The 119,315-nt window shown below is 35.3% G+C and overlaps 13 protein-coding genes, 1 long non-coding RNA gene, 1 other non-coding gene and 3 pseudogenes across 21 annotated transcripts; 13 read left to right on the top strand and 5 right to left on the bottom strand.

Moving 5' to 3' along the window:
* Positions 1–387: 387 nt before the first annotated feature.
* Positions 388–2,820, bottom strand: LOC132163189 (taxane 9-alpha-hydroxylase 1-like; annotated as a pseudogene).
* A 2,711-nt stretch (positions 2,821–5,531) lies between these two features.
* On the top strand, positions 5,532–9,038 carry LOC132163610 (transcription factor RF2b). Its single transcript, XM_059573962.2, has 4 exons — positions 5,532–6,198; positions 7,544–7,676; positions 8,285–8,369; positions 8,522–9,038. Exons 1-4 carry the CDS (start codon positions 5,615–5,617, stop codon positions 8,887–8,889), a joined length of 1,170 nt encoding a protein of 389 aa, XP_059429945.2. The 5' UTR covers positions 5,532–5,614; the 3' UTR covers positions 8,890–9,038.
* Positions 9,039–9,218: 180 nt separating this feature from the next.
* Positions 9,219–10,413, bottom strand: LOC132163611 (non-specific lipid-transfer protein 1). The gene is made up of 2 exons (XM_059573963.2): positions 10,037–10,413; positions 9,219–9,927 (listed from the first exon to the last, which is right to left on the bottom strand). The coding sequence occupies exons 1-2, from the start codon at positions 10,393–10,395 to the stop codon at positions 9,918–9,920; spliced, it is 369 nt and encodes a 122-aa protein (XP_059429946.1). The 5' UTR covers positions 10,396–10,413; the 3' UTR covers positions 9,219–9,917.
* A 3,799-nt stretch (positions 10,414–14,212) lies between these two features.
* On the top strand, positions 14,213–14,588 carry LOC132163276 (non-specific lipid-transfer protein 1 pseudogene; annotated as a pseudogene).
* Positions 14,589–18,508: 3,920 nt separating this feature from the next.
* LOC148584292 (non-specific lipid-transfer protein 1 pseudogene) lies at positions 18,509–18,853 on the top strand (annotated as a pseudogene).
* A 2,639-nt stretch (positions 18,854–21,492) lies between these two features.
* Positions 21,493–22,305, top strand: LOC132164576 (non-specific lipid-transfer protein 1). The gene has a single exon (XM_059575106.2). It carries the CDS (start codon positions 21,943–21,945, stop codon positions 22,303–22,305), a length of 363 nt encoding a protein of 120 aa, XP_059431089.2. The 5' UTR covers positions 21,493–21,942.
* Positions 22,306–23,783: 1,478 nt separating this feature from the next.
* Positions 23,784–28,950, bottom strand: TRFL7 (TRF-like 7). The gene is made up of 5 exons (XM_059574299.2): positions 27,765–28,950; positions 26,690–27,138; positions 24,563–24,750; positions 24,362–24,428; positions 23,784–24,275 (listed from the first exon to the last, which is right to left on the bottom strand). Exons 1-5 carry the CDS (start codon positions 28,804–28,806, stop codon positions 24,234–24,236), a joined length of 1,788 nt encoding a protein of 595 aa, XP_059430282.2. The 5' UTR covers positions 28,807–28,950; the 3' UTR covers positions 23,784–24,233.
* A 3,295-nt stretch (positions 28,951–32,245) lies between these two features.
* Positions 32,246–45,267, top strand: LOC132164704 (Insulinase (Peptidase family M16) family protein). Its single transcript, XM_059575255.2, has 19 exons — positions 32,246–32,800; positions 33,316–33,391; positions 34,018–34,064; positions 34,549–34,661; positions 35,357–35,430; positions 35,578–35,673; positions 35,783–35,902; positions 36,752–36,985; positions 37,567–37,715; positions 37,966–38,122; positions 38,322–38,471; positions 38,832–39,211; positions 40,924–41,073; positions 41,187–41,369; positions 41,563–41,766; positions 41,913–42,019; positions 42,267–42,420; positions 43,121–43,242; positions 44,718–45,267. The coding sequence occupies exons 1-19, from the start codon at positions 32,246–32,248 to the stop codon at positions 44,959–44,961; spliced, it is 3,315 nt and encodes a 1,104-aa protein (XP_059431238.2). The 3' UTR covers positions 44,962–45,267.
* Positions 45,268–49,747: 4,480 nt separating this feature from the next.
* On the top strand, positions 49,748–50,902 carry LOC132164705 (expansin-A4). The gene is made up of 3 exons (XM_059575256.2): positions 49,748–49,944; positions 50,038–50,350; positions 50,579–50,902. Exons 1-3 carry the CDS (start codon positions 49,752–49,754, stop codon positions 50,880–50,882), a joined length of 810 nt encoding a protein of 269 aa, XP_059431239.1. The 5' UTR covers positions 49,748–49,751; the 3' UTR covers positions 50,883–50,902.
* Positions 50,903–52,212: 1,310 nt separating this feature from the next.
* LOC132164258 (NAD(P)H-quinone oxidoreductase subunit N, chloroplastic) lies at positions 52,213–53,654 on the top strand. The gene is made up of 4 exons (XM_059574733.2): positions 52,213–52,830; positions 52,918–53,034; positions 53,108–53,193; positions 53,324–53,654. The coding sequence occupies exons 1-4, from the start codon at positions 52,402–52,404 to the stop codon at positions 53,388–53,390; spliced, it is 699 nt and encodes a 232-aa protein (XP_059430716.2). The 5' UTR covers positions 52,213–52,401; the 3' UTR covers positions 53,391–53,654.
* Positions 53,655–55,248: 1,594 nt separating this feature from the next.
* On the top strand, positions 55,249–60,053 carry LOC132164294 (UDP-xylose transporter 3). Of its 5 annotated transcripts, none has more exons than XM_088519184.1 (9): positions 55,249–55,336; positions 55,471–55,507; positions 55,664–55,811; positions 56,067–56,251; positions 56,750–56,817; positions 58,432–58,564; positions 58,843–59,004; positions 59,165–59,437; positions 59,669–60,053. In XM_088519184.1, the coding sequence occupies exons 3-9, from the start codon at positions 55,691–55,693 to the stop codon at positions 59,783–59,785; spliced, it is 1,059 nt and encodes a 352-aa protein (XP_088375310.1). In that variant the 5' UTR covers positions 55,249–55,336; positions 55,471–55,507; positions 55,664–55,690; the 3' UTR covers positions 59,786–60,053. The 5 variants fall into 5 exon arrangements, with proteins under 5 accessions (XP_088375310.1, XP_059430761.1, XP_088375311.1 ...); XM_059574778.2 differs by having other exon boundaries at positions 55,658–55,811; XM_088519185.1 differs by having other exon boundaries at positions 55,321–55,386.
* A 1,792-nt stretch (positions 60,054–61,845) lies between these two features.
* Positions 61,846–64,758, top strand: LOC132163615 (superoxide dismutase [Mn], mitochondrial-like). The gene is made up of 6 exons (XM_088519112.1): positions 61,846–62,208; positions 62,633–62,679; positions 62,799–62,924; positions 63,040–63,096; positions 63,918–63,995; positions 64,518–64,758. Exons 1-6 carry the CDS (start codon positions 61,926–61,928, stop codon positions 64,608–64,610), a joined length of 684 nt encoding a protein of 227 aa, XP_088375238.1. The 5' UTR covers positions 61,846–61,925; the 3' UTR covers positions 64,611–64,758.
* LOC132164831 (small nucleolar RNA snoR1) lies at positions 64,344–64,424 on the top strand. Its single transcript, XR_009438434.1, has one exon. It is a non-coding gene; the product is annotated as a small nucleolar RNA snoR1 (small nucleolar RNA).
* A 1,729-nt stretch (positions 64,759–66,487) lies between the features above and the next one.
* Positions 66,488–68,766, top strand: LOC132163810 (small ribosomal subunit protein eS26y). The gene is made up of 5 exons (XM_059574181.2): positions 66,488–66,654; positions 66,751–66,843; positions 66,947–67,031; positions 67,134–67,264; positions 68,402–68,766. The coding sequence occupies exons 1-5, from the start codon at positions 66,652–66,654 to the stop codon at positions 68,474–68,476; spliced, it is 387 nt and encodes a 128-aa protein (XP_059430164.1). The 5' UTR covers positions 66,488–66,651; the 3' UTR covers positions 68,477–68,766.
* A 3,036-nt stretch (positions 68,767–71,802) lies between these two features.
* LOC132163720 (uncharacterized) lies at positions 71,803–78,127 on the top strand. Of its 2 annotated transcripts, none has more exons than XM_059574092.2 (9): positions 71,803–72,465; positions 73,549–73,734; positions 73,970–74,062; positions 74,474–74,656; positions 74,763–74,865; positions 74,947–75,132; positions 76,037–77,103; positions 77,237–77,607; positions 77,710–78,127. In XM_059574092.2, exons 1-9 carry the CDS (start codon positions 72,208–72,210, stop codon positions 77,768–77,770), a joined length of 2,508 nt encoding a protein of 835 aa, XP_059430075.1. In that variant the 5' UTR covers positions 71,803–72,207; the 3' UTR covers positions 77,771–78,127. The 2 variants fall into 2 exon arrangements, with proteins under 2 accessions (XP_059430075.1, XP_059430076.1); XM_059574093.2 differs by having other exon boundaries at positions 72,423–72,460.
* Positions 78,128–93,763: 15,636 nt separating this feature from the next.
* On the bottom strand, positions 93,764–95,345 carry LOC132164563 (uncharacterized). Its single transcript, XR_009438394.2, has 3 exons — positions 95,029–95,345; positions 94,829–94,915; positions 93,764–94,152 (listed from the first exon to the last, which is right to left on the bottom strand). It is a non-coding gene; the product is annotated as an uncharacterized LOC132164563 (long non-coding RNA).
* A 6,928-nt stretch (positions 95,346–102,273) lies between these two features.
* Positions 102,274–108,531, top strand: WNK4 (WNK family serine/threonine-protein kinase 4). Of its 2 annotated transcripts, none has more exons than XM_059573619.2 (7): positions 102,274–103,288; positions 105,118–105,383; positions 105,898–106,121; positions 106,210–106,367; positions 106,446–106,752; positions 106,978–107,313; positions 107,754–108,531. In XM_059573619.2, exons 1-7 carry the CDS (start codon positions 103,160–103,162, stop codon positions 108,266–108,268), a joined length of 1,935 nt encoding a protein of 644 aa, XP_059429602.2. In that variant the 5' UTR covers positions 102,274–103,159; the 3' UTR covers positions 108,269–108,531. The 2 variants fall into 2 exon arrangements, with proteins under 2 accessions (XP_059429602.2, XP_059429601.2); XM_059573618.2 differs by having other exon boundaries at positions 102,275–103,288; positions 107,736–108,531.
* A 6,749-nt stretch (positions 108,532–115,280) lies between these two features.
* Positions 115,281–116,394, bottom strand: LOC132164491 (transcription repressor OFP1-like). Its single transcript, XM_059575011.2, has one exon. It carries the CDS (start codon positions 116,330–116,332, stop codon positions 115,313–115,315), a length of 1,020 nt encoding a protein of 339 aa, XP_059430994.2. The 5' UTR covers positions 116,333–116,394; the 3' UTR covers positions 115,281–115,312.
* Positions 116,395–119,315: the final 2,921 nt, after the last annotated feature.

The following is a 119,315-nucleotide window of genomic DNA, read 5'->3' as shown; positions in this document are numbered from 1 at the left end:
TTTAAGGAAGATTAATTCGTGTTTGAGTTTGAGTTCTATTAAGGTATGAATATAAAATTATATAGGACAACCATAATATAACTTGTTTAATTAAATAAATAAATCAAATCTCTTAATCCTAATCCATTAATCTTTGTGTTTATTCCTATCGAATAATTTAGAGCAAAGATTCTGAGTTTGAACTTGTTTTCGTCATTCACCTAGTAGTTTAGTTAAAATATTTCACATATTAGGCTCCACTTATTAAATAAGAGTTTGAACAAGTGAGAATAAAGTTTTAAATATTAGTTAAATAATTACATCAATCATTTCTTATCAACTTTAAACATTCATCATATAAAATAAAGCAAGTTTCATCCTCAATCACCTGTGTAACAAGTCATCAATTTAATGCATTGGTTTGATCTTAATTGGAAGGCCCATAGATGGATATGGCATTGGTTGACGGGTAATCACTTCCTCGGGGCTCACTTGTGACCATTCATACATCCTTACCAGATTGTGGATGGTCGTCAGAGTCTCAACCCTTGCAAACTCGTTCCCTATGCATGTGTGGAGGCCTCCTCCAAAGGGAACATAAGCATAGGGAGGGATTGGCTTTGCTGGGTTCTCAAACCGTGATGGATCAAACTCTGTTGGATTCTCAAATCTCATTGTTCATCTGAGTTCCATAGGCCACCCAGAACACCTGCAGAATCATATATACTTGTGAGCTTTACTAGTTTCTTTTTTCTTTAAATAACATGGAACCCTGTCAAGGTGTAGTCAATATATACTAAGAATGCACTGATAAAGTAATGATTAAGTGATTAAATTTATATCTTCCTATCAGTTTAAACTTTTAGAACAACTAGTAATTTAACATGCACCACCCTGTCCGCAAAGACCATATATCGGTTAAGTGAAAATTCTAACGGCCGATTTCGTAATATTATCTAAACGAGTCAATCATTTAAGCTGATGCTAGCAAGCCTCGCTAGTTTATTACAAAGTAATAGTTGACAAGCAAAGATATTGTGGCTAGGCAGTGGCGGATACGTACAAAGGGGTGCTTGCCCCTCCAAAAATTTTTGATTTTTTTTTTCCAAGGGTATTTTTTTAGTTTTATTGACTCTAACCCCTACTCCTCATTCTCCCGCCCCTACTCTTCTTCTTCTACCCCTCCTAATACGAATTCCTAGATCCGCCACTATGGCCGGGGTGAAATTGGGATTTCTGGGATGAAAAACCTTACCTGCCATCCTTTGGGAATGTCATAGCCACCATAGCTGGTATCTTTCAGTGCTTTTCTAAAGCTACCAAACACAGGAGGGATCATCCTCATCAGTTCCTGTGCAACTCGCCATGTGTACTTCATCTTTTGTATCTCCCCCCATGTTAGGTTGTCTTCTTTTCCTTCCCTCTTCTTTACAATGTCCATTTGTTCTAAAGATAATTCAGTAGAAAAAAAAATTGTTATGGCAATCAACCAGAGGAAATATGCCAGATATTGCACTGAAAAATTGGAATAGTTACCTTCTAAAACTTTCCTGTAGATCTCAGGGTCTCTAGCCATCTTCCATATCATCAAGCTTATAAGAATTGCAGATGTATCATGACTAGCAATCATTAAGGTAACATAATTGTCTATAATCATATCATCAGCAATCGGCTGTTGATTTTCATCTCTCAATTCTAGCAAGCAAGACAGAACATCGCTTGAAGGGCTCAAAATCCCCTTTGAAAGCTCCTCCTTTTTCTTTCTCATAATTGGCAAAATCCGGTTCACAATTCTTGACCGGGCTCTTAGGCCTCTCCAGTAAAGAGTGCCAGGAAAGTTCACAGGAAGAGACCAAACTGCTTTGAATGCTAAAGAGAAATCGTCAAACAGTGCTTCCCTTGTGTACTCATCCTTGATACCAAAAAGGATGTTGCTTGCCATACAAAAAGTAAGCTTCTTTATGAAAAGCACAGCCTTAATTGTGTCCCTGTCTTTGGTTTCTCTCAATAATTGGGTCTTGTCCAACTCATCCATCTCTTTGATGCAGTTTTGAAGGCTTTCAGTCTTTAGAAAGGTCATCATTGCTCCTTTTACCAGCCTGTACCTGTGTGGCAAACGAGAATTTAACCGATAACGTACACTACAAGAAAATTGGTCATTAGCAACGACTTAGTGCTAATTGCTGATAGTTGTCGCTAATTTTTTTTTTACCAACGACGACAATATATCATTTTGGGTTTTGAAGTTATTAGTGACGATCCTAAACATTATCAGCGAGCAACGACAATATGACCGACAAAGACCGAATATTTGTGACAATTGATCAAATTATTAGCCACATCTTTTGGACTTTTAAGACCTATTTTATTGTAGTGTAATTGTGTAAATGTTACATATTTTCTAAGATTGTATAAAAACTGATCACTTTTATCTATAAATCGAAATGTCAAACATGTTTGGTGCACTGTTTTGGTACCTGGAACCTGTGAGTTCAAATATGTTTTGCTTTCCAGCAATGGCTGAGAGGGTGCGGGTTGCTTGGCAGCAAGAACATCATTTTCAGCACCAAGTACAAACTTGTTACCAGCTTGACCTATTATAACCAGAGTTGGGGAACCCATTAAGGAGGTTTTGAACACTAACCCATGTTTGGATATCCTTTCTTCTAACCAATCCGAGCCTCGATCTCCTCTTTGAGCTCGAAGAAAGCTCAATGTCTCTCCAATTAAAGGATACCCCAGAGACCCTCCAGGAAGATTTCTGGTTTGACGCTTAGAGAGATATTTTGAAAGGAGGAAAGCTGCAACCAAAGTGAATGCAATTATGAAGAGGAAAGACATCTCTGGTTTTGAGTTTTGCACAATGATTAGGAGACTCCTTGTATAGTATAGCAGACCTCTGACCAAAGAGAAACAAAAAGAATGAGATTCAGACCGGACTAGATCAACTATTCCAACCACAGGCAGAAAAAATATGTCAATGATTGGGACGGACTTATTTAATAAGGAAGCAAAGGTGACGAGATTGAAAGGCATTGAAAAGGATAGAAAATGTAATCTACTGCCAACTAGGAGAAGATGCCAAAGCCTGTGAAAATGCTTAAGGTCTTACAAACCTCTTATAAATCGACGTGATAAGTGCCCTGTGGACTTACAAACAGACGTGTTGGTCCACGCGACATTGTCACTTCAACAACAATCAAATTTAATTGCTTAGTTGCTGACATGACAAGTGATATGTTAATTCACGTAATACTGTCACGTTAGCGACAAAATAAGCGTCACGTGAAGTAGTATATCAATTTGTAAGAAACTTGTAATGAAAGTACTTGTACTACTCTAATAACACTAAAAATGAAAAAGACCGCCCCCTTATCAATCAAAGAATAACTGATTGGAAAAACAGAAATTTTAATAGATTGTCTAATTATTATTCTTACTTTAGAGATTGAGCCTTGACGTGAAGGACACGAAAATATGGCCCTCTGAGTGCGATAAGCAAGGTTTTCAATATAGAATGTATGCTTACCACGGAGGAGCCGTTCAAAGAAAAACTAGAGTAATTTGTTGTATTCATGCAATTGTCCCTTCGATCAGGATTAAGGAAAAGGCCGTGAGTGTGAGTTAAATCCAAAGTGATCGATGTAGTGGGTTCTTGATATTACCCACATGTCTGTCCACAATAAGATCAGTAAGTTGGATTTATCGTAAATTTTAATGATAATAAGGTGTTTCACCACAAGTACTGCAACTAGTTGGGATCCAAAACTACATGTTCTAATAGGTGAGCGGATTGCTCGAGAATTATTCGAACATGTGAGCTTCATAAAATCTTTATTACATTTATTGTTCGCATTACTAATAATTCAAATAACAAAATTGGTAAAATCTCTATCCGACTAGTTGATAGTGTCCACCTCTCTCTGTCTGGACTAGGTGATAATAAATCTTCTTATACATTTATAATTGCACCTCTAAATTGACAGATCCTTTGCCAGTTTGCTATCTTTCTTCCTTTTTTTTTTTTTTTTTTTTTTTTTTGTTCTTCTCATTTTTCTGATAAACCTCAAGAGTTGAATCCAACAATTATCTACCTTTTATCTACGTTTATATATAGCAAAGAGATGGGAAATTGTACGTCCAAACGCGTTGACCTATTTAACACGTCAAAACAAACAGAAATGTCACGTTAGTGACTTCCATGCCATACTGATACTACTATGTAAAATAAGTAATGGAAATTCTCAAATATATCCTTAAAAATAGAAATACATTGAAAAGATGATTGAATCACACCTAAATCAGGTTTTTAAAATGGTTTTAGTACCTTTAAACAATTGATTGGATGACTCCTCATCAGTTTTTTTTTTGATAAAAAAATTTAAGAAAATAAATGAGATTATTCACCTAGCTTAATTGAGGTGGAAGTGTGACATGATAGTCACTATAGGCAAGGTCTTTTTATTGGGTTTGATGTGTAAAATAGAGGACATGAGGGATATTGCGCAACATACATATAATATATATGCCAACAAATACATGGCCAAACAATATTGAGTAGGAGGTTAATTAATAATAGGTATGATAGTTTAACAATACAATAGTATTGTGATGTACGACGTCACTTTAGACTTCTAAATTCAAAGATCCACATGGATCCTGATTGCCTTAGATGGTGGAGAAAACCGAAAAAAGCTGGATAAATCAAGAATTGAAAATGGTAGGAATAAGACATAGCACGTTGAATGTCCTTCTCTAACCAGGTCCAGCCTCCAGCAATTGTTTCAAATTCTGTGGTCCTAGTGTAGTGAGTGCCACTATTGGCCAGTGTGTTCATCTTGAAGTAGTTGATCGAGCTAGGGTAATTGGGTTCCCATTGCTACCACACAATTCATCATATATATTTCTACATTATTTTTCATTTCTGCCATTGTCTAATGGTTTCGTGGAGATAATAGCTAGAGACCATGAAGGGAAAGTGTTAGCATCAATTCATGCCACAAAGTCATATATTCATGATTCTTCTGTAGCAAAGGCGGTGACAGCCCGGAAGGTGATGTAAATGCGTGGGAGATCGATCATGCATTACGGAGAGATGGGAGTTGTTGGAGCATATATGGATATTTGATGAATAATACAAATATTCTTCTAAATAGTTTTCAATTATGGTATGTAGGACATGTAAAAAGAAATGCAAATGAAGCGGCACACAAGTTAGTTAAGACGGGTATTTCTTATTCTTTAAATCAAATTTGAATGAACGGTTTTTTTGTTTTTATTTGTGATATTGTACTTTTTGAGCAAGACGATTGTTCTTGATTTGTGAAAATCTCCAAGTTTCTATATAAAAATTTTAAAAAAATTGCAATATGCATTGAATCAATATAATAATTAAAATTTTAAATTTACAATAAACAACCTAAAAAAGCTATAATCTAAATAAGGGAAGGGCAGTAAAAAGTTAATTTTTTTTTTTGGGGGAAAAATTAATGATGGCATAGAAGAGTAAGATAAGGACCTTCCATTTGTTTATTTTTGTGTTTCTTGCAACGAGGGGGAAAAGAAAACGAAAGAAACGGCATTTGTCTTTGCCGCACACATACTATGGTTTAGACAGAGACACACCCGAGAATAGATGTCAATGTCCGCACAAATGCAAGATCCACCCTCAAACCCTAACCCCAATCCCAATCCCAATTCCAATTCCAATCCTCGCAACAATGCCAATGCCCCTCCGCCTCCTCCTCCTCCTCCTGCAACGACGTCGTCGTCGATGTTCGGGAACATGATGGCCGGCGGGACCCACCACAGGAGGGCCCACTCGGAGGTCAGCTATCGTCTGCCGGACGACATGGCGGATGTCTCTCCGTCCGATCCGTTCGCCGGTGGCGGAGGCGGAGGCGGAGGCGGCGGAGGAGGAGGCGGGTCGTCCACGGCGAGCATGGAGGAGATGGGATCGGAGGACGACCTCTTCTCGACCTACATTGACGTGGAAAAGATTGCGAATCAGAGTGGCGGCGAGGGAAATGGAGGCGGAGGGGGAGGAGAGAAGAGTGGGAGTGGGAATAGGGCGAGGCATAGGCATAGCAGCTCTGTCGATGGCTCCTCCACTACCACGTCGTCCACCGGTGTCTTTGGCGAGATCATGGAGGCCAAGAAGGCCATGCCTCCTGACAAGCTCGCCGAGCTCTGGAGCCTCGATCCCAAGCGTGCCAAAAGGTCCCTCTCTCCATTTTTTATTAAAAAGTTCACAACTTTTTTTTTTTCTTTTTTTTCTAAAGTTTGGAATTCTAGGAAATTGAAAGTTTTTACTCAATATGCTTATTGGGTTGATGTGACTGTGTTGTTTGGTGGCCATTTTGAGATTACATTCTACTTCTGCTGTGAATGATGCCTTTTGGGTTATGATTGTTGCCCAAAGTGATCATCTTTGTTTACAGTTTTTGGAATTTGGAATTTGGTTAGCAACATGGGTCATCGAGTAAAAGAGATTTAGTTCATGTTGATGCTTTAGTAAGATCTCCAAGTTTATACGGAATTAATTGGCCTTGTTAAGTCAGATCTCTCTCTCTAAGCTACAGTTGGATGTCTTTAATTTGGCTGAAAGAAGTATCTTCTTATAAACTTTTGGTGAACACTTGGTGTACATACTTATACACGCATACATATGTATTATTACAACGTTCAGAAGAAATCATTTTACTGATTTGCAATGTCGATCTGTTGGTTTGCAACCTTGAGCATTTTCCTTCACCTTATGCAGGCTGTCTGTCATTTCGTGCTATTTTGTACACAAAAACTGTTTCAAATTTGGGCAATTATTTGCAACGGTTTAACTTGACTTTCTGAGAGCTCGCATTGATAACCATTTCCTTTTGTAGGTCCTCATATATATGTTTATCCTGACAATTTTAAACTATACATTATTAAATCTCTTGTTGCATGGTCAGAGCTTTCTTCTGTGTTTAAAAATCTATTTCTTTCACAAAATCTCTCTGCTATGTGATATGCTAGTTCATTACTAAATTACATAAATTGTGTTTCTAGAGATTTAACCAATTTCTTAGAATCTACATCAAATGCTACGTCACTATTTATAGGGGATGGTGGAGGTTCTAGCACAGCCCACTTTTTCTATAATGGAGAACATTCAGCTGAAAATCCAATAAAAAAGGAGGAAAAAGACACTGTAAGGAGTGTTGTGCTTATTAGAACTAGTGCATTAATTTTGTGTTTGTATTATGAATCTTGAATCCCATGAAGAAATGCCAACTTGTGGAAATTAACAATTTGGAAACACATTGAAATTGACTTGTATTGTCTGGATTCTAGTTGTATTATATAATTTGTAAGTTATGTGCATATATGTGCACATGTCAATCACCATACAGTAAATTTGTAAGTTACACATGCAAAAAGCTCACAAACCCGTCTTGGAAGAAAGAAAAAGCACCCAAACACACACTTGGATACATGTTTCTCTGCAACTGTCAAATGCATTTTCAATTATCCGTAGTCTAGGCATTTTGGGCGCTTGAGCTGACGTTTTGGTTGTTATATATAGGATATTGGCAAATCGCCAGTCTGCTGCCCGCTCAAAGGAGAGGAAGGCCCGCTATATACAAGAACTTGAGCGCAAGGTTCAGACCCTTCAGACAGAAGCCACCACTCTTTCTGCCCAACTCACACTATTCCAGGTCAGTCTTGGCAGTTTCTAGATCTTCTTTCTTTCTTTTTCTTCTCTAGTCATAGTAACATGGTCTAAGCTATTTTGTCCATCACGTGTGGTACAATGGAGCGTGATAAGTCAAGTTATGGTTTCTTTGGATGACATGCATATTTTTGCATGTTAAAAGAAAAGAAAAAAAGAAGATGCATCATAATTATTACCCAAGTTAAAGACCTTGTTTTGCTGCTGCATAATAATTAGGATTTTTCTTGAATGCTGGCAATCTATTTCTGCACTTGAAACATAATTTAAAATAAGATATGCAGCATGCTTCCTGAAGGTGACATTTGTCGTAAGTGACAAAATGAATTTTTGTGATCTATTCTTTTGGTATTTAGTTTCTTCCTGAAAATGGTTCTTCAATTACACAAGATTGTGTCAGTTTATAGCTAAAAAAGAAGACGGTGACCATTTTTTTAACATTATTTTGTTTATTCATTTCTGCTGCAAGCTTTATTCAACGTTAAACCTTCACTTGTTGGATTCAGAGTTCGTTTGCAAATTCACAGACACACTCATACATAGTGTTGCTTAATCAAAGATGATGACCTCTTCACTTCTTTTCTTCATATGTAGAGGGACACAACTGGTTTGAGTAGTGAAAATACAGAGCTTAAGCTTCGGTTACAAGCTATGGAGCAACAGGCTCAGTTGCGTGACGGTATGTTTGATGCTTACATTTATTATTCATGTTGATATATGAAAATAGTTTTGTACTTTCTCTTATGATCTCTCCTAATCAAAATATGTTTATTTGAATGACTTTTCCTGGGCTAAAAGTTTCGTATGAAATTTGTCCGTGATATCATACAGCTCTGAATGAAGCACTGAAGAAGGAAGTTGAGAGACTCAAGATTGCCACTGGCGAAATAATGAGCCCTTCTGAGTCATTTAACTTGGGAATGCACCATATGCCATACACCCAATCAACATTTTTCCCAGTTCCACAACAGCCTGGACCTGCTTGCCACCAGAACATGCAGTTGCCTTTCAGTCATTCCCAATCTAGCATGTCAACTCACCACCAACTGCATCAATCAAATTCTCATCCACTCTCAGAAATGATGCAGAATGATCCACTTGGCCGATTGCAAGGGCTCGACATTAATGGCAAAGGATCATCCATTGTGAAATCTGAAGGCCCCTCACTTTCTGCAAGTGAAAGTAGCACCACATTTTGACACAATCTGGCTGCTAAGCTGCTGACCTGCTGACTTGTTTATGGCACGCCCTCCTAGTAGATTGTTTATAAGCTTGACATCTAGTCATCCAGAGAAGGTACTCTATAATTCTATTATTTATTCCATTGGTGTTAAGGATTGATTCTTAATTGTTTATTCTTAGGGTTGTTCCCCAAAAAGGGGTAGCTCCCTCAGGTTCGGTTGCAATGTTCATCAGTCATTTATTCAATATGGGATTTTGTGTTGCTGGGATGCTAGAACATATGGGAATGAAAGGTCATTCCTATTGGATGTTGGGATGCTACCATGATGTCATCCTTTTTCCTTTGTATCTGGTTTAAATTTGATACCCTGTAAACTTTGTCACTAATTTCTCTTTCTCCCTTTCATGCACCGACTGAAAACAAGATGGCCTCTTTCTCAGTTTGTACCCATTTTTTTTTTTTGGGGTGCTTTTTCCTTCTCCTTTCCCCTGGTATTGCTTTCAATTTAATATTTTCTGAAAACCATGGTCCATGGTCCTCCTTTCAGTTGGCATTTCTAAACCAAGATGTTGAAGAGTTATGATAGTTAGGCTCAAGCTCATTTGCCAATGACTTTTAGAGTTGAAAATGACTCCTCTCTCATGCATGCACACTTTTTATTGAGGATGTCCAGAGACAACGAGTCAATCATGTTGGCATAAGCATCGATTGTTCCAAAGATTATCTTATCAGAAAGCATATAAAAAGTTAAATAGATTGGACACAAAACTCTGCAATTCGTAGACAATATGACATTATATTTCTTGTAAGTTGTAACAGACATAACAGCATAGTATGTCTGAATTCTGATATCCATTTTCATTCTGATGGACCCCATGTATATTCCTTTTTTCATGTAATGAATATTATCTTGCCTAGAAAAAAGAAAAAAAAGACAACAGCATTGTGCTTTAATACACGGACGGACGCTAGCTTCCCTGGAGCTTTATTTTCATCCATATTTTATTAGAAAATGCACTAAGCTAAGTGCATACAATGTTGCACCTAGTCCACCCTGCAAAAGAGATCAAGATCAAATTCATAAAGTTAGTATGTTTAATCATGTCAAAATTTAGAGAGAAGATTAATTTACAGATAATCCCGGCCAAAGAAAGAAAATTTACTTGGAACAATCAGTAGTGGGTGTAATTTTGTAGGGACAAGTAGTCCCACATGCCTCGGGTAGGGTGCCAACTAGGTCGTAGTTGATTCCAGGGATGGGTTTAAGACCATTCATGATGCAGCTGCATGCAGCTCTGTCATCTGCTGTGCCATTGGAAGCAGCATTGAGTGTTTTTATGCCCTCACAACAAATCGTTGGCACCGTCCCTCCGATGATCGCATAGGGGATGCATGGGGTGAGTAAGGTTGTGATCTCAGCACATGTTAGAGATGCATCAACGTGTTGATGAGCAGCAGCCACCAACATGCATACAAGCACTGTTGTGTATGCCACCTTAAAAGCTGCGAAGCTAATTGCCATCTTAGCAATTTTGTTCTCTCTCACGTACTAATTAAGCCTTTGCTTTTCCTTTGCTTTATTTCTGGGTATGGGGGTTTATATAGAGTGCCAACAATGGTGGAGGCCTCGACTGTTGCCGTCTAGGTCTCTAATGGCTGCGTGAAAACTGAAGCTGGGCCAGAAGATTTTTGTTCAATCATGATGGTTGTTGGCAAGAACATCCAAAAATGCTTCTGGACCTTCATGTGGAAAAAGGAGTTTCGTGAGTTGATCATGTAACTACATGTTGAAGATGGAAGATTATGCTAGGGGAGGAACTTGTCATTAACGGGCCTTGATTTGCGGGGACTTGGTTTCCGAAAAATGAATCACCTGAATAAAAGTATGCCTAAAACAAAGTTTTTTTTTTTTTTTTCAAACCTAAAATGGTAGGCAGGGGCGGCTAAATAGGGTTACTCTATTTGGTAGTGACTATAGTAGTACTTTACTAAAAACTGCTCAGGAGAGGTCTATATGGTGGGAACTACATGCGCTTCTTCAATACCAATTGAGTCTTAATATGTGTCCAACCACTTCGTACATTTCCAATTTTTTTTACAAATTGATGTTACAGTTCATAATTAGTGAAATAATTAAGAGTGTATGGTTGATAAATCAATCACTAACTAATCATTTTATCAATTAGAATTGTCACGTCAATTTGTTTTAGACTTGATAGTAAAAGTTATAGTACTCCTACACACCGCACTCATTCATAAATTGTCAAATCATACTAAATGTATTTGGGATGTTCAAGTTCCAACAGATCAATATCAATCTTTCCTGGCGGCACCCAATGCTCCAATTTTTCCGTCTCATTTTCTTGGCAATCAAAAAGAACACACAATACTTGACCAAAACACAATATTCATTTCTCTGTACGACTACTTTTAGATTTGACTGCTCTTGTAATCAATGCAACATCTGATGTTATCGAAAATGATATCCCAAGTATGATGATGAAGCACATGAAATCTTCAGCTTGTGGTTTGAATGGTTCAAAGTAATTTTGTCCGAAGATTGAAAAAAGAGTTCCATGAGAGGATTCAAGAATGTGGAAAAATGAGTTTCGTGAGTGAGTTGATCATGTAAACTTCGTATGCTGACATGGTTAATGGTTATCAACATGTTGAAGATGGAAAGATTATGCTAGAGGATGAACTTGTTAATTACTAAGCGGCCTTGATTTGCGGGAGACTTGGATTTCTGATAAATGAACCCTTCAATAAAAATATGCTTAAAGAAAAATTAATTGGACTTGTTGAGCATTCTTTTCATACCATTTGGTATTACTCCTCGTCATGAAACAAAATGTTTGGGGTACTACAATTTTTATAAAAAATAGACGTAACAGTTTATAATTGGTAAAATGATTAAATGTTGCATGGTGAACAAATCAATCACTAACATTTTACTAATTATGAATTATCTCGTCAATTTGCAAGAAATTTTGTAGTAAATGTTCGTAAATAGTCAAAACAAGTGTCAATCAACATTGGACATGTTGTTTCCGTGTGCAATTATTGATGAACAATATAGAATCGAAAAGAGAGAAAAATTAAGAGAGAGAGAGAGAGAGTCGAAACACAGATTTAATATAGTTTGGCAATTTGCCTACGTTCACAGAGAGGCGGCTATATTTTTCTCTTAATGATCCAGGGTTACAACACAACATATATATAGGAAAAAACCCTAAACCCTACTTATACGAACGTATTAAAGAAATTTTCAAAATACCCCGTCCCGTACCCCGTCTACTTGGCCTTTTACTGATATTAATATAAGCCACTAGTTTCAACAGAATCAAATACGCCGCCTAAGGACAAGTGTTCAAATTCGATGGAATGTTCAAGCTCCACTTGGCACTTTGCGGAGTCTTTATTGCAATGTGTCCACCCACAAATCAACCAAATATCAATCCTTAGATTTAGTTTGGAGGATAACCGCCAATCATTTTCTGAAGACATCCTCTTTACTTCGAACTTCTCTTCCTAGGTTTTAACTTCTACCCTAATTAGAAAAATTAATTAATTAACCACTAGTTTCAACAGGATCAAATACGCCGCCTAAGGACAAGTGTTCAAATCCGACTAGTCGTATATGGAATGTTCAAGCTCCACTTGGCACTTTGTAGAGTCTTTATTGCAATGTGAAATCAACCAAATATCAATCCTTAGATTTAGTTTGGCGGATAACCGTCAATCATGTTTTGAAGGCATCCTCTTTACTTCGAACTTCTCTTCCTAGGTTTTAACTTCTACCCTAATTAGAAAAATAAATAAATTAATTAAAAAAAAAAAATCTTCTTCCCCATAATTTCATTGCAAATCTACTCCAACATCAAGTCCGTTTGAGCACTAGAGAGTCTAGGTCAATACCAATGTTCCAAAAAGAGAACGAAGAAATTAATTGATGTGGAGAATAATTTTGGTGAAATTAAAAATATGATGATAAAATATACAAAATTCAAAAAATTTGGGTTTTTATAAGAAATTGCCGTGGTTATAGATGGTTGTCGAAATGGGGTTTGGCAGTACTGTTGTTGGACTTTGTGCTGGATTGAAACATGATGAGATGAGGACAGAAGAGTTAATAAAGATAAGAATATATACATTGCGTAAAAGGCTATTCAAGAGGTTTCTTAACGAGACACGTTACATGCACATTTGTTGTACGTATGTGATTTATCTGTTTTTGTAAATTAATTATTAAATTTATAAGATTTATAGGTGAATTTTACATATTCATACGGAGTAATGCTATAAGTTTTTTTATAATCTTTTTAAAGTAATCTCAAATGTGATGTAATTTTTAAAATCACCGTTGAATTTAAGATATGATTTCTTAACTTTTGATCTATTGGTAATTTTAAAAGCCACATCAAATTTAAAATGACTTTAAAAAAACTCTAAAAAAACTTATAACATTATACTCTTTAATTCGTTCAATTGGATAAGTAAAAAAATTTGGATCTTGAGTATTTCTTAATAGATATTAGATATGTACAAAAAAGATATCTTAATAGATGTACAAAAGATATGTAAAAAAAAAAAAAAAAAAAATCTTCTGACTGATATGCCTGAAGTTTATCTTGCCAACCAATAGAAAAAATCTTCTGACTGATAAGTCTGACTTTTCATGCAGCCCAATATTAGTCTAATAGTCTTAGACAGCAACGGTTGAAGCTTCCACCAATTGTTGGCATTACCTATAACGGCTCTGAAAAAAACGTTAATCATTATATTACTTTTAAAAATATTAGTTAATTTAAATTTTTTTAAAAATTATTTATAAAGCCAAATTTTACCTAGTAAGTAACAAATCATCCACTCTATATTGGCAAATCATCTTCCAATTAAAGAACCCAAGCCATACAAATTAACTCCCCCTCAAATCCATTCATAATATTCTTGTCAGGATCATATTATGAGTGTCTTTTCATAAACCATACACTTTATATGACAACTTATATTCAGATATTCTCAATACAAAATCAGTGTGTTATACCCTCTCTCCTTCAACCTACATGCATGTTTTTTTATAAATAATATGTTGTACATGCACTTGTTTGGTTTGTATTTTACATTAAAAAAATATAAAAATATTACTTAATATATTTAAGTGACCAAGCACATTAACTTTTAATTAGTTTATTTGATTCGATCTTTTAGTACGTATTTTTCTCCCTAACACCACTCGCCCTCTCTATATAAGGCGTAGATACCCGTGTTGTTGTCCCATAAATAAAGCTAAGAAAGGCTTAATATTTTTAGTGCGTGTGAGTGTGAGAGAGATCGAACAAAATTACTCCCATGGCAAAGTTCGTGGCTTTAACGATGGCATACACAACAGTTGTTATTGCATGCATGTTGATGGCTAATTCTCATCATCATGTTGATGCATCAATAACGTGTGCGGAGATCACAACCTTACTCACACCATGCATCCCCTACGCGATCACTGGAGGGAACGTACCGACCGTTTGCTGTGAGGGCTTAAAAATAACAGATGCTGCTTCCAACACCGTAGAAGAAGAAAGAGTCGAATGTAGTTGCATCCAGAATGGTCTTGCACCCATCTCAGGAATCAACTACGATTTCGTTGCCGCCCTTCCCGACAAATGCAACCATACTGCTCCCTACATAGTTACACCCACTACCGACTGTTCCAAGTAATTAAATCTATCTATCTATCTATCTATATATATATATATGCCCTCTTTTTTGTCTGAATTCTTTAGTATGACATGATTAAACATGCTAATGTTATGAATTTGATCTTTTTGCAGGGTGCCGTAAGTCGCCTTTTTCTAATAAAATATGGATATGAAAATAAAGCTCCAGTGAAGCTAGCTAGCGTCGACCGTCCGTGTGTTAAAGCACAATGCTGTTGTGTCTTTTTTTTTTTTTTTTTCTTGAAAGATAATATTTCATCACATGAGATCCAGCAGAACGAAAATGGAGCTCAGATATATGTAATACTATGTTGTTGTGTCTGTTATAAGGAATATAATGTCATATTGAACTTGTTATATACGAGCAACACCACTTAATTCTACGTCTGCGTTCTTTGTGTTTTACGATGAGATAATCTTCTTTGAACAATCGATGCTCACGCCAACGTACAACATTGACTCGTGGTCTCTGGAAATCTTCAATAAAAAGTGCATGCGAGAGAGAGAGAGAGAGAGAGAGAGGAGTCATTGAGAAATGAGCTTGAGCCTAACTCATTACTAATTATTTTATCAATTATAAATTATAGGACTCCTAATTGCACTCATTCACAAAAACTCAAGGCAGGTGTCAATCAACATTATTGAACTAGGCGTGACCCCGCCTAATCATATTTGGGATGTTCAAGCTCCCAACAGAATATCAATCGATCTTTAATTTTAGGTACCCAATATTTTGGCATTGTTTGGTAAACACCTCATCATGTTCAAATGCTGTTCATCATGTAGTTGATTATGTAACTACATCTACATGTTCACAGTCGCATGGCATGCTTATCAAAATGGAATATTATCTTGTTCTTAAGCGGCAGCTGAGAATAGTAAATTAATATCATATCTCATAAACGTATGGCTAAACTAAGGTAATTCCTTTCAAGCCACCCTGATTGTATACTCCTTCTATGGTAAAAGTAAATTAGATTATTCTAATTTTTATCGTGGATTTTTTTTTTTTTTATGAAATGACATAGCATTTCATAATTAGTGAAATGATTAGATGTATTAATGTATATAGTTGACAAATCAATCCTTAACTAATCATTTTATCAATTATTAACCATCAAAGTCATAACATCCCTAACAATAATCATTCACAAATATTCAAAATAAGTGTCAATCAACATTGGACCAAACGCGTCGCCTACGAACAAGTACTGTTCAAATCCGACTAGTCAAATTTGGGATATTTAAGCTCCACTTGGTACTTTGCTAAGTCTTTTATTGCAATGAGTCCACCCACAAACCAACCAATTAATATCATAATATCAATCTTCATCATTTTCTGAAGACATCATCTTACTTCCTACTTCTCTTGCTAGGTTTTAACTTCTACCCCTTGCAAATCTACTCCATACATCAGTCCCCAGAAGAAAAGGAGGGGGGGGGGGGGGGGGGGGTCGTGGTTATAGATTTTTCAGGCCATCGATCCTATCATTTTGAATTTGCCATGTGTCATGCATAAGATATATCAACATACATACATTTCATTCATGGGAACAAGCTATACAGATAATGTACACAATATATAATTCATATCCTATGCATCCACATCCCTAACTTTGTATAACGTTGTTAAAGTATAGACATTGAGGCAGATCTTCAATAATCCATGGTACAGTAATTTAGACAATAAATATTAAGGGGTTGTTTGTTAACCCCTCTTGTACTGTAGCCTTTTCCACGGCACTGTAGCTTCAACTTAGCGCCGAAGACAATTGAGAAAAGCAGTCAAACTGCACGCTGCACGCTGACTATTTTACCCCTTTCTTATGCTAGTCAATGACTATCTTGTCCCTTCAAAACACCCACACAAAAAGCTTGCTGAAATTTCTCCCCCCCCCAACTCACAACACAGTGTGCAGTTTCCCCAATACTAGCAACACTCACCCCTTCACAAAAAATATACCCAAATTTTTGTGAAGGGGTTCTTACAGCACAGCGAGAAGCTTCATCTTCCCCAGCAACACCCACTCCTTCCTCCTCCTTCCATCTCCTTCCTCTTTCCCCCATTCTCTGTGAATCGTTTATATAGGAAGAAATGACGATTTGCAGAAGAAGGGAAAAATAGATTGGGGACGAGGAACAGTGCCTCCGAGAGGGAGCTCAGAGTTCGTTTGTGTGGAAAAACAAATGAGGGAGGAGGGAGAGGATGAAATGACGAATTGCGGAAGAGGGGAGTTTTGAGGGAGCTTGGGGACGATGAACAGTGCCAGCGAGAGGGAACTCAGACCTTGGGGATGAGGAAGCGTGAAGAGTCGTTGGTTTTCTATTTTTCTAATATATGGGCTTATTTGTCATTTACCCCATTGGTTCTCCAACACAACAAGCGCAGCAGGTGGGGGCCTTCGGTCAATCTACAGTGTCCTGGGTTTTGGGGTTCGTGCTGGCATTTGCCAAACACCCCCTTAGTCTTATAATTATTCAGACGATAAATACAAAAAATTGCAGGCTGTTTTGTGGTGTCATACTGTCATGTCTCTCCGCTTGTCATGGAACTTTTTTTCCACATTTTTGGATCTTCTCACTGAAATCCTTTTTTCCACAGGAAGGTCCACTAGCATTTTTGGATCTTCTCATGGATCGGAATTCCTTTTTCCCCCATGTAGGTCAACAGCATTTTTGGATCATCTTGCCAACAACCATCATTATTAAGGAAAAATCTTCTCACCCAGTCTCAGTATTCATGCGGCTATTAGACTTACCTCCACCATTGTTGGCATTCTCTCTAACAACTCGAAACAAAAACAAACAAACAAAAAAGTCGACTACGTACATCTACATTATCATTTTAAAAAGATTAATCAATTTAAAGTTTTTTTATAATCACTTATAAAATTCAATTTCACCTAGCAAATAAGCAATCATTCACTTTGTTATGAGTGTCTTTTTATAAATTATTCATTCTAAGTAAGCAACTCATCTATCCAATATGGGACGGAAGGGTTACGCTTTATATAAAACCTAGGTAGCCATGTTGTTGTCCCCATAAATACCCATAAATAAAAGCAAAGTTTTTTTTTTTTTCAGCCAGTTAGCCCCTAACACAAACATTTTTTTGGTTCCTAGCCCATAATAATTTCTAGTTCCATCTCTTGGTGTACGTACGTCAAGTACCGTGGCATGTTTCTCCGGCCACTTGTCGTGGAACTTTTTTTCCACGTGCATTTCGGATCTTCTCACGGAAATCCTTTTTCCACACGAAGGTCCACTAGCATTTTGGGATCTTCTCAAGGAACTCCTTTTTGCACATGAAGTTCCAGTAGCATTTTGGATCATCTTGCCAACAACCAAGGAATATTCTTCTGACTCAGTCTGAGTTTTCATGCAGTCCATTAGACTTAGACAGTAACAGTCAAAGTCTCCACCATTGTTGGCATACTCTATAACTACTTAGGAAAAAAAGTTGACTATATTTGCGTTATCACTTCAAAATAATTTATCAATTTAAAATTTCTCTAAAATTATTTATAAAGTCAAATTTTACCTAATAAATAAGCAACCATGCACCCACTCTATGGGCAACTCATCTTCCAATTAAAGAACCGCAGCCATACAAATTAACTCCTCCTTAAATCCATCCCTAATATTCTTGTCATGGCCATATTATGAGTATCTCTTTCTATAAACCACACTCTATATGGACAACTCATATTCGAATATTTTCAATACAAAACGGGAGCGTTACCCTCTCTCCTTAAACCTACATGTATGTTTTTCTATAAACCACCCACTCTCTATATAAGGCTTAGATACCCATGTTGTTGCCCCCGTGTATACCCAAAAATAAAGCAAATAAACTCTTAATTATAGTGCGCGAGTGTGAGAGAGATCAAACAAAATTACTCCCATGGCAAGGTTTTGGTAGCTTTAAAGATGGCATACACAACAGTTGTTGTATGCATGTTGATAGTTGCTTCTGATCATCATGTTGATGCATCAATAACGTGCGCGGAGATCACAACCTTACTCACACCATGCATCCCCTACGCGATCATCGGAGGGACTGTACCGACCGTTTGTTGTGAGGGCTTAAAAACAGTTGATGCTGCTTCCAACACCGTAGAAGAAGACAGAGCCGGATGTAGTTGCATTAAGAATGGTCTTGCACCCATCCCAGGAATCAACTACGACCTCGTCAGCACCCTTCCCGAGAAATGCAACCATACTACTCCCTACACGATTGCAGCCACTACCAACTGTTCCAAGTAAAATCTATCTCCTTTCTTTCTTCTTTTTTTTTTTGTAAGAGTCTCCTTTCTTTCTTTGACTGATGGGATTATCTGCACTTTTTTTGTCTGAATTCTTTAGTATGACATGATTAAACATGCTAATGTTATGAATTTGATATTTTTTGCAGGGTGGAGTAAGTCCAATATGGTATACATGCACTTCTAGCTTAGAGCCTTTTTCTAATAAAATATATATGGATGAAAGTAAAGCTACAGGGAATTGGCTAGCTAGCTAGCGTCGACCGTCCGTGTGTTAAAGCACAATTCTGTTGTGTCTTTTATATATATATATATATATATATATATATATATATATATATATATATATATAGGAAAGATGATATTTCATTACATGAAAAAGAATGTATATGGGATCCAGTAGAACGAAAATGGACCTCAGATATATATAATACTATGTTGTGTCGATCTGTTATAAGGAATATAATGTCATATTGTGTACGAATTGCAGAGTTTGTGTCTAATCTATATATTGAACTTGTTATATATATATATACGAGCAACACAACTTAATTCTACGTACGTCTGCGTTCTTTGTGGTTTATGATAAGATCATCTTCTTTGTAACAATCGATGCTCATGCCAACAAGATTGACTCGTTGTCTCTGGAAATCTTCAATAAAAAGTGCATGCGAGAGAGAGAGAGAGGTCATTTTATAAAAGTCATTGACAAATGAGGTTGAGCCTAACTATCATTACTAATCGTTTTATCAATTATAAAAGTCAGGACAGGTGTCAATTAACATTGAACCAGGTGTGACCCTGTTCAATGCTTTGGCATTGTTTGGTAAATGCTATACCATGCTTAAATACTGTTCATTTTTTGGTGAAAAAAAAAGAATAATAATTGATATAAAAAAGGTAAAAAAATATTATTAAAAAGTGAAAAAATTTTGCTTCTAAGCAATCAAAAAGAGCACCCAATACTTCACCGAACAGAAGATGAGAAAAACAAAAGAACCCAGTAGCTAGGCCACCACCCAAGTGAGACTAGTACACATGTTTGACTCAAATTTTCATTGTCATTGTCATTTTCTATGTGGACTGTGGTCACTAGGTTTTGATTTGACTGCTCTTGTAATCAATGCAACATCTGATATTATTGAAAGGGGGCCCCAAGTATGATGAAGCAAATGAAAATCTTGAGCTTCTTGTTTGAATGGTTCAAAGTGCTCTTGTTCATGGAAAAGGAGTTCCATGAGAAAATCCCAAAAAATTCAACTGGACCATCGCGTGGAAAAAGAATTTCCGTGAGAAGATCCAAAAATGTGGAAAAAGGAGTTCCGTGAGTTGATTATGTAAATACATACATGCTTATCAAAATGGAACATTATCTTGTTATTAAGCGGCCTTGATTTGTGGCGAAATGAGTTCTTAAGCGGCAGCTGAAAATAGTAAATATCATATCTCTAAACGAGTCATGCTATGCGGCTGTCAAAATTTGGCAGCCTAGCCCTAGCATTGGACATATATTAAAAAAAATAATAAAATTTTATTTTTTTGTTAATAAAATTTTTATGAGTTAATATTTAGTTTATAATGCCTCAAAACTTATTTTTGGATTCAAAATTAAAATTTAGGGTGGAAGATTAATCCTTTATGGATGATATCACTCAAAAAAAGATTCGATCATCCTAAATTTGATGCTAATACCTCAAATTTGGTTCTAATACTTCAAATTTAGATTTCCCTTTAATATCTCTCTTCTTCAATTTAAATTTTTTTTTAAAAAAAAAGTCTAAAACTTGGCTGCCTCAATTTGGCAGCCGGAAATCTCTACTCCTCATAAACATATGGCTAAACCAAGTTAATTCTTTTAATTTGCCTTGATTGGTATTTCTTCCGTTATTATAATTTTTATTGTAATATTTTTTATGAAACGACGTAACATTTTATAATTGATGAAATGATTAGATGTATTACTGTATATAGTAGATGACAAGTCAATCAACAACTAATCATTTTATCAATTATAAAACGTCAAAATCATAACTTTCCTAACAATAATTATTCAACTTACAAAATAAAATAAAATAATCATCCATAAATAGTCAAAACAGGTGTCAATCAACATTCAACCAAACGCGCCGCCTATGAACAAGTACTGTTCAAATCCGACTAGTCAAAATTGGGATATTCAAGCTCCACTTGGCACTTTGCTTAGTCTTTTATTGCAATAGTTGAGTCCATCCACAAACCAACCAAATAATATCAATCTTCATAGATTTGGTTTGGTGGATAACCGCCAATCATTTTCTGAAGACATCCTCTTTAATTACTTTGTACTTCTCTTAAAGGTTTTAACTTCTATCCCATAATTCCACTGCAAATTTACTTCATACATCAGTCCGTTTTTCAGGCCATCCCATCATTTTGAATTTGCCATGTGTCATAATATATATGTCAACATACATACATTTCATTCATGGGAACAAGATATGTACACAATATATAATTCATGTTTAATGCATCCAGATCCTTAACTTTGCGTAACGTTGTTAAAGTATGGATATGGACGCAAATCTTCAATAATTGTGAGTATAGTAATTCGGACAGTAAATATAAGAGTTTTATAATTATTCAAATAGTAAATACAAAAAATTGCAAGCTATGTTGAGGTGTTGTACTAAAATCCTTTTTTCCACATGAAGGTCCACTAGCATTTTTGGATCTTCTCATGGAAACTCTTTTTTCCCTATGTAGGTCCAGAAGCATTTTTAGATCATCTTGCCAACAATCATCATGATTGAGGAAAAATCTTCTCACCCAGTCTCTGTTTTCATGCGGCCATTAGACTTACCTCCACCATTGTTGGCATTCTCTCTAACAACTCAGTCACTATATTTGAACAACTCATCCTCCTAATAAAGAAGACATTTTTTTTCCAGAGCCGTGTTCTCTAAACCACTCACTCTAAGTATACAACTCATCTGTTCAATATGGGACCCAAGGGTTACGCTCTATATAAAGCCTAGGTAGCCATGTTGTTGTCCCCATAAATAATATCTACCCAGAAATAAAAGCAAAGAAAGGCAACAAAATTACTCCCGCATGGGCATGGCAAAATTTGCAGCTTTTAAGAAGGCATACACAATAGTTGTTATTGTATGCATGTTGATGGCTAATTCTGATGTTGAAGCATCTCTATCATGCCCTGAGATCACAACCTTGCTGGCTCCATGCATCCCCTACGCGATCATCGGAGGGGCCGTACCGACCGTTTGTTGTAAGGCTGTAACAACATTGGATGATGCTTCCAACACCGTAGAAGAAGACAGAGCCGCATGTAGTTGCATCATGAGTGGTCTTTCACTCATCCCAGGAATCAACTACGATCTCGTTAGCACCCTTCCCGAGAAATGCAACCATACTTGTCCCTACACAATTACAGCCACTACCGACTGTTCCAAGTAAATCTATATATTCCTTTCTTTCTTTGACTGATGGGATTACCTGCACTATTTTTTTTTCTTTTTTTGTCTGAATTCTTTAGTAGGACATGATTAAACATACTAACGTTATGAATTTGATCTTTTTTGCAGGGTGCAGTAAGACCAATATTGTATGCACTTATAGCTTAGAGCATTTTTCTAATAAAATATGGATGGAAATAAAGCTCCAGGGAAGCTAGCTAGCGACCGTTTGTTCAAGCACAATGCTGTTGTGTCTGTTTTTTTTTTTTTTTTTTAGTTAAGAATTAAGATAATATTAAAATGGACATAACTCAGACATATATACTATGTTGTTGTGTCTAATATTATAAGGAATATAATGTCATATTGTGTACGAATTGCAGAGTTTGTGTCCAATCTATATACTGAACTTGTTATATATGAGCAGCACAACTTAATTCTACATCTGCATTCTTTGTGCTTTCTGATGATAAGATCATCTTTGGAATAATTGACACTCATGCCAACATGATTGACTCCTTGTCTCTGGAAATCTTCAATAAAAAGTGTGCATGCACGAGAGAGAGAGAGAGAGAGAGGAGTCGTGGGAGCTGAAAGTCACGAACTTGTCTCTCTTCTTTTAAGTGAGAGAAGCTCTCACTTTCCTGTGTGTGGAAAAAGTCCCTCCTCCTAACTCTCTTTACCTTCGTTGCGAGTGCTCAAAGAGGAGAGATGAGCTTCTTCTTTTCCCTCCTCCCAACCTCCCGTTTCCCTTTCCCATCTATTCCCAGTTTTTTTCTGTTTGGTTTTTCTTGTGTTTTCTTTGGTATACCCGTCTAATCTACAGCTCCACTTCCCCCACCACCACAAGTTCGGCTTGTCTTTTTGGAAAAATATGAGTTGAAAAGGGAAAAATATAATTGGTTTTCTTTCTATTCAGAAATTGCTTGAGATATTATCAATTTTATTACAATTTTTTTACAAATTGACGTATTAAAATGATTAAGAGTGTATGATTAATAAATCATTTACTAATTATAAATTGTCATGTCAATTTGTAAAAAATCTTATAACAAAAGTTGTAACACAACCACTCATTCGTAAATAGTCAACACAAGTGTCAATCTACATTGAATTAGACACACCGCCTATGAACAAGTACTAAAATTTGAGAAATATGCTAAGCTTACATACACATTTTACAAAAAAACTTTTATAACATAATATGACACAATATGATTGGTTTCTCAAAAGTTAAATTTATCTCATTTTTAATCAAATTGTGCCACATCATGTTGTAAAAGTTTTTTTGTAAAACTTATTTGTAAACTTAGCATTCCTCAAAATTTGACCAGCTGTATTCCAGATAAGATGACAAGAGAAAAGTTAATAAAAATAAGACTACATTGTGTCAAAAAGGCTATTAAGAGACAAAAATGCTTTAAAAATACCTGATCGTGCGTTTCAGGCCATCTCATCAATTTGATTTGCCATGTGTCATGTTACATCAACATACGTACATTTCATTCATGGGAACAAGATATACAAATAATGTACACATCCCAAGCACTATATAATTTATGTTCCATCCACATCCCTAACTTTGTATAACCTTGCTAACGTAGACATATAGGATCCGGATCTTCAGTAATAAGCTGTCCAAATTGCTAACAATTTAGACAGAATGCTGCTGAGAATCTCTATCTAGACAGAGAAGTACAAAAAAAAGGTGCAAGAGACTACCTCTCTCAAGCAAAATGCAAAAAGTAACACTGCAAAGTGGGGGTATCCTTGATTTTTTTTTTTTTTTTGATAAGTAAGGTATCCTTGATGTTGTATAACCCATGTTTGGGTATTAACATGGAGGGTTAAGGGATGAACCAAAAAAACTTCTAAGTTATATAAAGCTTTGGCGCAAAATACAAAAAAGATGAAGGCTGTTTTGAGGTGTCAGTACCTTGACATGTTTCTCCACTTGTCCTTTAGATCAACCTGGACAAAGTAACCTCCCACTTATATATTGGGTGCAAAGATTACAAAGCAAAACTAAAGCATTGTAAATGAGTAAAATAATTTACCTCTGTCCTCTCTTCAAAAATATCACGGAAGCAATTCAAGATAAGCTTCCAGTTTCCTTTACCATACCTTCATTAAGAAATAAGACAAATGAGAATGAGAAAGTTTACATACTTGTTAAATCTCAAACCAATTAGATGTCCGACAATCTTTAAAAATAAATTCTAGTAATGAGTTTTCTCAAGATCAGAACAAGCACTTACTTCTGCACAGCAGTCCTCAAAGTGTCTTCCTCCAATAAACTCCATCTCTTTATCTGTCTCCTTCTGGCAAACTTTGTAACCTCCTGCTTCTTCAAGGGAGAAACAAGCTTTCTCCTTCGGCTGGGTAGGTGAAGTCTACTTGCATCCTCGGTCATTCCTTCGGGTGAGTCATCTATTGAATCATCCCACTGCAAAGACATATATAATGCTCTCAATATGCAAAATAACTGTATGCCAACTTAACAATAATTTTTTTACTAAAAGAAAATTTATTGATACAAATAGCAATTAAACACTATCACACACTTAGAACGTGTTTGGATTGAGTAATCTTTTAAGATTCCTTGTTACACTTAAAGTGAAGAGAATCCAAATACACAAGGGAATGTGGATTCTCTCCCAAGTGCCTTGAGAAAGCTTTCTTTCTTTAAAATGACAAAAATGTCCACATTCCCTTGCCCATATGTTCTATTAACAAGGCACTACACCTTTCACTTGAGCCAGCTAAACCACAATCCTTACAAAACTTGTTATGGTTTTTTTTTTTTTTAGAAAAATGCTATGAGTATCAAAACTTTTACCAAGAGTTGTGTACAAAAATAATGTGAACCTTATTCATTGGAGATTATCAAAATAATTAATCAAGGGAAATGCTACGGGTACCAATGAATAAGCTTCACATCATTTTGGTAATCATCTTTTAGTAAACAATTTGGTACCCATAACATTTTTTTTTTTTTTTAATGTATCTTTTAGGGTTTGATTGTGACAATTTGTAAAATTCGTATACAAAATAAGGAACTATTTTATTCCATAAAAAATGAAAAATGAATGTAAAATCTGTATACGAAAGTGAGGGACCATTTTATTCCACGAAAAAAGAAAATGAATAAATTCTTATAGATGAAAATAGAGAAAATAAATCAAACAATATATATAGATTATATATTGGGAAATGAAAGAAAAACCATGGTCTATATATAGTTTCAATTCCCTGTCATTTTTTGTTTAATTTTTACATAATTTTGTCTCGAACAACCTTATGCACATGAATAAAGATATTTTGGGAAAAATAAAAAATTCCTACAGGATGCCTAGGATTAAACCAAACATGGAAATCTCATATTGCCAAAAATCCTATTAAATTCCTGATCATACCCAAAAGTGGGAATAATCATATTCCTCCAAACCTCACATTCCTAGGAATGTGAATACCGGGGGAATGTTAAGATTCCACAAACCATACACCACGTTAATGTAAAACATGCTCTTAGTACGATGATGGAGAGGAAGAATTCATTCTCCCTTTCATACCCTATTGGAAAGTTTTGTATATGAAAACACTTTCTAAGAAGTGAAAGACTACTTCCTAAATCATATCAATGCCCACGGGCAGCCAGGGCTCCAATAGCTAAATATATATTGGCAGGATTACTCTCTTTGGCTATTCAGTAGTGAAACTTTTAAGTGACTGCTTTGCTATGTCCATAAATAAATATGGCTAAATTAGTATCGACCAAAAATTGTTGGAGGATTCAGAAAACTTATATGGCAATTGGATAAAACCCCAATGAGTGAGATTGGGTATAGTTGGTGAACAAAAGCAAATTAACAAGAAAATTATAAAAACTATTAAAGTCTGCCTTTGTTTTGCAATCCAACAAATTAAAAGGTCATATACACCAGAGAATGTATGTAACCATGAGATCAAAACACCTAGCAATACACCAAAACAAACATTCTAACAAGCAAACAAAGAATCGAGCATGCACCAACATGTGCAGACATTGTGCCACCAAAACCCCAGAACTCAATGCTTTCCAAGTGAAAATTGATAAGAGATGATCTTACGTTGATTGTGTGCTATTAAATAACTCTTTTCGATTGTAACCATGAGATAGGAAAACCTGGATGTACACCAATACAAACATTAACAAGCAAACAAACACCCAGACATACAAATATTCTAACAAGTAAACCAATCAATGACATAGACAGCTTTCAAAAATGATGTGTAAATAATTTAGGTACATGATATATCAACTATATGCATGTACCATGATATTATAGTTCCATTTACCACACAATTTGAAAACAAACCAGTAAGCATAACATGAACACGGGTACCTCATAAGCATGGGCAGTGCTATTCCGCTCCATCAAGCTTGGTCGACGAGCATTGCTCTGATGACTGCAGGACTGATTTCCACGATTAGAGTCATTAGTTTGTGCAGGTTCACCGCCAGTGTTAACAGATGGGTTGGGGGCATCAACGTCTTTTCCACCCTGGTTTTCTACGGAAGGTTCATGCTGCTTATTTGACGCCAAGTTAGATATTACAGTGTCAGCCAGGCGTAATGCATCAGGAAGAGGGTCCTTCACCACTGCTCTCAACTCCAAAGAACTGGATCTAAGAGCTTCTTGTACTTTATTAACTTCAGAGGTAGGCAGGGAATCGTATTTGCTACATGATGCGTCAATGTCCATTTCCTCTGTATCAGTAATCTTAACTCCTTTAGAGCGCTTATGCCACACAGCATGCTTGCGTCTGGGCAGCTCAGCCCCCTTTTGTATCTCTAAGTAAAATGAAAGGGGAAAAACCCAAAAAATCAAAAGAGAAAAACGAATCTTTAGCCATATAATTCTGAAGCTTGGGAATGTAATCAAGCCTTAGCAATAACTAAACCAACAAAACACAAGCAAACAGAGGGACGACCATAATTATGTATACATTTAAATAACACTCAATTACGAAAATTTAATAGCTTTGACAAGAGCAGCAGAAATAAATTGATGTGAAACAGAAAATTTGAGAACCAATACTAATAAAGAGCAACATTAGAAGAAAAAAAATGAAGAGCACAAAATTTACATCTTGCCCCATTTAACTACCTAAAATCCAGATGACAAAGAAAACAACAGAAATGATTGAAGGTAACCCTATAATTGCCCAGCAACCAAATGAAACAACAACGAGAAAGCAACGTTTCAAGGAGTATCAATAGCTAAGTTCATATCGCTTGTCCTAGCTAGGTGTTTCCCTTTATAATTCTGAATACTTCGGGGCGCTTTTCCCTTTAATGATATGTATCCATTACTTATTAAAAAAAATAAAATAAAAAAGTCCATATCAATGAAAATCCATTCTCGCAACTGAAACCAAAAGGATCAAAAAATTAAAAATAGTAGGAATTAAATTTACCATCAACTCTCCCTGCAGCAGCTCTATCCCTGACAATCAAGTCCCAGCTTCCACTCTGCAAAGCTACCAATCCCCTTCCCTCTCCTTTGCACAACTCAGGTCTACTACTGTTCACGCCCACGTCCTGACCCACATTCGGTGTATTCGACGCCAACTCATTTGCTGTCTCCCCGGACAATTCACCCACTTCCTGATTCAAATTAGACGTATTCCCCGCCACTTCTTCAACCTGGTGCATTGCACCCACACAAGGCGTATTCCCCGCCACTCCTTCAACCTGGTGCATTGCACCCACACAAGGCGTATTCACAGCCACCTCTTCAACATGGTTCACCTTCTTCACAGCAAATTCACCCACATTCGGCGTATTCTTTGCCGCCACTTCTTCGAACCGGTTCACCGCATTCTTCACAGCCATATCACCTGCACTGGCACCGGCCCTCTGGACACCATCGGTCTCGGCCACCGCCGCAGCGGACTGAAGAAACGTCGGACCCATAAGCACCCAGGCCTCGCCCAAGTAAACCCTTACCGCCTCTAAAGCCTCGTTCCTCGTGTTCACCTTCAGCAACCTCCTCGCCACCTCCGCGTCCCAAACCGCCGCCTCCACGTCATCCCCCCACTGCCTCAACTCGCCCGTCACCAGCTCGCTCCTCCTCGACCTCTCCAAACCGCCAATCCTCCCCCTCCACACCCTCTTCACGGCCTCAAAGTACTTCCCGTGCCGGTCGCCACTCCCTGCCAGATACTTCACCGTGCATTCCACCGCCACCGCACGGTACGCCGCCTTCAACGCCTCCGAAATCTCAGCCCCGTCGTATCGGTCCAGTTCCTCCATTACTTCCAGATTATCCAGCGTTGTCTCGGTCAGCAAGGCGTCCGAGATTTCGGCCTGTATCGTTCGGAGCACCGCCGTCTTCTTGAACCGCGAGTCGGCGCCGGAGACCGGGAGGGCCCGGAGGAGTTTCTTTATCACGTGGTCTTGCGCAGCAGTGTTGCGCATCACGGATTCCGATATCCAGCGGCAAATGTCCGTGTCCATTAACACAAGCAAAATGCAATTGAAACTATATATTTGGGGATTTACTAAGAAAAGGTTTCCGACTGATTTCGGAGAGAAATCAATAGTTGGTGTTAGGGTTAGACATGGAAAGGGAGATTTCAAAAGCTTTGAGATTTTTAAAGCTTTGGGAATTTAAACGTCATCGTGGTGATGGAGTAGGACGATTATTACTGTCTACAGTTGATCTTGGGTTATTACCGTCTGCAGTCGATCTTGTCTGACAACGAATCTGGTTCTAACAGTTACGTGGTCCAGTAGTAATTTGCCACGTTTGATGAATGTCACTTAGTTGTCGCCTGACTTGGGCGTGTTTGGCGTGCTATGAACATTTGCATTTTTTTTTTTTTTTTTGTTCTTTCTTTTCTTTTCCTTTTTTTGTAAAGTTTTTTTTTTTTTTCTTTTTTTCTTTTTTCTCAAGAGTAATGCTAAAACACTTCACGCCTATTTGGTCACGCTCACTTCACACGATTGACGTGGCATGCATCGAATATAAATAAATTATTCATGTTTGGCTCATATTTTCTTACAATCAATCATTGAATTTGTAAACTTATGTAGATTCCACGTAAGCCGAATATAAATAAAAGATGTATGATAAATGAACAACTTTTTTGCCCAACTTTTTTTTTTATAAAAAAAAACAAAATAAAAATAATTTTTTTTAAGCAATATCATCAAATGTGGTCTTTTTTTATTTGAAATTCTTTTTCTTAAAAAATAAAGGTATTTTTTCATAAAAATCATTTTTAAAAAAATTATTATGAAGAAAAATACCATTTTTTTATTAAAAAAAAAAAAAAAGGGGGACAACCTATGATATTATTGCTTAAGAATTTTTTTTTTTTAAATGACCGCATGAAAGAAAAATTGTGTCACAGTTGTGCCTTTATGATTTCTCTAAATAAAAATTTATTTTCTTAAGCTGTCATTCAATTCATACTCCATCATCTTGCATGTAGTGAATGTGATAAAATTGGTGTGAATAATATATTTATTTTTCTCATAAATAAGCTCTTGTGATCTATTGGATAAGAGGTAAGAGAAATGTTAGGTTTTTCAATATTCATTAAAAAAAATGTTACGATATTGTCACTTTATGCCTTTATTTGCTAAAATAATAAACTGACACATTAATTTTGAATCAAATTTATTTAAAAAGTTAATTTTGAAAACCTAACATTTCTCGTGAGGAAATTCCGTTTTACTTGTTAAAAATAAAAAATTGTGTCTTCGCTTAAAAAGTATTGAACCAAATTGAATAAACTCTCATTGTAATATGAGAGTTTTATGCAGTATGCAAAAATAATATTATAACAAATAGGTTAATGCATTTAACTTCCGTCAAATGTTACACCAACACCAATTAAATTATGACATGTGTCGTATCATAATTTGATTGATGTTAATATGGCATTTGGTAAAAGTTTGGTACATAGACTTATTTGTTATTTTTTTTCATACTACACGGAGCTCTCATAACATTTTTATATGACATAAAGTTTGTTGTAAAGGATGAGTTGACAATCCAAGCTGGCAGGCCGAGTTTGAGTTAACCTGCTTAACCCAGCTAAAATGTTAAGGATCAACCCTTGATACCACCCGTTTGGTTAAACATGTTAGATTTCTTAATCCTAACATGACCACCATCAACAGTTTTTTTTCCACCCACTCTCAAGTTTTGTTTTTGATCAAATGAGGGGCAGCCAAATCATTTTTCTAATTTTTTTAATAATTTGTATATATATATTTATAATTATTTTCATAAAACTTCTATTTCGCAAACACAATTTCAAGCAGACTCTGAGTTTTCATCAAATTTTTATATCACAAAAAGTTTATTGCAAATCAGTACAACCCGTTGCATTTATCCTAAGAGTAAAAGAGAATAGAAGAATTTTAAATGAGGGCAAAGCTTGTCCAAAAAAACATAATATTGCTAAATGCTTGCCATAAATGTCAAATTAAAATATTTTTCTTAAAAAATAAAATAAAATAACATAACATACACACTCTAAAATTTGTTGCCAAACAAAGCTTTGAAGGTGCTACACATTGAGGGTGTGTTTGAGAGTGCGTTTTTAAAAAAATAATATGCGATTTTAAACCAAATCGCAATTTTAGAGTGTTTGGGATTGCGGTTTTAAAAACGCAAATTTTAAAATCGCAAAAAAATCTGCGATTTTCATAAGCTGATTAGAGGGTGCTTATTTGAAAAAGTGCGAATTTAAAACAAAATCACGATTTCTATTAAAAATATATTTGGCGCAATAGTTACATTTTATTGAGCGGGAATGAAAAAAATACCAAGAATACCCCCTAAAATATATTAAAACCCTTCTTTTCTCTTTTTTTTCTTCATCCTCTCTGTCTCGTTCATCCTTTCTCCGTCCTGTAACAGTGTGTGTCGTTGTTGTCCATCTCTCTGCCCCTCTACCAGGTAATAATCTCACCTTAATATTTTCTTTCTCTCCATATAACTCTTTTGCTTTTGTAAAACTTTCTACTATTTGGTGTTCGGTGTTATTTTATGTGGTTTGTATGATTATTATGTTTTTTTGCGTTTATATTCTTCAACCATTTCTACAGAATAAAGTTGTGATTTTTTTTTTTGTTTTTTAAAATTTTATTTAGATTACCATACATGCATAATGATATACAATCCAACATAGTATGCAGTGATAGATCACTGTACACGCAAAATAATGTGATAGTGCGTGTACAGTAACCGTGTGAGGCTTTTTCTTTAAAAAAAAAATATTGTATAGTGACAAAGATAATGATTTTTCTCAGGTCACTGTGCACTGCATAGTGATGTGCACAGTGACGATTTTTTATAGCTTCTCTTTTTTTTTTTTTTTTTTTTTTTTTATAAAAGTACTGTACAGTAACAATTTGTAATGAATTTTTATTTTTATTTTTTAATGGATATTGCACTGTAACAGTTGGTGATATTTTATATATATATATTTTTAATGGGTAATAAACAGTGATAATTTTTTTTTTTTATATATTTTTAATGGGTAATAAGCAATTATCAAGTACTGATTTAAATTATTGGTGAATTATGTAACAGTTAAATTTGATAAATATTATTAGTTTAATTTGATGGATTGTTTTTGTATTTTTTATTATATACAATGTTAGTTATTTTACTATTATAAAAAAATGTCTTTATTGGTAATTTGGTCATGAAACCGCAATTATATACTAGTGTTATTCAAACACTCAATTGATAAAAAAAATATTTTTTAGCATGTTTTACCAAACGCCTGTGCGATTTTAAAAAGTAAGAATTTTAAAAACGTAATTTTTAAAAACACAATTTTTAAAATCGCACTTATTAACATTGCACTCCCAAACGGACCCTGAATAGACGATAGAGGTGCCACATGGATATACGGCACTTTGATAGGGGGATATGATCCTGCAATTTCCGCACCAGGGGCATCGCCGTGATGGACAAGCTTTACGGCCTCTAAAAGCCACCTTGAAACTTACTATTATTCCATCAAAACCCTTCTACGCACTGCCTTTTGCTATAAAAGGTGTCTTCCGAGTTCTAAGAAGTTTAGCGATACGTAGCAGACTCTGTACGTTTCGCTCTCTCCCTCTTCTTCTTCCATCAAACAAACGGCAAATGGGTTCTGCTCGCTGCACTTTGTCTTCGGACGATATGGTGATCAAGTCTCCCAACGATAGGCGGCTGTACAGGCTCATCGAGCTCGAGAATGGGCTCCGGGCCTTGCTGGTTCACGACCCCGAGATTTACCCAGATGGGCCTCCTAAGACCCTTGAGAATGGTGAACAAGTAGAAGAGGAATGCAATGTGGATGGTGAAGATAGCGAAGGAGAGGACGAGGACAGTGAAGAAGAAGAGGAGAGTGAAGAAGATGAAGAAGACGAGGAAGGTGAAGGGGAGGACCATGAAGTTGAAGGCAAAGGAAAGAAAGGTGCTTCTTCTCAGACTAAGAAGGTTAGTCTTTGTTTTTCCACATTCGAATCTGCAATACCCAGCTAATATTTGGGATCCTTGTGCACAACCCACTTACAGAAAGTTATAAATTCACCGTATGGTTGCTAAGGAATGATAAGGAAAGGGTAGAAAATGATGGAACTTACAGTCTGCTATACTCACTTTTACATTTCTGCTCTTATTGAAAATCATATTCCCGCTTGGTGGCCACAGAAAATGTTGTAAAGGTTCTGAAAATTTGTCTATCACAAATTTGAGATTGGTGGGACTGTCGTTTGCTTCCAAGTTTATTATTGTCTTGATTTGGGTTAATTCTGAATCAAATAACTTGTACATTTGTGCCAATTTTTATTTGAAGATACAGTTTGATTTACCCTTTGTGAACATGATGTTAACTGGCATTTCTTGTGTGTACTAGAGCGTTGCATTTTCCGTCCTGATTCTTTAATTAGTCCTCTTCAATTACCAGCCTTGAATTTGATATGTTAACTGGAATTGTATGTTTATTGTTGCAGGCAGCGGCAGCAATGTGTGTAGGAATGGGCAGCTTCTCTGATCCTTTTGAGGCACAGGGGCTTGCGCATTTTCTAGGTTTGATTATTTATCATGTTTCAACATACAAACTTGTCCTTCTTTCACGTTTCTTTTTCTTTTGGCACTGGAAAAAAAAAACTATAATCAATTAGCTACAAAATCTCTGTGAATGATTTGGTTAGCTTGATTGCATCTTTGATGTTGAAAGCTGACATCCTCAATAGTTTTTTTAAGTAAGTTATCGAGATATTATAAAAGGCATATGGCACCCCTAGGTACATAGAAATTATACATGAGAAAACACTTAATTAGAAAGAGAAAAGATAACAAGGAATTCATGATAACAAAAAATTTTGCAATGCCATTATGCTATTCAACTGGAAATAGTAGTTTCACTAAACAAGCCCTGAAGCCCAACATCGAACTTGTTTAACTGATATTTAATTTCCACTGTCTTGTAATGTACTGTATATATCTTGATTTGACCAATTATTTGTGGTTTTCCAATTTTCACTTGATGTTTCTTCTTGAAAAGACATCATTTTTATTTATTTGTAACTTTCCTATTTGTAATTTTTCTCGTCCAAGAGACAGAGCAGACAATTTCTTTGTTTTTTTTTTTGCTTCAATTTTCTATCAGCAATTCTGTAGTTGACATTACTTACAAATTCTATATTTTGCAGAACACATGCTTTTCATGGGAAGTAATGAATTTCCAGATGAAAATGAGGTCTGTTTGCGAAATTTATATCATTAGAACACTTGTTTTGATAGAAAAAGAAATCATGGGGTGAAATTTCTTTTGATTCTTATTTGGAAAGTCACCATTTTATGCTTTTGATTGTGTGTGGGACAAATTTTGGGTGCCACAGGGAATGGTAATTTTGGATGATTTGAGTTTTTCATTTTCTGGATGGCAACCTCACATTATGTGCATGGAGGCCCCTGAACCAATATAAAATGCTTTATTTGATTTTTTGTTTGAGAGTTTACACCTTGATCCCAGTGCATTAGTTGTTTCTAGATCATCCTTACATTAGATTTTTTTACTTGGTCATAATTCTTATGCATGTTTTAGCTATTGTTGATTATTTTCAATTTAAAACAGAGATCGCTTAGAAAAAGAAAAAAATACAAACAGAGATTGGTTGTGTGTGATATAGTAATGGTAGTTTGGTCAACCAGTTTGACTCTTTTTTTTTTGTTGTTGCTAGTATGATAGTTACTTGTCCAAGCATGGAGGCTCTTCAAATGCATACACAGAAACCGAGCATACCTGCTACCATTTTGAAGTTAAACGAGAGTTTCTCAAGGGTGCTTTGAAACGGTAGATGCTTATTTTGGTATTCTTAAGTGTAGTCATTTTCTTTTTTTGGTTGATCAAGCAAGGTTGCGGTTTCCTTCATTCTTTTCACTTTGGTAGTAGATCTTGTTCATCTTGATGATTGCCACCAGTGTCTATAACTTTGAAAATATCAATTTGCATATGCTGCAAGTACAGTTATGGCATTAACTGGAGGAAGTGCAGTTCTTTTTGAAAGAAAACTTCTTTGTTTAAGATGCGTATATTTGCAACGGCAAACAGTGTAAGAGAATGTTGTTACTGGAGGCTTATAAGATCAATGAATGCAAAAGTGTGATAATGTCTAACATCGTCATCATCATAATCATGTCCCTGATTTTTAAACTATATAAATGCTCACCAAAAAATTCTCAGTGATGTGTAATGTAATATATATGCTACTTTGTTTTCCTGTATTTTGTTGCTATTGCAATATGGATTGCCAATGACATAGTGTCTTGTCGTATGCTGCCTCAAATTCTAGTTGCATTGGCCAAGTTATTTGTTGCTATTGCAATATGGATTGCCAATGACACAGTGTCTTGTCGTATGCTGCCTGAAATTCTAGTTGTGTTGGCCAAGTTATTTATATAATTGTTTGTTAATATATTTTCCAATATACTGCATTTCAAAATCAGTGAGGTGTATTAATAATTATGTTGGTTTTTTGGTTTTATCAGATTTTCTCAGTTTTTTGTTTCACCTCTAGTGAAAATTGAAGCCATGGAGAGAGAGGTACTTGCTGTAGATTCAGGTGCGTCCCATTCTTGTCTGAGTAAATCCAGTTCATTTTTTTCCTTTTCAAAAGGAGATTGATTTTTGCTTCCTTACAGCTGTGCTGTTAACATATATTTCTTATTGCTGATGGTGTGTACCCTAATATAATATAAAATGGAAATAGAATTCAACCAGGTTCAGCAAAATGACGCATGCCGCCTTCAACAACTTCAATGTCATACATCTGCATCTGGTCACCCTTTTAACAGTTTCTTTTGGGGTAAACTTGAATCTGTTATGTTTTCCTCTGTGCATCTAAGATTTTGTCAGTTTGTGTGAGATAAGACCCTTTTCTTTTTGTAAGTATCTTTTTCTGTGCTTGGTTGCAGGCAATAAGAAGAGCCTGGTTGATGCTATGGAAAAAGGGATCAATTTGCGGGAACAAATATTGAAATTGTACACAGATTACTACTATGGTGGATTAATGAAGCTTGTTGTCATTGGTGGAGGTAGAGTTTTCTTTTCTGATTCTCCAGATACTGTATGTTGTATATTGTACAGTTTAGGTTGTGCTTGGACTGAAATAGGTACAAGGAATAATAATGTAACTGAATTAAACTTCACTGGAAGTAAGGTTTTTCTCCTTTTTAAATGATATTAGATTCCATGGAAGTGGCAGATGTATGGTAGTCTGGCAGTGGAGAGGTGGTGATGGCAGTGTTTTGGTGATAATGTTATGGTGGAGAAATTGATGGTAATGATGGCAGTGGTCAATCGACTTTTCGGTGGTGCTGGTGGTTGTATGATGCCAATGTTGGTTGGTCCTGGATGTTGCATTGCCAAGTTGTAACTTGTTTGTATTGGGAGGGATACATGTCTTTCGTGGAGATAGTCTTGGTCAGGGGTGAAGAGTGGGAGTCATGAGGCCAGTGGTTGTGTGTTATTAACCTCCGCTCAGTAAAGCAATTTCCCCTCCAATTAGCCTGTGTAATTGTTTGGGTCCACTTTCACAATTTCTGATCACTATTCAGACCAATTTTGACCCCAAGCAGCAAACACATTCATTTTGAGATGTTCTCTTGGGGCATAAATTTATATTTCATCTGCAGTTCTAATGCTTGAAACCATGGACCTCTTAGAAAAAGGGGAATTAAGGCACTTCCTGGGGTTTTGTTTGCTGTGATAAATTTATCGATTCCTTGTTTAGTGTGTATGTGGGATGCTAGTGCAAATAGTTTATTTTAATGATACATGTTGAAGATACAAGTAAAATTCATGGAGGGAATTGATTAGAAATGTTTTCAGGTGTAAATCTTTTTCTTTACTAATGTTACTAGTATTACATTGTAATGCTGCAGAGTCTCTGGATGTACTCGAGAGTTGGGTTAAGGAATTGTTTGGTGATGTGAAAAAAGGCCCTCAAGTGAATCTGGAGTTTAAGGCGGAAGGTTCTATCTGGAAAGCTGGTAAACTTTATAGGTTAGAAGCTGTCAAAGATGTTCATATGCTCGACTTAACATGGACACTGCCATGTCTTCGTCGAGACTATTTGAAGAAACCAGAAGACTATTTAGCACATCTCCTCGGACATGGTAAGATATACATTGTGGCTTATCTTAGATGGTCGCATTTAAACAAAGTGATTGTACATACACGGATACACATAACATGTGCACATGCATAAAAGTATATATGAATTGAGTGAAATATGGGAATGCTTATTGTGCTTGATGCTTTGTTTGATTATTGTTAGACCTCTGCAGTTTTTTCATTCATTTGATTATAATGGAACTCCTTTTTCATTAATTTGATTATACCTTTGTCTTCTTCTTAGGTGAAAGAAGCTTGCCTAATTTGTGGTTTCTTTTAGATATATGAAGCTTCTGAATACATGTCATAGAAAACAATTGCAAGCGTGGTGAATTACTGGTTACTATCTGTAAAAGAAAATTTGATTTATTTATAAAATGTTAAGGAAATATTTTAATAGAACTTTGTTGCGGTTAATCACCATTCTCACATCAATTAAAGCTGGACAAAGAAAATATTTTCATACCATTCTCACTTGCACAGCACCATGAATTGATGAAATATTTTAAAAAGAACAATTATTGCCAGCCACATGTTTTTTAGCTTCAGTTTTAATTCTGAGCACATTTCGTGACCTTTTTAGAGGGCAGAGGAAGCTTGCATTCCTTTCTGAAGGCAAGAGGTTGGGCAACATCTCTATCTGCTGGTGTTGGGGATGAAGGAATGCACCGATCATCTGTAGCCTACGTCTTTGCTATGTCCATACACCTCACTGACTCTGGCTTGGAAAAGGTACTGCTTTTATCTTCTTAAGATTGCTTTTTGTAGAAGAATAACATTTATGACCCCTTATGCGAGTTCTTCTATCTAGTGAGACGGTCCTCTTGATCTTGGAAATCAACTTCAGATTTGGCTTTGCTTTCCTAGAGGCATTTTTTAGAAATGTGATGAATCATAAACTTACTAAAATGTGGTGCACTTGTGAGCTTGTTGAAAGCATCATTCAGTGCTAAGGATATCTTCTGATCCAAAATTTGTGCAGACATTCGAAATCATTGGCTTTATATATCAGTACCTTACATTGTTACGTCAAACTGCTCCGCAAGAATGGATATTTAAGGAACTCCAGGATATTGGGAACATGGAATTTAGATTTGCAGAGGAGCAACCTCAGGATGATTACGCTGCAGAGCTTGCAGGTGTTTATTTTGTTTGTTTTACTTGAATCTGGCTCTTTATTGTGTGTTGGATCTTTAAATGAGATGTGGCTAGTTTCTCAAATCATTGTCACTGCTTTATGTTGGTGTACTTGTTCTCTTCAGAAGTGATGGTTTATTTCATTTTCCATTGGCCTGTGGTGGTTTCCTTTTCTCAATATTGCTTTTCTTTTAAATGCAGAGAATTTGCTTTTTTATCCAGCAGAGCATGTTATTTATGGGGATTATGTATACAAGATATGGGATGAGGAAATGATAAAATATGTTCTTGGTTTCTTCACACCAGAAAACATGAGGGTTGATGTAATATCAAAGTCCTTTAATTCACAAGGTAAATCTTTTAGATCCACTTCTCATTCTTAGTATATTTTACTGTATTGTGAACTTCAATTTTCCTTTTATGAGATATATAATTGTGAGGGTGATAAGTCTCATTTAGTGTTTTTTGTTCTTCACTATGTTTTCTCTTTATTTTTTATTTTTTATTTTTTTTATTGGGTGAATGAGAATATTTCACACTTCTCTATCTCTTCCACTGTTTTATATCTTAGTTGTGCACTTCTACAGTTACTGTCAAACTACTGGTTTTGTTATAGTGAATTATACATTTTATCCTAATAGTTAATGCTGGAAGTTATATTTTTATAAAAATGATTGAGCTCCATAACATTTTATTCTCCAACTGTTCCAGATTCCCAATGTGAGCCATGGTTTGGTTCACATTACACCGAGGAAGACATTTCTCCATCTTTAATGGATTTGTGGAGGAATCCTCCAGAAATTGATTCTTTATTGCATCTGCCTGCGAAGAATGAGTTCATTCCACGTGATTTTTCAATTCGTGCTAATAGTGCATGTAATGGTCCTGCAAATGCATCTTCTCCGAGGTGCATACTTGATGAACCACTAATGAAGTTCTGGTACAAGTTTGATAATACTTTCAAACTACCTCGTGCAAATACATACTTCCGCATAAATTTGAAGGGGGGATACGATAATGCAAAGAGTTGTCTCTTGACAGAATTATTTATTCTCCTTCTTAAAGATGAATTGAATGAGATCATCTATCAGGTCAGTTAGTTATCTTTTAAAAGTAATGACACTGTGTGCTGATCAATGACTCATTTGTTTCACAGACGAACTAATGCATTTTATTAAGCTTTAATCTGTCTGTTCTGCAACTTCCCTATTGTAGAGCTGATTACTCTAGTGGCTCACTGCATGGACTGGAAAGCAGTGGACACTTACCCAAAGATGATGGATCTATTTGGTAAAGTTTTTTAAAAGTGTTTTGGTTTTTGAAAATGTGAACATTGAAAAGTGTTTTGGCGGGGGCCACATTTGAAAAGGTATTACTTGTGGGGTCCATAGAAGAGAATTTGTTTGGTGAACTAAGAAGCGTTTCTGAATAGCAAAAAAAACTGAGAAGTGTTTTTAAAATGTCAAAGAAACAAAAAATGTCAAAAAATAAATAAATTAGACCTGCTGGAGCTAGCCTCCAAGGGTGGCTGCCGCTAGACCCGTGCTCACGGCCCGACTGGCCTGCCAGTGGTAGTGAGACTTCTCCTTTTCCCTGGTCAAAGACTTGGTTGTTCACCGGGGCTTTAGACATGGGCTCTCTTGTTATTAGTTCCTCAACTTTCTTGACCTTTCAACACTGGGCAGACGTCATAATTGGTGGCTGCCACACCAACCTTCACTTTTTTTATTTGTTTTATATGTAACAAAGCAACCTCCACACCTGAAAAATGAACATGTTCTTTCAAAATATGGTGTGGGGAGTTAATTAAAAAGTGTTTTGTTTTTTTATTTTTTGAGAAGTATTTTATTAAGAGAAATGCTACACACACTCTTAAGTGCACACTTTTTGACGAGGCACTAAATATCACCATTAGACTTTGGATGTATCATTATTTGATTTTTGATCTAATGATGATTTTTAAGTGCCACATCAGAGAGTATACACTTGAGAGTGTAGGAGTGAGAGTGTAGCATTTCGCTTTTGTGAAAAGTGTTTTGTTGAGAGGCCGCCACTCCAAGCTCCACCTCTTAAAAAAAAAAAAAAAAAAAAATTGTAACAAGGTAGTCTCCACACTTGAAAAAATAAGCATGTGTTTTCAAAACATGGTGTGGGAAGTTATTTAAAAAGTGTTTTGTGTTTTATTTTTTTGAAAGTGTTTGGTGGTTTGTTTTAGAAAGTTAGCGGCGGGGTGGGGGTCACATCTGACAACCCATTTGGATGACTGTTGTTTGAGAGCTGTTTTAGTGTTTGAAAATTGAGAAGAGTTTCTCAAATTTTGCCAAACAAGCCATTATCTTCTGTTGATTGGGATATTGTAGATTTGTGTTCAAGAGTGGGTTATGTTTTCTCCACAGTATTTGTTGTTGTGTTTTTTTTTTTTTTTTTTTATAGGTTCAAAGAAACTTCTTTTTGAACAAATTTTGATCACTGTATGTTTGTTTTATCAATTATTATGTCTTAAATTTTGTTTACCATCCAATAGTAGCACCACATTATTTTTCTGTTTTGGTTCTAAGCACTATTATATAGTACCTTTTTCAGAAGCCATTCTGAAAAAGGTACTATTATATGGATGGTCCTCTTTGAAAGCACTATTATATAGATGGTCCTCTTTGATTTACTGAAATACCTTTTTTTTGTCATCAATGAACGTCATTCTGTTCTTGTTCAGTTAATAACCTCATTTCTCACAGCACAATTGCTTTCAAATGTGTGGCATTTAGGTCTGAATATGACTGGAACCTTCATTCCATTTCTGCAGGCCAGTATTGCCAAGTTAGAAACTTCCGTATCTTTTTTCAGTGATAAGCTAGAACTGAAGGTCTATGGATTCAATGATAAGCTTCCAGTTCTCTTATCTAAGGTTTTGGCAGTAGCCAAATCTTTTTTGCCAACCGATGATCGTTTTAAGGTACATATAGGTGTAGCTTTGTGTTTCTTTTCTGCGGTATGTCTGATTTTATGTTTGGCTTGGATTTTTGCTGGTTTGTCTCATCTGTGAACAACTGAAGTGGGGTTTAACAGGTTATCAAAGAAGATATGAAAAGAACTTTAAGAAACACCAACATGAAGCCTCTAAGTCATTCATCATACTTAAGATTGCAAGTGCTGTGCAAGAGTTTCTATGATGTTGATGAGAAGCTGTGCTTTCTAAATGACTTGTCTCTTGCTGATTTGAAGGCGTTTATCCCTGAGCTGCGTTCCCAGGTTCATAAAATATATTTCTGTTTATATATTGGGTTCTTGATTCTCGATATTGCCCTTCCACTAGTAGAATAGACCTTGACAATAATTGCAATAAGTTTATCTAGTTGATTAATGCGCTGGTTTTCACCTTAGTTTTGCTCTAGGTATGACACATATTCTGGCATTAATTCATTTTCATCTGCATTTTCTACAGCTATACATTGAGGGCCTTTGTCATGGCAATCTATTAGAAGAAGAAGCAATTGGCATATCAAAACTATTTAAAACTAACTTCTCTGTGCCACCACTTCCAGTTGAAATGAGGTATCAAGAACATGTTATTTATCTTCCTTCTGGTGCCAACCTCATTAGAGATGTCAGTGTGAAGAATAAATTGGATAGAAACTCTGTATTTGAGGTAACTGACACTGGATACTGTGGTATTACATCTACGCCTCCTCCAAGTCCTCTATCTTTTAGTGATCTCCTCTGACGTGTTCCTTCTCTTCTTTTTTCTTTTCTTTTTTGGTCTTCTCTCCTTTTGGTTCCATTTTGCCTTTGCAGCTTTATTTTCAAATTGAGCAGGAAGTTGGGACGGAATCAACCAAATTGAAAGCTTTGGTGGACCTTTTTGATGAAATTGTGGAAGAACCACTTTTCAATCAGCTGAGGTGATTTTAATAGGCTGAAAGTAGTAGCATATTTTTGGTTTATGGTTGTGTGGGAAGGACAATTGTTTCCTGCCCACCAACAATTGACCTGAACAACAGGCAGTAGGCAATCTTTTGCCACTTTTTATGCTCTTCTTTTTTTATTTTTCTTTTGGGAGACAAATCTGAAAAATGGAACTGAGTTTCTTCGTGTATTGACATTTTTTATGCTATATTTTTATAATTCTTCAACTATACTTGAATGTAGGACAAAGGAGCAGCTTGGCTATGTTGTTGAATGTAGCCCACGAGTAACATACCGTGTTTTTGGGTTTTGTTTCATTGTTCAATCTTCTGAATACAGCCCAATCTATCTGCAAGGGAGAATTGACAACTTCATAAATGGTCTGGAAGAATTGCTGGTAAGCAATTTAGGTCATTCCCTCGAAATGCTGCTTAGCTTCTTTACCATTGCGTGCTTAAATGTATGCTTCCAGCATGTCCTGCTGTGAAGGTATGTATAATATATATATTAGAGAGGGAGGGACTGTCTGCGGTAAAATTAATTATAGCGGCCTCTAGTGATAGATCTTCTAGACACAGTAATTTCTTATTCTGATAAGACTGATATATTCTTGTTTATCAATGTCATTCTTTACTAGTTAAGGTATGATAACGGCCTCAGGAAAATAAGAGATCTTTGCTTGTTTGGACGATCTTCCAGGGACTGACTTTGACTGGAACCTTTTGGAGCTTGCCTTTCAGACTCTAGTTGATGCACTCAGTTTTGTAGCAACCATGTTTCTTTGATTGACGGGCTTTCTTTTTCAGTTTTTATTTCTCAAAAGTGCCTAATAATTTTCCTTATTGTTAACTGTCTGAAGGGTTGGATTATTATAGTACCTTTTCTAAATAATTTCCTAAATGCTTCATATTTCTTGCCTAATAATTTCTGTACTTAAAAAGCCAATAAACTCTAGCTAAAATGTCACCTTCTCCCAAAAGAACATGTTAGAGGGTGCAGTTGTGGGTTCAAGATCCACTGGTTTCATGTATAAATTAACCATAAAAGAAACAGAAAAGAACTAGACGTCTGTATCTAAAAATATATCTGCATTGCAGGATAAGCTTGATGACGATTCCTTTGAGAATTACAGAAGTGGCCTAATGGCAAAACTAATGGAGAAAGATCCATCTCTTACATATGAAAGCAATCGGTTCTGGAATCAAATTGTTGATAAAAGGTACTAATATAAGCTTTGTGGCCTGTCTAATGGTAATTAGCAATTATTAGCGTGTGAGATTTAACATAGAAATGAGAATGTATGGAAAATTTCACCTTGTCAAGTGCCTACATGAAACTTTTGTAGCTTTCCTTTTAAGTGGTTGGATTATCAAAACCATCCAGTTGTCATAACTTTTTCTTGAATGATTATTATCATTTTGTGGATTGGTTATGGCTGATCAGATTGTGATTCCTATACGATCTGTTTTATCAACTTAAGAGACTTGTTACTTGACATATCAATTAAATTGCTGGTTGACTCTGCATGTGAATAGATATGGTGTAGCATATGCTATCTCTTTTCTAATGGTTTTTAGATCCAAAGATTTGAGTGTCATGAGAAATCAGGTTTCGGGCTGACAATCATAGGGGAAAATAGGCTTAATTCTCATGAACTAACATGTCATTTGCAGATAGCTCTCAAATTACCATTTGTGACTTTTGAACCCTTCAAACTACTATTTCCTTTCAATTGGCACTCTCCGTTAGTGTTTGGCATAAAAATGGACAAAAAATTGCACAGTAACTTACAAGTGCAAATTGCTTACTTTAAATTTCCAAATTATCCTTCAACCAAAGGATTTTTTATTTTATTTTTTTAAAATAAGGGGTTGATGGGGTGATCAAACAACACCCATGTTTGTGGGGATGACCAAACCTCCCCCTAGTTTTGTGGGTGTGGTTCAGCCACCCCAAAGTCATTTTCTAGGGGTGGCCAAGCAATTCTTTTAGCTCAGGAGGTTTAGCCAACCCCTTAGAGATATTAGGGATGGCCAAACCATCCCTAAGGTTGTTGGGGTGGGTCGGCCACCTCTAAACTCATTTTTTGGGGTACTCGACTGGCGGAGTGGTTTTGCCACGGTGCCACCCCTTTAGGGATATTGGTGGTGGTCAAATCACTTGTCAGGGCCAAGGGATTGGTCCATCCACCATCATCTCTCACTTCTTTTCGTTCTTTATTTTTTTAGTTTTTTTTGTCCTTGTATTTTTTTTATTTGAAGGATAATTGCGACATTCAAGCTCCTGAAATCAGGGCATTTTGGGCATTTCAAATTAAAACTGGCATGCGTGGCTCACATGTGGGGCATTTTCTATCCATTTTAACGCTAATAGAGGGTACCAACCACAAGAAATTGGTAAAAGTATTACAAATGGTAGTTTTTGTAGAAATTGCAAATAAAGTGTCAATTAGGTAAGTATATTTTTCCCTAATATATCTTCGTAGTCAAACTAATCCAATGTGCTTGATACTATTGGGATTTGAGGGTGTTGGGAAGCACTATTTAAAATTTGGGAAGTTGGAAATCATGTGGAAAGTATCCTTGTCCAAAGATAGATGCTGTTAGATGATCATGACTTTGTATTATAATTTATCATTTTCCTATTTTTTGCTGGACTATACTTGTTCTAACTATTCATAGCATTGATATTCAGATATATATTTGATTTGTCAAAGAAGGAAGCAGAGGAACTCACAGGCATTCACAAGATTGACGTTATCAACTGGTACAAAATGTATTTGCAACAATCATCTCCGAAGTGTCGGAGACTCGCAGTTCGGCTGTGGGGTTGCAACACTGATACGAAAGCGTCTGAAACGCCAGACAAGTCTGTGCAGGTCATCGAAGACGTTACAGCCTTTAAGATGTCATCTAAGTTCTATCCAAGCATTTGTTGAAATTGGAGATATGATAACAAAGTAGAGCGAAGTGTTAGAACCATTCGAGTGAAAAAATTGGCTACAGGTTATAGCGGAGGTCAGTATCATCCCATCCTCCTGGAAAACAATATGAATTAAAAATCATTAGCAAAAGGATTGGAGTTATAGATTTATTTCCACAGAATACATTTGTTTTGGAGTTATAGATTTATTTCCACAGAATACATTTATTTTGAACCTTCACTTATTATAATTATTTCAATTGATTATTGATTATGCTTGGGCTTGCTAATGCTTTCTAATAAAAAGAGTAATTGTTGTCATCTGTGAGACATTCTTTGCCGAGCAGTTTTGTATCTTTTGGAAACTTGTGAGCCCAACTCATGTGGAGATGCAACAGACGCATCAGCTCCCCTTAGGAAACGAGTCTTTTCTTTATTTCTTCTGTACCCTCCTTTGAACGATTTTTACTCACAAACAGGGTGGTTGTGCTTATCCTTCATTAGGTTTACTTTTTTGATTCCCAGACATGATAGGCATTGCTGTTTGATGGGTATGCATAGCTTGAGATAATATGGGCTCTTTATGGTTAAGTTGAACCATTCTGCAAATCATTAACAAGCAGGCGGATCTCGTTAAGGATGTGGCTGGAATTTATGGACAAATGTCTTGTTAGTCTTATGGTATTAGGGAGCTTTTGGGAGACTTCTGTTGAGGGAGGGTAGGAGATTTATAACTTATAGGTAAGGTTTGCACCCCCAAGCTTACGTCATGGGATTAAGCAGGGCCAGCAATTTTGGATATGATATGAGAACTCAACACGAAATTAGCGGGTTAGAGTTGAAGGTGTAACTTGTTTAATTAAATGAGTCGGATTAAATTTGACTTATATAGTCTTATGCTCATGTTTTGACATGATTCACACCCAACATGCAAATACAAATTGGTACCACTCTAGGGTATAGGCTGCGAAATGAAAGCAAAGGTTCAAGCAAGGAGTCACAATTCCTCAGAATGGGGGGTAGCCCTATTTATGACTTAGCAGCAGCAAGCACCTTCATGGGAGCTCAAGTGGGGGCCTTTGTGGCTTAGATTTGTGACCATCTTCTTACTAGCATTAACTAGAAAACAGGAACCCAACATCTGGCTGGAAGTTTCATTTTCATACGAGTGGGACTAATAGACAATCCCTTGTGAAGGGCACTTTCCCTGACCCCTAATCAACAACAAACACTAAACATATTTCTTGCCTCCTTGTGGATGTGATTCAATTAAAGTTTTCCTAGAAAATTATGTGTCGGGTCTCCATCACTGGTCTAGTTCCTACCCTTCATTTCTGCAAAATTGATATTAAAATACGAGGGAAAAAAAAAAAAAAAAATCTGTTTTTTATAGCTCAAATCATTCCTACATCTTCATTCCCTCTGTTGGTGGGTGTCATGACCAGGCCAAGGCCAATGCAGCTATTTCCTCATTTACTTTTGGCAGCGCAGCGAAGGGTGCTAGGCGAAAGAGAACCACAAAATCTCATCAAATATTCAAAATTGCTTGGATGCCAAATCTACCTCACTAAAAAATAAAAAAATTAGTAGTATGTAACAGAACCAACAGCCAGGCAAATCTGTTTAATTAAGGAGGATTAATGACACTAATGGGACCACAACAACCGGAGGTAAAGAAAAAATGAGAATGCTTCCACTAATTATGGCGGTCCATTTAACAAAGTTATTTGCACTACGGTGAATTTTCTAGATAGACTGCTCTGAGATATTACTCAAAAGTAAGAAAGCTTTAAAAATGAAAGGTTCTAATTGTCATTCGAGGGATTAACCCAGATTTAGAAATGTACCACTGGGGAATCACCCTCTAAAATAGTGATTATTGATAGCTAATAGAGCAGCACTAGCCTCTCTTGTTGTGGAGTCTCCTGGGAAGTTTGAAGCTTAAGAGAAATTAACTTCAGAACTTGAAAAGGCATCTTCTTTGTATCCTAGTAATCCTACCCCTATATTCTTACCCTAATAGAATAACATTGCTCTTTGGCTGCAATGCCATTCTTGTCTGCTCCTGAAGAAAAGGTACTGAGTTGGGTCTAAGGCTTTTCTAGTCGCCCTTCCTATTTTTTAAGAGAATATTGAGGAATCTGCGGTGTAGATTGCATTAATCATTTAATGATTCTCGAACATTACAAGTTTATCATTGCGTGGTCCATTTCTTGCATTATATGTTACAAAACTCTCTCCTTGTCCCTCTCCATCTATTTGTATATTGTTCTTTTAAACCAAAAACATCCATAATCCACAACATTGAAGAGGGGAGATGACGATGAAAAGAAATTGTTAACAATATTAGTTTGTCATCGTGTGTTTATCACCATTGTTGATGTTCTAAAACAAATGTATCTAAACTAGGACAAAAGTTAGGCGTCATAGTACATTAACCTTCAAGACTCTTCGATTAAACTTTTTTATCCTTCGACGAAGAAACTTAAGAAGTTACTTAAAACATATACCGTCAGTCACTGTTGGCATTTGTGTGACAAATGAACGTAAAAAAAGTAGTGTTACTCATCTGTTAACGGTGGGTAGCCTTCTATTTGTCATACTATGGGTAGCCTTCTGTTTGTCATTTTCAGGTTTCATATATATATAGAGATCTTTATGAGATAATTTATAGTTTATGTATGAATGCTTCCAAAATTGATTACAAATGATACATGAATGTCAAGAGCCGCAAAGCTTGAGCTTGCATGTGCTCTTAACATGGTAGGACCGAGATGATGATATCGCCACCGGTAGAGACTTCCCAACCAATGTGAAAATTGGGTAACTTTATTACTGATTTTGCTTATATATATATATATATATATATATATATATATATATGATGGGGTTGCCAAATTTCTCTAGAATTAGGTCATGGTCATGGTTGGAATTAATTGCCATCATGTCATCCGTGAATAAGACGGTGACCAACTTCTCTTTATTCTGAGATTTTTTTTTTTTTTTTAAGAATTATATAGCATAAAGTAGTTAAAAATCACATTTTATTTCATAACTATCTTCTATCTCCACAATATTGATGTGATAGACAATTACAATCAACCGTTTGATCAATCATCATTAAAATAAATAAAGATTTGTTGAGACGGACATATCAATACTGTGAGATGATTGTAGAATGAAAAATATAATTTATAGCATTTATCTTATTTTTAATAAAGACGGTGTTTGAAATCATGATTTTTGGTTTAATATCATATTAAATTACTATTTATCTTAAGATTTTAAAATAATCAATTTAATATTTTAACAAGAGGAAGTAGAATCCACACACAAACAAAAAAAAATGGAGTATTTTTGACAAATTTATGTACCAATTGAATACTTGAAGAAAAGAATGGTGGTATGACATCGTTGCCTTAACAACTAAATTAAATCTACACATTTCCAATATTTCACGTCAGCCTCCAATCATTTAATATAAGTCGGCCATCCATGTGACTCAATGTCCAACAGACACTGGACACATCACGTTTGATGTCTCATGTCTGCCACACCCACGTAAGACTCGAAACTATTAACTATATTTCGGTGGAAAATGATTATAAAAACAATTAAATGTAATATATAAAAAGGCATATTCGTACATATTTCTGCTAGATTACTGTAAAACACATCACACGGTTGGGATGGATAACTAAAAAAAATGATATTTTCTTGTTCTTAATACACTAAGAATTATTTATAAGTGATAGTTTGATATAATTAAATATTTCAATGTGTTGGGTGATGAAATAATTAACAAAGAGAGTATCAAATATACATGAAAATTCATGTCTGCATGTTCGGTTCAAGTTATACTAAAGTATAAAACTTTAGTTTAAACTGTAATCTTCTAATCTCGTGTTATCGGTTATCGGATCATAATATCAAAGGCCTGGGGGGTTGTGATTGACATAAACATGCAGTGGAACTTGAAGGCACTGATGCAGTGATGCCTTTCTCTGGTTGCAGTCACAGTCAACAGGCTTAAAAAGCATGCAGGTCCTATCACCGAAGGTCTTATCCATTTGGTTGAAGTTGAACCCTCAAGCCCTGCTTCCATCGCAATAACTAGAGCACACATATTGAAAAAGCAAAATTAAGATAAGAGAAGAAGAAGAGCATCGTTTAAATGATTTAGGAACCCCATGTTTTCAATAAGCAAGATTTCCACCCATGTGCAAAGATACCATTATCTCTTCAGACCCTACCCACTGGAAATGGTACTGCAAGTTCATTGTCTATGGACCTAGTCGACTTATCCATAACCCATATGGTGTGTTGAAATGTACAACTTTTATTATAAAGTTGCAAATTTATAGAATTACTCAGATTTTTTACTTAATGTTTGTATCATTTGGTATTACAGTCAAGCAGTAAGTCTTAGGTTAGAGTCTTGAAGGAAGCGATGTATAGAATAAAGTGGGCCACTACATGCGTCGGATTCGGAAGCCTATTTTCAAGTGTTGTTATCCTTAAGTTATAGTAAAAACTTTATCCTAAAGCAGCAGCAATAAATAAAATCATATATGATGTAAGAAACTGTGTAAGTCAGAAGAGAACGGTTGAGACATATATGCATGTGCAAAGGCCAGGTCCACGGATTTAGCGGTTGGTAGACCCAAGTATAGAACCAGCGCATGTGCGCTTGATTTTCTCAAATTGTTTGAGGCTTTGGTCGGCTGTCAATCCCCCCACCAAGGGTTTGTGTGTGTGTCTGGCTTACTCAGTTTCCTTTATAAATAGAAACCCCCTCGTGCATTTATGAAGCAACAAAGCCTATTTCATCTAAGCTTCTCTGTTTTATCATATCAAAAAAGCTCTACAATGGCAGCTCTAGTAGCTCTTCTTCTTTTCATCCTTCAGCTACACCTGCATGGAACCACCGCTGATTACGGAGGGTGGGAAAGCGCTCACGCCACTTTCTACGGCGGTGGTGATGCCTCAGGCACAATGGGTAAGTAAAGTCTTCTTTTTATAATCAAACACTCTTAATTTCTTCTTTGAGAAATGAGAATTGTGTTTGATGTGGGGTTTTTGCGTTTTGCAGGAGGAGCATGTGGATATGGGAACTTGTACAGCCAGGGGTACGGAACTAACACTGCAGCTCTAAGCACGGCATTGTTCAACAGTGGCCTGAGCTGTGGTTCTTGCTATGAAATGCGATGCGACAATGACCCCAGATGGTGCCGGTCCGGCACCATCACCGTCACCGCTACAAACTTCTGCCCGCCCAATTTCGCGCAGTCCAATGACAACGGAGGATGGTGCAATCCTCCACTCCAACATTTTGATTTGGCAGAGCCTGCTTTCTTGCAAATTGCAGAATACCGCGCAGGAATAGTGCCTGTGGCCTTCAGAAGGTAGGCGAAGTAAACGCTAATACAATACAAAATTAATGAGTTATATCTATATTTCAACCCGACTCAAATTCGACAAGCGAATATGAATTGAGACACCTAGATAATAAGATGCTTTTTAAGTAATATATATATATATATATACACTTATGGGGAGTGGCTTAAACTCCAAATTCCAAACTCTTGTAGGCTGCTCATTATACTAACGTGCTATTGTATTGGTGATGGCAGAGTGCCCTGTATGAAGAAAGGAGGAATAAGATTCACCATCAATGGCCACTCTTACTTCAACCTGGTCTTGATCACCAACGTTGGCGGTGCAGGGGACGTCCATGCGGTCTCAATCAAAGGGTCTAAAACAGGATGGCAAGCAATGTCAAGGAACTGGGGACAAAACTGGCAGAGCAACTCGTATCTCAATGGCCAAAGCCTGTCCTTCCAAGTCACCGCCAGTGACGGTAGAACTGTGACAACCTTCAACGTGGCGCATGCTGGTTGGCAGTTCGGTCAGACCTTCGAAGGTGGTCAATTTTAGAGTTCCTGGGAGGTAGATTAGTGAACCAAAAAAAAAAAAAAATTATATGGTTTTTACAATGGTAATTGGTAAGGGCCACTGGGCCAGAGTGTGTAGTACTTGTACTTGGAGTGGCTCTGCTGAGGTGGCTAAAATAGCACCCGCTGAGCCTCCATATAGTTATTTTGAGAATTATCTCATTCTGGGTAATATCCCCATTTTCCCGATTGTAGCATTTGTGGTATTCAAATTTAAAGAAAATTTATATCAACACTTCTCATTTAGATTAAAATTAATATGATTTAATTTTTTTTAATCAGTCTTTCCATTCATATGAATATTGAGTAATATTTTGGCATTAAAAAGATTTGCAAAATAACTAATTCATGTGTAAAAACCACCAACAGATAAACAAAGGTTAATGAATATGTCATTATTTTGTAGTTTTTTTTTTTTCTTTATATATATATATATATATATATATATATATATATATATTCATGTGAAGATTGTAATTTTTTTTTTTTTTTTTTTGAGAAAAACATAACATTTCATTCAATAATACCATGAGCATAAAGTTCTTACATCATATAGCAAAGCTCTGAAGCAACCATAGCATAAATCTACAAGGTTACTAGTACAAGATTCGAGACCAATCCGCTAACCCATGACTAAAATCAGATTTAATACTAGATCTGTGATTGACAGACTCAACCAAATGCACGGATAACAATTATTCCTTGACCCTGAGAACGGAAAGACTCTGATGCCGAAACTCTTCATCCTCAACCCGAAGGCCAGGATAATGATTGCATTCACAACCCAAAGGTCTGGACCAAAATTAATTAACCCGAAGGTGACATAGATCGAGTGAGAGAGGAAAGAACCTTATTACAAGCCGAACAAAACAGGAAAATTAAACAATACAGAGAAAAAACACATGCCAAAACACAAATACATCTTTAAAAAACAACAAAACAGAAAAATAAAACAAGAAAAGATACAGCACACTATAATTTTAGACTTTGATTTAAAACCAAGAGAAAAAAATGTTGGGTTTATTAGTTTATTATGCAATTACTCTTTTTTCCATGTGGGCCATGATGCAGAAAACCGCAATGGGTCAAAGCCCATCAAGTCACACTCTATTGGGCTACGGAATTTACTAGGGCACCATCAAACTCTTCGATATGAATAACAAGCCCAAATACGCTTATGGAATGCTCTTTAAATAAAGACTTGAAAAGGCGAAAGTGACCGATCTTTCTTAAAAATATCACCTAAAAGGAAAAGGAAAAGGAAAAGGATTAGGAGATCGAGAAAGAGAGAAAGAGCAAACAATTAATACGTAAAATGGCACATTCTGCACCACTCGAAGCTGGACCCAATATCTCTTCCACCCAATAGCATCTCTCCCTTCCATATCTCTAAACTGCCTTCTACAACCCCTCCCTTTTTTTTTCCCCATTAACCGACTTATCCATAATTGTTTCTCCACCCAATATACTCTCATCAACGTTTGAACGCAAAAGGGAGGGGAATGGCAGCTGCAGCCTGTTTGAATTATGGAGCACCAGGCTCGCTCAATCTCCGGCAGAAGCAGCAAAAGCTAATAAGAAATAAGTGTTTTATAGATATAACGACGATGGGAAAGCGAAACATAATGGTGATTGGAGTGAAAGGAGGATCGGGATATGGTAAGGCAAAGAAAAGGATTGGGATGGTGAGATGTAGTGGGATAGGCATAGGGGACTTCATAGGAGGGGATTTGTTGAAATTTGATCTGGGCCGTTGGCTGTCAGACGTGGAAGAGCACAAAGCCATTGCCATATACACCCCACACGAGGGAGGCTACGAGGGTCGCTACCTTAACCGACTCAAATACCAGGGCTACTATTTTCTTGACCTCAGTGCCCGAGGCCTTGGAGATCCTGAGACCACCCTCACCAAGATTCACCCCGTTTGTCCTGTGAGTTAATTATATTTTTACATACATACAACTTCTAATTTCAATCTCCTTTTTACTATTATTTGTTTTGCTTTGTTATAAGTGTAGGCCCATTTAGGGAAACAACCCATTGTAAGGTGGTATTTCCCACCAGAGGTTGATTACAGGCTCGCTGCACTGCCTCCTGATGCCAAAGGACTTGTGGTCTGGATAATTGAAGCCAAGGTATATAATCATGATTAACAAAAACCTCAGTATATAGCTAGACTGCAACTAAATCTTACTGTTCTTTGCACAGGTTCTTTCCAAGTCGGAGTTGCAGTTTCTCGCCTTGCTTCCCACACTGCGGCCCAAAGTCAGGGTCATTGCTGAATGTGGTAACTGGTAGGTTATCCAAAACTCCTTTGTTTGCACGAACAGATGATGAGTTAATAAACCCTAAGCCTATCCAGACCACCATACTTTTGGCAGAGAATGTTATGTTTATGCCAACAACTCAAATATCTATGCGCAGGAGAAAGTTTGTGTGGAAGCCACTCAAAGAAATTGCGGGACTAACTACAATTGAGGGAGCTGCATGACAACACAAGCCAACATAGAGGAAGTCAGAACACCTTTATATATCCGCATTCCAGCTTCACTCTCATCTGACAAGCCCCCTAAGCTCTATTCTTCTTGAACAAAAATGTTGTAAATCAATCACAAATTTCACCCAAACCGATCTTGTAGAGTACATTTTTGCAACAGCAGAGTCAAAACACATCAAAATTTGCTTGTTTGCTAAGAACGTCACTATCTATTCCAGAGGGAAAGATTAAGAGAGATGGTAAAATTAGCAAACATCATTATATCTAATAACTGTACATCATCCTCCCAAATAGTAGTGTAAAGGATGTTCAAGGTCGAGCCGGTCTGAAAAGCCCTTGTCTGAACTTGGTTCATTGGGTTAATATCTGACTTGGGATCGAGCTTGGGCTAGATATGAACTCAAAAACGAGTCGATCCCAGAACTCAAGCTCGACTGTTGCAGGTAATTTTTTTTGGCACTTTTTTCCCGAGCTCGAGCTCGAGCCAAGGATCGGGTGGGATGTTAACGAGCCTTAATCGGGTAGCTCGGCTAGAGTTTTTTAGCAACCTTTTAAATGTTATTAAAATAATTGAAAAACACACAAAAATTGATTCTAAACATATGAAATCAGTAATTTCGGGCATTTTCAAATTACAAGCAAATTGCCAAATTGAAAAGAAAAACACGTGAATTACATTATCTTGGAAGAACATTTAAAAAAACACAAATGACTAATGAGATACAAATTACAATTATACACATGAAAGAAATACAAATGAAATAATTACAAATTTAAGAAATACAAATCAAAGAAATACAAATGAAATAAATACAATGAAACAAATACAAATCATAGAAATACAAATCAAAGAGATGAAATCTACATAAACTATCAAAATACGACTCAATTAAAAATTATAAGGGTGAAATAGTGGTTGCGGTTAGCGGTTAGTGGTTAAAACCGCCTAGGTGGTTAGTAATTTTTATTAACCGCCTCCGCTAACTGGGTAGCGGTTAACCACTTTGAAATAATTGCTTTTTTCTAACCGCTTTTTTGGACCTTTTTTTTTGACTAATTTTGGGCTGGTTTTAAGCCGGTTTTGCACTTCTATATAATAAAAATATAAAACCTAAACAAAAATCGAGATTTTCGAGAATTGAAACCAGGAATCTTTGGTGAAAGAGGGGCACAATTACCACTATGCTACAACGACTTATTGTTATATATATATATATAAGCGGTTAGCGAATTTTCAAAACCCACTAACCGCTAACCGCAACCGCCTAGGCGGTTTTTACTAATTGCTTTCAAAATAGTTAGTGGTTAACGGCTATAGCGGTTGCGGTTAGGCAGTTTTAAATTTCACCCAAAAAAAATTATAACATTGTCACTCATAACTTAAATATCAATTTTGTTTAGTTCTAATTATATTCTGTAATTAATAATAAATTCCAACTCGATTATAGAAATGATCATAAATTGGTAATGGAATTTCACTTTCAATGGATTCAAAATCAAATATAGCATATAAATTTAATTTAACATGTTCTAACATACTTTTTATGGTAATAAATTTAGTCGAAAATCAATGTGATAATACATTGCCTACTTCACACATTTATTGTTTGTGACATTAAAGATAAAGTAAAGAAGTGAGAATAAGTGTAGCATTTATCCTAACCGAATAATTATACTTTTAATTTTAATTTTTTATTTTTCAATTCACATTTTCTAATTATATATATGTGTGTTTTTGTAAAAGTAATAAGTTTTTTGGTCAAGAAATTCGGGCAGGTACAAAACGACGCCGGATCCAATGTTACTAGTAATGTCCCTTTCGGCTTTCACTATCATTTTCGTTTCATTTTCCTAGCCAGACTTGCTGACCATCGACGCCCGAGCTCTTATATATATCCCAAGAGCTTTCCTTAGATTTCACTTCCCAGATTCTTCTAACGGTGACTTTCTCTCTTTCTCTTTCTTTCTCTGTAGCAGATCTACAGTTCAGGTTTCTAATTTCTGCAAATCTGTTTCCCAATTCCAATTTTTGTTTCTCATTCATTGAAGATTTGTGTGTTTGGCATTGTCACAGCTGAGCCACCTTGTGCGATAAATTATGCCCGACTGAGGTACAATTCGTGAATTTCATGTACACATTTTGTACCTACGTGTGGTTGTGTTGAATACGTACATGTATACGTATACGCAGACAAGTTTGTGTATGGTATAGATGTGTATCAGATATTAACTGCCAAGAGTGGGAATCGATATTTTGATAGATCCAGAGAGGTATCGAGAGGTGAGGGGGAAAGATGAGTGAGAGCCAGAGGTTCCAGCTGGGGACCATTGGGGCGTTGAGCTTGTCGGTGGTGTCGTCCGTCTCAATCGTAATTTGCAACAAGGCGCTCATTAGCACGCTTGGTTTCACATTTGGTGAGTATGGAAATAGGAAAGAAATCTCTCATTCATGAACAAGCTAATATTTTGCCTTTAATGGTTGTAGAGGGTCCAAAACCACCATGTGGGGTGATTGATTTTGTATCATGGAATGTGTTCGGTAGTAGTTAGTCATTTCTCATAAATGTGGTTGTTTTGAATTGTTATTGCGCTGTCGTTGTTATTTGCTCAAAAACTTTTGGGTCTTTGATGTGTAGTGGAAAATACTAACTTGCTATGTGTGGTGCGCAGCCACAACCTTGACAAGCTGGCATCTTCTGGTCACATTTTGTTCTCTTCATGTGGCGCTATGGATGAAATTGTTTGAACACAAGCCTTTTGATCCAAGAGCTGTAATGGGTTTTGGCATACTAAATGGAACCTCCATTGGACTTTTAAATCTTAGCTTGGGTTTCAATTCTGTTGGTTTTTATCAGGTAACCTACTCTAACTTATCGGCCACATTCTGTGATTGTAACATCATATTGTTTTATCAATGAGATCATCATGCTATATCGTTCTCATTATATGCCAATCCCATTCTGAAGTATTAACATTCATTTGTTGCTAGTGCTTGTGCTTCAACAGATTAGTTGCTTGCGCTATGTCAAAATGTAAAAAGGGTTCGTTATACAGAATGTGCGTTTGTGCTATGTGATTCATGCAGTCTGAATAACATGGAGTTCTTCCCTGTGTCCAAACTCTGCCTGATCCCAAAATATGATCCATGCGAATACATAATTTTAAATTTTAACTTGTGTCTTGAGGTATTGTGTATTGGTAATACCATGTTTTATGAAAGTGATCATATATATGACTTGACTCTCTAACCCCTTTTCTTATCTTAAATCTGTCGCACAATTGATTCATCAATTTAAATATTAATTAGGCACGTCAGTTTCTTAACATTTATCTCTTTTGGTTTTGTATGTTAGATGACAAAACTGGCGATCATTCCCTGTACTGTTCTTTTGGAGACTCTTTTCTTTAGGAAAATATTCAGGTAAATTTAAAGTATCTATAATTCATAATGTGATAAATTTGCTGCATTTATCTGTGTGTTTTCAAACATATACGTATGACATCTATCTAATTTAAATAAAGCACTTTGAGCTCTCTGCTTTGGATTGAATTTCTATCTTCCTATGAATGCATATGCAGAGGTGTGATTATTTTTGTATTTTTATATCTTTTTTTTTTTTTTTTTGAAAAAAATTTTCTGACCTGGTGGTAAAAATTTATGTATGGAAGATGCATCTTCCTACTTAATCAGGTAGGCAAATGTGTTTGTTGATGTTCTGTTAATTTGTCTTGTATCTTGAGTTGTACTTGTTTGGTTTATATATGGTATGTGTATAGAGCTTTAAGTTTGTTGTGCAGCCTAATATTAAGGTGTTGTTGGTACATTTGTGCCCAGCCTATAGACATGCTTGCATTTGCTTGATTTTCTGCAATTTTACGTAATGTCTGTGTGAAATATATTAAACATGCTCCTATGCAAAACGATACAGTGTAAAGAGTTGATTAATTATCTCATTACAATTATGCAATGGAAACAAATCTTGGAAAAAGATGCTTTATGGTTTTCTTTAGGCGTAGGGTTCTGGTATTTGCCTTGAAGCCACAACCAAGAAAGAGCTTTGACTTTGCAAAGCACTTTAGGGACGTATATTGTAACGCCCCAATAGCTATTTTATTCACTTAGTTTAAATCCCTATTTTTCTTCTAGCATCTAATTTTGCAGGGTGTTACATATATTGATTATACTGAGAGGAAACAGCATATAGGATTTGGCACCAAGAAGAAAAGTTGACTTTGGTGGTAATGGAATACGAGTGATAGACAACATTTTGACATCTCTATTGTTGATTCTGCCAAAAAAAAAAAAAAAGCCCTTCTTGGCTGATATTTGTTAGCACATCACACATTTGCGATCATAACTAAATTCATAATCTGATGGGTGTTGGCAAAGGCAGTCTGGAACAGAGAAATTGTTATCAATGATAAGAATGCGTAACCACTTGGATTAGCTCAGACCAACCCTCTTGAAGATGGCCTAAGGCGACTGAAACATTTCCATCATCAACGATGCTTAGCACAATGGAGATGACCTTTGGCACTAGTTGCTAAGAGGCATGTAGTAGACCTACTGCCTTGAAGGCATTTGCCACCTAGAGACTGTTGAAGCTTGGGACTAGACTGAAGAGGTCACACTTGGGCATATGAATGGTTATCTTGGAAATGAAATTTAATATGACTTTCACAAGTCTACTAAATGATATCTGTACAACTTTTAGAAGGCAGACGTTCATGTGATATTTAATCTTTAATATGTCTTCAGTAATAATCTAAACTTCTCTCTTTTCTTTATTGTCTTCCTTTTTCTTTTTCTTTTTTTTTCTTTTGTGAAAATCTATAAATTTCTTTGGTGGCTTCTGCTTGTTTTCTGACCTATGCATGCCTGCATTATGATCTTGTTTGTCTATTATAGTTTATCCAAGTGAAGATGGTTTATGCTTTTATAATTTGTGGTGGGCCTGTTCTGCCCTGGATGTAATCTAGATCTGTACTAAACATTTAATTACAGTGTACTGATGCTTCTTTACCTATATTACAGTAGGAGTATTCAGTTTTCACTCCTCATTCTTCTTTGTGGTGTTGGAATTGCAACGGTGACTGATCTTCAGCTCAATGCACTGGGTTCTTTCTTGTCTCTGCTTGCAGTTATCACAACCTGCGTTGCTCAGATTGTATCCTTAGCTAAAGTGACCTTTTACTGTGTTTCATGTTCTTTGTACCTACTTACATAGTTACATGTATCTAGGAAAAAGAAGAATTGAAGAGAGAGAGAGAGGATAAGTTTCATTTGTGGCCAGAGCAACTATCAGATTTTATAGTAATGCTTCTGCATTGTACAAGTAATGGTCATGTATTACTATACGGCTTTTTGGTTTTTGCTTCCCCTTTTTTTTTTTTTTGGTTATTTAAAGTGCTTCTGTTGTTGAACAACTTAACCAGTTATATTCAGATGACGAATACCATCCAGAAGAAGTTCAAAGTTTCTTCAACACAACTTCTATATCAGTCTTGCCCCTATCAGGCGATGACTTTGTTCATCGTTGGCCCATTTCTGGATGGGCTTTTGACTAATCAAAACGTTTTTGCTTTCAGATATACCCCTCAAGTACTGGTAAGAATTGAGCCATCGCTCCTTAGCTAACTCAAATCAAACACCCCCCCCCCCTCTCCCCCGGCGGGGCGCATGCCGGTGGAAGGTTCCTTAACTCTTTTTCTTTTTAAATCATTTGCTTCTTAATTTAACTCTTATATGTATGTTATCTTCATTGCAGTTCTTCATTGTTCTGTCCTGCCTGATTGCTGTCTCTGTAAACTTCAGTACCTTTCTGGTTATTGGAAAAACATCTGCAGTCACCTATCAGGTCCTAGGGCATCTGAAAACATGCCTAGTTTTGGCCTTTGGCTATGTTCTACTTCATGACCCATTTAGGTGGCGCAATATTTTAGGGATTTCGATTGCTGTAGTTGGGATGGTAGTCTATTCATACTGTTGCACTCTTGAGAGCCAGCAGAAGGCTAATGAAGCATCTGCGCCATTGGCCCAGGTAGTTCAACTCTACACTCTAATATATACAAGGGTTTTCGTTATTTTTAGATTATTAGTGATGAAAAGAATTAGACAAAAATTGGATCTCCCACCTCCCCAAGGTCTTTGTCTCTACTCTCTCTCTCTCTTTAAACTCCACCCATCAAATTCTTCTCTCTTTATTCCTATAATCCTGTAGCATTATTTGGTTGTGCAATGAATATGCTGAAACTCTTTATTTTGGCTGTAGGCAAAGGAAAGTGAATCTGATCCGCTTTTAAGTGTGGAAAATGGAGCTGCGATTTTAGGTGATGGTGCTGTTCAAAAAGCCCCTGTATGGAATTCAAACAAGGACCTGCATGCATAAAGCATTTGCAATCACTCGTAATCATTTTTCTCTAGATCAAAATTGGTAGACAAACCAGTCCAGCGATGAAGATGTTGCTGGTAAGGTCATCCATGTAACCATTTAGGTATCTGAGCTTGTCACTACTCAGGAATGATATGGCAGAGTTAAAAGGAATAGTTATCTTCTTATATAGCAGTTTTGGTTATCAGTTTTGTATGAATCAGGCTTCGTAATGGAATGCATACCAGAATTTAATATGTCAATTGTTTACTGTTATTTCCAAACACCGAAAGATTTTCATAACTATTTGGGGTTTTTTTTTTTTTTTTTTTTTTTTTAAAAAAATTAATTTTTTTCATTTTTATCTCTGAAGACGGTGAAAACCCAGCATCTGTCATCACCCTCCTCCCCAAAGAAAATAGCTTGCTGTTTTTAGTTTACTGTATAAGTCTATTCGCTATTGGTAGTACAGTCACTGTGTGCAACTCTCCGGGGGAGGATCTGTGAGAGAGAAAGGAGGTTAGAGGGATTCGCGAGGTGGATCCATCAGAGCCACTCCGACACTTAAGTTAGTATGGTGAGATCGAGAGGTAAATTTGGCAATGTTGATAAGGCAAATAAGGAATACATGAGTGAATGCCCCCTATTTTGTTGATATATTTTCGTCCTTCGAGCTAATAATATTACCGATCTGGGGATTCCTTCTTTAAGTTTGTTAGGAGATTCCTTCCTTAAGTTTGTTAAAATAAAGCATGGTGATTCCTTCCTTAAGTTTGTTAGGAGATTCCTTCCTTAAGTTTGTTAGGAGAATGCATGGTGTGTTAGTTCGTTTAATGTATACCATTTTCTTACTAAGAAAAGTGAACAGGCCATTGACTAAGTTGGCGGAGTAAAGAATTAGTTGTTGAGTGTTAAATCTGGGTGAGAGTGCATTGCGTCCCCATTGCGATGTGCTTCCAACGCCATTTACGCATTGGTTTCCGGCAAGCATGCGATCGGCTTTTCTTCCAACTGCTGTCATCCGCCTAGTGTGCTCCTATTTTTAAATTTTTAGTTGTATTGCTTTGATTTTCCCTGTATTTTTCTTATTTTTCTTGCTGCTTGTAATAAGGCTATGTCTTCTCTCTTGGTCTACTCGCTTGTTATTTTGGTCCAGACCCTTGAGGTTGTGAATGTGAACGATATCCTAGCTTTCGGGTTCAGGAGGATGTGTGTCGGCATGGGGTCATTTTGATCCCAGCGTCGAGGAATAAGAGCTACCTATGCATTAGTATGTGTCTACCTAGCGCAGATCTGTTATTCCAACTAAATATTAGTTATAGGTTAGCGGATGTTTGGCGTCTTTGATGTGTAACCTTTTAGTTACGACTTTGATCTTTTAGCTTCGGCTGGGATCTTTCAGAACGTTATGTTCTGTGATTGTAAGAGTTTTAATACTTGATTCCTCTATTAATGAGATAAGAATGATTTTTCTTAAAAAAAAAAAACTATGAATCATCGTCTTTATAGGCCTGTTGGGCCTTTGACCCAGAAGACCGTCTGAGGCTTTATTAAATAAAAGTAATGTTATATATTACAGTAACATCCTACAAATATTCTATTATACTAACTTAACAAGATTTAATAGTCATTGGATATTTATTTTTTTAACAATGGTTGACCCAATGACCACCAAATACTACCATGTTAGCATAATAAAATATTTGTGAAATATTGGTGATATATATAATATTTCTCTTTAAATTAATATCTAGCTTAGAACATGTAATTCTCATTAACTCTCATTGAAAAAAAAAAGAGTATGAAACTTTGTTAATTCTATTAAAAATTCACGAAGCAAATACCAATTTAATATATATATATTTAAAAAAAAAAATCCTCCAACCATAAATTTTGTGTTTAGCAATAAGTTTTTTTTTTTTTTTTCGTATTCATTTCTCTCAAAAAAGTTAAAACAATTTACAAAAAAAAAAAAAAAAAAAAAAAAAAAACTCATTTATTCACATTAATAAGTAATTTTAGAAGAAGAAAAAAAAGCACGGAATTCAAGAACCGAAATGCCACGTCCCATCGATGGAGACTGTGAGTTGGTCACTCATACTTGTACACAAGGCTGAGCTACAAGGAGGTAGAGGAGAGTGGAGAGACCAGTTTGTGGATGGCTCTACGAATTGTGAGCAGAAAGGCCCTGGGCATGGGTATGGGGGGGCCTGTGCATGTTCGTGGATTACAGAGCTTCTCGCTGCCGGACCTGCCCTACGACTATGGGGCTCTGGAGCCGGTGATCAGCGCAGAGATTATGCACCTCCACCACCAGAAGCACCACCAGACCTACATCTCCAACTACAACAAGGCCCTCGAACAGCTCCAACATGCCCTCTCCAAGGCCGACTCCCCCACCATCGTCCAATTGCAGAGCGCCATCAAATTCAACGGCGGAGGTTTCCTCTCTCTCTCTCTCTCTCTCCATGCAATTGGAATTTCAATTCTAAATCCAAAACGCAAGTTTTACAAGTTTTAAGAATTCTATCTTTCCTCTAGTTTTTGTTTCCCAAGAATTGAATTCTAAGATAAGTATTTCTTGACTGTCAGCTGCTTGTGCAAATCACAAGTCGTTCTTCTCGTAAGATAAACTACTACGGGTCCTGCTCTTTTTGGGACTAAAACGACCTGTCGGTTTATGCTCTCTGGCGGGATTTTCCGATCCCTGCCTCAACCACAAGTCTGAAAAATTCTTTAGGGAAATAAAAACAAAGCGTCAGAAAGTTCAAATTCTCTATACTTCATAGTGAACTTTTTTATTGATAGATTTTATGGTATTTGGCATCTTTGTTAGCCATTAACTACTCCTTTCCTGTGCAAAAGGTCATATAAACCACTCAATTTTCTGGAAGAATCTCGCACCCATTAGTGTAAGTTTGCTTATTTCTCTCTTTTTTTTTAGCTGTTTTTTCTTGTGCAATCTCGATTATCGGGTTTTATGCTATGTCGTTTTTCGGGTCTTTGATTACATTCTGAAATGTTGTGGCAGGAAGGAGGTGGTGAGCCTCCAAAGGCTTCCCTAGGCTGGGCCATTGACACTCAGTTCGGTTCTCTTGAAGCATTGATTCAGAAAGTCAATGCAGAAGGTGCTGCTTTGCAAGGCTCCGGATGGGTTGTAAGTTTTTGAAGCTTCTTTGAGATATTTTTATTAGTTACATGAGATTCTGTTTGTGTTGAATGGAAATGAGAACTAAATTTTAGGAACTGTATAATATTTGAATTCTTGACAGTGGCTTGCTCTTGATAAGGAGCAGAAGAAGCTTTCAGTTGAAACCACTGCAAATCAGGTGTGGTCATCATATCTTTGCTATTTGATTGTGTTAACTGGCAATGATTTTTGCGGTTATTCGTGCTGATATTTTACCGTTTGCAATATTGTTTTACCTGTAACAAGATTCAATGTATTGTCCATAAAATCGAATGCCTCTCTGGACTGGGCAGAACTGTGTTTGCTTCTGTTTTATAGTTAAAAATGTTCTGTGCATGAGTGTTTGATGCTGCTTGCAGTTGAAATTATATGCATATTTTCACTAGTGTGACGTTACTAAGAATTTAGTAGTTCAATGGTTCAACATTAATCCTTTGTTTTAGGAGTTGCAATGATTATAATAATGAACACTTTTAGGTGGAAGGCAATTTATTGGATTAAGGATGAAAATATAAGAAGGATTTGTTTTCAAGTTTTGCCTTTTCTATCCTAATAATAAAGCCAGTGGTTTTTGGACGAAATTGAATACTCCCCCCCATAAACAAGCGTAGAGGGTGAGGTCACAAGTTTAATATCATATGGGTGCATTGTATTTACCCAAAACAACCTAAAGTGGCCTTAAAAATTTGTTGGCTGCATTAGCTAATTTAGGAACCTTGTACTCTGTAGCAAAATCTTATCAGTTACTTAAATATTTTTTCATTTATTTTATGTGGACATTTTTTTTTTCTTTTCTAATGGTAGTCCCACTTTTCCATTAATTTATATGCTCTAGAGTTTTTTTTTTTTTTTTTTTCTTGTTTATATTAGATATTAGACATCTTAAAATTCATTCTCCTTTTTGTTTTTAGTTGGATAAGTGACATCTGAAATTATGTTTGATGGCATAAAACTTTACAGGATCCACTTTTGACTAAAGGATCAGCTTTGGTTCCGTTGTTTGGAATAGATGTTTGGGAGCATGCATACTACTTACAGGTGAATTTTCTGTTTTTGGTGTTAGTTGAAGCTAGGATGGTTTGAATTTGGCTGTCTCATAATTACATGATAATTCTCAAGCATCCAAATTAGATAGAATCTCGTGCAATTTCTTAGATGGTTTCAAATTTTACGCATTGGAGATGAGTTAATAATTTATTTACAGAGACAGAAAGCTTCTTGCATGATTTAGTTTTGGGGGGGAAAAGTGGAATCGTGGAAGGATATAGTGTGCATTTGCACTTGGATATATGAAGCCGCTTTTATGATATGCCCATCCCCATCCCCCCTGGTTGCCTTTTCTTATTGTCTATGTTTCAAATGTAGTGTTCTTTTTCCCCATAATGTGGCAATGATGAGTACTGCTTCTTCCTACACCTCTCAGTATGAGAATAGCTTCTCTGAGTATATTAAGCAGCTACCTGAGCTAATTTTGGGGGTAAATACACAATGATCTGCAGCTATCTCGCTTGATTTTATTCTTCCTTGCAAATTACAATTTAAATTATTGTCCTGGTGCAGTACAAAAATGTGAAACCAGATTATCTGAAGAACATATGGAAGGTTATTAACTGGAAATATGCAAGTGAAGTTTATGAGAAGGAGAGTCCATGAGACAATAAGCTCAGTCTTGTGGATGGGTTGTTACTGAATGCAGGGTCTGGCCAGGTGTATGTAGGAAAAATAAGCATCAGTGTAAATGGGAGTCCGAAGTTTGTAGTGAGATTTGCTGTCTTTTGGTTATCTAATAATTTTTTCTTTCCTTTGGTGTGCTTGTTCTCTGTTCTTCTTTTGGATTCTCTGTTCTTGTTTCAAAAGGTTGAAATTTGGATTCTCTCCTTTAGTGGTTTGAAGATTCCTACTCTGTTCTGCCCGCCTTTCCTCAAAATAATCGGGTGTGGAAAGAAGTTGTGGTATGTATGAAGCAACAAGAGAGCATACGTGTTTTGAATAATGGCCCTAGAGGGACTCATACTTATTCACATAAAGAAGGAGATACAATTAATCGCAAAGATAAGCTGAAACAATTTGGGAAGTGTAGCATTTCACGGTTACATAATTATTAGGAAAAATTACTCGTCTAGTCAGGAAGGTTTGCAGTTGTACCAAATTGATCAACGTGGTACCAAAAGTATGATTCTTAGGGTAAGCTAAGTATTCCAAATGGTACTTATCATTGAACCATTTGATAGAAACTGTTAGATGCGCGCATAAATTTATGTCAGTCAATTGTGGATTGACATGCGGCATATTGAATTACTCACACATGCTACCATTGTAAATTACAGTCTTACCACCAAATAAAAAAGTAAAGCCGGGGGTTGTACATCTATGACCCTTCGCTTGGTGACGAGTAGCTTCCTCTCACATAGATGGCCGACATTTTCTCCCGAATGAGTAACCTATTATCCCTCACTCTATTATTATTATAATTATTATAAAAAAAAATGCAAATTTAGTCCTTGTGATTTACCTGATTTACAATTAATTTCTTATGGTATCAAAATAAACTTAAAGGTCCCTGAAATATGCCAAAAATATAATTTAGTCTTTACAATCAAATTCAGTTCACTAATTTAACAAATTCCCTTAACATGACATTGAATTAAATAGGACAAATATTAGCATTATATTTGCTATAATGTTTTACGCTATTAGAATCAGTTAAGTCGGTGAACGAAATTTGACTGTAGAAACTAAATTATTTTTTTAGCATACCTTAGGGACCTTTGAGTTCATTTTAATACTACAAAAAATTAATTGCAAATTAGATAAACCACAATGACTGAATTTACATTTTTCACTTATTATTATTATTATTATCTAATTTTGAGTAATATTGTAATTTTACAATAGCAACAAGTGCGGGTCATCAACTATGTCACGTGTTAATCAAATATTGATTGTGATATGGATTCACATGTGCATTTAACGGTTTTCATCTAACACTAACTCATTAATGATATAATTTATTTCTTCTAATTATTGTCTACTAATTTTTTTAGTTACATGTAACATGTTAATAATGGGTTAATGTTTGGCCATGAAAAATATAGCAAAGATGTCATTTGTAACACGAGAAGAACTCTCACTTTCTTAGCTTTAATGGAAATAGAGTCAACAATTTTTTATACAATATGTGAATCCGATATTAAATTAACAAATTAAGGTTGAGTGGTCTAATTAGTTTAAGTAAATTGGTCGAATTAGGATTAACCTATATAATCTCCTACCCATATATCAACTTGACATGACCCAAACCCAATGTGCAACATTTATGTTTGACAATTTGTTACATGACCTACGAATACAAACTCAAACTCAAACTCAACACAAAATTAACGGATTAGAACTGAGGGATTTAACTTATTTATTTACATGGGTTGAATTAAAATTAATCCATATAATTTTATACCAAATATTTCAACAGGATCCAAACTCCGGATATCCACCCGACTCGATCCAGCTGAAGATTCGTAAACTACTCCTGTCGGCCAGAGTAACCCTAATCACGCAGGATATATATACTCTCCGTTCTACTGTCATCACAGTTATCCCATCCCACTCACAAAACCCTAGCACAGCAAAGACGAGGACGCCCAAGGAGGCACACGAGATCTACGGTTAGGGTTAGAGTTTCACATTCCCAATCACAATGGTAAGACGTCAAAGCCTCAAGCTTTAAGCTTCACCACTGGATTTCGTCTCTATGCATAATCTCTTAATACTTGTGTGTGTGTCTCTGTTTGCGCAGACTTTCAAGCGAAGGAACGGTGGGCGAAACAAGCACGGCCGTGGCCACGTCAAGTTCGTCCGCTGCTCCAACTGCGGAAAATGCTGCCCAAAGGTATGCTCTTGCCTATCCCTTTGTCCCAATGCTGAGAAATTTCATGATGTTATCGAGAAAATGATATTCATATTGCGCGTGTGGGGTGGTTGTTGTGTAAAAGGACAAATCTATAAAGAGGTTTCTGGTGAGGAACATAGTTGAGCAAGCGGCTGTTAGAGATGTCCAAGAAGCTTGTGTTCACGATGGTACAAAATTCTCTTCATTTTTCTAATTCTTTGCCGTTAATGATTTAATGTTACTGATGGTTATATGATGCTATTGATTTGTTTGGTGAATGTGATTTTAAGGTTACATTCTTCCGAAGCTGTACGTGAAGATGCAGTACTGTGTTTCATGTGCTATCCATTCTCATGTTGTGAGGGTCCGGTCCCGTACCAACAGGAGGAACCGTGAGCCTCCACAGCGTTTTAGGCGCCGGGTATGCCCATAATAACATCTATAACTGTTTTGCTCTGTTGGGTTTGCCTTGCTGTCTTGTAATTCGATTGTTTGTAAGGAAAGGTATCATTTTCTACCATTGGGTTCTGCTTATTCTATCTGTAAAATTACACATTGGTATCTGAGTTTAGTTTCTAAATATTTTTTATCGAGCCAAATAAGTTTGAGTTACAGATTTCATATTGAATCTCTAGTTGATAGTCTTATGTTTACCGCCGACCCCAGGATTGGGGGCTGTTAGATTTATTCTTTAGTATGGTGTTGTCGCTTACAGGATGAACATTTTACAGAGGCCTTGCATTTTAGTTGAATGGATTCATGGTGTTTTAGTAGTTGTGTTATATTCAAAGTTTTGTGTGGACTTGTAAGGATAAGAGTGCTCTGCTTTTTGTTGATACTTTGCATATCTGAATTTAAAATTTTACAAGTTTGGACTTGTAAATTGATGGCTGCCGTCTTAACCATGTATTTAATGCAATTGGTAGTTGAGTAGTACAGTCTTTGGCTGAAGCTTTATAATATAATTTCTAGGACTTTGAACTTGTTTTATTTGTAGCTACATCTATTCTGCATTCTATTTTAACTCCAATCAATGAACTAAGTAGTGTGGAGTCTGGGTAATATTGTATTTTGGGTTGTTCATTTGCCCAGGATTGTCTGAAGCCAATAGTCTGGACTGCTTGTTTAGTTAAATAACTGCACAGCTTGCTAATTTTAATTTCATTTGATTGTTAGACTAGTAGTACCCAGAGGAGACCATATTTTGATTTAAGCGATGAGAAATGGTGGGAAGGAAAATAATGTCTGTTCAGATGAATTTTCTTTTTCAAAAAGATCATGACGTTAGATTCATAATTATATTACCCGTCTTTCCCCAATGTCTGGCTGCTAAGGATAAAATCCATGTTCAGTGAATCTGGTAGTAATCGTTTTTTTCTTATATTCCCATTCTAATAGTTGAATTTCTTTTTTCACTTTCATTTGGTATTTATATACCTTAGTGCTGTATTCCTGTGTGCTTTAGACGTGGCTTTGCAATGGCTTGTTTGTTGTAATGCTATGTGTCCTTTGTTCTTTCTTTTGATGCCTGTTTCTTGATTCTTTCCTTTTGTATCAGGAGGATCAGCAAAGGCCTGGTGCACCTGGTCAAGGACCGCGCCCTGCTGGACCACCAGTTCCTGCTCGCACTTGAGAATCATTAGAACATGCCTTGCTCTATTCCATGAGACTTTCAATTTCAAGTGCTGCTCATATTTTTGCATGTTATCTATAAATGTATTTTGACTTTGATTACCTTCTATTTTAGTATTTTGTGGATTAGATCATGTCATGACTCCCATTAGATTTTACGTTCCGAGTTAAAGATTGCTGCTGAAATTATGTTCCGAAATTATGTTCCAACGTTCAAAAATTATTGGCATATGGATTGCTGGTTTGCATATCAAAAACCTTACATTGTTGGCATTAGAGTGGCCGATCATCTCTTACCTTATCAGGCTGTCTATTTTCCCCATAATTGAGGAAGAATGTGATTTGCTGACCAGTCTGATTGGTGAATTTGATCTAAGATATACTGCTTAGTGGCATACTTAAGTTTGGTAATGCAACTTAAACCATGTGGTATCTGTTAATGACTCAAAAGTGTTAGTATAAGTGGCTAGAAATAGTATGATATTGCATAGTTTGGCATTGTAGATGCATTTTTGTGAGCATGTTTGAGATTGCATTTGAGAAATAGAGTTTTTTTTTTTTTTTTTTTTTATAAAAAATTTCATTTTTAAGCTTATGTAAAGTGTGTTTTGGTCGTTTTTAGAGTAAAAAGTCAAAGAAGTATTTTTAGAGTTTTTTAACTGAACATGTCAATTTTTTGTTTGGCACAATTTTTTAAATACTTGAGTATTTTTTAGCTATATAACGCAATCTCAAACAGGAACATAGGTGGGTTGTGACAGTTGCAGCAGCCACATTTGGGAATACAGGCTTTTATTAGTAGATCTTGGTTGGGTTCACTCTTTTTTTGTCTCTTCAAGGTTATGTTATCTATTTGTTGTAAAACACTAACAAATATCTCGAGTTACAATACGAATGCACGAAGCACGGATCTATGTTAGATAGCCGCATAATTTCTATTACTAGTATTATTATTAATAAGCGTGAAAGCACGAGAGGGTTGTGACACTTTTTCTAATAATAACAATTATTTTAATAAAAATGAGCAATGCTACACATATTTTTTCTTCACACATTTTCTTAAACCTATAGGTGGATTAATCCAATGGTGATATGAAAAGCCACCTATGAGCGTTGGAAAATGGCATGTGTAGTATTATTTCATCCCATAAATACTAGTTAATTTGGTATACATATATATTTTTTGACATGTCCACACAAGGAAATGGAGAAGAGAATTCAAATTATTAACATCCGTTTTAAGAGACGAGGTTTCCAACTGATTAAGTTATTCCTTGAAGACAATTTGATAATTTTATAAAATCCCTTATAAAGTTCAGTTTTATATAGTAAGTAAGCAATGTGAGATTTAACATCCATGAATATTTCTTATAAACTATCGGCTATGTAAACTACTCATTTTCTTTTTAACATGAGCCTTGGGTGTTATATTATTAGCTATGGTTGGGTTGTAAATCAGTCACTTTAATTTTTTATTATTTATTTAGAAGACATTGTTGTATTGTTTTTTTTACTACATCATTTATGTTATTTATTTGGTGAAAAAACAGTAACAAATATCGCGATTTACAAATGCACGGAGCTATGTTAGAAACAAAGCATGAAAGCACGAGGGGTTAGGGCATAATTACTCTTATTATTATTATTATTATTATTATATGTCAATGGTTTGCTTTTTGTTGTAAGAAATGATAAGGATGTCGCTTACAGGAAATCAGGAAGATGGGGTTCTAAAGATTTTGAGAAGCACATGAGGAGCATACAAGTGGAGTTAAACCAACGAGTCAATAAGGACGTAATATGATCGACATTTGTTGTTCAAATTTAGGATTGGCTTTTAATATAAATAATTTATGTTAATTTTTTTTAATCTCATTTTATAAATTTAATAGATTAACTATTAGATTTGTGAACTCATGTTACTCATATACAAATTCAATAATAAATTAATCAATTCACTATGAAAATAGTTCAAAAATAATTAAAAAATTGAATGAATTCTATTCCTTTAAGCTCCACAGTGATACAAAGGGTTACTTCACAAACTTTGATACGTCTACACCCTTATTCATAGACCTCCTTTCAAACTTCTATGCCATTCCTATGACCCCCAAAAAGTCATACCACTCTGGAATGTTCAACCAATCTGACTTTTTTTCCAATACATATCTACACACAAATATAAGAAAATGACATTATCCTTACTCCATTGAAGCAAATTAAGCAGTGCCCTACACGTTTGCTCTTCCTAATGGAGTGCCTTTGTGGCAAAAAAATTCTTGAAAGAGATTTTGTCTTTTGTTTTCTATTCTTAGTGAAAGACATTGAACAAACGTTTCTTAAAACACGAAACTGTTTTTCACATTTATATTATATTGGAACCGCACTCTTTTCAAACTAAAAATAAAAAATACCCGTTAAAACACATTAACAAACATACCCTTAATATTACATGAATATCGATTTTCCACGTGCATTAATCATTTCTCCAATATTGGAAGACACACTAAAAAAAAAAAAAAAACTTCTCCTTTAGAACAAAAGTGAAGTCCCAAGGAGAACTTAATGGGGATCCCTTGGTTAGCATGCACAGGAAGCATTTACAGCACAAATCTCATGGCATGGGGAAGCATTTGAGTAAATGTGATAAACATGTTTCCATTCTGTGCTTGAATTCAAGATTTGGTTTAGCTTAAATGATGATTATTGTGAATCTTGCATGTTATTACTAGGGATTAAAATTCTTTACAATTGGGTATTCGGATTGTAATTTAATTGGACAAACAATTAAGAGAGGCATCCAATAGAACACGTGTCTGAATAAGTCTTAAACTGATCAAACATTTTTTAGCCAAAATGAACCCATATTAAGAGTCAGGAGTCGAGCAAACTATAATCTATAAATACGATTGCAACCAATTCCGATCCTACTCAAAGCTCACATTTTTATAGTTTGTCATTCAATGGCCACACAAATTATGGAGATGCTAGGATACGTTAAATGTATAAGTTTCCGTGCAAATTTTGGTCAACAGAAAGTTAATTTACTTAAAACTAAGTCAATCATTTAATGTGTGGAGACTGATTACAAGATTGGCTTTTAATTACCTGATATAGTGTGATAATTTGAGTGATTCCGCCCCATTAATGACTCCAAACAGATTTATCCAAACAAAAAAGAGGCATAAGGTTCCAGAGATACGACGACGTTTCATGGTTTTTTTCGTTCTGGAGAACAGAGATTAGACAGAGAGAGAGAGAGTTTGAGGGTTTGGGGGGGTTTTTGCTTTTGGCAGGGAAAAGGTTTTCTTTGAGGAATTCGGAATTCGGAATTCGGAATCTGCGAAATTGGATTCCTATCCTAACGACTTCTCGTCCTCTTTCACCATTCTCATATCACATCCAACCAAAAAAGTATAAAGAAAAAAAGAACAAGATTTTCCCTCACTGGGAATTCGATTCACACCTGGTGATCCCAATGAACTCACTCCAAAACCACAACGATCATCCCATTCTTTAACCAATCCCATGCACTAACGGCGTCGTTCTCTCTCGCCCCACCTGGTGGCTGGTGCTCAATAAACCTGAAACTCTCTCTCTGTCGCTTTCATTTCTTCTTTTGCTTTCTTTCTGGGCCTCTCTGAATTCTTGATTCGCGTGTTTTGTTGTGTTGTATTGCATTTGGATTGTGTTGTGTCATAGTTTTAGTGTAAAAGTTTCTTCTTTTCATTCATGGGTGATCTTCAAGTCTGTTCGACGCCGAGGTCCAACGGGGTCGTCTTGGGGGAATATCGCCTCTGCGGCGCTTCCCCGCCATTGCCGGCCCTGAACCCTGACCCAGGGTCCATTGGGGCCGAGTCTTGGGCTGCAGCGGAGCGAACCACCCATGAGGTTGTGTGTAGGATTCACCCCACTTTGGCCACCGACTACAAGAGGAGGGAGGTCATTGAATATGTTCAGGGACTCATTACGTCGCGCGTTAGATGTGAGGTACACCGTACATATGCACAAATTTCTGGGTTTTGTGTTCTATCAATTCTTTCATGTGGATATTCCATAGTTTGCCACGTTTTTGCATTTCTGTTTATATATGCTCCTCCTTGTTTTATCATGTATGGTGGAGAAAAAACTGTTAGTTCTCGCATTGCATGAATGGTATCTTGGGTTTTACTCATAGTGCATTGTATGTGTATTGGGTTGCAAGATACTGCTTTTTGAGCAAGGTGGTGTGTTTGGGTGCTTTAATGTTTTGCATCGTCGTTCGTGATGGAATAGGGTGGGCAATAATGTCACGGTGGCTGTACCTTTTACTCTTCTTGAAGCTATATTTGGATGAAATCTTGATTGTGTGATGTGGGGTTGTGGTTGTCGACTGTTTGTGTTTGGAGTTGAAGGATATAGATTTGAGTTTGTTATTTTTTCTATGATTAGGTGGTGGTTATCATGAGTGATAAAGTGTTTCCAGAGAGATCAAATCATAATTCATGAATGAATGAAGGTACTTGGAGATTCAACATCAAATGAAATTTTGGAATGATATAAAAAAGAAGAGTTAGTGTTGGAGATAGTAGTCGGGAGATAGTAGTTGAGGATATATTTTACATCTCTCATGACTGTAATTGTAGGGTTGGCTGGATGTGCATTGTGTAAGTTAATTTATTTTTACTTGTTGCCTTAAGTCAAGTGTAGTTTTCTTGTATTTGCTTTCTTGAGTGTAGGTTTCTGTTTTATGAGCATAGTTAGTTAGAGGGTTCTTGGGTTCTGATTGGATGTCAGATCGCTTAAATGTAAATAGTGGTGTTATGGTGTGATCTAAAATAGTTGTATTAGAGAACTTCTTGTAATTTAGAGAACCTGCATTGTTGGACTGAAATATTTTGTCTTGAGGAAGGCTGGCAGATCGTTCTGATCAATGCAAGGATAAGGATTCATCTGCTCAATTCTAATTATTGGATGTAATAATTATTGAGAATATTAATATTTGGGAGCAAGTGATGTTGGAGGGGTTTTTGGCTCCATTTTATGAAGCACTTACGAGTTTGGTATGTTGATTTTATATGCTTATTTTTACAGGTGTTCCCATATGGATCAGTTCCACTAAAAACATTCCTTCCTGATGGGGATATTGATTTGACTGCCATTAGCTGTCCAAACATCGAGGATTCCTTGGTATCTGATGTTCATGCCGTTCTGAGGGGAGAAGAACATAATGAAGCTGCTCCATATGAAGTCAAAGATGTGCATTGCATTGATGCTGAGGTTCTCTATCCACTTTGAATTTAAAAATTTTGTGGTGGATTGGCTTGTGTCACTATGCATGTGGGTTGACATTTTCATGCCTTGCAATCCCATATTATTGAAATTGAAGTCCTCCTTTATTAGAACTCAGAAGATGCTGTTATTTGCATGAATGACATCTAATGCCATTACATATATTATTATTATTAACTTATAAAAGTTTGTTATTAATTGCAGCTACATTTAATGGTGGCAGGTTAGGATTTTGAAATGCATTGTACAGAATATCGTGGTAGATATATCCTTCAATCAGTTAGGAGGACTTTGTACACTTTGTTTTCTTGAACAGGTATGCTGCAGGAAGCCTTACAAGATTTTAAATGTGATTGCCATGCTTTTCGATGTATCTAGTCTACTGCAGGATAAATTATCTTATTTATAACAGGTAATTTTGAATGAGTTAATTTTTTGTTTTTTAATTAGCCTTTGAAATTAGTTTAATTGGTGTAGAATATATATTATTTGTTTGTATCTGTCTGTAAATTGCATGTTTGAACTCTCATGACTGCACTTTTTTGAGATTAATTTCTTAAAAATTCCGTTGTCTTTGTTTTTGTGCTTCAAGGATTGATTATGATTCCATTGCATTCTAATGGCACCATTTTTGTTTGGCTTTATGTGTTTAAACAATATAGAATATGGAGTTGACTAAATGCTGCCTTTTGGAAGTTTCATATTGCTAATGCAACTCGTTATGCAGGTTGATCGCCTCGTTGGTAAAGATCATCTCTTTAAACGCAGCATTATTCTGATAAAAGCTTGGTGCTATTATGAAAGTCGTATTCTTGGTGCCCATCATGGTTTGATTTCAACATATGCTTTGGAGACATTGGTCCTTTATATTTTCCATCTATTTCATTCTTCTTTAAATGGACCTTTAGCAGTGAGTACTCCTACAAATCTTCATTGAATTACTTGCTCAATGTGTATATTGGATTGAATACTTAATTGTGTTTTTTTCTCCCTTTTTCTTCTTCTCTTTTAAATAGGTTCTCTACAAATTTTTAGACTACTTCAGCAAATTTGATTGGGAAAAGTACTGTATCAGTTTAAATGGACCAGTTTGTAGATCTTCTCTACCTGAGATTAGGGGTAATTAATATACCCCTTGTCTTTGTGACATTGGATGCCTTTGTTGTTGTTTTCTTGATATCTCTCTCTCTCTCTCTTCAGCTGAGATACCAGAAAATGGGGGAGATCATCTATTGCTAAGTGAAGAGTTTCTTAGGAACTGTGTTGAGATGTTTCCAGTGCTACCAAGGGGGCTTGAGACAAACTCACGGCCATTTCCTCAGAAGCATCTTAACATAATTGATCCACTTAAGGAAAACAACAACCTTGGGCGCAGTGTGAATAGAGGTAGGGGGCTGTTTTCTTTATATTTTGATGCCTTTAGTCTATGCATGACTTCCATGCTGGGTGATATTTGGCAAGACAATTAGATTCTCCTTTTGAAGATGAATCTTGTTTTTAAAAGGTTGGTTATTTGGTTTTTTCCTTTTTAAACCAATGAAAACTCTTGCTTGTAGAAACTTCTGTGTTTGTTCATAATTGCCTTTGACTTTGAAAAACTCTCTGCAAGTCCACAAGATATGGTAGCAACAATATGTGCAAATTTGAACAAGGTTTAGGTAGATGCACCATTTGGATAGCCTCTTTGATGCCTTTTGGAAAGAAAAAGTCTCTTTCTCAGTGCACCTTTGAATACTTTTCTAACTGGTAAAAAGGAAAACATGTTAAAATGGCAGGAATTTTTTTTTTTTTTTCTTCTGAAGTAACAGACTCAGCCAGCTCATGACCAAGCCCTCCACCCAAGTCTCAAGGGCGAGGAGGTGGTATTTGAGCTATATCTCATTGGCAGGAATTTCCTGCTTTTGAAGTATGAAAATCAGCTGTTTTTTCATGTCCATAACATAATTATCATGGCAACACCAATATTGCTACTAGCACCACAGCCTTTAAGTACATTACCTCTATGATGCCACTGTCGTTGGCACAAATGCCTATTATGTTCACTATTGCCACAAATTGGACCCAAAAAAAAAACATTTTATTGCTGTAAATGCCAATAATTCTTCCACTTCCTGAATCATCGTCAGCTTCTTATGGGCGGTCATTACCACATCCTCTGCTGTTGCCATTATAGTCATCACCGGTATAACCCCAGTTCACCACATTCACCTGCATGTTGGCATTGCTGTTGTTGTCAACCTTTTCTTCATGAATGCTTTGTTTCAGCAGACTCTCATGAGTTTTCTGCCAGGTAATTTCTATCGAATACGTGGTGCTCTTAAATATGGGGCTCGCAAGCTTGGCTGGATTCTCTTGTTACCTAGAGAAAGAATAGGAAATGAGCTCAAAATGTTCTTTTCCAACACTTTGGATAGGCATGGAAGCAATTGTTGGACTGATATTCAAAATCCTTCCCTGGCATCTGGTGCTATAGGTTCTGACTTTTCATCCTTATCATTACAGCCCATAGTGTGCTCTAAAGACACGGTGTTTCTAAAGTCCACTTTTGATTTCCATGATGAGAAGATATCAGGTATTGAAGTCAATTCTGGAGTTGGACCAAAAGGATACTCACAGAAAGTGGTTTCCTCTGAGCCATTGCCAGAATTGGACTGCATTGTGGACAGAAATGCTATTATAGGGTGTTGTTTTGCTGGGGATGCAAGCTCTGGAATTCTGAGTATGAGGACTAATTGCTCGTCCTATTGTTTGCATTCAGAAAGCAACTCGCGTACTTTATTTTTACGGGACTCTCACCATGCAACTCATTTTAATAGTTCCGGCTATTTTCAAAAGAATGGGAAGATTGATAATTTCAATCCTTGTCAGAATATGCCTGCAAATTCTGTAGTCAATGATGAGATGGTCTCCACTTTATGGCCTGAAGTCAAAGAGAAGCACTTAGCAGATAGCAATTTAGTTTGCTCATGTATTAATCAAACGGGTATGGCATCTACATGTTCAGTCGTTTCCAACTCTGTCGCAAATGTCTCCCCTTGTAATGGAGAAAGATATATTACTGGAGTTCCTGGAAGCACAGAAGCTTTAAAATGCTTGCTGGACCTTAGTGGGGATTATGATAGTCACCTTAGGAACCTGCAATATGCTCAGCTTTGCCATGGGTATGCTGTATCTCTGCATCTACTGCCCATGCCTCCAATGTCACTTAAGTTACAGAACGGTCATTCTCAAATGAGCAAAAATGGTGGTGTTGTTTTAGGACCACCATTTTACTCTTATCCTACTTCATCTTGTTCCGCTTATGGTCTAGAAGAGAAGAAAAAACCACGAGGAACAGGCACTTACTTCCCGAAACTGGTATTTTGATTTCGAAATTATATTTCTGGACATTTGTGTTTTCTGTTGAATCACAATTGCCACGAGCTGGTCAAGCTTTTCATTCATGGGCTATATACACAGTCTCATAATTATCTTGTGCTTAATTTTGCAGTATTGTCGTCCATATAGGGACACGCCTGTTCCAGAACAAGGAAGAAATCATGCAATGGAGGTTCATGGTCAGCTCCAGAGAGACACTCATAACAATGGCTTGACTCCAGGTTCACGACAGGTGAACTTGTCTGATGAAGGCAACCTTGAGCTCTCGCATGATGAGTTCCCAGTTCTAGGCCGCAGGAAGTCTGGATCATCAGATTCTCACCAATCTCCTCTTTCCCATGCCAATGGCTACCCACGCCCATCTGACAAACTTGAATCTGGGTCTCCGTCAGGCATTTCACACACTTGGGACTCTGCACCATGCCCTGTGGCACCAGCAGTCCAGAGTCTTAATAATCCACTACCCTTAAACAATCAAGAGAGGTAATATTACTTCCTATATAATTTTCCTCTAGTGGTTAATAGATTTTCTTTTCCTTGGAGGGACTGTCCAAAGTTGTGTGTGTGGCTTGCTTGGGTTTCTAGGGTTGAAGCGCAGTTGTATCATTTGAAAGATGAAGATGATTTCCCCCCACTCTGCCACTGAGAGAGTGCCTTTGGAAGGATCGTACATAGATGAGTGGAGATGAAAGCATAGTCAACACACATGAATTGACATGGAAGGAGAATCAAATACATAGAAGAAGAATGAAGACAGTGAGAATAACCATAGATTTGCTAACAATTTATAGCTTAAGCCATTAGGGAAGACATTCCTTTTTTATGTTGCCCAGCCAGCCGCCCTTCCCTTCTGTGTGTTGTGGTTGTTGTTGGATGATGTAGAAAAATGCATTTTTGTACCTTGTTCTGGCATCTGCCTCTCGCATCCAAGTTTATTTTGTTTCAATTGATCACTACTGTATATACAAGGCGATGCTTGCCTTCTTTTTGAATGATTCTAGAAGTTGTCTTAACTACTAATACAGGATTAATGTTTAGATATCTTTTTGCCAGAAAAAATATATTCATGATAAAAAAGAAGAAGAATAATCTTTGTGTTACAGATGAAAATCTTGGATGTCAATTTGAGTGGCTTCTCTTTTTTAATTTGTACATATATATATACCCATGAGTTGTACCAAATTTTGGTCTTCTCACTGTGAATGAAACCTTTAGTGGACAAAAATCCTCTCAATTTCATCTAACGGTGTAAATGATGTTACATTATTTAAATGTTTTGAATAACGTACCAACATATTTGTCATGTGGTATCATTTACACTGTTACATACAACAGCATTAAATCTTGACTATGTAATAGAGAATCATATTCTAGTTATATAGTGGGCATGGGGCCATGGACATTGCAACCGGGTGCTTGCAACCATGTTGGATTGATCTATTTTAACACCTTACAAACTTATAGCAAACACTATGAGCCCATGAATCAAAATTAAATAGGGAACCATTGTATGAATGAATTTTTATCCCTCTCTACTAACTAGCGTTCGAGTCGATGATTCTAATCCTTACGAAAGATGAGAACACAAATTAGACATTATCACTAATGATGAAGTTGTTAAAGTATTAATTAAATCATCCTGAGTTTGAATTCTGACTTCATAGTTTGATCTAATGTGTTAGACTTCACCTCTCTCTCTCTCTCTGTTTTTTTTTTTTTTTTTGAATCAGTTAGATTTCACCTTTTGAAATAAAATTTGAGTTCACACGTGAGAGAAAGTGTTAAAATAGTAATTAAATAATTAAATTTATATTTTACAGAAGTAAAGTGTAATCTTTTCAGAGTTTCGTTAAGAGAAACAAAGTATTTATGACGAATATCTATTCTTTTGAAGGTTGGATATAAACCTAATTGAGTATGATGGCCCTTAAAAACAATTTCAATACAGTTCAAACCTTCTAGAATTGAATTCTGAGTTCCGATGAACTCAATGTTTGCCAGATAGACCGATAGCTATCAAGGACCAACAAGCTTAGGCCCAAAAATTGTTATTAATGAAAGAGTTTTTACTTTTGAAAAAAAAAAAAAAAAAAATCAAACAGTATTGACTAACATGACACATGCCACATGGCAGTTCAATCATTCATGCAGCACAACCATGTTGATGAGTTAGTTTTTAAAATTATTTAAAAATATTAATTCATATATTTTATAGTAATGTAGAATGTACGCTTGCAGAAGCACCAGTGGTCTCGTGGTAGAATAGTACCCTGCCACGGTACAGACCCGGGTTCGATTCCCGGCTGGTGCACTCTTCTTCAAGCAGTGAAGAAACGACCGTCTGATTCCTCGGTCGAAGTTGCAACACATCATGGCTCAATTTTTATAATGCACCCCACTTTCACCAAAGTTGACAACCATCCATTTTTCTGATAGAAATATTAAATTGCTCCTACAATTTTATTTTTTATTTTTAAAAAAACGAAAAAAAAAAAATATAGGAAAACAAGAAAAAAGGAGGGTGGTTTCGACCCTAATTTGAAAGAAGAAATCCTGGAGTTGACAGATCTAGGGTCCTAGATTGACAAACTAAAAGACTAAATGCATATTTATATTCCATAGAACTTCGACAACCATAAATATGTTTTGATTTTGAAGAAAATCGTGAGTCTAACTTATCTCATAAAATCGATTCTATAAAAGAGGATTGCCTATTCCTTATAAACAATCCCAAGATCTTGTCCACAGGCAATGTGAGACTATTTCTCAACACCCTCCTTCACGTGCAAGCCGGTATTTTTCCTGGTCCTTGTCACGGAGTAAGTAGTGTGAGCTCCCATTTGTCTTGTGGTAGACTCTGATACCATGTTAAATCACCATTTATCCCATGAACATGTTGTTTGTAGTGCTAACATAATCCAAATATTTTTTTCATCTTTTAATTTTTTGGATGTTGTGTTGGATCTGAGTGAAATCAAACTAAACTGCTGCACAAGTCATCTAAATGCTTAGAATCTCACAATTGAAATAATGCTCGCTTCCAAAAAAGTCACGCTTTTCATTTTGATAGGAGTAGGTGCTTGCTTGCAGGGGCAGGCGGGGAGCGGTTTTGTATCTTTCATAAAGCTCCTCTGAATATTCATAAGGTGGTCTCTGAGAACACATGGTATAAACACAGCTATCGTGAAGGATATATCCAATACATTTTCAAATCACTGCTAATACAGGAGAAGTATTCAGTGACAAACTGCAATAGAGCTTTCAAAACATTTTAATTCATGCAACATCCCTATCAAGAGCCAGCGGTTTGGGTTCGGTAACGACAGAGGTTTGAGTCCGACGGGGGTTTTGCCTAGAAGACGACGGCGGTTTGGCTCCGGCTCTCTCTCAGACCACTCTATTAGATCTCGAGGTTTGGCTCCAGAAACAGCGGTTTGATCTAGGTCTCATGCACGAGCGAAACCGAATCAAAACCCTAACTTTTTCCTCATCCAAAGTCGATCTGAGGTAATAATGTGGTAGAGCTGTTTCTCAAGGAAAATGCTTCTGCTGGTAGGGTTCATTTAAAATATTCTGCTTTGAATTTTAATTACTAATACATGAAATGTTTGGAGATTCTTGCCTGCAATTTATATGGGTAATATGACAAATTGTGGAGCTTGTCCAAAACACTTAAATGCTATTTTGTCTGTAGTCAAATAGTTCTATGCTGTTATGGTGTTCTTGATTCATGTAGAGACTAAGCTTTTATTTGCTGATAGAATTCTAGAAGTAAATAAACAAAAATTCCTATTAAATCACTCGTTGATGTTCTCAGTAATGAAATGCCATATGTCCTCAAACCCACATTATCTTTTGGGGTCAGAATTAGGAGTAGGAGGTAACCTAAATACTGAGAAAAAGATCGTGGTTTCTAGCAGTGCAAAAGACACTTGAAATGTTCCTCCAATTGCTTTGTTTGAGTTTCAGAGTTGTTGTACCAACAAAATTCATTTGCTTGGCTAGCCTTTGGTTTGCTCTTAAGGGTAGCATTTAAAAACTTGGCTTTGATCTATATGTTGTTTGTTGATAGGATTGGGGCTTTTAGCAGTCTTGTTTCATGTTCAATGGCACAATGCAGTTTATTAAAAGCTGCAATTAACTTAATCACATGTTTTACCAATCGAAAAGTGCAAAATCATAGAGGAGTATACTGTGCATTTTAGTCCTTTTCGACCTAATTGTTTAATTTTATTTTTTTATTATTATATATTTGCAGGATTGATTGGGACCTTCTTCTCTTCTCTTAAATGGACATTTCAAGCTCACGCTTGGACTATGAGGGTGAAGTTGAATCTTTGTATACACGTATTCTAAATGATGACGCGGATAAAGAAAACATGTTGGTGCTTTATTTGGAGGAAGAGATTGATGATAATGAAGACAATGTTGTATTACCCAAGATGATTGATGAGGATGACAAAGTTGAAGAATCATAGAATTCAATGACATTTAGTTCACATGAAGAAGTTATCTCATATTATAAGAAGTATGCTAAGCAAGTTGGTTTTAGTGTGTTAAGAAGAATGATTAAAAAGACACCAGATGGTCATCCAAATTACATGATCCTTACATGCCTTCGTAATGGCTTAGGAACACACAGCAAAAGTAATGCTTCCAAAGCAACACCAACAACTAATAGAATTGGGTGTAAGGCCAGGATTTGTGCAAAGTTATGGCATGATGGGATGTGGTATTTGAGTAAAGTGGTGCTTGAACATAACCATCATGTAAGCCCAGGAAAAGCTAGGTTTTTATGGTGTTTTAAGAATATTAATTACTGCAAAAAGAAGGCTCTATCTTAATGATAGATCTGGAATATATTTAAATAAGAATTTTAACTCATTGGTTTTTGAAATGGGGGGTTTGAGAATGTTCCATTTGGGGAGAAAGATTGTCGAAATTTTATTGCCAAGGCAAGAGAGCTTCGGCTTGGCAAAGGAGGTGGTCAAGCACTTTGTGATTATTTGAGAAGAATGCAAGACATGAATGATGGCTTCTATTATATGATGGACATGGATGATGATGCTAGGTTGCGAAATGTGTTTTGGGCTGATGCACGAAGTAGGGCAGCATATGAATTCTTTGGGGATGTCATTACATTTGACACGACCTACTTGACTAATAGGTATGACATGCCATTTGCTCCTTTCGTAGGAGTGAATCATCATGGTCAGTCAATACTTTTTTGGGCAAGACTACTATCAATAACAACATACCCCAAAAAATTGGTTGGATGATAGACGTTGCTAATGCCATAATTCCAATAGACTCAATGATTGCAATGCATGCGCGCCAATCCTTAATGAAGTCTATGGCTTTCTCAACCATCAACAATACTTGCCTACAATTATTGGTGATGAGCTCTCAAGTATCCGTCGTCTGATGCATGTAATTTATTCCAAGATCATGTAATATGCCAATAATTGATTTGTTGTGTATAATCAAAAAGCCATTCCTTTGATGTTGGCTTCATATTTTGTGTTTCCATGTAACCGTGAATGTTTAGATCATTTTGATGATGCCCATTAATTTAGAGGCTTAATTAATTTAAAGATCTTTTTGTGGTGCTTTGAATCAAAAAAATGATTGAATTTTTTAGCTGAGGAGTTTCTCTTTTTGTTTCATTCATGGATTTAGTTTTATTTTTGGAATAAAGGAAAGCATTTGTAATTTTGGCTTACGTAGAAGGTGGTTCTCTGAATGGTTTGCAAAGCTAAACAAATTATTGTCCTCCTAGATATGAGATGTTTGCCGTTAGGATTTCTTATGGCTTCATTTAAAAAAATAAATAAATAAATAAAATTCTGTACATGTATCACTTGAATTTGCTCTATTCCTCCACGTTCCATTTTGTTACAAAAGCAAATACAAGCACCTTTCCCATCAAAATGATCATTGCAATAAATCAATTATGAGAACACTCAGAAAGATTATCCAAAAGAGACCAAAAGAATTGAAACAAAATAGTCATATGAGCAAAATGACTACATTGTGCAGAACATTACAGTTGGGCAAATCAAAACTGAAAAAAATCTACACATCTGTTTGGAAGGACTACTACAATTTAGATAATACACAAAAGTGGATTTTATCACTCATCCTTCACAACCATGAATGAGCGGGATAAATGAATTTTCTTTATTCTTTGTTTCCCTAATTTCTTCCATTATTCAACTTGGTGCTTTCCTAGTAACCCGCTGAGCAATCCAACCTAAGCCATCATACAAGCCTTCTCCTGTGAGGGCACATCAAGCTTGAATGTGCCAATCATGATTTTTGATGCTATGGGGAGAGGCATTCTGTAATTTCGGTTGGGATCATGGCATCCTTGAGGTCTTGTTTGTTTGCAAAAACTAGTATAACAGAATGTTGAAGATCCTCATGTCCCTGCAACATGAAGAGTTCATACTTCTATGATAAGAAAGAAAAATGGTTAACAAACCACCCACAAAGCATCTATATATAACAAAATTTCAAGAGATTTGTTTTCATCGAAAAAGCCAAAGTGGACAATAACTCAAATACGTGGGAGTGCACAAGAATCTTCAATAACTATTGATGAAAGTTCGAATAAGGGTTTGTGCACATCTAGTCTAATTAGCGCTTCCTTTATCGTTTTTAATTGTCTTTCCGGACCACAAATTTCTCAAACTCATCCAAAAACCTTAGAAAACATTCCCAACAGAAGTTTCTAGCAAACGAAATAGATAAAATAACAAAAATTCACTAACATAATACTCCAAAAAATTACCTTCCGGCCATAACCGACACAGAAGTGCTTCCTTCATTGTTATAAGTGTCAAACCTGAAAGAAACCCAGCTAAGGAAATCAATTACAAATATACACATGCAAAGTGAAATTGAATCAATGGTCGGATGGGCTATCAACATTGTATCGTTTTTGAGGTGGGAATCAAGTCAATCCATTATATTATGCTACGAAAGTGCCACAAAGTCATATTATCATCGTCTAATCAAGCACTTTCACCAATACTACATAACAGATACACTCAAAGCCTTTATGTGTCAACAAAAGGCAGAACAAGCCATCCCCAAGGAGTCCATAGAGTAGTGATAGGAAATGCTTCAACAAGCTAAACTTACGATAGATTATGGCCTTAAGAGAATACAATATTATATGATTCCTACATTCAATTCTAAACAAACCCACTCGTAATGGTATAACGATGTTTCTTGGAAATAAAACTGACCAGCACTTCCCGTGAAGCCAGAAACAAATTGACGTCTCTTGTCCAGTGTAGACACATACTCACTCTGCCACAACAAACAAATCACACATTAACACATCATTATCAATAAGCCGAATTCAATCGAGAATTTCAGACGAAAAAGCAACTCCAATAAAACAGATAATCTCTTTAAAAAAAAAAAAAAAAGACAAAGAAATAGCTCTACCACATTATTACCTCAGATCGACTCTGGATGAGGACAAAGCTAGGGTTTTGATTCGGCTTCGCTCGTGTACGGGACCCAAATCAAACCACCGTTTCCGGAGCCAAACCGTCGCCGTCTTCTAGGCAAAACCCCCGTTAGACTCAAACCTTCGTTGTTACCGAACCCAAACTGCCGATGTCTTCTGAGCAAAACCTACACCGGACCCAAACCACCGTCGTTTCCGAATACAGTCAACCGACGCCGGTGAGTTTCGTCATCACCGTCACCATCTAAAAGAGAGAGAGAGAGAGAGCACTGAGAGGGAGAGGGAGTGAGCATCTGAGAGACGGTTGAGAGGGAGAGAGAGGGCGAGGGAAAATGGGAGAGAGAGAGCAATAATTCAAATAAAAATTTTGGCATATTTTGGCGGTGAGAAAACGGAAAAAAATAAAAATAAAATAAAAATAAAAATAAATAAATAAAGGATGCCAAATGTGGGAAGTTTATTGAGCTGAAGCATTTCTCCAATAAAATTCATTATTTCCTTATCAATTAAACTTGGGTCAGCATAATAATAAAGGGTAAATTCGTAATTTGACACCATCAAATAAAAAGTCCCTGTTCCACAAGTATTGCTTCTTTTTATATTACTCTAAAGTAAAGATATATAGCAATACATATTCACTATGTTATTGAGAAAAACCTTCAAAACGTTTATTTATTGGAGAAAATTAACGAAGTTGCTCAATCTTATTATAATAGATCTGTATGCCTTCAAGTTTACCAGTGTTCCCACTTATGTTGTAAGTAATATTCTCCACTCCTACCATCCAACAAGTATATTCCATCATCTTGGGCCTTCCAAACACAATGCACATCATTTCGATCTTGGAATGGCCTCGGTTTACAGAAATCAAAGAAAAAAAAGGGTGTCATCCGAAAAACATCAAAGGTATTATGTCCACCCCGCCACGACAGGTTGCAGAAGTAGAGTGTGGACCAAATAAAGTTGGGGCGAAACCCCCATTGGAACTCTTTACCCAAAGAGATTTTCTTGAGGCCAAGGTCTCGGTCTCCGGATTTACAATGAGCTCGTAGAATACGATTTGATAACCCATTTTCAATGTGAACAATAAACTTAACCTTGTATTCTTGCCAGGCGTTGGTGGTTAGCGATTGACTCATGCACAAAGCCAAGACAAGCAAGAGTGCTAAATTACTCATTTTCTCTACTTCTATGGCTTGATTAATTTCGAATGCTTCAAATTTTGCTACTTCTTACATCCTTTAAATACTCACATAATTGTAAACAACTCATTCATTGTACACTAAGAATTTAATGGCACATATGACAAACATTTAAACAGTATTAATATTTTAAGGTTACTTACTGCTAATCCTATTAAATTGTTGGTTAACTAAAAGAAGTGGTTTCCATATGAATTAACTCTTTTTTTTTTAAAAAAAAAAAAATTTATTATCATGTAGTTATGTTCTTCAATTTTCGTTTGTGTCCCTTATTTTTTTTCTTCTAAATTATATATTATTTTATTCAAATTGATTACTTTTCTTTTGCAAATTTTACAATTAAAACGTATTGGTTTATTTGTAATATATTTAATTGTCTTAATAAAGAAAACAAAATGTTTCCAAATTTTCTCTTTCTCTCTCTATTTTTCTTTTTATATTCTCTTGATTTCTGTTTGTATCCTCATTGTGAGACAATTAAAATGTAGGGGTTTTATTTGGAATGCATTTAATTGACATCTTAATGAAGAAAATAAAAGGTTCCCAAATTTTCTCTTTTTCTCTCTTTATTTTTCTTTTCTTCTTCTCTTACTTTATATATATATATATATATATATATATATATATATATATATAAGCCAAGTTTTGGCTTAGAGAATGCTTAGAATTGCGACACGTATCCTGAATCCATGTTTTTTTGTGAGTGAACCGATCCTCTTAGAGAGTGCCTAGAATAGCAACACATGACATTTTTTTAAGTAAACTTCCATTTAGGTGAGATAATTAAAACGTAATGAATTTAAAATGTATGAGTTTTATTTGTAATGCATTTAATTTTCTTAATGAAGAAAATAAAAGATTCACAAATTCTCTCTTTATTTATTTATTATTATTATTTTTTTATCTTCTCTTTGTTTCTGTTTATATATCAATGTGAGACAATTAAAATGTAAGAGTTTTATTTGTAATATATTTAATTGTCTTAATGAAGAAAACTAAATGTTCTCAATTTTTTTTTCCTCTCTATTTTTATTTTTATATTCTCTTGCTTTATGTTTATATCCTCAATATGAGACAATTAAAACGTAGAGATTTTATTTGGAATGCATTTAATTGATGTTTTAATTAAGAAAACAAAATGTTCTCAAATTTTCTCTTTCTCTCTCTGTTTATTTTCTTTTTTTCTTCTCTTACTTTCTATTTATATATCAAAGTAATTTTGTAAATTTTACACTCAATTTATGAAAAAGACAAGATAGAGAATTTTCTTTTTTTCTCTCTATTTTTATTTTTATCTTTCTCTCTCTCTGTTTATTTTCTTTTTTCTTCTCTTGCTTTCTATTTATATATCAATGTTATTTTGTAAATTTTACAAATAAATTTATGAAAAAGATAAGAGAGAGAGTTTCCAATCATTGCTTCTCAATGAAAAAATATAATACAATTTTTTTTTTTTTTTTTATAACAGTTCTTTTCGATTATATTAGTATTTTCATTTTTTTTTTTCGTTTTTTTATCTTTATCTTGTGGTTATGTTCTTCAATTTTTATTTGTGTCCATTATATTTTTAGAATCATGTGGTTATGATCTTCAATTTTCATTTGTGTCCCTTATATTTTATTCTAAATTATATATTATTTTTATTCTCATTTGTGTCCCTTATTTTTTTTTTCTAAATTATATATTATTTTTATTCAAATTGATTACTTCTCTTTTACAAATTTTACATTGAATTCAAGAAATTTTACAATTAAAACATAGGAGTTTTATTTGTAATATATTTAATAATCTTAATGAAAAAAAACAAAAGGTTCCCAAATTTTCTCTTTCTCTCTCTTTCTTTTTATATTCTATTGATTTGTGTTTATATCCTCAATGTGAGACAATTAAAACGTAAGGGGTTTTATTTGGAATGCATTTAATTTACGTCTTAATGAAGAAAACAAAAGGTTTTCAAATTCTCTCTTTCTTTTTATTTTTCTTTTTGGGATAAATGTAAAATTGGTCAATGAGGTTAGCCTAATTTACAAATCACTCTCGGTGGTTTAAACAATAATTTATTGGTCCTTAGGGTAGGTCAAAATAACATTTTACTCCTTAAACTCATTTTCCGTTAAATGACTTAACAGAAACTGTTACATAACTTACATTGCTATATCACACCCAATAAAAATAAGACACGTGTTCTTTTTTATTTATGCTTTTAAAAAATGATAAATAAGCTTTTCTACGTCATTTTGAGGCTCCAACACACACTCCACGTCAAATTAAATAAACACAATCCCTCTATATCCCCTGTGCCGCCGTTGTCTTCATCTTCCCCAATGATTATTGCCGTCGTCTTCATCTTCCCCAACGATTCTTGCCGTCTATTCATCTTTGTCTTCATGCCATCGTCTTCATCTTCCCCTTTGATTTTTGTGTCCATCTCTTGGTGAGCTGTTGGGTTTCGTAGTACGTGAAATCACCACCAGAGAATCACCAAAAATGTCACGACGGTAAGGCACCTTGCTTTGAAGCTTTTTTACTTTTGCTTTTTTAACTTTCACCTTGAATTCACTCGTACTACGAAACCTAACAGCTCACCTAGAGATAGACGCAAGAATCGATAGCGGCACATGGGATATAGAGGGATTAGGTTTATTTAATTTGACGTAGAGTGTGTGTTGGAGCCTCAAAATGACGTGGAAAAGCTTATTTGTCATTTTTTTAAAAGCATAAATAAAAAAAACACGTGTCTTATTTTTATTGGATGTGATGTGACAATGTAACGGTTTCCGTTAAGTCATTTAACGGAAAATGAGTTTAAGGAGTAAAATGTTATTTTGGCCTACCCTAGGGACCTATAAATTATTTTTTAATCACAGTGAGTGATTTGTAAATTAGGCCAACCACAAGAACCAATTTTGCATTTATCCCTTTCTTTTTTTCTTCTCTTGCTTTATATTCAAATTCTCTTGTTATTTTTTAAATTTTACACTCAATTTATGAAAAAGAAGAGAGAGAGAGAGAGAGAGATTCGGTTGTTTCTCAATGAAAAAATATACTACAATTTTGTTTTTTTTTTGTTATAACAGTTCTGTTCAACTATATTAGTATTTTCACTTCTTTTTTTATTTTTTATTTTTTATTTATTTTTATCTTTATCTTTATCATGTGGTTATGTTCTTCAAATTTCATTTGTGTCTCGTATAATTTTTTCTATATTATATATTATATTTATTCAAATTAATTGCTTCTCTTTTGCAAATTTTACATTGAATTCGGGAAATTACTATCAAAACGTAGGGATTTTATTTATAATATATTTAATTGTCTAAAAGGTTCCCAAATTTACTTTTTCTCTCTCTATTTTTCTTCTTATCTTATCTTGTTTTCTGTTTATATCCTACAATTGGAACGTAGGGGTTTTATTAGGACATATATATATATATATATATATAAGCTGAGTTTTGGCTTATAGAGTGTTTATAATTGCGACACATGTCCTGAACCCATATTTTTTGTTTTAGGGGTAACTTCACTTAGCCCCCTGAAATGTCGAGTCTTTTGCAAACACCCCTTCAATGTTTAAAGTCTCTTACTTTGGTGTATTGAACTTTCATTTCGTTTCAGTTATCCCCCTTCGTTAGGATTTTCTGTTAAATCCTAATGGATGTGCAAAATTTTAGGGATATAAAGGTCTTTTTACCATTTCTACCGTCTCATTTAACTCCAATATTAAATGGAATGAGGGTAACTAGAACGAAATGAAAGTTCAATACACCAAAGTGAGAGACTTTAAACATTGGAAAGATGTTTGCAAAAGACACGATCTTTCAGGGGGCAAAGTGAAGTTACCATTTATTTTTATCTTCTCTTGTTTTCTGTTTATATCCACAATTAGAACGTTGGGGTTTTATTAGGATATATATATATATAAGCCGAGTTTTGGTTTATAGAGTGTTTATAATTGCGACACATCCTGAACCCATGTTTTTTTGTGAGTAAACCGGTCCTCGTAGAGAGTGCCTAGAATAGCGACACTTTGGCTTAGAGAGTGCTTAGAATTGCAACACGTGACGTTTTTGAAGTAAACTTCCATTTAGGTGAGACAATTAAAACGTAATGAATTTAAAACGTAGGGGTTTTTATTTGTAATGCATTTAATTATCTTAATGAAAAAACAAAAGATTCACAAATTCTCTCTTTTTATTTAATTTTATTTTTATCTTCTCTTGGTTTCTGTTTATATATCAATGTGAGACAATTAAAACGTATGGGTTTTATTTGGAATGCATTTAATTGATGTCTTAATGAGTCCCTAATGGGTAGCTCAATCGGCTGTCGACCACGCCTCATGAAGCGGATGTCACTAGTTCGAATCCCCCCTCCCCATTCCCTTGTGTGGACATGTCAAAAAAAAAAAAAAAAAAATTAATGTCTTAATGAAGAAAATGTTCCAAAATTCTCTCTTTCTCTTTCTCTCTCTCTGTTTATTTTTCTTTTTTCTTCTCTTGCTTTCTATTTATATATCAATGTTATTTTGTAAAATTTACACTCAATTTATGAAAACGACAAGAGAGTGAGTTTCCAATAGTTGTTTCTCAATGAAAAAGTATAATACAATTTTTTTTATAACAATTCTTTTCAATTATATTAGTATTTTCATTTTTTTTTTCCTTTTTTTTTGTATCTTTATCATGTTGTTATGTTCTTCAATTTTCACTTGTGTCCCTTGTATTTTTTTTCTTTCTAAATTATATATTATTTTTATTCAAACTGATTACTTCTCTTCTGCAAAGTTTACATTGAATTTGGGAAATTTTACAAGTAAAACGTAGGAGTTTTATTTGTAATATATTTAACTGTTTTAATGAAGAAAACAAAAAGTTCTCAAATTTTCTTTTTCTCTCTCTATTCTTCTTTTTATATTCTCTTGATCTTTTTTATTTTTTATTTTAAAGAAATTGTCGACTTCTCATATATCAAAAATCAAGCTAAAGCAATTTGCTCCGCTTGAACAATACCACAGATACAATAGGATATATTATCCCTCCAAGTTCTATCTATGACATTTTTTGTAGCCAATTTAACTAAGCGATGGGCTGCTACGCCTACATTCCGTCCTACATGATTGGTTTGCCAATTTGAGAAAAGGAGCTCTTCAGTTTGTAGCGCCATAGTAATCGTTTTGGCATCTCCTTCCAAGATTACTTTGCTCATGCCCATATCATGACAGAATTCAATTGCATGGCCTTCTTCAGCTGATCTATCTGTTATTAACCTTCTGTTGGTGTGTTATCTTTTGATTTAAATGCTTCCTTAGTTTCTATTTGAATTTTTTTTTATTATTATTATTTTTGTCATTTGACATACATAGGTTTAATTTTAAGTCCCCGAGTGAGTGTTTCTCTTATATACTTCATGTATATTTTGGTTGTGCCCCCTTGCAAGATTGATTTACTTATAAAAATAAAATAAAATAATTAAGTCCACATTATATAATATACGACAGGAGAGTACTGGGCTCTTTCAACTTGATTAAAAGTGTTTTGGTTTCATATTATTCATGGCTTTTGTATTCACATACAATTTTATGATCTAGCTAGATGCCATGTTTGTGGTAAAAAGAATTTTTAATTAGACGCCAGTCTCTCATAGTGGTTTAAAATTACGACATGTGGCATGAACCTATTTTTTTAAAGGCTAAACTGGTTTTTTAGGCATAATTTTTGAACCGATTTTTTAAGAGTGAACCAATTATTAAATTAGCTTAATTAAGAACATTTAATTATATTTCAATAATTTTCCTTATATATGATTTCATTAAGTTTAAAAATTTAATGTACGATATTATTTTCTCATAATTTATTACGCTCTAAAACTAAACATACTACATTAATTACTCATAAGGCTGCCATATAAGTCATAAAAAAATTAAAAAAAAAATAATAAAAAAAAAATCGGCCATATAGCCAATTTTTTAGAAGGCTATTTTTTTTTCTTTGTACTTTTTGTTTTAAACCATGTATACGTATAGGAAAAAATTTTCATTAAAAAAAAAAAAATTGTTTATTTTCTTTTATATTATGTGATTTGGTGCTAGGAAATTGGAAACGGATTAACGCCTTAACGGATTACCAAATGCATGAAGAGGATCACTATCCATATCTAATTTCTTTCTAATGTTCAAAATTATATATGCGTTTGATTTGTATTGAAATATTATAGATGTCGTCCCCAAGAGGTAGAGATCATTAGTTCGAATCCCTCGTCCCCCTCTTGTGTAGACAAGTCAAAAAATATATATATATTATAGATGTCACACTAAAAATATTACATATTCTTGCTAATTTTCTATATTATAATTCATGTATTCTTCTTGCTATTTTTTTTTTATATATACTTTTTATTTTAAATCATATATACTTATACGAACAAAGATTTAAACATGTTTTAATGTCTATGAATTAAAGTAAAATAAAGGCTCTTATGTTTTACGGGATTTTTTGTTTTGTTTATGTGATTTAGATTTAGTCAATTTTCAATAATTTTTTAAAGTGTTTTCATCGCCTGTCCCTTCAATTAGTCAAAAAAAAAAAAAAAAAAAAAAAAAAAAAAAAAGCTCATATTCTCTTTTGCTTCATCATTCCCATAAAATGGAAGTGTATGCATGGTAGGGCTGGCAAAACGTGTTTGCATGTTGGGTTCGTGTCGACTAGATTACGACCCGACATGTTTAAGCCCAACCCAAACACGACACGTTTAACTAAACATGTCGAACCTCCTAACCCGAACATGACACGGTTTATAAACGGGTAACACAACACGAACCCGTTTATATAAACGGGTCGTAATCGTATCGTGTTACCCCGTTTATAACCCGACCCGACACGAATGACCAATATTATTATTATAGTTTTTAACCTTTAAAAAAAAAAAGAGTCAAATGGGTCAAACGTGTCAAGCCGCGAACCCGGCAGGTTGACACGACATGACCCGATTATAAACGTGTTGTAAATGGGTGACCCGTCTACGACCTAAACAGGTTAAAGCCCAACCCTGACCCGAATTTTGCGTGTCGTGTTCGTGTCGGGTTCGCGTGTCACGTGTTAAATTGCTAGCCCTAATGTATGGAATGACATTCGCTACGAAAAGATAAAAGTTGTTCTACAAAGGGCATTTTGTACAAAAATATAACGTGAAATAAGAGTGAATATAGAGGCCAAACTGCGAATGGAAAATTACTATAAATTTTTTTTTTTGGATTAAATACTTTATTCTCCCTATGGTTTAACTTCTTTATTTTATGCCCGTTAGGATTTACTTTTTATTACATAAAATACCTTTGGTTTGCCTAAAGACGGAGATGGTACCTCCATCTAAATTTCGTCCAAAATTTGACGGAACGTCACGTTAGCACCAATAACAAATTGACACGTGTCTATATAATTAATTAAAAATAATAATTTTTTAAAAAAAATTAAAAACGTTAAAAATTATATTTAATTAAGTTTAAAAAAAAATGAAAAAAGTTTATATTAGGTGAAATGATTAAAAATGCATGATCAATAAATTAGCCACCAACAAATTAAATTAAAAAATAAATATTTTATTTTATTATTTCATTAATTTTGGACTACCACGTCAATTTATATAAAAATTTACAGTAAAAACCATAGCAACCCTAATTGCACTCTTTTGAAATATAATGGCCAGCTTAGTACTAACCAATATAATTTTGGGTGGGTGATTCTTATCACTCCTGATAAAGTTTTTTTATTTTTTATTTTATTTTATTTTATTTTTTTTATAACTATATCTTTTTCCCATAAACTACTACTTATTTGTCATTTATCTCATTTAACTTTAGCACAATGTAATTTGAATCCTATTTTGAAGTTTCAATGCCAATTTACTCCATCCATTTATTAATTAACTTTTTTTTTTTTTTAATCATAAATAGCTTTCATTTCATAAATCAATTGCAACAAACTCAAAGCTCAGATACAATTATCAGTAAAAGACTTTCCGGTGGATCATTCAACCACTCTTTATCCATTTCCTATTTTGCTGCTAGACGTGCCAACGCATGTGCAGCTTTATTGGCTTCTCTTCGAACATACCCCTACTTCTAGCACGAAATAGCTTGCAACGTCTGAAAAATATCCTCAACCAGGTGTCCCGATGAGTCCACACTGATTCTCTTGCATTCACAGCGTCAACAACCACGTTGGCATCGCCCTCCAACAAGACTTCTTGTAACCCCATCTCGCAACACATATGAGAGGCCAGAAGGACAGCCATTGCTTCGGCAGCTACCCTTGCCTAGTTTGACTCTTTGAGGCATACATCTGTGATCTGTCCCATATGGTCCCGGATAACAACATTTATTAATTAGCTGTTATAGGTTGAACATAGTTAAATAACTAAATTGCAAATTTATGAGAAAAAAGAGTCGAATGTTTTATTTCATTTTTTTCTTCTCACTAGTGGGGATAGCACGTGCATGCTTAGTTCTCTGTGTTATTCATCACTATAATTGTTAATATTATAATTGATATGCATATATTATATTATAAAATAAATTTAATATCTAAATTATTGAACAAATATAATTGATGCAACGTGCTGATATTAAAAAGTGTGTCAAATTCACCCATCAATTTACATTTCACAATCTAGAAGAGATACCAAAAAAGCATAACATCAATTCTTTATGTAACAAGGACCAGATTTCAGATCTCAGTATTAGTTTATATAGATTTATCCTTTCCTCTTACCTAGGCACAAAGTTGAAAAGCTCAAAACATGGAATTAACAAAACCAGTACACTGAATTTGGCTAGGAAGATAAGTATAAATTTAGTTGTGATATGAATAAATCCAAAACCGTAAAGCCAATAATATTTCATCCAATGTGTTAGTTTTTTAATCTTTTTGTGGGACTACAACGGCTAGTTCAAGTGGAATTCTTGGAAAATTTTACAGTACAAAAGTAAACAAAAAAAATGAGAGAAGGGGTTTTAGGGTTTTACCTTGAATGCATGAAGCAAAGTAGCAGAGTTGGGAGTGACAGAGTGAAACTTGAGAATCAGAAATGGTTTAAGCATATCCCAGTCCTCCTATTCTTGAAAAAAAAAAAAAAAAAATTCCTGTGTAATGTAGATGACCCTTTATGAGTAACAGAGAGTGGGCAACCAATAAAAAATTAAAATAAAAAAAAAAAAAAAAATACCATGATAAAGGAAGCATGTTACGCCACCCATCTTCAGTGGAAGAAGCATGTTACGACTTTTTTCTCCTACCTCTATAGGGACGTTGAAGAGTTGATGCAAATCTTAACTGGAATCGTTATCTTTCTAAGCAACTAAACGATGAAAATGTGAGGAAAGGAGTAGAAGCAAAGACGGTCAAAAGAGAAACGAGAACAAGATCCACGATTTGAAGATGCATTAGGTAGAAGAAATCGTCCTTCGGTATGGCTGTTGTCAAAGAGAAGAAAAAAAATTCATTGAAAATTTGGGGAAATTTTTTTGAAAGCGAGAACCTACTCTGTCGATGAAGAAGAAGTAGAAGGTGCTGCAAGATGAGAAAGAGTGGTGAAATACCAAAAAAATCAATCAGATATTTAATCCGTGCAAATGCTAATGAGGGCAAATTGGTAACCTCGTCCGCAATAAAAAAAAATTGTGAAAACAAAAAATCAAAAGACAGAAAAGCCGCTCGAAACAAAATTCTCTTTAATGACCAAGGGACAAAACGGTAACTTGACATGATCAAATAAAAACCACTGTTCAACCCCATTGAAGGCGTGGAAAAGACAAAATAGCCCCAATAAAATTCATTCTTTCCTTACCAATTAAATTGGGTCAACATAATAATAAAGGGTAAATTCATAATTTGACACCATCAAATAAAAAGTCACTATTCCACAAGTATTTCCTCTTTTTATATTACTCTAAAGTAAAGACATATAGCAATACATATTCACCATGTTATTGAGAAAAACCTTAAAAACGTTTATTTGTTGGAGAAAATTAACAAAGTTGTCCAATCTCATTATAATAGATCTGTATGCCTTCAAGTTTACCGGTTTTTCCACTTATTTTGTAAAAAATATTCTCCGCTCCCAGCATCCAACAAGTACATTCCATCATCTCGGGCCCGCCAAATGCAATGCCTAACAGTTGGATCTTGGAATGGCCTCGATGTACAAAAATAATAGATAAATTTGGCTTCCATCCAGAAAACATCAAAGGTATTATGTCCACCCCGCCACGACACGTTGCAAAAGTAGAGTGTGGACCACCAAAAGTTGGGGCGAAACCCCCATTGGAACTCTTTACCCGAAGAGATTTTCTGGAGGCCAAGATCTTGGTCTCCGGACTTGCAATGTGCTTGTAGACTATAATTTGATAACCCATTTTTAATGTGAACAAAAAACTTAACCTTGTAGTCTTGCCAGGCATTGGTGGTTAGCGGTTGACTCATGCACAAAGCCAAGACAAGCAAGAGTGCTAAATTACTCATTTTCTCTACTTCCATGGCTTGATTCATTTCAAATGCTTCAAATTTTGCTACTTCTTACATCCTTTAAATACTCACACGATTGTAAACAACTCATTCATTGTACACTAAGAATTTAATGGCACATATGACAAACAGTTAAACACTATTAATATTCTAAGGTTACTTACTCCTATTCCTATTAAATTGTTGGTTAACTAATAGAAGTGGTTTCCATATGAATTAACTCTTCTTTTTTCGTTTTTTTTTTTATTTTTTTTATTTTTTTTTTATCTTTATCCTGTAGTTATGTTCATCAATTTTCATTTGTGTCCCTTATATTATTTTTTCTAAATTATATATTATTTTATTCAAATTGATTACTTTTCTTTTGCAAATTTTACATTGAATCCGAGAAATTTAACAATTAAAATGTATGGGTTTATTTGTAATATATTTAATTGTCTTAAGAAAGAAAACAAAATGTTTCCAAATTTTCTCTCTCTATTTTTCTTTTTATATTCTCTTGATTTTTGTTTGTATCCTTAATGTGAGACAATTAAAGCGTATAAGTTTTATTTGGAATGTATTTAATTGACATTTTAATGAAGAAAATAAAAGATTTTCAAATTCTCTATTTCTCACTTTCTTTATTTTTCTTTTTTCTTCTCTTACTTTCTATATATATATATATATAATACTAGCGAGTTATGAGCTAGTATTATTTAATACCATCATCAAATGTTTGATTGATCATTAATCATTTTTTTTTTTCTTTAGGAGACAAAGACAAATTAACAATCCTTTTTACTAATTATCAAACTAATTAATATTACTTTTAACCAGCTGTCCCCCACTAAGCAAATCCCATGGTGGGCCGACCAAATACTTTCTCAAATGCATATGATTAATGCATAAAAGGGCCAACAAAACCAACAAAACCTGTCGCTGTGAAGCCCATAATCTGTAGGAAGAAACCAAATAAGTCAATTTTTTGAAGGCATTATTGGACGTGCTTCTCATCTCTCACATGATGATAAGATATGATATGATGCCACTACAATAATCTCTAAAATGGTCAAATCCATTTAACCTGTCCATTTCATTGCAATCTTCCACGTTGATTATTACCCTCCCACGATCTTGATTTCCTGGAGAATTTGATTTCATGCTAATATGGTTTACTAGACTAAATAATAAATTATTTCAGATTACTGTTCTAATAAATCAATTGAATATAAAATAGGCCAAGTTCTGATTAATTACCGAAAGTCCTTGGTAGAAACATGCACGTTTTGCACAACTCATAATGCCTATTAAACAATCAAAAGAAACAAAAGCACTTCTTCGAATTGACGGTGTTAATTAAAGCATTTATGGTCGGTTTGAGTGTGTGTTTGAAGAATTTAAAAGTGCGTTTAACACTAAAAAAATTTCGTTTGAAGAAAAAAGTACATGTTTGATAAAAAAAAAAAAAAATTGAAAGTGCTTTTAAGGGTCAAAAAATGGCTAAGATGCACTTTTCAAGCATTTGCTTAAAAAACTCTTTTTGACTTAAAAACGTTATTTTTCAAACGCAATCTCAAACATACTCTTACAATGGGATATAATTTTTTTTTTTTAAAAAAAAATCTAAAATAGCCAACCACAAGCTTGTTTGTTTTTGTTTTAGTTAATGAATTTTTAAATATTCTATTTTATTTCATTTTTTAACATATACTTATTCTAGAGAGAGAGAATCATAATAATAACAATAATAAAATGAGAAAAATCCTAATAATAATAATAATGAACCTTACACATTTATCTAGAATATTTCCCTACATTTGGATAAGCATTGTAGATGAAATATAAAATTCAACCGGATAGAGATATTTTTTTAGAGAGTTTGATTAGCTATTTTACATAGAAATTCAAAGTCCATAACTCATTGTGGATGCTCTAAACATATAAAATATAGTACATTTTTTTCAAGAACAAATGTCAATTTAATAGATTTTTCTCCAGCCGTTTGAAAGAAAATCTTTTGCTAAAAAAAAAAAAAAACATAAATCATCCCGTAACAAGAGGTGGCAATTGCAGGTTCAATGAGTCCTAGCTAGTTCCAGCTGGTTACTAAAAAGTATTTTAAAGTCGATGGTTGGATTGAATATATTTTCTTGTACAAGAATCAATCAAAGTATAATACGGGCATGATTAGAACTGTTGTCATCAGTTGAATAATGCAATTTGGTTTCAGAATGCAAAAATGGGCTCCAAATTGATCGTCAGACGTTGAAAATTCCTTAAATATTTTAATCTTTGGCGAAGCTGAGATTATAATTCAATTAGTGAATCATACAAGCCCACTAGTTATTTACCTAATAATTATTAGAGTTTAACTCAAATAAAGATTAGGTGTTCCAATTATGTGCCGACACATTAGCAAATCGACACTAACACATCTAATAATTATTTTAAAACAATTAAAATCTGAGAAAAATTAAAAGAATAAAAAGAGTTGAGATGGGTTTACCGTATGAGCCACACTTCGGTTGGGAGGATAACTCTAATGCCCAAGAAAATAATTAAGGAATTTGTTATTAATTGATCTCCTATAATTCTAGTTTCACCCTTGCTCTCATTTTTTTTTTTTTTCTCTTTTTAAGATTTAATTTAATTTTTTTTAATGTGATTATTGGGTGTGCTAAAGTCTATTTGCTCATTTGTCAAATTTTAACGTGCCACGTGTGATTGAAAGATGTAAAACAAGGGTTAAGAGAAATGTTAGGGATCAATAAGTTTTCCATATTCGGCTATTTAATACAAATTCAATAGATCAACCACTAGATTTGTAAAGTTCACAACTGACTTATATAAGATTTACATAAATCTATAAATTTAATGGTTGATTTGTAAGACGAGGTGTGCCAAATATAAAAAAAATATTGACTCTAACATTTATCTATTACTAAGACGACCCCTTTCTTATTAAAGTTAAACTCTAATTATTAAATAGGCTTTGATTTGTCAAACTTGTCATCAACTAGCTAATTTGTTTGTAAGCCAATGCAAAAAGGAGGTGCATGTGGCAGGTAAGCCGCGCCATGTATTCGACCACTATAATTGTATTTGTTTATGGGTTTTCAAAGAGGAAAAGACAATGATGTTGAGGTCATTGGTAGATTAGCTTGAAAAACGAATATAAATAAAGAGAGGATAAGCACAAAATAAGTGAAAGGGGATCTTTCAACTTTGCAAGTGCTTTTACAGACATTGAGGAGAAAATTGCAAAGAAAAGGCTATTTAGTTTTGTCAACCCACTAGTACATGGTTTATAGTATATACTTGGGGTGAATGAATATGATGGGCACTCTAGTTGACGTCCTTTGTTGCTATTATATATATATATATATGCGAATCTTGTGGAGTTTCTCCTACCGGAGTTTAAGCCGCATATGAAGAAAAATGTTATTTTGTATTCTTTCAGTATTTTTTTAATGGCATGTTCAATTTATTTTTAATTTTTTTTAACTTTTTAATTACCACGTTGATAAAAAAAAACAATAATAATAAAAAAAGGTCAAATACTATATGTCTTATAAGAAATGTTGTGCTTTTCCTCTAAACAAGTGGAAAAAGGGAGAGAAGGCAAAAAGTCATTTAGCAAATAGAGGAGAGAGGAGTGTTAAATTATCATTTGTCTCAAAAACTTTAACTTATGGGAAGAGATAAATTTAATAACTTAATTATTACTTTAACACTCTCACTCACGTGTGGGCTCAAACTCCTTTTTAATAGATGGGGCCTAACAGATAGAATATTTAATTCAATGAGAGTGAATTGATGAAGATAAGGTTTGAACTCAGAACTTTTGGCTCTGATATCATGTTAAATTATCATTTGTCCTAAAAACTTAAGCTTATAAAAATATGTAAATTTAATCACTTAATCATTACTTTAATAATTAATAATAAAAAGTTTCATGAAGATATTGAGATTGTGAGTATCTTTGATGGTGGGCAATCTCCTAGTGGAAAGGCAAATATGACAACAATAGATCGATTGTCTAGGTGTAGGATTGTGACTTTAAATATAGTGACAGGGCCAGGACTCTTTATAATTAGAGATTTATTTTTTTTTATTTTTTTTTTCTTTTTGTTGTTGTAATTAGATAGAGGATATGAAGAGGCTCGGTGGAAATTTCCTTTGCCACCGAGCCTTTACAAAGAAGGCAATTTTTCTTCTTCCTCTTTTTTAACCGGGTTTAGGGTTAAATCATACGATGAAAGAATGAAATAATATCCCTGTAAATTTTATGATTAAACAGAAAATTCTAATTGAAGGGTGAGATTATAAATTTTTTTAAAATATTACAAATATATATATATATATATATATAGAAGGATCAAATAAAGTTAATTTTTTTAAAAAAAATTTTAAATTTTTTTCAAGCAGGCACTCTTGTTGTTTGTATATACTATATATTAAATCTAATGCTAACGAGCAATCTGCTGAAGACTCAATCTCATAACCAGAAAAAAGAAAACAAGTTGATATTATTTGGCATGCGAATCAAATTTCCTAGAGAATATTTAATTCTTAATCAAGAGTCCAAATCGTCCACCATCTACCCACTATCATTTGTTTCTAAAAATTTAAAGCACAAACTTTTCTTTTAAACTGAATTTAAGATTTTTTTTTTAAAAAAAAATATTATGTTAAATTGACATGTATTATTCAATTTAGTAGACTACGTCTTGATGCAGTTATTTGTATGGACCGACGGGCTACTTGTAAAATAATAAGAGCATCAAAAGATTAAAGGTTGGACACACTCCAATACTCTAATACTTAAGTTAGCACGTATGTTGGAGTAAAAATAGAATAATAAACTTAGGTTTTTGAGAGATCCAATGTTTTTTTTTTTTTTTTTGGATGCATTGTGTCTCTTTTTATAGGGTTTTATGTAACAGATTTTGCCATTGATGCTTCAAATCCATTTGGTGGATGAGAGATATCAATATCTAAAATAGTTGAATTATCTGAAATATCTGCATCCCAATATCTTAAGATGTATTTAACGACTTATTTGAATGAGATTGTTTAAATGAGACCATCTTGTATTTTATTCCCAACATTATGGATTCATTTAGATTTGTAATTTCAAAATATACAAATTTCTACACCCACCTCTAACGGACATAAATTTCCTTCAGTTTGGAGGAAATTTCCTTAAACCGGCTCTAATGAGTACAAAGTGTCATCTCTCACATGTTTTTTTTATTATTATTAACCGTCATTTATTTTCATTCTATTAATCTAGAAACTGAAAGATTGATTTTTGAGAAACCCAAACATGATATATAATACTTGGCACTTATTAGAATAGGTTGAATGAAATTTTCTCAAAATGTCCACCTTCAGCATTTCGCTTCTCTTATTTGCATTCTATCGACTCTATCCCAACATGGCAACATCTTCCCTATGAAAAGGTGGAAAAGTTAATATAAGTGCACTTCAGCGCTCACAAAGTGGCAAAATGGGCCGCCGTCAGACTATTCTCTTGTCACATTCGGATATTTTCGCCCTTATAAAAACACATGTCAATATTTAAAATTAAAAAGAAAAATGATTGGTATCAATAATTTGTCTATATTTTTTATATTTTTTTACAAATTTAATAAATTAATCATTATATTTGTGAAGTTTACCATTGAATGGTTAATTTGTAAGATAATAGGAGAGAAATATAAATAAAATATTGATACGAATTATTTTCCTATTTAAAATAAGAAAGAGAAATATAATTAAGTATAAAAAATATAATTCCCCCATAGAATCCGGGTGAAGCACGCAAGAGAAGCAGAGCGTGGCATAGGTGAGTTGAGCCAGCCATGTTGGTGATCCACTCATTACAGTCAAGATTGACACGAGACGGAATAGTTGTTCCAAATAAACCTCCCAGCAGCATATAAACGTCACGTGACACAATCATCAGACCTCAGACGCCGCCACCTCCTCCATCATCGTGGGGTCCGCTATTCCACCACCATAGAACTCCAGACGCCATAGCCATCATCCAGCCATCCATCCATTTCCGTCTCCCCTTCTCTTCTCTATTTATACGCAACACAAACAAAACCCAACACCCTCATCACCATTCCCAATTCCCAATTCCCAACCAACCTTCTTGTGTTGTGTATCTCATCTTAGATTCCATTTCCTTTCACTTTCTTTCTATCTACTGTTTTCCTCTGTTGCTGGGCCTTCCCTAAAATTTATTTCTATCCACAAAATGATACCAAAGACGCGTGGCCACAGATTCTTCAAGTTCCGTGCTGCCCCATCACTCCCTTCTCATCAATTCATCTCTCTCTGCGCTTTCTCATTCCTTGGACAAAATATTTAGAATCCCACTTCTCCCGAAAGTAAGAATTTCTTTTGTTCTTATCCGATCCTCCCCCACCACAACCTTTCCCAGCAACATTTCACTGATATTCTTTTGTCAAATCGTACACCCCGTCTCGGCCCACCTTTCCTTTTCCTATAATTATTTTATTTTTATTTCTCTTAAAAATCAGAGACATTTCCTAATGTTTGCTAAGAAGTACGACTTCTCACGTGCTGTAGTGGAAATGGCATGGATCATGCTAAGGATTGACTACTCCAGGCTCTTCTGGCTCCTCTTTGGTGTCTTCTCTTACGAAAACCACGAGGGAAAGCCGCGGATTTAGAGCACGTTACTCGCTTAATTTCATCGTACTTTCAAATTCTTTTTTTTTAGCTACGTGACAATCTGAATTCCCACATCAACGCCTGCCTGGGAATTTCAATTCCCACCATCTTTCTTCACCAAAGTTCAGATTTTTAGTAGGCACATGCAGTTCTTGGACAACGAGGTTGGCAGACCAAACATGTTCGGCCGCAAGCATATTGGAGAGCGCACCGGTGAATCCAAATTGGAATATGGATGCGTGGAAACCGATCCCACTGGTCGATACGGCAGAGTAAGCTAAGCTTACAACTCATTTTTATCTTTGGATTATATATGTATATATGTGTGTATGATTATTCATTCCAATTGTTGATTTCTTTTTTCTTTCTTGTTCTATTTTTGGATGAATAATTGAAACAGCTCTTCTCCGTATTGTTCATTTCTGTGGTTGTTGAATTGAGAAAATATTTTAATATATATCTCAATAAGGCACATAAACTCGAACCATATATTACCCCGTATGTATGCCATGTACTTGCAGAAAGTCTTACCATAATTTATACCGATTAAAGGCACGCACGCAACTTGTTTATATGTCAAATGGGTTTTATTTATACTTAATTTGTCGAATTCAAGGAAACTGTTTCTTGTTTTAGCTTGTAGCCTTCTAGGAACAAGGCCCTAGTTGTAATACAATACTGATAAAAAATTGTTTTTTTTTCCTTGTCTTTTCTCTTTTTGTTTCTTTTCGTTTATCTAAATGTGATTCAAGTCTTTCTGAGCATCTTCAACATATGCCCTATTGCTTCACAAATATAATATATTATCGTTGACAGTCTTTAATATATAGACATTTGAAGCATTCAACTTAATCACATAGGATTCTAGAATATTAATATTTCTATGCATATAGCATGCTTCGTGCTTGTCTTATACGGAAGTTAATTACAAAGTAGGTGGATCCACTGTCCTGAGCAATGAGTAATTAAGTTTCATTGACAGTAGATACTGGTTTGTAGTCTTGCTTGTGATTGGGTGACCTTTAATCATGGACCGATTTGTGTAAAAAGAGATTTTCTGCATATATTTGTTTACATACACTGAAGTTTTGGTCGGTGATTTTCACTTTGTGAAGTGTTTGGGCCATGATTCTTGGGTGCTCTAAATCATCCCTGATTAGTTTTAGTAGTGAACTGCTGGACTATGTTGGCTCATGTGATATTTCTTCGGTGGGACTTCTGTAAAGCATGATAGTTTTGAGCACAAGCTTTCCTAGTCTTTGAGCACCGCCCTCTAATTAATGTGCAGGGCTGAGCATATATAGCGATTAGGAAACTTGACTAAATTAATAGTTTCTTGTTTCCAGTTGTTTGAACATGAAGCAAACATATATAGATGGTTTAGACTTGTTAAAGTATTAATTAAGTGATTAAATTTGCCTCTTCCTATTAGCTTAAGCTTTTGGGATAAGTGATGATTTAACATGGTATTAGAGTCAAAGGTCTTGAGTTCGAACCTTACTCCGTCAAATGACCCCCCATTTAAATTAAATATTTCACTTGTTAGGCCTCACCTATTAAAATGGAGTTTGAGCTCACACATGAGGGGGAGTGTTAAAGTAATGATTAAATGCTTAAATTTATTTCTTCCTATAAGCTTAAGTTTTCGGGATAAGTGATAGTTTAACAACACTATTGAGGAGTATTGTCATAAGCATAAACTAAATGAGAAGCTATATGTATATGTATCACAATGTAGTCAGGAATAATTTAAATTAGTAAATAGCCCAAAAGCTTGAATGTCACGAAACATGAGTTAAGGGCGCATCCTTCAAACAAGGAAAGACTTAAGCTAAAACTTGATGATGTTGATGACAATGATTATATACCGTTTTTCTTGCTTACTTATGCACAGAGTTATTGATTTTGTAAGCCCTGCTTAATTTATTTTTCTTAGCAAGGTCAAGAAGAAGTATGCTATTCTATTGCTACCTTATTTTTCTTTTTAAAAAAAACAAAAAAATTCTAAGCTTGTTAGTTGATTACTTTATCAATGCTAAAACTGGAAATAACTGTTATATTGGTTTTGATGTGATAATAGTATTTTCTTTGTGATGAGCAGTTTGATGAAGTTCTTGGAAAAGGAGCAATGAAAAAAGTGTATAAGGCAATTGACGAGGTCCTTGGGATTGAGGTGGCATGGAACCAAGTAAAACTGAACGATGTACTTCGCTCACCAGATGATTTGCAGCGGCTGTATTCAGAGGTTCACCTCCTCAGCACCCTTAATCATGACTCCATCATTCAATTCTACACATCCTGGATTGATGTTGATCACAAGACCTTCAACTTCATTACCGAAATGTTTACTTCGGGGACACTTAGAGAGTAATTTCTTTTACAACTCTAATTTTGCCAATTGCTCTTATCCCGTGATATGCACCCTCAGAACTAGGCAAACTTGTTACAGACCACATGTGAATACCTGTCCTCTTTATCGGGGTCCAATCATAACTTTTGATCATATGATATGTCAAAGAATTTAGGAGAGACATGTGGAATTTTGTGCTGTGGTCAACTGATCTAATGTTGCCGTAAAGCATAGGCAAAAGGAAAACTTGTAAATTTTACATATTGATTATCATCTTCATAAAAAAACTTACTGTGATGGATTGAATTTTCTTTGATACAAATGATTGTAATTGAAAACTCCCCAACATCATTTCACCAATAGAAAGGGCAGTCTCCCTACAGTCTGGTACAAGAACATGATCACACAAGCTCTGTGGATATGTTAATTAGGGAGCCACACTTCTTCGTGCAACTGTTGTTAAATATGATTCTCTAATTTGACTCATTATATGCATGATAGAATGACATACAGCATCTTGGCGTGATGCAGATACAGGAAAAAGTATAAGAAAGTTAATATCCGGGCCATTAAGAGCTGGGCCCGCCAAATCTTACGGGGCCTTGTTTACCTGCATGGCCATGACCCTCCAGTAATTCATAGAGATCTTAAGTGCGACAACATATTTGTCAATGGCCATCTTGGACAAGTCAAGATTGGTGATCTAGGACTTGCAGCGATTCTTCATGGTTCCCGATCAGCCCACAGTGTTATAGGTACTTATTTCCCGACCATTATTAGCACATGAATCTTGCAGGTGTAATCTCCTCTAATTATTATTCAAATGGTTTTCCAATGAGTTAGGCACTCCAGAGTTCATGGCACCAGAAATGTATGATGAAGATTATGATGACCTTGTTGATGTATACTCATTTGGCATGTGTGTTTTGGAGATGCTTACATCTGAATACCCATACAGCGAATGTGACAACCCTGCACAAATCTACAAGAAAGTGACATCGGTAAGGTCAGTTTAGATGTCAAGTCCATAGATGTCGGTGAAACTAGTATCTTAGCCACATGCCACTTTTGTTGTTCAGGGGAAGTTACCGAGAGCATTCTACCGGATTCAAAACACGGAAGCGCAGCGATTCATTGGAAAATGTTTAGTAACTGCCTCAAAGAGATTATCAGCAAAAGAATTATTGCTTGACCCTTTTCTTGCATCTGATGAGGATGAACAGCTGGCTATGACAAAGCTTGGAAGTCAGCAGCCATTTTTAAATCAAAGGGAAATGGAGAAACTACAATCAAGCCATGATCCACACAGGACCAACATGACAATCACGGGGAAGCTCAATCCTGATGATACCATCTTTCTCAAAGTGCAGATTGCCGATAAGGATGGTACTAGTTTTGCTCTTGAAATGCAATGTTCTCATCTAATCGTTTCTATGGAAATTTTGTTTTGGAACACATTCGAGCATGTTCTTAAAGTTGAACCCATATTCTATGAAACCTAAGGATGTAAAAGTTGGCTGGAAGTTTCTAGACCTACTGTGAGCTTTTCCCACTGGCTGCACTTATAGTCCAAGTCCAAGTGGTTAACTTTTTTGCTGTATTTTGTTGCAGGTTCTTCTAGGAACATATATTTTCCTTTTGACATTTTCACTGACACTTCAATTGATGTTGCAACGGAGATGGTGAAGGAGTTGGAGATCACCGATCGGGGACCATTTGAAATTGCATATATGATTGAAGGAGAGATATCTGCTCTAGTACCACATTGGAAAAAGGGGGACCTGACTCATCCTGAAACCCACCATACATTTAACTATCAAGATGATGACGATGATGATGATGGGCCTCATCATCCTTTTCACTCTTTGTCATGTTCATCATCTGAAGCATCGGCATCGGGCTTGTTTAGGATTGATGAAATGGCAGACTGCTGTGATTGGCTCCGAGGTATGATCTTTAATTATTTTGAATTTGGATTATTATTCAGCATGTCCTTAAGATCCAAATTATACTAGAATTATAAATATAGGAAGTTCCATTGGTTATCACTTAGCCATGGCTTATGGGGGAGTGCTATGATGCCTAGTTGTCATGGACTTTATTATGGAAATGGCAACAGGGCATCCTCAGAAATCAGGCCATGACCAATTGCATGGGCTTAATTTACTTTCAAAAATGACAAAAGTGAACAAATGATGGATGTGATGCAATGATAACCTATACAGGTTACCTCTAGCCTGATTTCACATACATATGTATGATGTTTTTCTAAAGAAGTCCTAGTAAGTTGAGCTACATTTTCCTAGCAAAACCCTACAGGGGTGGGGAAAGTCTTAGTATTAGCAATTTGAAATCTCAATGTCAATTAGGAGCAATTGCTGCTGCAGATAATTTGTTTGATGATACCAGCTCTCAAAGCTCTTCACGCTCAGGAACATATTCCAATGTAAACTACTTCTCTGGCAATGAGTATGAGCCAAGTACAAGTCCTACAAGAGGAGACCAACATACCATCACAAAGAGTCACAAGTGCACAAGGTTCTGTCCTGGGGAAGTCCATGGCACAGGGCAGCACTTGGCTAGTAATTTCTGCAGGCACTGCAAGGTTTTACAGGGATCGCATGGAGCTTCTACTTCTAAAGTTAAGGGGTTGCCGGACAACCGTAGATTAACAAGGAACAGTTCACTAGTAGATGTACGTAGCCAATTACTACACAGGTCATTGGTGGAGGAGGTGAACAAGCGACGGTTGTTTAAGACAGTTGGAGCAGTGGAAAATATTGGGTTTCAAGCACCATGTGAAGTTTCTAAAAAGGAGTCACGGCCATCTGGCGGTGGTGGTGGTTCTTCCAGAAATACAAAAAGCGGCAAGAAGCAGGGACATCAACGTGGAACGATTTGAAATTGCTTCAATGAGAAACGAACAATAAATGTGTTTAAAGACAGACACATGCAAAATGCTTAATTTAGTGACTAGATTGGCCCCCATATGTAGCAAATATGGATTAGGATGGGCATTTATGTGAGCTAGTACGAGAATTGGGTGACTCAGGTCATCTGCGTAGTAAAATTCTAGATATATAGAATCATATGTACATATCTGTACGTGGCGTGTGCTACTTGAGAATAAATGCCTCTTTGAAGCAAAGGTTCTTATTTCAATCATTCTCTTTTCTGCCTTCTATGGATGATAAAAAAAAAAAGGCGAAATTGTATGCTTTTTGAATAACCAGGACCAATTTTTACCTTTCCTTCGGAATAAATTGAAAATTGAGAATTCCATGTCACTCAGTTTGGGAATCCGACAATATAAATATGAACTTTCAAGATAAAGAAATAAAGAAATATATATATATATATATATATATATATATATATAGTTGGTCTCTATCCTTCATGTAGTAGCTTTCCCTTATTCGGTCACAAAGTTACAACTCATTCGATCTCATATTCATATCCAATGTGATGGCTACTCAAACTTTAGGAAAAAATTCACTCTTAATTAAATATCAGTTTACAAGAATAGGGTGTTCAAAAATTTACATAAACACATGGTTAAGGTTACATTTAATCAATGTGAGACATTTAGTATGGTAATCTTTAATGGTAGCAGTGATCAAGGTTACCAGCCACAACTTATGATACGGAACATAGCATGCATATCTAGAGCTCGTTTGGTTGCAACCATCTCATTCGCTTCATATCTCTGGAGTAGCTTTTTCAGGAAAGTTTCTGGATAAAAATATTGTGCAGCGATTTCTGGGTATGCATGCGTAGTCTTGTTGATATTACAACATCCAAGAAGTACTATAGCGCGGGAATTCTGGGAAGCACATGCGCCAGCTGGTATGTTTTTATCATTTCATGAATAGATTGATCATGTCAGTATTAATTACTTGATTCACGCTGGAGCTTTCGCTGCTTCCATTCTTTATTAATTTACTAGTCGTACCATACATATTTTCTACACTTTCCAGCCGTGAAGGTATCCAAATTTCCACCTTTTTGTCTGACCTACGTGTTTAAACATATATTGCTTCTTGCAATATATATATATAATCATGGACCACTTCTGCGTTATTTTAAATGATTCAACATAATGCCATGCATGCTAGCTAGATGGTTGATAGCATAATAATGTAAACCTCATATATATATATATAATGCCATGCAGCATGCTAGCTAGATGGTTTATAGCATAATTGAGAGACTAAGTACTCTGAAGACCGATTTGTGTTGCTTCATGTTACGATTGGCTTAAATTCAATCATAAGCGTGTATACATAAAACTTTTTGGGCTTCCTTTTCTTGCGAATCGATTTTTAAGGGTAAGTTTTACCTAATGTTTATATCATTTGATATTAGAGCTACCATCAAACTGATTTTTAAGCGTGAGTTCTACTTAAAATTTGTATAATTTGGGCTGCCGTGGATGTAAATTGCCGATCGTAGTGGTATATTACGATCCCAACTCACGTGTCCCATGGCTTAAGTATAATTTTAACTATATCTATATATATAAGCTCAATCTTAGGTACACTCTCCTTACAAACCAATTTATAAGGGTGAGTTTTACTCAAAATTTGTATTAAAGCGTGCCATTTACAGTGTTCCATTGTCAGTGAATAAAGCTTTATATTCGATCTTAGAAGAATCATGATGTTGGACCATTTCTTAAATCTTGAGAACGTTCACTTTGTGACACATAAAAGGTGAGTCTGTTGAGGGCAAGTTGGGCTGACACCAGCTGTTTTCCGCCTTGCTTTAATGTTTCAAAGTATGATCCATATATAGTAGCCGGGACATATATGTAACTCAGCAGCAGAAGTTTGAAAGTAACAAGTCTGGAGCCTGTATGGAAAGAGACCCATCAATTGTATGCAAATCATGGGTAAAGGTTCACAAAGAAAGAGCATATATAAATGGATATTTCATCATCGTGGCTCTCCCCTGATCGTTTCTTAGGCTTGTGATATGGTGGTGTGGTGGTCCTTGCAAGTTGCAAGGAGAGCTATAATCGGCTAAATGGATTTCTTTCCATGTGAAGATCACTTGTCATCATCCTTCACAGAATTTCCATTCTCTCTCTCTCTCTCTCTCTCTCTCTCTCTTCTGCAATGTTTTCCAATGAAGTAAAAATATGTTTGGCTCACTAGAAAATGTTTTATCCATTTTCACTACTTCATTAAACCAGTTTTAGACTATTATGAGTTCTAGCTATCACATTACCATGTTATTTTATATAATGCTATGTAAATATATGAATTGAGATGAAAAGAAAGATACAACCACTTGGATTTTTTTGATTTTTTTTTTTAATTATTATTATTTACAGAGGATATGGGGAAAGGATACTAGAATAGAAATTCGAGTAGATGCCCTAGATAGATGTAAGACGTTCACGTAAGGCGCATATTATTTTATTACGGTGTCTATCTCCCATATATCTCCTTTTGAGTTGTTATGCTTCATTTACTACGGTGTTAATCTCGTGTTATTCTTATATTATCTCTCTTAATTTATCTAATGATACTACTAATTCAGATTTAATAGTAATTTTAAAAAGTATGAGAATGAGAAAAGGATCAAAGGAGAATGTATAGCACATCTCTACATAAAACCTATTGTTCAGCCGAAGCTGCTGTTTCGATTCTCTCCTTGTTAGCAGCAAACTCATCAATAGAGGCAAATAATCCTGGAATCTTTTCTTCTTTTTCTTTTTCTTTTTTCCCTTCTTTTTCAGCTTTGTTGTAAAAGACGTCTTCCTATTCCATCATTTCTCTAAGGGAACAAATAGAAGCTTGAGAAGGAACACGAAAACAGAGTAAACTAGCTGTCTTTCTGCAAGCTATTGCTGAATTATTAAAGTGCCCTTCAACTTTACGCCAACCTATTAAAGAAGCAAATTCAATTCGTAGCTTCGATTCCCCATAAAAAATTATTAATTACCACATGGTGTATATAATAGATGCCGTTTCGCATTACAAATTAAAGGCCTCATAATAAGCATAGCAAGCTTTCTTTTATTTTTCATTTGTCCTTCCAATTATCAAACGAATCATATGGGGATTAATTCTGGTTGTGCCAGAACTAGTAGCTTTTATGGTTAAATATATTCCACCCCTTCAATTTTTCAATCGACATGCTTTGCTATTGATTGTCTGGATTGCAGAATTTAAAGAGGGATTCGATTGGATTCATTTGTCTTAGTAGGTCTCGGACTGTCCGAACACTTATTCATGCATGTGATGTGAACTCGTCGAGGCTCTCTCTCATGCAAGGATCGGACTCAACAAATTGCAGCGACAAAACGTCTTCTACCAAAGAAAAGGTGGCTAAGACACTTTTGGTGTATTTAGCGTTGGGATTTTATAGATCAAAAGTGTGATTTTAAATCAAATCAGATAAAATGTATCGTTAGAAAGTGCAAGTTTAAATATTAAAATGTAATTTTACTAAATGTTTAATTGCATTTTTTAAAATTATATTTTAAAATCGTAATTTTTTTATCACATTTTTTGAAATCGAAAACCAAAACCACCCTTTTAGCCTACTAGTTAAGATTTGCAATAATTCTTTACGTTAGACAAAGCAATGGTTGTCCTTAATTAGAACAACCTATATATGCCTACTGCGATTTATAATAATTTTAAGTAAGTGTAGGTGGTCCTCCAATATTAAAATTTACTACCTTAATTTGATCTAAATTGCACTTTCCTATGTTATGCAGCATGATTTTTTTTTTACTTTTTCTCTCTTAGATGTAAGGAAATAGACTTATGTAATAGGTATATTAGATGAGTGACACATAGCATTAATTGTATGAGAAACCCACGTGGTAAAAGAATGGTTACAATAGGAAGTAGTCAATTAAGTTGTGTTTTGCTTACTTGTAATAAACAGTTGTAACCGAGTGTGGTTAGCAATTCCATTAGGAAAACTGTTAAAAGTAGTTGGGCAAGAAATGTAAGTATAAAAGAAGGAAGCCTAATCGAATTTGTAGAATGTTTATTGTGAACTCTGGAGGTTTAAGCATCCTCGAAATGCCTAGTTTTCTATAAACAGTTTTCATTTCCATCAATTCATCATTCATCTTGTTCCTTTTTCATCCATTTTAGTCCATTACAGGGTGTTACAAATACAACACTCTTACAACTTATTTGGTGTTTCCTAAACTAAGGGAATCAAAAGTGCTGCCTTAGATTTATGGTAGCACTTTTGGTTCCCTTAACGTTATTTTAATATAAAAATGTTTTCTCTTTCATCTCTCTTTCCTCTAACATTTATTTGAAATAATACTTAAATGGTTTCTCTTTTCTCTCTTTTTCCCATCATTTAATTTAAGAATAATTGAAGCTATTGTGGAGTCTATTTGAATAGAGAACCAAACAATCTAAGGAGAGCTGATGTTAGTGCTCAAACATGATGTATTTTAAATGACTTTTCATGTGAGTCACTTAAAATACGTCATATCAAACAGTGTGAAACGAGTATGATAAATAAATCCTAAAACTCTTAACATTTATATGCTTATCAATCTCGATTAATAAAAATTCACACTGCCGGTCTCAATCATCTATCTCCATCGTGCACCATTGATGAGCCCAATCAACATCGAAGAGGATGATGCATCACGCACGGCTAATTAACAATATTCTAATAACTAAATAACCTAAGAAGAAAAATATTACAAAATCTTAAAAGGCAATAAAAATAAACTAAAGATGAGAAAATAAAATAAATGTTAAAATTTGGGTAACAATCACCACCGATCATGATCATTCTATACTTTTATTATTTAAGAACGAGTAATATTTTGATAAAATGACAACAACATTACTCCAATATTATTTTTTAACTTTTATTTTTGTTTTCACAAAAAATATGGGTAACTGTCGTCTTACATCAGAGGAGGATCATGATATCGTTATTGCGGATGTAGTGGTGGATGACCCAGCGCATGGCTCAAGCCAACTCGTGCGAGATCTACGACCATGTTGATCTTGCAACGGGCTCCGGTGGTGGGTGGCCGTTGACGTGGCAGAGTGGTAGGCGGAGATTGAAGGAGAGAGAGAGAGAGCGGGGTGAACAACTTTTTTTTTTTAAGTGAGGGGGGTGAACAACCTAGTTCACTATTAGGGTTTCATTCATTTTTTAAAACTCTCGATCGATGATATGGCATGTTTGTGGCCGTTCATTGTTGCCACGATTTATTGCAGACCTATTGAAAGGGATTTCAATCGCACCTGTTATATAGCCAAGTAGCATTTTATAGTGGCTTTAACTTTATAGTAAATTGGCAATTAATCTAAAAGCTACTCTACTCTTACCAATTACGGTAAGCAACCTTCTCTGCATTTTTCACTATCAACTTATGAACCCTTTATTTTTTCTTTTTCTTTTTTTTTTTCCCTATTTCTTGGAATTCAAGTTGAGCTGCCAATTGATAATTGGATTTGGTCCGGCTAAATTCACGTACGCCGAACTAAAACTGAAACCTAATTAACCTACCTGCGCAGAGTGGTGGGTAGCCTCAACAAGCGCAACCCATTTGCTATCAGCTTGGCCTATGCAGCACAATCATGTTAGATGCGGGCTGGCATGCAAATTAACACGTTGATCTAGCTACTAGCTAGTACTATCTATTGAGATTTGAGATATTTTGATGTGGATTACAAAAGAGAAAAGGTGAACCACATCCCTTTAATGGGATAAAACTTTGGAGAAACTTCATTTTGGCCCTATGAACTTTCATTCGATTTTACAAATTCCTCCTGAACTTTCAAATCTCTCATTTTGGACCCCTGAACTTTCAATTAATTATTCTCAATGTGAACCCCTCCGTCAGATTTTAAACATTACATAACGTTTATACCCCTGACTTTTGTATAAAATTCTAACTTCCAAAACGTTATTTTATTTTTTAAAAAATGAAAATCAAGGACATTTTGGTCTTTTTTTGTATTTTTAACGGCTAAAATTAACGGAAGAGTTCTAATTGAGAGTAATTAAAAGTTTAAGGGTCCCAAATGAAAGATTTGGAAGTTCGGAAGGGGTTTGTAAAATCGGGTTGAAGTTTAAGGAGTCAAAGTGAAGTTTTCCCTAAAACTTTTTACAGAGTGTTTTTTGCTTTTTTTGGTTGAAAAATTGTTCTGATGTGATTAGGGCTATCTTTTCTCCTTTTTGAAAATTCTAGTAGAAATTATCTGTTTGTTATTGGCAACAAGTTATTTATCACAACTACTTAGTTTTGGATTTTTTTCTAGAGACAAACCTCCCAATCAGAGACAATCAACTGTTCCTGTTTATGATTCCTACAAGCAAACCAGGCTCCAAGACTCAATCCGGAATATATGTACTTTTCTGATATGGTATGGCCAGTTGTGTTAAACATTTCATGGATGGCTTATACAAATTTTAGGGATATTAAAACTTGGGTGAGTTTCAAAGCCTTTGGTAAAATTGCAATTTGACATTAAAAATAGTGCGTTTTAGAAAACATATCCCATTGCGTGCGATTTGAATGCGTTTTCAAATCACAATTTTCTAAAAACATCGATATATTTTTTGCGATTGGATTTAAAATCGCATCGTCAAAACAACCAAAGAGGTATTCAGCTATGATTGAACCCAATGCAGAGAGCTTGAGGAAAAAAAAAAAATGCAGAACACTCAAAAATCTTAAGACAGTTGCAGGTTCATTCTAGGATTATGCTACTTGAATATAACTTTTTATGGCTTGAATTGATCATAAGCTGGAGATTGTTGCTAAATTCAGAGAACCCAAAAAGATTGAAAATTAATTGTTCAACAGGGAAAAGATTGAAAATTTTGCTTATCCAAGAATATTTAACTTGTGGGGCAAGGAAATTCAGAGAAAAGAAGCAAGAAAGATTGTTTGAAACTGAGACATACTAGATTATACGCATTTCATGATCTTAGAACATTACAATCGGAGGTCAGCCATATCAAACCAGATTTGCTCAAACGCCTTTACAATGAGACCATGGAACTCATTCGAATTCAGTGAAAGGTAACAAGCAAGAAGGTCTTCCAAATCCTTTGATGCCCGGATGTTGTTTTCAACAATCATCTCCACCATTGAATCCCTGAAGTCTGTCTGCGGATCCATTGAGGATTTAACAACTGCAAAACTCCCTGAGAAACTTCTATTTCTTGAGGACACGCTCTTTCTGGCATGGACCTGAATCTTCCTGCTGGCAAGTCTTGGAGAATTGGCTCTAAGTCTTACACCTGTAGAATTAGCAGAGGACCTTCGAACAAGAGGGTTGGCTTTATGCTCCATTTTAGATTTCAGTGGCTTTGTCAAAATTGGAGGCAGGTGTAGCTGCAAAATTGTATCAAACCCATCTTGCTTTTTCCCTTCCCTTGTGAAGGTTTCGTTATTCATGTCAATGATAATATCAGTAGTTGAAGAACTGACTCTACAATTACAAGAGCTCGAACAGGAGGGTAGCTCAAATGAATCAGGAGCAGCAAAGTTATCGGACTCTGAATCCGATAGAAGAGAGTCATGGATGTCAGAGACGGTGGAACTATCATTAGGAGAGACAAAATTTGGAGACTGAACCGAATCAAGCGTGGCGTGACAGCTACAACCAGCAGAAACAGAGGAGGAGGTGACAGGTTTAGGAGAAGGCTTGTAAATGGTTCTTCTGTTAGCTCTTCTCCTGGATGATCTTCTTGGTGGATCAGGGAAATGGGTTTCTGAGGATTTTGAGTGTTTGGATGAATTGTAGAATCTCTCAGCTCCGGTGGATTCTGTGAAGGAGTAAGTGTATCTTGGGTGAGAGAGGTGGGTTTCCTGTGATGTTGTCGTTGAGGGTGGTTTTTTCTTGATGGGATGAGAAGAGTTGTGCTTCCTGGTTCTTCCGCCCATGTCCTTGAGCTTATAAAACCAGGCATTTGGCATCATATCTGACAATCTAAACCTGTGATTACCCATCAAAGATGAAATCTCTCTCTCTCTCTGTCAATGGGGCAGCCTCCTCTCAGAGTTGGTTTGCGTTTCCCTCTCTTCGAATATAATTAGGAATGAGAGTGCAGAAGAAATAAAGAGCTATAAAGCCTTGGCTTATAAAAGGTAAGAGAAAATAACAGGGGTCCACTAGAAAAGTTTGGCATGAAAGCGAGGGAGCATGAATGTCAATTAAAATGATTCTCTTTCATCATTTCCACAACCACAATTGCATAACACAGTTTTTGTTTTGTATGTCATTAACATATTTGGGTTTGGTTTTATTCACTGTGATTTTCTGAATTTGACTCCCATAAACGAAGCAGGAAATTTGTTAAGTACTTAACCAGTACACTAAACCTATTCCATATTAAGCTCGTCCAATCTCACGCTCATATATGTATACATTAAATAGGTTGGAAGACATTGGTTATACCAAAGTTGAGTTTCATTTGCACATTGGTGCTTTTTATGCATTACTGTGATTACCAATAGGTTGCTGCCATTTCAAGGAGTCAACTTCTTATCTGGATTATGTTTTTCATTTCTTTTATGTTTTTGTTTATTTAAAGTTGTATTAAGAGCAATGATGATTCTAAATGTCCAAAAGAGAAAGGCAATGATGATTTCAGTAAGAGGAAAGACCCTTTTGTCTACTAAGTGCTCTGTTTTTCCCATATATTCGTGCTCCATTAGAGGTAATCTTCTGTGCCTTTTTTCGACTGCTTAATGTCTAGGAACCCCACATGTGAGCTGCCTGGTGCTGGGCATTCAATCAGTGGTCCCATCCAAACGCTCGCTCATAAACAGAGCTGAGGTTTCCAATCATGTCAAAGTATTAGCATGTTTTGAGTTCTTGTAATATAGACAGATTGAGTGGCTGTAAAAGGAATATTACACGAGAACAAGGATAATTAATAGGTTTAAACTAGAAGTTCATCATGAAACTACCCTGCACCAGAACCAGGTATGATTTGCTGTCAAGTGATCAGGGAAAACCTGCGCATGACTTTTCGAATATTTTACTACTTTTTTAACCCATTATTTACAAGCTTATGTTAGAGGCAGAATTTGCCTGCAAAAGTGTTTGAGGATACTTCTATTTCTGCAACTTATTTTGCTGCTTGTTCCGGCAATTGTCTGTTCAAATTATAATTAAATCAAGTTCAACTAGTCTTAATGGGACACATGTATCTTAGCAAGTCTCAAATTGCACGAACACCTGCCTAGACTAGTAGGCCTCATCGAGGCCCTCTCATGCCGGGGTTGAGTTGGCTGTAATTCGATCAATGAATTGTAGCCAATTCTGTTCCGTTCCTTTGGCATTTTAGTTGGTTTGAATGAAAATTATTCATTCCCAAAACAAAAATCACCCCTTTAGTGGCAATTTTCTAAAGAATAAATTTGAAAAAAAAAATTAGGAAATCCATAAATATGGAAGATTGTGAGTAAAGTGATTTTAGTATAAGATTATTATAATACCCCAAAAAGTTAGTCCCCATTAAAAAAATGAATTGCCTATAGTGAGAAAGTTGATTATAAAGATGTTCATAGATGTTAAGTTCCATTTTGTTATTTACTAAATAAAACTTATAGTGCAAATATAGCTAAATTTGGAAACTACGAATCATATTATGGATCTCATGAGTGTATTCGGAGTGCAGCAACATCCAAATTTAAGCTCCGTTTATTTCGACGTAAATATTTTTCAACAAAAAATACCTTAAATCGAAACGAACAGAGCCTAATGACTTTTATAACAAACTTGATGATGACTGCAGCGTGGAGAGTAAATGCATTGGCGATCTACTGGTTGGTTAGTACCAAATTGCGACATGGAAAGATTGGGATGTTACATAGTGGGACATAAAACATCATTTATACGAATAAGGAACCAATCCAAATGATACCCTTCATAGACACGCGTGCATGATACCATTTAGGAGGGGGAGTTCCTTTCCGCTGTCTAACCATATGGTGAATCAATTAAAAAGAACGGGAGACGGCCCGTTTTGCTGCATCGTGGGCGTAGAAGTAGTAAATATTCTCTTTTTACTATCTAATCTTATAGTTAATCAGTAATCACATGGAAGATGAGACGAGAATGTTTCTTGAAAAAGATTGGGAGGCGACCCATTTTGTCAAATTGTGAGCATAAAAATTTGTACTTCTTTAAACTATTTTAGATTTTTGAGATTTTTAAGATAAAGCAGGAATGAAGTTGATGATGTCAAATGTAATTGTTGGGGTTATCCTCCAGTTAACTAAGACGGTGATACCATTAAAATGTTAAGCATAACATTCTTCAAAGCATGGTTAAGCAAAATAATGGTTATTTTAAAAAGAAATATACAAATATACAAGAGTTTAACAAAATAATTTCACCAATTATGCACTTATACGTCAGTGTCTAAAGAGATTGCAGTAAAAGTTGGAGTCTCCAAAGAATTTTCTTCAACTTTAGTAATCGTAATTTTTTTTTTTTTTTGGTTGTTTTAATTCTATTTTCTTACAAAAACTTAATTATTTCTTTTTCTTTTTTTCATACGACATGAATAGTGGTGTAGGTCATGTTGATGGATCTGAAAACTAAGAAGCCCATAATGAGGGATTGCGAGGCCCACTTGTCCCAAGCCGTTTAAAGGGTTTATTACTTTATCTACCTAAAGCTAGCAGTCATGTAACTCTTTATTTATGAAATTGTTCAAATTACTAACAATTCAAACACTAATCTGCCTTTCTAGCAAATGGCCGAAAGATTCAGTTTTTTTTTTTTTTTGTTCATCAATGAAATTTTCGACTCGGGCTCCATTTGAATCTAGAGAAACTATTTGTACAGAAAAATTATATGTTCTTTTCTTTTTCATCATTGGATTATACGTTGCATTTTTACCATCAAACTTTCTAATATATAGCTGTGTAACCTGTGTTAATGAAACGTGGGGTTGTCACGAGGAGAAATTAAAATGAT

Source organism: Corylus avellana, chromosome 8, assembly GCF_965113065.1.
Source record: "Corylus avellana chromosome 8, dhCorAvel1.hap1.2, whole genome shotgun sequence".
Taxonomy (NCBI): domain Eukaryota; kingdom Viridiplantae; phylum Streptophyta; class Magnoliopsida; order Fagales; family Betulaceae; genus Corylus; species Corylus avellana.
The sequence above is the reverse complement of the archived record's forward strand: the minus strand, read 5'-3'. Positions and strand labels throughout refer to the sequence as shown.

Coding starts and splice junctions, on each gene's coding strand:
- TRFL7 (XM_059574299.2), bottom strand. CDS start 28,806: ATGGACACGGACATTTGCCGCTGGATATCGGAATCCGTGATGCGCAAC. Junction 27,139..27,764: donor TGCTGCAGGGAGAGTTGATG/GTAAATTTAATT, acceptor CATTTTACTTAG/AGATACAAAAGGGGGCTGAG. Junction 24,276..24,361: donor TTTTTGAAGAGAGGACAGAG/GTAAATTATTTT, acceptor TACTTTGTCCAG/GTTGATCTAAAGGACAAGTG.
- LOC132163611 (XM_059573963.2), bottom strand. CDS start 10,395: ATGGCAATTAGCTTCGCAGCTTTTAAGGTGGCATACACAACAGTGCTT.
- LOC132164576 (XM_059575106.2), top strand. CDS start 21,943: ATGGGCATGGCAAAATTTGCAGCTTTTAAGAAGGCATACACAATAGTT.
- LOC132164294 (XM_088519184.1), top strand. CDS start 55,691: ATGAGTGAGAGCCAGAGGTTCCAGCTGGGGACCATTGGGGCGTTGAGC. Junction 59,005..59,164: donor GATATACCCCTCAAGTACTG/GTAAGAATTGAG, acceptor TCTTCATTGCAG/TTCTTCATTGTTCTGTCCTG. Junction 59,438..59,668: donor CATCTGCGCCATTGGCCCAG/GTAGTTCAACTC, acceptor TTTTGGCTGTAG/GCAAAGGAAAGTGAATCTGA.
- LOC132163720 (XM_059574092.2), top strand. CDS start 72,208: ATGGGTGATCTTCAAGTCTGTTCGACGCCGAGGTCCAACGGGGTCGTC. Junction 74,866..74,946: donor TTCTCTACCTGAGATTAGGG/GTAATTAATATA, acceptor CTCTCTCTTCAG/CTGAGATACCAGAAAATGGG. Junction 77,608..77,709: donor CCCTTAAACAATCAAGAGAG/GTAATATTACTT, acceptor TTGGGTTTCTAG/GGTTGAAGCGCAGTTGTATC.
- LOC132163810 (XM_059574181.2), top strand. Junction 66,844..66,946: donor GCGGAAAATGCTGCCCAAAG/GTATGCTCTTGC, acceptor GTTGTGTAAAAG/GACAAATCTATAAAGAGGTT. Junction 67,032..67,133: donor AGAAGCTTGTGTTCACGATG/GTACAAAATTCT, acceptor TGTGATTTTAAG/GTTACATTCTTCCGAAGCTG.
- LOC132164491 (XM_059575011.2), bottom strand. CDS start 116,332: ATGGGTAATCACAGGTTTAGATTGTCAGATATGATGCCAAATGCCTGG.
- WNK4 (XM_059573618.2), top strand. CDS start 103,160: ATGCAGTTCTTGGACAACGAGGTTGGCAGACCAAACATGTTCGGCCGC. Junction 105,384..105,897: donor ACTTCGGGGACACTTAGAGA/GTAATTTCTTTT, acceptor GGCGTGATGCAG/ATACAGGAAAAAGTATAAGA. Junction 106,753..106,977: donor GCAGATTGCCGATAAGGATG/GTACTAGTTTTG, acceptor ATTTTGTTGCAG/GTTCTTCTAGGAACATATAT.
- LOC132164705 (XM_059575256.2), top strand. CDS start 49,752: ATGAAGCAACAAAGCCTATTTCATCTAAGCTTCTCTGTTTTATCATAT. Junction 49,945..50,037: donor TGATGCCTCAGGCACAATGG/GTAAGTAAAGTC, acceptor TGCGTTTTGCAG/GAGGAGCATGTGGATATGGG. Junction 50,351..50,578: donor GTGCCTGTGGCCTTCAGAAG/GTAGGCGAAGTA, acceptor TGGTGATGGCAG/AGTGCCCTGTATGAAGAAAG.
- LOC132164704 (XM_059575255.2), top strand. CDS start 32,246: ATGATCCTGCAATTTCCGCACCAGGGGCATCGCCGTGATGGACAAGCT. Junction 34,662..35,356: donor CTCAAGGGTGCTTTGAAACG/GTAGATGCTTAT, acceptor TGGTTTTATCAG/ATTTTCTCAGTTTTTTGTTT. Junction 38,123..38,321: donor TTACGCTGCAGAGCTTGCAG/GTGTTTATTTTG, acceptor TTTTAAATGCAG/AGAATTTGCTTTTTTATCCA.
- LOC132164258 (XM_059574733.2), top strand. CDS start 52,402: ATGGCAGCTGCAGCCTGTTTGAATTATGGAGCACCAGGCTCGCTCAAT. Junction 52,831..52,917: donor AGATTCACCCCGTTTGTCCT/GTGAGTTAATTA, acceptor TTATAAGTGTAG/GCCCATTTAGGGAAACAACC. Junction 53,194..53,323: donor ATTGCTGAATGTGGTAACTG/GTAGGTTATCCA, acceptor ATCTATGCGCAG/GAGAAAGTTTGTGTGGAAGC.
- LOC132163610 (XM_059573962.2), top strand. CDS start 5,615: ATGTCAATGTCCGCACAAATGCAAGATCCACCCTCAAACCCTAACCCC. Junction 6,199..7,543: donor GATCCCAAGCGTGCCAAAAG/GTCCCTCTCTCC, acceptor TGTTATATATAG/GATATTGGCAAATCGCCAGT. Junction 8,370..8,521: donor ACAGGCTCAGTTGCGTGACG/GTATGTTTGATG, acceptor GATATCATACAG/CTCTGAATGAAGCACTGAAG.
- LOC132163615 (XM_088519112.1), top strand. CDS start 61,926: ATGGCTCTACGAATTGTGAGCAGAAAGGCCCTGGGCATGGGTATGGGG. Junction 63,097..63,917: donor TTGAAACCACTGCAAATCAG/GTGTGGTCATCA, acceptor AAAACTTTACAG/GATCCACTTTTGACTAAAGG. Junction 63,996..64,517: donor AGCATGCATACTACTTACAG/GTGAATTTTCTG, acceptor GTCCTGGTGCAG/TACAAAAATGTGAAACCAGA.